We start from the raw sequence: 127,113 nt of genomic DNA, 5'->3' as shown, positions 1-127,113 counted from the left end.
ATAAATTCAATCCAACAAGCACGGAATGTCCAAAAAGAGCTCCAAAATAATCGTTTTTGCTAACAAAGGTAGGTGAGTAGACTCCATGTAGACACAACATGGACGTTTTATTCGACCCAAATCCATATAATAGTTTAAAGATTTTTCAACCCGCTTGATGAATGTTACGACACCGGTGTCAACGGAAAAAAAAATCTCACATTTTATGTTTCAGCTAATGCAGCAATTAAAGATTGGAGGGCTGGAAGTCCCTTTTGAAATTTCTTTTATTTCATCGGAAACTCCTCTGGGAAAGGGGAACTGCCCGGTTTCATTTCACAGTAGACTGGAATGGAATTTTGAAATGTAGCATAGTCAATACGATAAAGTTTACCGTTTAAGTAAAACACTTACGGTAATCCATTTTATAACAGTAACAATATGAAATGTCTATCGTCAGATTTGCTGGCCATAGAAAAAGGTTTAATTCAGGAATTAAGCTTTACATTGTATTATATTACTCCTACCGTTCTGTTGTTGCTTGATGCTACACACTTTCACTTTTATAACGCTATCTATCATAACAGCCCGGTATTCCTGTTCTTACAATTAATGTGAAAAGTTAAATTACATTTGTTTCCTCAACTTTTTGTATTTTTAGGATTCGAATCCCAAATAATCGCATGTGTGATTTAAAATCTCCGATAAAGTTCAAACACACACCCGTTGATCTTGGTATTGGGGTTCAGTATACAGCACATTTCTGTAACTTGTCTGCTGCCTGCTCTTGTACGTCTCCCATTGATGCGAAAAATATTCAACTGTCGTGTTAAATAAATAATCCATTCTGCCGTTTCTTTAATGCGTTTTAAAAATATTGATTCAAAGTTAAACTTAAACTAAATAGCTGGACTTTGCCTGATGCACTAATTTGCGATTTTCCCTTGTATGCCAGAGCGGGCTAAGTGGGTCCTCCCCTTCAGTTAAAGTTAACTTTTGAAATTAAAGAATCATTGCATTTGTGGCAATTTTAGGATTTTTTTAATCTACAAGACACCACCTATTTGTATTTCACATATCACAACGAGTTTGAAACGCTTAAATCAGAAATGCACGTAATCTATATTTACAGAGTATTTTTCTGCATACTTTTTCATTCAAATGTCCTATGTTTTTTTTAAAATATGGGCAGCTAATTAACAAAGTCATTAAAATCGAAACACAGTACCCTCCAATAAGCAACTAAATGCAAAACATTAACAGAACTTAACTTGAGTTCTGGATGTATTCATTAAAGTAAACACATTTAAGTGGCATCTGAACAAAATTTGTTCTGAACATTATATTTGTTGGTTCTTAAAATTATATGTGCAGGGAAAAACAACCCCAATTTGTCCTGTAGAACCTTCTTTCGGTGACGCGTTCCCTCTAATAAAGGCCTAGCTAAAATTACACAAACTACTATTGTTGCGTTGAGTTGTTGTGTATGCATTGGGATTAAGGGTGCATATAAAGTGTGTTTTATTCGCTGGGTGCTTGTGAACGTTTACGTGGCCGTGCTTATCGAGTAAAATGTTCTTTTTTAAAATAGCGTCTATATTAGAAATTTCGTCTGTGTGTTACCTCAATTTTTTTTTGCTTTCGTTAAAGTGCAAGTGACTTTGTTTCTAAGGTCCTGGATAATGTTTAGAGTGTATATTGCAATATAGTTTTCTCCCTCTCAGTTTATCCCTTTGTTTTAGACGTTGTAACAAAAACGACATCTTCCAATTCTTACGCGCTTGTTAATTTAATAAAATGTTAGCTAGTGGTCGGTGCATGTCATGAAGCATATTCCCATCAAGAATCAGCACAGCTTCAATATTTAATGCATCTGAGTTAGAAGCTGAGGCAATTTCAGGTCACAGCGCCCTCTGGGTCTAGGATCAGCACTTGCAAAGCAGAACACCAGTGTTTCATTCTGGGTTTCCTTGCTGCTAAAAGTCTAATCTGGTATTGTAGAACTAAACGATTTTGATGATCAGAAGTTAATAAAAAAGAATTAATAATAGGGCTTTGTTCCTGCGGGCAATTATTATCTTCGCGTTTGCTCCCACAACGAACACACATTGTCAGTGGTAGCCTATTTGTAAAAGGCTGTATATTTAAAATGAGACGCCAACAGCAATCTCCCTTTACTTTTGCTCGGAATATGGGACTTGGTGTTCCAAAAAGCGTTTCACATTTCGCAATTGCCAAAATAACAACATTTAAAATGTATGCAAACATTAAACAGCTCGTTAAATGGTATAGGGGTGCATCATCGTATAACTGGGTAAATCCCCAAATACGCCGGAGAAACAGTAAAGATTTTGCACGTGAGATTGCAAACACTTTGCAGCAGTGAGGAATGAATAAGAAACAGTAAGAGGAACTAAAGAACAAACATTAGCCCCCGACCTGCCGCTGTGAGCTTTAATTTAACTGTTCGGAAAATAGAAGCGTCTAGACATCCCCAAGTTAATTGCACTTTTATCGATTTTTTTTAGATTAGCTAATTTGTTCTTTCGCTTTTTCAGTGAAAAAGCACTGCCACCGTTTTTTCATTTTCATCGTGTAGCTCGCTACGTTTTGTAATCATTCATATCCAAAAACATTTTCGAGTTAGCGCCCCACACGCGTTTCTTTGCACACAGACTTCCGCAATGCAACAACTGAACTCTGCAAGCAAAATAACAATGTACGTTAAAAACAATTTTGCTAAAAGATAGGTTTGTTTCTAAAGCAGTGAATTGCAAAGAGAAATGTGAGCACTGGTTACAGTAGGTTCTTTGTTTGGAAGAGGGAAGTGTAATAGCGAGAAGTTAACGTTGACTTTATTCTGGATCATTGAGCCTATATATTAAACAGAAGTAGCATGCCTGCACTTCATATTTGAAGAAGTTACGCGGCATCTTTCTCGAAGACATTTGTCATTCCCTTAGATTATTGAGTGACTTTAGATTGAGTATTGATACCACAAATCCTTCTTTGTTCTGGGGCATCAAACTATTGAATGATCGCGTTCCGATCATTGCAGCTCGACACAGGAGACCAATCTGCGAAATTTGTTGTAATTGCATATTTTACGCCCGGACTTTATTTTCTACGTGGTACATAACATGGGCATTCTTTTGGTTTGCGACCTGGCCCCCGCTGCGTCACCTTCACCGTGGCCTAAGCGACTGAATCGCCGCTTTTTTTTTGGGGGGGGGGGGGGGGGGGGGGGGGGGGGGGGGGGGGGAGGGGGGAATAAAGCCTGTGAGCAATTTGTCAGCGGATTTTTAAAAAAACACGCTGTGCACTAATTTACATAGAATGATGCCAAATAAAAATGAGAATTCGTGGATGGACTGTAAATTATACAAATTAACATCAAGTTGGATTTGCAAATAAATGAAAGCCGCTCCGTATTTCAACAAAATCTCATCAAAATCTCTTTAATTATAAAGCGACATGGAAGGGTATATGTGAGCGTGTCGGCGCTTTCTCTGCTTATGTTTCTTGTGTTTTGTAGTGCATGCTTTCGTGCGAATTTGAACATTTTCAGCCTGTGTTCTTTGGTCCGAGTCGTTGTTAAGACTTTCTCTTTTTGTTTAAATCCAGACATATCAACGTGACATTCACAATAGCTGCACAGGAAACAATTCGCTCTATTCAGCCTAGATAATAGATTTCAATGCTGACAACACGGTCCCCCAGCCCTAGTTTCCATCGGAACGTTTGCTTTTGACTTGCTAGAAAAGTTTTAAGTTGAGCAGCTTGATTGACAGAAACTGTTGCTGATATATGAAATGATGTGTAAATGATTATAATTTTTACCAGGAGCGCCAGTCTTCAGTTTCACATTCAGAACGTTAACCTTGTCAAATGTTGTGCATTGTTCACATTCAGACAGAAAAGTAAAATTGCGGAACTGAAATCGGTCAAAGTAAAACAAATGAATTGTGCTCATATTTTTACTCGAGGCAGCTTCGCTGATCGATTTAAGCAAATAAGTTTTATTATTTACTGGGATTAATGTTAGCAAACCAACCCGCGTTCACCATTCATGTGCCATTTCTGTTGGATTTTATAGTTAATCGGACCTGCTCTACAATAGTAAAGGGGGTTTCCACCACTGTTTTTTGATCCTACTCCCCATTCCTGTCTGTTAGAATGCATTTGCTAAAAGACTGTTTAAACAGCATTACTTGCTTCTCTCTGTTTTAACACAATTTTGTGTTTGGTCTGAGCAATAAGTGTCTCCAAAACTACTCACCGCTTTCCCTGCAGTAAAATGCGGTGGCGGCAATTTTAACAAATCATTTAGAATTATAGATTAAGTTAAAATAAGCTTGATTTCAACAGGGATAAGTTCTTGCTTCTTTATTTTGACGTTCTTGACTGCGGTCCGCGTCCTTTCGTCTGCTTTTCAGCAGAAAACTTTATAAAGTTCACATTTATTTTTCTATTTTAATGTACTATATGTTTTAAACAGTAAAAAAAAAGCGAAACACTGATATAGTGGGGTTGTCAATCTCCGGTGCCTTTTTATTCATAAAACGTACTCACTTTCATAAAGTTTACTTTTAAAAATAGTCTCTTTACAAAAGCATTCTAATGGACAAGCCTGTAGAGTGGCCTCAGATGGCCAAACTGTTAAGCCGTTTAATACATAGCAAGTTTGTAGGCGCCACTGATTTCAGATTTATTTTTTTGAGGTACAAATCTTTTCTTGCTTCGCCCTCGCCAGCGAATCATGGAGAATTATATATTTATTTTTAAAGAAGAAGAGGATATATGTTAAAATAGAATGCGCGGATAGCAAATAGTTGTTCCAGTAGTAGACTGAAAGGAACGCATTGCGCACATACAATGGCGCGTACACTTGAAGAGTGAGACGATTTAAAAAAAAAGACTTCACAAAGTGTCCCATACATTTTGTTCAGGAATTCAGAGGTAACACATGACAAGTAATCTCAGTCGGGGCGGCAAGGAAGGGATGGGTGAGACTTCTCCTCGGGTCTTTATTTTCGGCAAAACACAGTGAAAGACTCATTCTGTCTGACTTTCAGTTTTAAGTTCACGATCGAGGCTAAGAACGAGCCGGAGCTCAGTGCAGTCAGGCTGCTGAGTTCAGACTCTCTTTTACCAGGGCCCCACTGCTCCTTCCATTGCTTTCTACCTTCGCTCTTTCGCTGGCTGGACAACGTATAGTTTACCCCAGTGGATGCAATGTTTCAAGACGTTAGTTTATTGCTGGAGTGTCCAAGGAGAAATGGAGAAATCTTGGATCGATAGAGTCTTGGCCGATGAGAAATTGTCTTCGTTATTCTTTCTTATGTCAGGGGAATTGTGTTAAAAGCCACAAGAAATATATAACCATGCGGGATTTAGGGCGTATTGTGAAGATGTTTCGTATTTATTTTTGGTCATGTTACACGATAAGCCATTTCACCCTTTTTTTTCGGTGGAGTTAATCATATTTCTTGACTGTTGGCAATGTCGTAATGGGGACTTACGGGCGCCTTAGAAACTAGGAATCGACCCCCGCCCCCCCCCCCCCCCCCCCCACCTCAAGTCGTTCCAGTGTCAATTGCTTCCCCGTGCGTGTGTTTTTTTAATGTATACAAGAATCACACGGCCCCTGCCCCGTTCCTACCATAATGTTCAGAAGGGACACCAGTCCCTGAGAAACTGAAGCAACCAATCTACGATCCCAATTTACAGTTTTACTGGGAAAATGGAGTTATAAAGTTTAAGACCACTTCCTATCCAGAAAATACACGAATAAAATTATCCAAATATGGAATCCCTATGAATTAAGCAATGCATATATTTACCAGCAGAACCCAGATAAATATTCTGCCTTCAACACATACACGCGCTGCTAGCTTGCACTGTGTTGTACAGTAACTTGAATCTTTATATATGAGACTCTGGTATAGATGACAATTGTTATTTCCCTCCCATTAAATCTTTGTATGCTCCCCTGATCATACGTGTCATATGCCACGTGGGACTGCAAAATGAACATTTTCATTTTTTGGGGGGATAAAGTATATTAAGTTTTTTTTACAGGGTTTCTAGACGGCCCTTGATAATTCTAGACAGTTGTTTGTACTAAGGAACCAAGCAAGGACAAGGAATCCTCTGAGAACGGCTCCTTAGCAAACACGATGCGTGCAAAGCCGGCCCTTCATATCCCGCTGATTTGATCACAAACGATATATTGAATAAACCTGCTTTGGATTAGCAATATTTTCTGAGCTTTATCTCCAGCGCCCAGGAAGCTAAAATAACAACAATTGGAATGACAGTGTGGGGATGGGGTTTGCTGACGATGGGGACAATTTCGCAGGCGGTTTAGAATGAATTCTGGAGTAAAAGGCAGCAATGCCAGAGGCTGAAGATTAAGTCCTTTGTCACCAAGAAATCTTACTCTTTACTCCCAGCCCCAACCTAGAGACTACACTTGCGAGCGTCATGTTGGCTGCACTGGATTACAGAGGTGGCCGAACAAAATACAACTAACATGTTCTTCCTATTCGGAGCCGCGTTGGATGTATGTCACATTGTACAGAAATGTCACAAATCCCCAATTCAAAAACAAACTGTGCGCACACATTAGTCAACAGGCACGTTTCCTTCGACCAAGATGTGTTTGTTGGAGGTGGGGTGACTTACTTCTGAATTTCTTTGTCACTTAAATGCTACCAGCACCAATGATAAGAATAAGCATGGCTCTTGGGCTATATTTGTCCTTGAACGCTACCTCATTCCGGAAAAAAAGTTCACAAAGCGAAGCTCCCGCTTCGCTCCTGAAACGGGCGCAGCGCAGTTACAGTTTTTTTGTCGTCGTCGTTATTTTCAGAAGTTACACTTCGGACAGGGTAGCGGCAGAAACTCTGCATGAAGCGTCTGTTTCCGCGCTTTCTTTTAAACTTGACCGATTTGTAGTTGGGCGCCTTGTAAAATCTTGTTTAACACTCTTGTTTTTTCTTTTTAAGACGGAATGATGAGATCGATTTTATAGATGTGGTAAATGCTGTTTACTGTAGCCCAGACAGCCGAAGACCACATGGTCAAAACATTTTGAAAGAAATGTTTCGATTTCTTGAAATGGCAAGTATGAAATATCAGAAATGGTCAAGGTTCAATTAGCTTCTAATATGCAATGCTGGTGAAATAGAAGAGGAAATATAATGAATGGGTTATGTTACTTTATTAGTTTGTTGTCACTGACCTTCTACACTTAACCTACAGAGCTTCAGCACGTTGCATTAACCTACTAAACTTAGGCTGCAGACATCAAGCCAGAAATGCAATCTAGCGGCTGCATGTTCAGACCACGCGTTACAGAATAGTACTGGATCAGCAAAGCCCCCAGTGTGGATCAGAATTGTAGTGATCACTGTGAAAATGTAGCAGCAACCGGCGGGCTAATCACAGGCAGACCCGTGAAAGTCAAGATTACTCATGTTTTCTCGCCTGTAGCCGCCAGGGAATCTCAGCGCGTGATTACAACTGCATAATAACAGTTGGGCTGAAACTTTCCTTTTATTTTTGTCAACTTCATATGTGAGTAATTTGAAATAATAAACGGATTGCTCCTATAACTCAGTGACGCCGCGGTTAGGTCTTTGCTGAAAGTTCTGGTGATAGCCCGTTGCACACTGGAGCCCCGCTTTTATTATATTTGAAGGACGTGATTCCAATAAAGTAGAACCGAGTAAATAAAGATGCATTTAGACGCTTTTGCAGTTTACCGAATACATATGGTGACCTTATTGCAGTTCTGGTGACGCAGCCCTCCGTGGAGGAGGGGCTTATGTCCAACTGTGCCATTCGATTGGCCCATCTCGCCTGTCGTGCTGCGGAGGTATCTCTAATCATATTCAGCGTGTTTGCACAAGAAATGTCAGCCTGAACTGGATATCTTCTGCTTTCGCCAAATTACCCCACAACAATGTCATGCTCAGACAGCCCGTCTGCAAACTCCTTTTTAGTAGATTCTCTCATCAGCGTGGGCCGTGGCGGGGAAGGAACCTATTACCCCAACAGCAGCGTGTACCTGCCGCCAGCCTCTGAGCTCCCTTACGGCACCCAGAACTGTGGACTTTTCCCATCTTTGAGCAAACGCAGCGAGAGCAACTCTCAGAGTATGTCTTGACTTCCATCCTTATATGAGCGGATGGAGGTCTGGTCAGATCCCCCAAGGTCCTGCCGCATGGAGCAACCTGCAAACCCAGCAAGTAGCAGCCTGTTCCTTCCCCCAGAATATCAAAGAAGAGAATGCATATTGGTTTATATGATTCTGAGAAATGTTCCCAAAAGCGCAACAGCAACAGATCTCTCTCCACCTTCCCAAGGCTAACATCAGAGTCGTGCTCCAATAGTGACACGACTACTAGCGGCGGGGTTTCCTGTCCCTGGCTATTTCCGTCTGTTCCCCAAGCCTATCCGACATCCAAACAGACACTTATAACAACACGGGGCAGGTTGGGGCCTCTCCATTCGTACCACAGTCCCAGATCCGTTTTGGAACACCCCCTTCTTCAGCTTCGACCCCCGACTGAGTTGGGGAGGAAAGGAAGTGAGGGGACTTCCCCCGGTCCTTTAACCTGCGTTCGGAAAGAGAAGAGACAGAAGCTGCGGCTTCTTCAGCGAACGAAGAGTCATCTCCAGTCCCATCAGAAAGCAGTAAAACTCTCCTGAGAAAGAAACAAAAGGTAGGTAAATAAGAGGCGGGGGGTGGGGGGGTGGGGGGGATTTATGCAGCAGCATTCAAAAATGGGTTAGACGTGGCAGGTACGCCAACAAGCGTAACAAAGGGGGTTTTTATTCTGACCTTGTGAACTTTTTATTTTTGGCGTGAGCTATGCTGTAAAATTAATGCCTACTATAGTTTATAGCACGGGCCCACGCTCCGGAGTCAATTGTAGCCACATTCTAAACTTGTCAGATAAGTTACAACCACGGATCCTTTCTGTAGTTATTTAAGTGGACCGCATAGAAGGGACATATTTGCACACAGGGTCCAAAGTAAACACAGCACAGCCAATAAATAATACTCAAAGGAATCCAGTGATGTTTTATGTTCTACCGCTCTTTTCGAGAAAAACATGAAAAATTGAGAAAAGTTTTCACAGTATGGAAGACTGACACTAACATCTTTTACTTAACGATGTGTGTTACTGACTTCTCAGTGCAGAGTTAGTATCCGTCTTAGATTTTTTTTTAAATCACTTTTGAACTGACAATATGTGTTAGTCGTTAGTAGTAGTTCTACATTGCCTGAAATCAGGTGGGAAACTAGATGAAGGTCTATCGCCCCAGAAAGACCGGGATTCTGTGGACAATTTTAGTTTTGACTTTAACGAACTTCCGAAGAAACCATTTTCTAAAGTTGTTTCAAATAACGTGAACCACCAGGCTCTGAAAAAGGTCCTGAGCCCATTCTGGCGATGAAGAAAACACTCCAAATCTGTTTTTATTTGAATTGTGCACGTCAACGAAAAAACTTTGCTTCAATTTCTCAGACTAAAGCAACAGATAAAGACCGTTTTGAGCAGGGCGAGAAAGCGGGCTTGAAAACAAGAGTTGGGAATGATACTACAGGGGAAGACACGCCTACTCGTGCGAAGCAAAATATTGAATTTGACCGATAATTGCAGTAAAACAGCTCCAGCAGTGGATAACTAATTATTAAGCCAGCATCCAGCTAGGTTATAAAAGGAGAATGAACGAGATTCCTGTAGAGTAAAAATGAAACCAGACAATGCCAACTCCAAGTATACAACAGGCTCAGCAATCATTTTTTAAAAAATTAACAGCATCAAAATATCGTTTCCAAACTAATTTGTCTTCAGTTTCAATGCAGCTGAAACTCACTTTCACACCACAGAGCACTGCGTTTGTCAGGCATGTTTGAGCCCTAAAGAAATTTAAAATGTTATGTTTTGAGTTCCATGTGGATGTGTGCATAACGTGCTGACAAATAGATAAGCTGTATAATATTAACTACAACGCAGTGCCATGAAATCCAGACATAACACCCCCGATTGGAAGATGTAGCATTTTAAATATTTCATAACACATCTGAATATGTTTCGATTTAATGAAGGGTACAGTATAGTCATCACATGTAGACTTTTATTGAAAATTATATTACCAAACATGATAAACTTTCTTCTCTCTCTCTCTCCATCTTCTATCTCGTCTGTCTCTATTTATCCTTTTATTTGATTGTTCATTCTCTTCCCCTCTCATTCTCCCCCCTTTACTCACTAGGAGAGGTGAAATCTGAGAACGGGGCGAACTGGCTGACTGCAAAGAGTGGCAGAAAAAAACGCTGCCCTTACACCAAACATCAGACCCTGGAGCTGGAGAAAGAGTTTCTCTTCAACATGTACCTGACTCGAGAGCGTCGCCTAGAGATTAGCCGCAGTGTCCACCTGACTGACAGACAGGTCAAAATCTGGTTTCAAAATCGCAGGATGAAACTCAAGAAAATGAATCGTGAGAATAGGATTCGGGAGCTTACAGCTAACTTCAGCTTTTCATGATGACCACATAAACTGGTTTACGGATTTTAACGGGACATTGGCAAGCTGTGCTATTGTTACTAAAAGACTAAAAACTTTTCAACTTACCTCTGACTTCTCAGCCGTGTGCTGGTTGTAGATATTTACGATTTATGTGTTTTGTTTATATTTGTGGCGGGAGTCTGTTTCTGTAACTATAATAATAAGTGTTGCCATTGATAAGCAAGGCGTGCACAGAAGTTATCGCCTTGTATGATGATTTTTCAAAAAAAAACTGTGGGGGGAGGGGGGACTTGACAACAATCTTTTAATTGTGCTAATTACCAATTACCAGCTAAGTAAATCAAACTTTGTAATGTCTAAATACAGATGACCCACGCTGTTCAAATAATTCCCAAATAAGTAACTACCGTATACTGACTTGTTAATAGAAGTTAAATGTGAATATGCTGTAAAATGTGTTGTTGCATAAAGATATCACATACCATGATCAAAGGCATCAAGAACACTGTAAATGTGAAATATTGTTGTAAAGGCGGAAGAGTAGAATGTCCCACCTTTTATTCACTGCCGTCCATTCACTTTTAGAAGACAAACGGTTTTAAAAAAAACAAATAGAATTGATTCATTTGGGTTTGCAAAGATGAAATACTCTGAATGAGGACTCAAATTCTGTTCAATCCTATTGCTGCTGCACTGTGTACCTATACAACATTTGTGTTTTCCTCAAGATGAATAAAACGTATTTGGTCGGAGTCCTTTGAGATAGGTATATGTATATTTTTTGACTGTATTTTGTGTTCGATTCTTTTCTCTTACGTTATCTGTTGAGGAAGCTTCAGGGGGAATGCTGGGCTTAAAGATTGGCAATTTACCGTTGCAATCTATTTAAATATTACCTAGAGCGGTCGTAATTTGTCTGGGCTATATAGCAATGGTGCTGTAGACGTTTTGTCGGCTTTTGTTGATTTTATGACTTGCTAGTATATCTGGGTGTTGCTGTCTTGGACGAGTGGTTTCAGTTGAGCGAAAGCCACGAAGACAGAGGAAGCAGAGCACGGCTCGGATGTAGGAATTGATTTTCTTTGAACACAATACACTCCAGATCCTTTAATCGGTTAAAATCAGATGAGTGTGAGGAATCGAAAAAAGCAGCAGATAAGACCTTTGGAGACATTTACGATGGAGGTAAGGTCTGTAAGAGGAACGAATGTTTAGGCCTATTCTTTTACATTTGAAACTGATAGGTAAGGGTTTCTTTTTAGCAATCTTTCATTTGGTATATTTAGAAATGCCAATACTGCTACTCCCAAATAAAAGTTGAAGTTGCTATTTCGTCTTTTGCTGGTGGCGGAGGAGAAGAGAAGAGGAAATCTATCTCTGTAGGGTATGTCATCTGACTAGCTCTTTTCTTCAGGCAAACCTTGAACTCGTGATTATTGCAGTGCAGGCAAGTTCCTATGGCTTATCATCACTGGAGTGAATGACATGCATTCAGATCGCGTGAAATCCTGCACAGAGATAATAAAGATCTCGCCATATTTAGTGGGGAGCTAACAATTTTTCTCGTGCTGAATTTGCAATTAAATCTATTCATTTGAATACAATTCCGGCCAGGATCGCGAAAAAGATGGAATTACTTGGGGATTATTAGAAGGACCCACAATATTGCACGACGAAGGATTGCCTATGATATTTGGTAAATTACATGCGACGTTGTGGCGAGAATATCGTAACGTGACTTTTTTCTATTTGAGTAAGCTTGTTGAATGTGCATTTAGGTCATTCCTCTGTGTGTACAGTGATAGGAAACTAAAGAGCAGAGATAGAACTGAAGTGTGATTTAGGTAGTTTCATGTTGTTGGGGCTCAAGTCTATCTCTACAACACGAAACTGCCTGAATTACTGCAGTTATCGTCTTCGCCAGTGAGTTCTGTCGCTGGTTTGGAAAGAAGCCGCAGTTACTCAATAACCACCAATAAGTATAATGTTTTGGTTTCGCATTGCCAACAGAAAGTGTCATGTTTTGTGACAGGGATAGCAATGTTTTATAAAAAGAAATAACCATTGTTTTTTGGACAAGTCTTTTTTTTCCAATTAATACAACTGTGTAAATTATATTTTGAAGAGCAGCGTGCCTTCTATATTTTGCAAGCAAACACTGGGCCATGCTTCGTTAACGTTGTTGTCAATTGGGATTTTTAAAATGTAATGTTTCTCCTTAGATTTGCTCATTTTTTTCGAAGAACGATCAAGTTCACGTTTTAAATTAAATATGATCAATTTTAAATTTCCTTGCAGTATATGTGTGCTGCTGAATTATTATTTGAAAACATTGATGTAGGTCGGCACAGCTCTACTGAAAATAACTGCAATTTCATCTGCACGGCGGCGCAATCCATGCTTTGCAGATTGTCTTTGTTAGTGATAAATATTTCAGCGTTATGTTAACATTGTCTAAATGGAACATGTATCTGGTGCATTTAGTCCAAAACCGATATTATAATTCCCGATGAAAAATCGAAAATAAAAAGGGAAGGCGTCAAGTGAGTTAGGGTACGCGGTTTAAACCTATGCATTCTCCCATGTGCAAGACAAAGAAATTACTTGAAAGCACAAGGCCTCGGTTATGATCATTACATGGCGCCTGGGCGCGTAAATTTGGGTTGTTCTTCGAAACAGCGACCTCGGCGGAATGTAGTGGAAGCGCTGCTCGGTCGGCGGCTCCTGCCTCTGCAGGAAACTAGACTAAACACAGAAAGCAGACTTGTCCCATTATGTTGGTTGTTTAGAGGAGACAAACAGAAGCTTTAATCTAAGCGAAGCAAGTAAACAAACACATCGCACTTTATCCTGTTGCTCGAGTTATTCGTGTTGCGCGGCCGATTGGAATTACACCATTTTAAATCTCAGAATCCAAGTGATTGTACAACATAGGCATTGCAACAGGATAGATGTTGTGCCAGCTTTCGAATGCAGCATTAAATTAATCTCGCATCACATATGGATCTTATACCATGGCATGGCGGACTTAACGCAACGGATTAACTGACAAAATAAAAAAAATAAGAATTGCATTGCAATGCAATTTTCCATATCGTCATGTAACCGCATATTTTTGATGAAGTGAGCAACAAACAACTGATTCGAATGAAACGTCTGAAATTTCATTCACAAGATCAAGTCACATCATTCCCTACATTGGGTCTTTCAATTTGTGTCGTGTTGTAGAAGACGATGCGGGAGTTAAAAAAAGATTTAACTTCATGTTTTTTCTTCAGTGCAATGCAAAATAATATCTTCTGAAAAATAGGCGCTCTTGTGTACCCGAGTCGTGATACTACCCCGATGTGAAAGCACCACCTGAACCTCTCCCGGCGTGGTTTAAAGATTCTCAAGCTAAAGCACAGTCAAGTTTGTGCTATTCAAAGCATCACTTCTCGGTAATAGCCAGGCCCTCAGCCTTTAGATACACAACATTGCTCTCATTTGCAGGGTATAGATTATACGATACATTTTGGCAAGAAATCGGAAATATTTCTTTAATTATTACATGTTTGAGCAATTGCGAATTGCATTTTATTTGGGCACCAAAATTTAAAGAATAATCGTTTTCAATTCAAATATGCGTCCATTATGTGGGGTGCATTTCGTTTTCACAAATCTCATGGTCGATTTTTTAAAAATACTTCGAAATCATTCTGCTTACACCCTCAATCCTTTGTTTCCGCGTTGTTAGCAAACTTCTTGCCGGGGTTTATATGATTTATAGATTTAAAATAAAAACAAAAGCCGCAGAAAAATTGCACGTTCCTTCCTTAATGTGAAATTACAGTTTGGCTTTTAAATGCCGCTGCGTGCGGTCCATTTACACAGTTTTAAATGGACGATTTAATTTCGACCTAATGCGGAGGACATTAGAAGTGCTTCAATCTTTCGGAAACATGCAGCACCCAACATAATGTTTGGTATCTGAGATTTGCCTTCAGGAATGACTTTCCTGAAACTGCCTTTGAGTGTGGCCACACGACTGGCTCGGCCAGTTATGAATGTTTCTCATGCAAATGTCTGCAGGATTTGCTCAGTCTTATTTTATGATTTGTATATATTTTGGAATCCTTTGCCGAATTAGACGGTGCACGGCAACTCGAAAATGATGAAAGCACTTTGAACACGTTGTCGTCACTACAGACTGTGTGCCCACAAATTGGCTTTGCAACTTCACACAGATGTTATCTGAACGGAAATAAAGGCGTCAGCCTATATTCCAAACAATACAATGTGAATAGCAATTAAAAAATCACTTAATGAATGTCGTTTCTACCTTGAACATTTTAATGATCCGGTTTATTAATATTTAACATTTTATTTGTGGCATATTTTACCCGGTCTTTCTGACTACAGGTGCATTCAATTAATATCCCACATGGCTAGATAATTCCGGAAAGTTTCAAACAAACTTTGGCAGTGAATGTGATTACCATATTTTGAAGGCGTTTTTAACTGCTGGGTCAGTTGCAGGAGTTAAGAAAACATTTGATATTTGGACGTTACAAACTTCATTCTCAAGGTAAAATGACCGACTCAAAACAACACACACACACAAAAGTAGTCTCACTATATTCCACTGGTAGAGTGAAAATAGGATAAATTTCGCTACCCCAAAATAGAATAGATGAATTATTGCATTTCTGTCTATTGCCGAATAACCTGTACCGACTTCGTGTGATTATACTAATTTCATTTGAGACTTTTGGTGAATTGTATCCACGCACGGAAAATATATTGTTTTCCTCAATTTAGTTCTGAAACGTCTGAGACCGAAAGCTGCAATTTTCAAGTAGCATGCGAGCTCCATGTGCTGAATGCCCAAACAAAAGTCAAAACTGAAAATCTAACCCGACAACGCATTAACTCGCAGATATATTTTTGCTGAAAACAGTGATCCGTCACCAATTCGACTATATCATATGAAATCATACATTTCGTACAAAACTATAAATCTTAGGTATCCAGCAAGACGCGACACATTCCAGGGTTGTGGGTGAATTCTTTCAGGCGCTTAAATGGTGGGTTCTTTTATATTTTTCTCAGCATAAATGAAGCTAAATTTCAATTGCAGGAACCGCTCTTTAAGCGGCGTGCCGTTTTAGAGCGCCTTAGCTTCCCTTTGCAACTAGTGAATCAACATTTGAATCCTAATTCCAGGCCATCTGCACAGGAAACACGAAAACGTTTTCTTTCTGAGGCTCAACACTGGACTTGAATGCTTCTCGAATTTGTTCTAGACCTCAGCACTCCGCCTGTGTCGCTGTAATACTCCGCTGACCAGATACTCAATGCTGGCTCAGAGGCGAGAGACTGAATCTTCCCTTCACCATCAGAAATGCACAGAAATCTAAAGAGAGATTGGGATAAAGAGAAACCTCAGGAAAGGGTAGTTTGTATTTCAGTTAGCTGTGCAGGTTTTCAACTGGGGGGTAATGCAGCCAGCGGACGATGGGTGGGGGTGGACGCAAGCGATTCACGGCGACGACTGCACTTTGGTTTAATGTGGGATCTGATAATTGTCTTTGTTTAATGGATATTTCTATGTTATCTGATCCACGCAACAGCTCAGGTAGTTGACGATCATTTTGCAGATAGGCCCTTTTATTTAACCCTGTTGCTAGCATCGTGATGCGCCGAAGGTTTTTTTTAAATTAAGCGCGGTTGAAGCAGGAATAAACAAGGTACTTGCACATGTAGGTTGTAAAATAGCAACAAAGAAATACAAAATAGACCATCAAACAACAAGCCTCATTTGAAATCGCGCGTTCCCCATGTCGGAAATGACTGGTTTGTAATCGTTTGAAAAACTGGGGCATGTTGCATTTGATTAGAACGACGATTGTCAATCCTCCTTCATATCCTGTATTGCTGCTTGCATCAAATATACTTCAGAGAGAGGAGCCCAAGGAAACACCACACAATGTACAACACTATCATGGAGCTCCGAGAAACCTCTGGACTGGCATTGCAGAAAGAACCGCACTGATGCCTAGATCTTACACGCCAAATGAAATATTTCTGACCAAAATTGCACTGATAAATTATGCTAACCGAAAAATGGCATAAAAATAAATCATTGAGTATTTTATGGGTTGTTTCAGCATTTAAAAAAATAATTTTATATAAAAATATTTTGGAAATGCATTAATTCAAAACTCTATCCTGATAAACCATGATGTTGGCCTTCCAACCTGCATCCTATCTGTTAATTTTATCATAACTAAGTTAAATCGCTCATCTCTCCACATATTTATACCCAGTCTGCGTGTGTGAAAGAGGCCTACTAAGTTTTTAAGGCTGCACATATAATGTTTAATAGGCCGATAACGCTGTAATAAGGATGCCTTCTAACTCCATTGATATACGACTCTTATGTTTTACATCTGTTTATATATCTAACTGTTTGATTTTATTTGCTATTGAAAGGAATGTATCTTAGCCATCTAACAGATTGGGTTTCCGAATACCGTCGCTGGAAAGCTTTTCCATGAACTCTCCACAGAATGCGCCTGCGAGTGGCCGAAATCAGAAAAAATGTCCACGAATCCGAAAAGAAGGACAGTAGAATGGTCCGATTTCCTAAGAAATGTATTTTGTCCTCATATCCATCAGCTTAAATAGCGCGGCGTTGAATGCGGAAGTTGTAGTTTGTTATGGTTTATTGGCCTTTTTGGAATGACTCGAGTTTGCTAACGTGTCGTTTTATTGCTGAAACTGTTATAAAACGGAGATTGCCACCGTGTGTTTTATGGGCGCCTCGTTTCTTAAAATGAAAGATCTTTAGCAGCTGCAGGTAGACCGGGCCACTTTCAGAGGTACATTTTCAAACTTCGTTAACGATTTTTATTTGTTAAGAATGCGTTTTTAATCTAACTAAGCATGAATAATAAATACCTGTCCAATCTTTTTCTCCGTTGTTTTTTCCCCCTGCAGTTTATAGTTTCACTCTTTCCATAATCTTTTATGTGAAGGTTAACGATCATAAGGTGTTCGTTAAAAAAAAACGAGCATCTGATGGGAAGATTGATTATGATGTAAAATAGTCCCCTAAAAAAAAAAGAACTGCAACGGAATACGTTTTTGCATCTCAGCTGGCAACAAAGAAATCAACTTCCATATATAGAGGTGATTATATCCCTTTGCATAAAAAAGCATACGGAGTTGCTATATAAAATTATCTCTATAAAAGATTGACCCCTTTACAAGCTGCGGATTGATTTATATTTTATTGTTGTTTTTTGAATCACGTGAGTAACTTGTCCAATGGCGTGGAAGTGCGCCTGCCCCATATTAGCAGACTGTACTTGTCGCGGCGGTAAGTTGTTACATTGAAATCTGCTCTTTCATATTTTCAGAGGCGCTTGCTGTGTCATTGGCGAGAATGTCGACATCAGGAACTATCAGCAATTATTATGTCGACTCCCTCATAATGCACGAGAACGATGATCTGCTGTCGTCCAGATATGCCTCGGGTCCACTGACTCAGTCTTCCAGGCAGGCAGCCCTTGCTGAGCACCCAGACTTCACCCCATGCAACTTCCAGTCCAAAGCCACAGTGTTCAGCACCTCCTGGAGCCCGGTTCATGCTCAGACCTCTGCCAGTATGCCCACTGTTTATCACCCATACATGCACCAGGCTCCCATTGCCGCCGCACCCGATGGTAGATACATGCGCTCCTGGCTAGATCCCATGCCGGGAACCTTGTCTTTCACCGGGTTACCTTCCAGTAGACACTACGGCATCAAACCCGAGCCTGTGGCTGCCCGCAGGAGTGACTGCACCACGTTTGAAACACACACGCTAGCCCTCTCAGAATATACTTGTGGAACTTCTCCTGGAGACAAACGTCTGAGTGAGGTGTCCTTTTCTGAAAATAATGGAGAGGTTGAATCAAACGCAGATAAGCTACACATGGATCCAAGTAAGTGGGCAAACCCCGCGTTTTTGCATTACTTTTCGATATAAGGACGATAAATTCAAACTATTTTAAATTCCTACCATTGTCTGCATTACATAGCGACATGCAAATGCCGAGATCGGTTTCCAGTTTGCATTTTTTAAAAAACTACATAGACAAAAATAGCTTTTGAGATATGTGGTTAAGGTTAATGCTGTACATTTTCGACCTTGCTACGAATTCCAATTGGGTATTGCTGAACTAATTTCCATTCAATATATAAGAGAAAGGGGAGAAATCGTGTGACGACTGGCCCTGCAATTCAAGTGTATATGCTGCCAATAAATGTGATGGCGATAAGTCTAGTGGATAAACAAATACTGCACACAATATGCAATACAGACAGACCACATATTGCGTTGGATTATTTATATCCGAATTCCAGATCGTCACAATATTATTTTTTTCTAACTTATTTCTACGGCTCTACTGATAGAGTCTGTTCATTGGGCAAGACGATTGATTTAACAGTGGAAACACACTGCAAAAGTGTAGCAACAGCCTCATTAACCCAGTGCTGCCTCATCCTCTGCTATCTGTAACGGTGTTTGGATTCTCAGAATGTTACCACATTTTGTCCATCGTGGAAGAGCGAAAATATATTAAATGTGTTTCTTTCACATTTCCAGATAACCCTTCCGCCAATTGGCTGCATGCAAGATCGACGAGAAAAAAACGCTGCCCTTACACCAAACACCAGACCCTGGAGCTGGAGAAGGAATTCCTGTTTAACATGTACCTCACACGAGACCGCAGATATGAGGTTGCCAGGGTCCTCAACCTCACCGAACGGCAAGTTAAAATCTGGTTTCAGAACAGAAGGATGAAGATGAAAAAAATCAACAAGGAACGACCTAAAGATGACCGGTGACAGGAATCAGAATGAGAGAGAGAGAGAAAAAAGACTAATTCACAATTGCAATCGAAATAGGTCCTACTTCAGAAAGACTATATGTACATTTTGTCATGCCATTAGCACAAATTATTCCTTTGCCAGTTCTGGACTACATATGGTGGGTAAAACGACTGATACACTTGTTAGTTGGGAACCAAAGAGGGAGACATGTACGGCAAGGTTAAGTATGTGGCTACGGAATCTACCTTACTTCACATGAAAACTACCTTTTCTTAAATCTACCGCAATTCAGTGTGGACAGTAATTCAGTAATACTGTACTAGTTTAATATTTACTTGTTTTACACGCAGCAAGCGAGGCTGCTTATATACTTGAATCCTTGTGTCTATTGTGGTGAATATCTCTGTGAATGGGCCTTTGTGCTTGGGCGGTGTCCCAGTAAAGATCGTGTAAACAAACAAAAGAAAAATCTCAATTTAACTCAGGATGTTTAATATAAAGATAACAGGCTGTGTAGTGCATATGAAATGTTATTTTCGTGGTGAACTTGGAACATATATTGTATTATTTTCACTGTGAATGAACCTGTAGAAATTCCAGGCTTTATGCTGTCCTTTGTGAGACTGAGTAACGGCCTTGCCCGGAGTGCATGACGATTGTGTTGTTCTTCAGAAATTATATGAAACTGATTTGCATAGAATGCTAATATAAGTTGTATTTCAAAGAGCAGCGCTGAGCATAATGCTACACGATACTCTTGTCTGTTGTGAAAAAAGCACGAATAAAGTTCTCAGACACTTTGTATTTATCGGTGTTGTGGTGCAGAGAAAAGTGTAAAATTTGGTTTAAAACTACCTATATGTATAACTAGTAACTACCTATGTTTTGTGTGTGAATGTCACCCTTAAAATTGTTTTGACGCATTTATGCGATGGAATAAACAAACAATATTGTCAATAAATGTAATGTGTACAAGGAAAAAAGCCTGGGTGCAATAGCAAGAACATATGCCACTAATGTGTTTTAAATGGGGGTTACCTTTAGACCTGTAGAGCTAACACATTTACACTTGTGTACACGTTTGAAATGATTACCTCGTGTCATATTGACCAAACCATACTGTTTGTAATGAAATGTCATTTTATTTGTTGTCTAATAAAATATATGTTTGACTACATATAAAATATGCTCTCTGTCTCTGAATCTCACTGGCTGGATCTCCACGATCACCATCCCTGCAGGATTTTCTAAACACTCATATCGAGCGGAAACATATTCAATATACAAACATTTCCCTTTACAGATAGATAGCATTTTAAATGATGCACACGAATTAACTTTCAGGCGAACAACAGTGAGTCAATGAAATTAAGTTTGTCACATTCATGTTACTAATCATATATCTTTACAAACATTAGGCAGAATGTCGCCAATATCGACCCTGACTAATTTGCAACATTTTAACGATCTGCTCAACACCCACTTTTTGATTTTACCCCAAGTTCTGACATTGAAGATGTAACTCAAAGTTTAGATTTTCCTTAATAAACACAGCAACGAATGTTATCACCACAGCCGAGAAGACATTACTTAACAGGGGGAACTAAAATTAGAATGAGATTGGGGTTTCGGAAAAAGGGAAGAAAATAGAAAGTGCGTTCTGACAACTTTGGCTTGGAAGCGGATCTGATGACAAAGATCCAGAATGCGTTTCAGCTTAACTCCCAGTTATCACCAATTAACCCGAGAGCGTGCAAAAGAAAACTGTGAATTAACAACTTTTATCTGTCGCCTGGCCATGCGCCAAGGCCGCTGGTTATTTATATGATTTGTTGTGTGCTACTTATCCAAGTGATGCAGCACTTCTGCTGGAAGTGGAAATGAACAATCTTGAGTTCTTGTCCGTGTGAAAGCTCCAAAATTGCTGGGATTTCATCGAATTATAAAGAGGTAAATAATTCGAAACATTCACAAGGGCACATCTCCCTCCCGCCATTTCTTTAACTAGTCAGCAACACAAAGGGATCTGGTCCTTAGGAAGTAAGGTATATAAGTGTAAAGCGTGTTACCGCTTAAAAAAAAAGTTGTGTACGGTTTGGCTATTTGTGCAACTTCCTTTCCAACTGTAAGCTCCCTAGTAACTTTTTTAAGGTCCCCGAGGACAGTATGGATAGATTTAGTGGGATTCAAATGATTTGGAAACTGGACAGAGAGACTCGCGTAGTTAGAAGTCTTGGCAGTGGCTGTCGTTAGTAAAATCCAGAGTGGTGCACCGCAATAAAAGAAAATGACTGCTGGAAGCGTTTATGGGGTGTAAAACGCTGGAGGTTAAGGGGCGAAGTGCATAAATACGACACTGACAATCTTTATTTAGAGCATTCTTCAGTATCTGGCAGCAAACACTCGCATGGGATTACAATCATTCTTTTTTTTATGATTATGTTATGAAACAGTTGCTGAATCGAACTTCTATTTTTAATTTTTTTTAGTGTTCAGTCTGAAGGGTTATAATGTTGTGACGCCCTCTGTTGTTGCAGATGGAGCTTCAAAGGCTAAACAGGGAGACTTGCAATAAAATGAAGGGTCTGGCAAGTCGTCTGGAATTCGGGTTTTAATTAGTTTACAACTGTCCAGCTACAATCAGTATTTTTCCAGAGAAGGCGATCCATTTGTTTTGTCTGGCTGCCTAGACAAAGAGGTCTGCGGAAATAACGACCTTTATTAGTCTCGTCCTCAACGTGGGCCCCTCAAATATCTCTTTACTAATTTATTGCGTCTAGTGGAAAGAAAACGGATCTTTATTCCTTTTTGAAATTTTCACGCGATGTGCAATTAAGCTGGATAGTTATTATAAAAAAATAATTGTCAAAATAAATATAGGTATTAGTTTCTTGACAGTTACAAAAAAGGCATTCTGCGCGTTCTCTCAGCAATTTCTTGGTTGCAGTTTTCTTTCATGGTCAGGAGATGGCAGTGTTAATCCACAGAAAAATTTAAAAAGAGTGCCGCCAAGCTGCCAAAGTGTGCAATAACTGCTATAAACTGGGATTTATTTATACAGTGGGCTGTAAATAGGATGAAAACATCTACCACAAATGACACTTGTAAAAATGGACTGAGGTCGATGGAGTATATTCATTTTGAATCCATCAACTCATTTGTGGACAAATTAATTCTGCTTGACACGGGGTTTAGAAATCCATTTATACTTCAGTGTTTTATTTTTTAATGTACAATAACAGGATTTAAATTGATTATCTCCATCTTCGTTTCCAAGTCCACAGTTGCGAGCAACAGGGGACAGGGATTAAACATTCAATATGTGAAGGAGAAGCGACGTGAGCTACTTTATGTCAATCTGAACATATAACAGCATGTAACACATACAACTATGTACCCACATTCATGAACATACATCCAATCATACATACAAATATACCGGCATACATGTGCCCAATCACATACCTAAATCTACATGCACGCACCCTAGGTTTTCCCGGGATTAGTATGAATCAAATGCTAAATGTGGCATATCCTTGACTTAGAAGAAGTATGTTAATACTGTTCATTTTTCTGTACCTATTTGACTGGACTCCATACTGATGTAGTTTATAAAATCAAATCTATTGACTGAGTAAATAGCGTTATTAATGGCGTGTAGTCAAATACCCGTTTGATGAAAGTACTGAACAATAGCTTGTAGAAATTTCAGGCAATCGTTAATAACTTAGTCAAATGTTGTAATGCGACCGAAGAAAGTCAGTTAGGAGGATACTTATTTATTTACTGTTAACCATGCCTACATTATCTTTTCACATTGAGTCAATCTACGGCACACTGTACACATCTTTTCAGTGGGAACATCCTATAAAATCGGCCCCATATTGGGGTTGGCCTGAATGAAAGCGTCGGTCGAATCCAAAGAATGTTGTGCTTGTTTCAATGCCGCCTGGTATGTTTAAATAAGTCACCGAAGCTTTCGCGTGCAGCAGAAAGTTAAAATCGCGCGCAGCCGTCTGTTTTTAATTGCATAATAGTTTATACCTTTTGAAACGAAAACAGGTGAGGTCTTCACGTTACTAAAACGTGGCGTATTGGGTCAAAAACTCTTAGATCATTCACGCACTTGCCTTCATGTGAATGATACAGATACATTTGGTGATATATGGTACAAATCAATGATGCTCGGACTCATCAGTCTTCGAAACCAAACTTCGGTGCAATGTGCACAATTTTATTTCCAATGTAGCTCTGCATATAAGAAATCCGTATATTTCTTGCCACAGTACAGAACCAAACCAGAATTTAGCTCGAGCCCGAACAAGCTTCTATTTCCTTTAATAAACAGCAAGTTGGCAATGGCGGGGGGGGGGACCTTCACAGCCAGATAATAGATTCCAAACCATAGCAAATGACGTGTAACGAAATCGAGATATATGTATTTGAAAATATGCTGACAGCAATGATGTAGATTATTATGTAATGACAATTCAAATATATGCTCGGTGAGCACTGTGCTATTTCGTCTATTGAAATGTAGGAGGCCTGGCTGCAAATCAGTTTTATCTGTTAGTATGCAGCATAATTTTAATGGTTCACATGCGTTTGTAAGCAATTTAAAATAACAAATAACAATCTTCTGGAGATACATCGAAAAAAATCCAATATTAGATATAGAGCCGCAACCGGAAATACAGGAGGGGCTGAAATTTCCGAACTTAAGTAAACAGCCATGAAAATTTAAATTTCTGGAAGCATAATATGAGGCTATGTAACGTGATTGGCTTACTATCTGTTTGGCTGTATCTATCTATTTATCTATCTATCTATCTACCTATCTGTATCTATATATCTACTGTCTGTATATATCATTTGAGGTTTTTTTGTAATTGCATATTGACCAAATTAATATTCTTAATTTTCGTGCTGTACATGGTCTGCTCTGTAGTCGTAGACGAGCTGACATAATTTGAAACTGCTCGATTTATAAATACATCATATTTACTGTCCAGCCATCTGATTCAGTTGTATTTTGTTTCAAATATGTGCATTGACATTTGAAGGTCCAACCATAACAATTTACTATTTCAGGTGAAAATCTGTGTTCGGTTACTTTGTTTTTGTACTTTCGCCATCTCGAGCTGGTAATGCAATGTTTCGGCCACATAATCCTGGATCCCTGGTGCTAAAAGTAAATGAGCATGTGGGATTGTTGCTAAATAAACCTCGTGCGTTTGGGTAGGTGCTTTGTTGGTAAAGTCTTATTTAATGTGACAATGAAGACACGAGTAATTGAAATGTTCAATGAATGGTTAGAACATGTATTTTATTTATAAACATGTGTAACTGGGGCCGCAGAGTCGCATTGCTCCCTGACTAACTGCGCGTTTCAGGCCATGAGAAATGGCGAAATAAGGAGCAAAATAAAATTGCGGTAAAAAAAACAATTTCCCCAGTCAAATGTCAAATTATTGAGGAATTAAATTTTACACGTCTAGCCGTATATCTGTGTTCTTATCAAACATTTGACTTAAGGTAGCAGCGACCCTTTGTTATTATTGAAATAGAAAGATAGGAATGAAACGCTGACGTTACTGGCAATCCGTTCAATGATATTGTATTTTCATCTAATCTTCACATCCTTCGGTTTTGGATGTATCTTCTAGTTCTTGCGATCGAAAAGCAGTCCACAGCGGTTACCCATTTACAGCGAGACAGCTTGAGACCTGGAAAACATGTTTTTGAAAAAATAAAGTTCACATCTATTTATTATATATAAATGTACTGGTTACCTCTGCTGGACGCAACCGCACGCTATTGATTGCCATGATTTCAACTTTATTTAAACTCTTAACATTATAAAGCAAGCTCGGTCTGGCAATATCTCTGACACCTCGGTTTTTTAGATGCATCTTGAAGTTGGAAAAGTTCAGAATACAGCTCAAGCGCTTCCAGGAACATCCACATTCGCGCATGGTTTCGTTTTCAGGAATGTGCGGAAAATATGGACATTACAGACAGTTTAGTAGTGTTATATCAAACAAAGCATGCTCCTTAACGAGCGAGGATGAAGGTAGTGCAATAACGGCTTGATAGCCACCCCTGTCGGTGTAAAGTCTGTCTGCTTAGCACAAGGACTGCGACACATCAGAGGAGACTCCAGAGATCAAAGGAAAATAACATTTCCTAATAATAGAGAAAATGTTGCCGGAAGGATCTCTGGCGGAAATGCAGAAACATGTTCTGATGCAACAACCCTTTATTTTCGAAGTACTGGGTGCATCGTTTAAATACAGTGTGCCTGTTGTAAACAGTGGGATTGCATTCCCCGGTTATAACCGACAAATATGCCTGTGAATGTTGCAGTTAAAAGCAACCGTTCCGCTGGGAATGAACCGAAACACTAAGTAGAGCAACAGGACAATATGCAGGCAAATTGCTGGCAACAGCTTCGGAGATAAGTTCTGTGATCTAACGAGAGGACTGGGAGGGAGACTGAAAAAAAAAGTTGTAAAACAGAAGGAGGAAATGATACCGGGGTAAATCCCCTGCGGGGTTCTAATCAGATTTCCTAGCAACTCCAAAAGGTCTTCACAGAATAGTTGTTGCACTAAAACCCGTCTGAGGAAACGTGGTTGGCTCCAAAGTGAAATCCTGCATTACAAGAAATCAATATAGAAACTCGCTTGCATGTTTCAAAACAACAGGATTTGATAACAGAAGCTTCACAGCTACCCTGAGCGGTGCTGCAGGCATGTATTTTGTATCTGCAATCCTCACTGAAACCGCACAGGTTATTCTATAGTCAAGAGGTTAGATGTGTATTGACCATTAATTCAACAGGGCTCCAATTTCTCTCGTGTTGTACAGCAACAACTGTACAGGCAGGGGGAGGAACAATGGGAGTGCTCATTTCTTTTAAATGAAACGGCCTAAGCGTTTCTTTTCAGCGAAAATGTAGAATGGTCCTTAATGCTAGTCCAATGTAGCGATTCATGAAATATGCATAATTGAGTATGAAGGAAACATGTCTCCTTTATTATGTCCATGTAAACATTTCATTACACTTCCAAATTCACCACACATCTTATTTTCAAAAATGCTGGACACATACCTGCGTTCCTACAACCTTCACGTGCATGTGGGACAATGACTTGTTAAGTAACGGTGAGGAGATACTTGACTTTTAAGGTTACACAATATATCCACAATCATAACACTGCAAAAGATTATGCATGACTTTTGCACAATATATTTTTGAAAATAGTCGGATAACATGCTATTTACCACCTGTGATGCGGAATGCTATTGGGCGGCTGGATCACATGGTCAGGTCACGTGAATAGGAATAAGTCGGACCGAAGGAAAATGGGTGTTTGGTGTAAATCGGGGGTGTAATGCTGCCATATATCACGCTATCTCATAAAACCGACACTGAAGAGCCTTGGCCAACAAATCACCAGACAAAATTATGAGTTCGTCGTATTATGTGAATGCTCTTTTTCCCAAATATACGGCGGGGACATCCGTTTTCCAGAATGCGAGTGGCTTTACTGAAGCAACTTCTTGCGCTTTTGCAACCAACTCACAAAGATCCAGCTATGGAGCGGGCGGCAGCGCCTTCCCAGCCCCGATGGCCGGGCTCTACAATGTTAATAGTGCAATCTATCACGGTCCTTCCATGTACAACACAGGTTATAATCTAAATTCAGATTCCTACAACCTGCGTTGCTCTGCCTTAGACCAGAACATTCCAGTTCTTTGCAGCGATCTCAGCAAACAGGGTTGCGAAAAATTGGATCAGACAAACGTGCACCCTCAAGCAGAGAGCAATTTCCGGATTTACCCCTGGATGAGGAATGCAGGTATGGGATATAAATGTAACATAGCTACGAGAAACGTGCGAATGACCAGTTAAAATGAGCGCCACTACATCCTGAAGGTAGTTAAGAGTTTTAATGATATCTGAGGAACAGTTCCTCAAATGCATGTGCTATTGTATGCAGATAGCAATCATAAAACTTTTATTGCACAATTAATCAGTACAATCCTCGTAAAAGCACTCGACTTCCGCTCCTTTATAGTTAACAGCAACTCACATATTGCTTGTTTACTCACTTTTATCAACATCAAATAAGAACTATGTTGTAACTGGGACGCGGGAAAACGGTATATTTTGGAGTAAATGCAAAACGCTACGTTCCACTTTGAAAGTAGGCTTACAGATTAGGCAAGCCCCGTGGAGTTGGAGATGGAGTTTGCCCCTCATGAAAGATCGTTAGGTCCTTGTAAAGCCCCCCCCCCCCCCCCCCTGTAGATGTAAGTTTGTATCTAAAACGCTCCACTTTAGTGCGATGATATACGAGTTCTGACCATCAGAGTGAACCTGTCCGGTTCGATTGTTGGCGTTAGAATCTGACACATTTGGGGGTGGGGGGGGGGGGGCGTGTGGGGGGGGGGGGGGGGGGGGGAGACGTGCATGCAGGGTTAAGGTTTCTGTTACCTGTCATTTCTGTGTCTGAAATGTTAGCACTGGTGTTCTCTATCTTGGGTGAAATAACAACTGGGGTGGCTGCTTGGCTGGAAGTAAAGAGTTTAGGGCACATAGTGACTTCCACTGAAACTTGGGATATATCCTTAATTTTTCAAAGCTTTGCCAGAAGATCCCAAATTGTGCATTGGGCTCCTTAAACCGGGCAATTTGCGTCTGAATATTTTGTTCAACCACAGATCTTTTATTGAGTTATGAAAGAGTGGAGATCGACGGAGAGTTAGAAAGGTCATTAAGTGACAGGATTGCTTGATTTTGTCTTATTCAGTCTTATGTTAAAAAAAAACCGGATTAATGACTGTTTTTTTTTCTCTCTCTCCCTCCCTCTTTCTCAGGTCCAGACAGAAAGAGAGGGCGCCAGACCTATACCCGTTACCAAACATTGGAACTGGAGAAAGAATTTCACTTTAACCGGTATCTGACACGCAGGCGACGGATCGAAATAGCTCACGCTCTGTGCCTGACCGAGAGGCAGATCAAAATCTGGTTCCAGAACCGGCGGATGAAATGGAAAAAGGAAACCAAAGCTGGGAGCTCGAGCACCACAACGGAGGAAAAGCAGGAATGAGTCTCTCAAATGAATACTGAACTCTGCGAATAAAGTTGCTCTTTCGCCGATAATCATGACATTCGACTAGCAAACAACAATATTGGACTCTTTCAGAAATGTTGTGCATTAGCACTCATAATACTACCTATATGTTTTAATAACCTCTTTCGAAATCATGTCTTCAGAATGTAAAGTTCGCTGGTTTGCGTTTCAGTCACAAAACATAGAATTCAGGATGTTTATCGGTAATGGGGAGGAATGTGGGGCTTGAGATCAGAATCCGTGCTTAATAAAGGCGAGGCGGAAACACTTTGAGCATTGGTCCCGCAGATGTAATAGGAAACACAATAAAATCTGAGATGCCTGTTTACTCAAGTTTAATTGAGAATCTCACTGCACAATAATAAGATGAAAGGCAATGAAATTCGAAACCTTTGTCCTCCGTCATTAAAATTAAGGGGATTAGATTCGGAATCTGGATTCTCCAGTGGTAACAGCCAGCGGAACAATGTTAGGCGATAAACCAGATTGTAACTATCCTGCTAATCTATGTAACGTAAAATTCCACCATGTTCTCAAATATATCTGATGCACTGAGTAATTTCTCAAACTTATTTTACCCCCTGCTATAATGTCTCCTTCATACGTTTCACAGTATTCCAGCTCACTATTCACAAGTAAAAAAGTGATACCAGGTCCTCAATTCAGGTCCAATGTACTTGAGCCATTCTAACCGATGTAGCAAGAACTGACGGGAGACTCACTTGTCCAGTAAAATAGTTTATTTCTGTTCAATTCTTGGTTTTTAGCATTTCCTACATTCTTTCTTAATGACCAGTAACAGAATGAAGAAGATTTCTCTTTTCATATAGCAATGGAATGTAACTACCTAAACCACAATTGTGGACACCTTGCACGTCTATGAAAACTACCTAAATGTTTTAATTTAACATTCGTTTCTAGACACATAGTGTTGTTATGGGAGTCTTGACTTTTCGCACTTCTTCAAACAGTACCCATAATATGAGAGTAAAAATGTGAAATATATTCTGGTGTATGTTTTTTTTTTAATGAGGTGCGTGTATAGCCACTTTATAACACAAAATAATGATAACTACCTAAATACCGGTTTACAGTTGACGCGAATGGACTCGTTCCATACTGTGCTTAAATACTATATTGTAAAAAAAACACACAACAATCGTAATGGAAGGGGGAAATTGCAATTTTCCCCTTTGATCAATGGCATTTAAATATATACTTGCTTAAGATTTCAAAGAAACCATGTATTACTGAATGATGTAATTGTGTTTTTTTTAAGTATGTTGTATCAATTGTCTTATTCATGTGTACTGTTTAAATTATAAAATAAAGAATATCCAATAACCAAAAGTAATAATAGAAAATCCGAACTGCATCGTCGACTGGATATATTGCAGTTCCATATTCGGTGTGGTATCTGTCAAGCGAAAGTTTTGCATTGTAATCTGTGTATGTGTGGTAAATAAAAACCGTTGTTAAAGGTTCAAGGTGCAATCTATTTAAAATACATATATTCGTTCCAGCCATGTATACTTTGAATGGAGTGTCTGTAAACAAACAAAAATAAGAAACATTAAACGGTGCTTGGAAAACAAGAGTCTCGCTTGCCTGCTTCAACGGGTACCACCAAATGAGTGGCTGTAGATTTTGTTATGAATACAGAAGTAACATAATTAATAACAGCAATTAAAATATATACTATTTCAACAATAACACGCAATCATTTAGGCACCGCACTCCATCCAGCGCCTCCTAGTCTGATTTCAATAAACAAATTGATCCATCTTTTTTCTATACGAAACGGACAATTTTCATACTGATTAAAACCGAATGTGGGAACGCCGATGCCAAAACTGCACACATTTTATTATCATTGGGGCGAATATTTGTATAAAAATAAGACAATATTCAAAAGCAATACGTTGGAATTGGTACGGAGATGGGCAAAAGTTGCCAGTAAACAATGTGGGTCGGACGCCTGATCCCGCTCAATTCCATTCATGCCAGTGTGAGAAAAATTGGGAAGATGAGCACACTGGGAGCACAGTCTAGTGCGGCATTTGCTCTAATAAAAAGCATCGATTTGAAATGAGAGAGAAACGAACCGGATCGCTCTGCCATCGCAGAGCCTTGAACGAATTTTCGAGTAAGCGCGCATCTCCCACACCCTGGGAGCAGTGCGGCGCTAGAATTTGCAGTTAGATCACACAAGATGGACGAATCCATGGCCATTTTTGTAACTGTGGCATTTCGGAAAAAAAACGAGTTAAACTCGAACAAATATCGATAGAACTATTACGGTTATACTTAAAACAGAATTGATCCGTGACAATAAAAGCCTGGGTGCAGAAACAGGAATGATTTCTGTTTTTTTTTAAAAATCACATTATAACCGGGTGTTATTGTGATGATAACGTGACTTCAGGAAGGGGGAAATTATTTTTTAAACCGTGGAAAAAATCTTTAATAATTTCACAATTTTAACTTGTCTCTTTGTTAAAAATGGCGTCTAAGGCCTGCCTCCTAATAGTCATGGGGAAATGTCATAAATCCCTTGTTGTTTTATGAAAATTTACAACTTTGCAATAGAACTTTACGAGTTGTTCGGTTTTTCCATTGGCCACTGAAAGTCATGTGGAGTGTAACCGTGAACATGAACTTTTTATAATTTCCCTTGCGACTATAGAGCTGCATTCTTTTGCTAAGCGCGTGTTGGTTCGGATGTGAGAGCTTGCGGGCTTTCTCCAACGCATATTTTGTTCTTTTTCACCCCCTCCCAGCGTAGTGATTATTGCTCATGGAGCTTCAATGCATCCAAGCTTTCAGCACAGGTCTCATGGCCGGTAGCTACGAATTCCTCCACGTAAGGTGGAGCATTGGATTAAAAAGAGCCGGCTCGGATCCGCTGGGTTGTTTCCTGCAAGCCGTCACCAAACGCCGCTGGCGGAATGCGAGAGCCATTGGCCGGGAGTGTAGCTGAACGGACAGCTGTCAAACTAGCACGGGCTCTGCAAACACTGACAGGGGTGCTCAGCAAATACCATGCCCGGTCTGTGCAGAGCCCGGGACTGTCAGGCCGAGGGACAGACTCGGCAACAAGGTAAGGCTCACTCCTTATTCTCAGCACTCCAGATCTGCAAAAAAAAACATTCAAAAAAATGCCTTTAAACAAAGTTATTGGAAATGTCGCCCTTTTAAAGATCTTTAATTTATCAAAGTTGAACGATATGATGCAAAAAGTGTCGATCACCGTCGGAATGTGCTGCCTCAAATGGAGCATTGGCTGAGCTTTTATTGAAAGTAACCTGACTGTTTTCGAGGCAGTTTTTAATGTATTAGTGTTTTTAAAATAGGGTTGCTTTCAAAAGAGGGTGAATAATGCTTTTGACGTCGTGCGTTCTGTTTGATTCCATCGGCAGCCGCGTTATTCGTTCCAAGTATTTTGCAGAAGGAACAAAATCACACGAAGTGAAAGACAACCCTTGGTTGTCTTTTTAAATGTCATATATGTCAGGGAATCCTGAGCATGCGTCTCGTATTAATACAGGTTTTTGCAGATCCCAGACCGCCCCCCGCCCCCCACACACACATACACACTTATTTCAGTTGCGAATAAATAACCTGCCGATTCCAGCGATGGCGACGACCCGTCTTTCACTGAAAAAGTGACTAATTTCTCTCGCATCGCCGTTCTTGCGTGGCGAAAATTTCGTATCGGACGCGATGTATTTTAACAACATTTTTATTATTTTCTTCGAAAATTAATCTGATAGCAAACCCATGCACGTCGTGCATTGAAGCCAATTTGCTGGCGTTTATCTAGGTGTCGTTCCCTCCTAACTCCCCCCCCCCCCCCTAATTATTTGTAGTTTATTTCTGTACTGATGTTGCTCAAGGAATGAGAAATGATCAAAGACGCCGTATCTCGGGTGTGAGCATGTAAATGTGTCTGTTGTTGTTTTTACTTAACGCGTAGCTTGTCTCTCTGACACTGAGACACTTAGCCCAGCCTGCCTGCGAATGTGTGTGTTCGCGTGGATATTGATGTTTGCTCTCCTTGCTGAACTCGTTGCTGCCACCGTGTGTTTGGAGTGTGGGCAAACGTGGGTTGCTGCTGCAGAGCGTCTCTCCTGGTCATGTGTTCCTGATGAAATGGTTGACTTGTATTCTTAAATTAACCGTTCTATGCATTGCTCTGTGGACTTGCCCAATAGTCAATAATTTGCTAACATGATACCAGGATGCACTGAATTCGATTACAGTGGCATTTGCATCGCTTTTACTTGAAAGTAATTGTTCAGATGTAAAATGTCTGTAACTCTGAGCTTTGCGCGCAGGAACGAATGATTCCCCCCCCCCCCCCCCCCCCAGTCCGCCTGGTGTATCACTAAGCCACTTGAGTAGAATTTTAGTATGGCTGCAATACATGCTAGAGAATAGTTACTTGGTCCTCGTCAATCGTTATTAAATGGTTAATATGCATGAAAAAAAGTTAAAGCTGAGATATGCGTGTTTGTGATTAGAATAGTCAGATTATGGTTGGCGACACTGGCAGAGAAATACTAAATCCGTTCGCTGTGAATCTAGGAAGTGTCCTCGATGTTATGCTTAAACTGTAATAATGACCTATATTCATGATGGTAAACAGAGTTTTCATAGATGTTGTTTTCTGATGTGACTAGGGGCTTTTCACAGTAACTTCATTGCGGTGTTAATGTAAGACTACTGGTGATCATAATATTATTATGTAAGAGCGAAATAAACGTGAGTTCCAATTTAACAAAGAGTTTGAATTAACCCTGAAGTTTAAATTATATTGCAACACAGATGTCGTCAACTAATCGAGGGTTTAATGGATAGGCCCGTTTAGTGGTGTTAAAATATTGCAGACTTACTTTATCTGTGAAAATACAACTATGATTATCGCGAGATTGCAAATAATATTATAATTTTACACTTCAAGGGTTGCGGTTCGGGAAGGTGTTATAGCGACTGCAAAGCAATGGGAAGATTTGTGTTGTTTCCTTGCAATGGTTGCAGTTTCAAAAGCGGCAGTTTGTTAACGAGATATGAGCACAGCAATAAATAATATAAAGAGGCGGGCGGGTTGCTAGCTTGAAGCAAGGCCCGCAATCCACAATTTGAAAGAGGAAGTGCTGTTTCATGGCAGAAGTATGAGGTAAGTGGATTAGGTGCGCGTTTAAATGATGCTCATTTGTAAAATCTTTCTTCCCCAGTCAAATACACGAATAACTGCAAAACTAGGCCCCAGTTTTAATTCCTAAGCCAAGAGAAGTTACATCTGTTGTTACTAATTAGGCTGCACCAATCCTCATCACCACAGGAACAAATAAGCTTCAGGCCAGGAGATGCCCCCTTATTAACGACATTATAAAATCTAATTTACACACTTGTGGATTTTACAATATTGCAACTTTGCTTCTTTTCCCTCTCTAAAACGTTTGGCATGCTGCCATTCCAAATGTGCGAAATTTCAATGCATAACATTTCAGATTCTATCTGTTGCCAATGTTTGAGTTGGTATTATCATTCGGAAGTTTTTGCTGCCTGCAAGGAAATAGAAATACGTCAACGGAAAGAATACATCGCAACGACTGTATTGTAATCTTACACAGTCCATTTTCTAACTAATTGTAATCTTGCACGGAAGGAGAATTAATTGATACTCTAATTTCTGCAACAGCTATGTTACTTTCCAAAAATAGAATTCCAAGATCTATAATCAAAGTGTACGTTAAAGATACAATGGTTCCAATTGCTCTGCGTTGTTTTCCATCTCAACGATAAATACAGATCGAATTATTGTTGGATACCTTTTATTCGCCCTTTTGTAGCCATTTGGCCCTCTAGTTATATTGCCTTGTTTTCTCCAGTTTTGCTGAAACCCGATGCAGCATTTCATTTTCATTTCAGCAGTCCGGAGGTGTTTATTAGTGGTTCACCTAATTGGAAAATAATGGCTGTGCTTTACACATTGCCCCTTTGTCCATATTTTAATATCACCTTCTTACTCATCTGTAATTCGGTCACTTTCACCACACCAACTTGTGTGAAGATTCCCCATTATACATGTGGAGCAATTGTGGAGGTTTCAGCATCAAACCTTCACTTTTGTGTCCTGGACGTGACGAATAAATGAAAGCAAAAAAAAAACGGAAAGGAAAGCATAAACAACAAAGAATCAACATTGATGAGAAAAGGTCGAATTTATTCAAATGCAAGGTACAATTGGGAGGGGAATAAAACATACATTGCAATACATGGTTGGAGGCTAGTGGGCAGAAACTGGGGAAAGCGGCAAAGCGGCGGCCTTAATAACAGGGTAGGAAGCTGGCGTGTCCTTGCACGTTATCCTCCATAATTGTGCTGCACTTATACTCACAATTCGAACAGAAAAAGCTTTTGATTTCGACCTGCTTTCGGTTTGTTTTTTAGCCAGTCTATAATTAGGAAAGAGAGACAGGTATAAGCTTTCAGGGCTGAAAATGAACCCACTCGTGGTCATTTAACAACTTGTGTTCAATGAGGTAGCATCTATCCCAAACAAACATTTCTAACGTTGGAAAATGTAAAATTGTCCGACTACTAAACAGCCGCGTTAATCATTTCACCCTAATTTCTAATCATTGCCTATCATTGGCTCGTTTCGAGCTCGCTGATGGGGGTTGCAGCAATATTTACTAGAGTGCTTAAATATTTTCCCTACAAAAATATAGACGCATATTCCTCACATACGTACGTATTGTTTGCAGCACCCTTGGTATTTCAGTATGTGATGTAACCATTGTTGACAGGAAAGGAAACCTAACGAGATAATGAGATCTTTAGCAAGGAGCCCTTAGCTTCCGTCCTTTCACTCCGATCTGCTGCGGCGCTCAGTGCGCAGTAAATGCTCTGTTATTCCAAAACACAAATGTCTCCATTGAGATGTTCAAAAATGTCTAATTATTCCAAAAGAAACATACCACCATTTTATGGTCGATAAAACCTTAACAGTGCGCAATTATGGAAAATCGAAGTTGGGATTTGGGGAATATGAGAGAATTTCAATCGGATGCAATTAAAACAACATTCTGATGGAAGGGAGCCACATACAGGCTTCTCAAGTATAAAATCGAGCCTCTGTGTGTTTGCAGGTCGCTTGGCAGTTTAAACAAACCCGGTGAACGTTGGTTAAATACTTTTTTTTCCAGAAGTACTGTGGCGTTTGTGTACGAAATGCACATGTATTGCATGCAGGCTTTAATGAAGAGCGCTGGTGCAATAACAATTACTCCTACACACAATTACTGTGAGATCTTTCAAAGCTGAGATAACCGCTTTGAGCTCTACTGTTGGGATTTTCTTTATAAGAATATCAAAATTAAATCTATAAATCATTTCCCTGAATATACACCCTTGCCATCAGATTATTTATATTTATTTTGCCAGGATACATTTACTCAATCCAACATTCAGGGACCCATGATGTTGTGGGTCTCGCTAGTTGTAGACGCTATTGTTCTTTACCGAGTTGAAAATGGACAGAGATGCATATTATGGAGGGGCTGATGTCTGATGTTTCTCAAGTGGTCTCCATAAGCTAGCAAAGGAAATGTTGGTGCTCGTAAAACGACAAATACAAATAGAAAGAGGAATTTACAGAAATACTCAATTCTTGCAACGGTTGTTTACCTATCTAAACGACTCTGTGAGTCTATCTAGAACGCACAGCTACAGAACTAGAGATTTGTTGATTTATTTCTAAGTACCCTCTATATTCTATCATCTATCTTCTAATCATTGTTGATCCAGCTATTGTTGAATGCGTAATGCAGAATCACACTTGCCTATGTGAGGTTATATGGAATAAATATGCATATCTATATTCTGTAACCTAATAGTGTTCTCATTGGGTCACTAATATTCCATTAAAACCACCTCTGTTATACTTCAGAACTGATTTGGTTGTTTGTAACTTTGCTCGCACAGTCGCCGGATCTCCAGGGAGTTTTTTGAACCAAAGTCTGTTTCTATTGGTCAGAGACTGATCAGCTGGTTATATTTGCTGCTGTCGCTTTGGCGCTCGGCCATCCTGAAACAAAACCACCTCGATGACTACTAATAGCTAAACCACATTGTGTACTAATACATAACAAATCATATTACTACAGAGTGTGGAGCAAATGAGTTCGTATTTCGTGAACCCTACTTTCCCTGTTTCACTGCCCAGTGGCCAGGACTCCTTCCTCGGACAGATCCCACTCTATACAACGGGGTATGATGCTCTAAGGCACTTTCCTGCTTCCTATGGGGCAGCGACGCTCCAGGACAAGAGTTACTCGTCACCTTGTTATTATCAACAATCCAACTCAGTAATAGCTTGCAATCGAGCATCGTATGAGTATGGAGCTTCGTGTTTCTATCCTGAAAAGGATCTAGCTAGTGTCTCGCCATCCGGCAGTGGGAAGCATAGAGCCCAGGATGACTTCTTTTCCTCAGACCAACATTACAAAACAGATTGTGCGCAAAACAAAATTTTAAGTGAAGAAGGAAACGACCGGAAGTACAGTACTCCAATTTATCCTTGGATGCAACGAATGAATTCGAGTTCTAGTGAGTATTTACAGTCGAAAATAATAAATTAAACTTGACCCATAGTTACAACTTTACGTAAAGAGTGCATGCATATGTCAATTGTTACGTAAAATGCAGCACACTTACTGGAGTCGGCAAATTGAACAATATCCTTCATTTGACAATATTAGATGTTTGTTTCAATTTATTTTACGTGTTTTGCTTCCACCAATGCAGGTTCTGTATTTGGGCCACATGGGCGTCGAGGGCGACAGACCTATACGCGATTTCAAACTCTTGAGTTGGAGAAAGAATTTCACTTTAACAGATATTTAACTAGACGCCGCCGGATAGAGATTGCGAACGCTCTCTGCCTCACAGAACGTCAGATCAAGATCTGGTTTCAGAACAGGAGAATGAAATGGAAAAAGGAAAACAAACTTCTAAACACAACAGAATCCAACAGTGAAGATGCAGAGGATAAAGCAGGGGAGTAAGAGCGCGAATTTGAAAGCAAGTCTGGGCCTTTCTGTTTGGGAGTGAGTTCTTAATGTGCTCATTCCGCCAAACAGTGCAGACAACAATATTCGTATTTCTGTTTGTTTTCGTTGCCCTCCCTTTGAGTTTGTGTCAATGTAAGTGGTAGAGGAAGTGTTCAAATAGCTTTGCATTCCACAGGATACTATAACTATACGGTATTTAGGATTAATTGTTTTCCAATTGCGAAGTGTGAATGTTTCTGCTTCAATTGTCGTTACTATGTGATTATTTACTCCACAAATAGTATCCTAATTGTTTCAATGGATAGTCTTAGGTATTATTTGAGTCTTCAAATAATGAGCGTAGTCGATATGACCATTTGCTATTGATAAATATTGTATTGTATGTGTCAATATTTTTACCGCAATATTTCATTTTGTTAGGGTTTTTGTCTAATTCAGAGGCCACAGAGTTCAGTAAGCTTGTGCCATGTTTTCCCCACCGAGAGAAACATTTATATTTGCTTTTGACTTGACAGCTGTAGGATAAATAAAATCAGCCTGCCAACGCTATCGCTCTTAAATTGAAATAAGATTTTCTTAAATATATACAAAATATATACAGTAATATATATATAAATAAGCTATCCGATTTCTAAGAGTTTAGCACTCAGCTAAAGCTGCCGAAAACTTTTTTGTATGAAATAAGCTGTGAAATGAAACTTAGCACTGTGAAATTGAATCGGTAGATGTCCTTGTTTCAGAGAGAGCGAGAGAGAGAAAAAAAACAGTATACGTGGTAGGAATGACTATTTAGTTTCTGGGTCCATTAAATGCGGCAATTTTCACTAAACGCACAACTAAAGACGAACCCCCCGGTTAAATTATGAAACATTCTTCATGGTGTTTATCCCAGCAAATCGAGAAACAGTATCGGAGATAAACACCCTTGTTTTGATGAGGTGAATGACTATTTGTAAAGTGGACTTTCCTTTGTTAACTACTGTATAGCCTTTCACCCCAATCGAACCAACACAATACTGTGTGTGAAGAAATTGTTTCCACGTAAATTTAGGCACAAGGCAATGTTTATTCACCAATGAAAAGGGGAATCTGTTTTTACAAGGACCCTGTTCGAAAGTAAATGGAACGATTTGAACTCATTTTCAATATACGTGACATGATTTTTAAGAACGTGAAGGTTGGTTTAATAGTTTAGGGTTGCGATGGCTTCGAAATGTCCACCAATACGTGAATAAATCCTCAGTACCATGAGCTATACGGACACAACAGATTTTAAACAAGAGTAGCATTTGAAAGAATTGGCATTTTGTTGTTGTACGATACCGATTTTCCCTGAACAAGTTAGCGATGATAGCCAAGACGTATGAAAACACAGAACACATGATGATTAAAATTAAATCTGATTTTTAAAAAAGCAAACCAAATCATTTGGAAGAAAACAGCAAGTCCCATTTAATAACACTAGCAGCGGGAGCACTTAAAAAAATCAGCGGCTGGGGATTGAACAAATGTACCATTGTCTGGCGTTGATCTTTTTTTTGTTTGAAAGATGCCCTCTACATTGTTTTATGTGATTTATACTACGAAATGTAACGGCTACGTTTGAAATGTGTGGTAGCCTTAATTCGACCCGAGACCTATTACCCCGTTCATCAGAACCACAGGATTCCTAGCCTCAGTCTCCAGAGGGTGGCGCGCAAGGACAACCCAAAGCTGCTGCTGGGAGCCGGCGGCGCGCCCCCGTGCGCGCGGCCCATGCTCTTCCTTCCACGCAACCTTCCCGTTTGTAGCCACAGTGCACGGATTTACCTCTAGAGGTCATCAGCGAGAATTTACGACTGGACAACAAAAGCACGTGATTCTAAGTCGTGCCCCATATTTGGGCGCCTACGTAGGAGGGAACGAAGTACATGTCCCAGTCATTTCCATAATTCATCATAAATTGTGCAGGGTGCTAGACGCACAAGCGACCAAGAGCCACAAATCAAGTAAAAAATAAATAAATAAAAAAATCAAATGAGCTCTTACTTTGTAAACTCATTCTGCGGTCGCTATCCAAATGGCCCGGACTACCAGTTACATAATTATGGAGATCATAGCTCGGTGAGCGAGCAATACAGGGATTCTGCAACGATGCATTCCACCAGGTACGGCTACGGCTACAATGGGATGGATCTCAGCATTAGTCGCCCTGCATCTAACCACTTTAATGCCAGTGAAAGATCTCGAAGCTACCCTGCAGCAGCAACAACAGCAGCAGCAGCAGGACCAGAAGCAGATACCAGGTACAACCAACCTGCCACATCCACTCAGTCTCCTTCACCTGACCCTCTGCCCTGTTCCGCCGTGGTCAGTCCTCCTGCCAGCGACAACCACCACGGAATCAAAAACTCCATAGCAAGCCCAACTACCTCCTCAAATTCCAGCAGCAGCAGCAGTCACATCAGTAGAGATGGGATTGGCACGTCGCCTGGTACTGAGGATGACACCCCGGCAAGCAGCGACCCTCCAAGTTCACAGAACGGGCAAAGCACAGCACAACAACAGCCTCAGATTTATCCCTGGATGCGAAAACTGCACATAAGTCACGGTAAAATACCTCTTCTCTTATCTTTACATTAGTGGAGTCCTAAATTACTCTGGCACACCAAAACGCTAAATTGTACACGTTAATGGTTCTCAGTATCGTTGCTAGGGTTGCCTTTTTATAAAAGTTGCTGTTATATTTGGGAAAAAATGGGTGATGGGATATTTGTGAATAAGATGTCTAGTTACGTATCAGCAATGTAAGAAGAAATAAGAATTGGGCAATAGAAAAAAAGGTGTGGTTTATTATGGGGCAGCTTTGTCGAAGTGGGCACTTTAACATTTAGCTCCAGCTAAGTTTCTGAAGTCATTTTGTTATTAAGGTGTAGGAAAGAGCGCAGCAGCTAGCCTAGACATGCCTGGGCTAGATTTCGGGTTTTCTGCTTTGAGTTGGTCTTTTTGCATTTTATAAATGTGTTCCATATTCGACAATGTACTGATAGCACTAAACAAAGGATTCTTTTTTTTTGTGGGTTACAGACAGTATGGGAGGACCAGAAGGTAAAAGAGCCAGGACGGCTTACACCCGATACCAGACCTTGGAGCTGGAGAAAGAATTCCACTTCAATAGATACCTGACCCGGAGACGGCGGATAGAAATTGCACATGCTCTTTGCCTCACAGAGAGACAGATTAAGATCTGGTTTCAAAACAGGAGGATGAAATGGAAAAAAGATAACAAGTTAAAAAGCATGAGCATGGCCGCTGCAGGAGGCGGATATCGTCCATGATCAATAGAAGTACTGGGCAGTAGCTGACCAATTAGCATAATGTCAATACAGTACTGACTTCCAAAACTCTTTTCCCGTGTTACTTCTATGAAGAAAATCATTTCCATGTTGCCGTATTCCAATCTTTGAATCGTTAGTCTGTTTTCTGGCCGTACTGTTGCCTGTACGAGTAATCTGCTTACAGTATATTGTCTAGGAGTAACAACAATGTTGTAGCAGTAGGATAGCTTTGTGAATTATAGCTGTTTAACTTATTTATATTAATACAAGCGGTGTTACTTGAAGTAACTGTATAAAATCGTCCAGTAAAAATGTAATTATGTGTTGCACTCTGAAAAAAAGGTGTGTGTAAGTGTTCGTGTTGCTAAATGTCAAAATAGCTCCAAGCTTGCAATACGTATTTAATTTCAGGCCATCGTTCTCTGTAATTGATATCGTAGTGTTAAATCACTGAGATGCTACCTATTCTGTGTTATTAGTGAGCAGTGAAATATGTGAAGGATATTGCGACTTTGAACTGTATGTCTATGCTGTGCCTTTGTATGACTTTGCACGAACTCCAATAAGTGGCTCTTAGCGCAGCGTCAATGTATGTTTTTTTGTGACAAAGGATAAATATAAAGCCTAAAAGACTGGAGGTATAAGAAATTCGTGATGAGCTTTTGTATTTGTTTTTAAAACTGACTGGAAGTTAAAATAAAGTTTCTATAGTAACTTTCCTGGACCTTGGCCTCCCAGATTAAGTATTTATGTTGTGTCTGCTGTCCTGTGAATTAAACTGCTTCGTGTTTTGAGTCGAAAACTCACACTAAAAGGATTAGGTTTGCCCTCGTCTGGACAACTTTGCACCACTCCTCCAGATGGGAACCTTGCAATTTGGGTTTACGACAGGCAATCAAGTAGTGCAAATGTATCAAGTCGGACGTTCAACAACCAGATTTTTCTCAATTCTTGATTATTGCAAATGTTGGAATTTTGTAAGAAGTAACAAATATAGAATTTAAATCTGAATGCTACATTGGAATTTGGCATATTTACGCAATTAGTATTAAATGTGTTCGCCTCTTATAGCAATATTCATGCGTCCTGTCTGTTGCGCACTTCAACGCCGTTTGCTCAACTACACATTTTCCGCTAATGCCCAATTTCTTTGTTGTTGCTGTTGCTCTTCCTGCATTTACTCAGCCCCCCTTTATAGACATGATTACTGAGAAATCTATAGTCTTGGCCTGAGGAAAAAGTGAACCCTGAAGCACTTCAACCACTTTGTCCCGCAGGTAGGCGTTAGTCACGTTCTTTCAACTCCTCGACCAAAGTGCAGAGTAAACGTTTCCCAACAGGTATTTATTTTCACTTTAGAGAGTTAACTTTACTTACCGCGTGAAGACAGGACAGAACATCCGCCTCTTAGTTCCTGATAGCAAGGGGGGATCAGCACTTTTACCCTTTCTGCTTAGTGAGTGCTTGTCCTCTAAAGTTATAATCAATAAACTTTTATACACCTCAGTTCCGGCTATATGACATTTGGGTGCCAAATGAATAGGGTTTTGTCTATGAATTAGATCGTAAAATCATCCATAGCACAGACTGATAGCCTCACTGGCTATAAAACATCACGTGGTGTCATTAAAGTAAGTTTTATGGTTTTGGGGAGTTGACAACCAACACTATATTCTACATAACATATAATCGCACTGACGCTGGACTTCATTTGGTTCCTTTGCAGATTGCGTGTGCAGGCAGGCCACTCAAATGGCTAATTTTCATGTTCAGAGGACTATCCCCAGCTCCACAACTCCACTGTACAGGAAAGTTGTGTTTTCTTGCAAGACAAGGTAAATTTTGTTGAAATATTAACGCTGATGACTTTTCACGAGGAGTTTTGGCCCAGTAAAATGGGCCTTAAGCAACACCCAGAGTGCACTGAGGCAGAAACATGTCTGCGCCAGCTACTTGATTAGTTCCTTTCTGTATTCGCATTGAGCTTTTACTTAACAAACCAGATCTTCAAGAAAAAGCATGAATGGGCAAGATTAGGAAAGAAATAACTTTTGGAGAGACTGGTGGTCTCCAATTTTGAAATATCTCATGTGTGAAAAGCTTTTAGGAGATATTAAATTAATTTTCATTAAATGTTACTGGCATTGTCCAGTACCTTAGTGTGTGGGATTTTCATGGGTTCTTTCCCCGCAGGCTCTGTTGTGTCATTTGTTTATTTGTGTTTTCTTGAGGGAAGTATAATCCTCCTGGTATGTGTTGCAAAGTGTAGATTCAGTCGCTTTAATTGCCATGTATTTTGGGGAGCTGCAGTACATGATAGTTTAATGCGTATTGTGCAAGCATTAGCAACTTACTCTGACCCAGTATTACAGCATATCCTCTGTCGTCACACTCTAGCTGATTAGGGTGCCATGCAATATCTTAGAAAGCATCCAACCAATCCCCGCCTTATTTTAAATTTAACTTTTATGGCGACCAAAAGAAACATTCTCTTGAGGACTGCAAGTGCACATGTTTAAATAAATATGTGAATGCGGAAGAACATAAAAGTCCTAAGCCAAATAGCCTGGAATGGGGTCTATGTGCAATATAAACATTCTTGAGAGGGGGAAAAAACCTTTGAAATATAGCCAGCGGAAGAGTTACAGCAACTTTAAATCTGACTTCTGTAACACCAACATAGCTTTTGGTGAATTGCAGGTATCCCACAGTTGTGACTGACGAACCATAAACTTTATGACCGGCTTTTCATTCTTTGAAGCTTCCGCTCGTCTAGTGTGTATATGGAGACCCACATGTGTAATTAACTGCTTGAAGATAAAGTGTTTTTAAAGAAAAATGCAACATTTTTGGAAGACTTGAGCGTTCTCTCTGTATGGACAAATCCAACTTATCGCAGTGGGAGTGGAGATGGCAGGCGGCCACATGTTTAAAAACGATAATATGGTAGAAAGTAATTAACCTTGTAGAATTTCAACTCAAAACATTCCTCTGCAATTAGGCCAATTTTACGACGTGCTATAAAGATCCTCCGGTAAATAGAGGAAATCAGCGACAATATCAGTATTGAAGTTCCGGATCGGCCATGTCAATCGCGTCAATCTGTTGTAATTTCCATTGTATTAGTTTACATTTAAATATGACAGTTTAATATATCATCTGTCCAAATCACTTAAATCCTTTTTACGACATGACAAAACAATTTTTAGTATCACCCAGTGCTACAGTGGCATGCATTCTAACATTACATGTCAGTTATTAAATTTACAATTGATGTACTTGTAATTGTTTTCCTAAACATTAATGATAACGTGTTATTTCGTTTCACATTGCACAAGGACCTGTGCTTTTGAAGTATTTATTCACTCGCAGAAAGCACTAAAACTTTCCTGTCTAAGATATGAGACTCCAAAGTGGGTTGGGGGGTTGGGGTGGGCTTAGGGTAGGTGAATTTGGTGCCAGCAGGGGTACACAATGTATATTCAAGGGGTTAAACATGTAAATATCTAAACTGCGTGATCATATACGTTGCACAGTGTAGATATTCTGTGGGAACCGATGGAAAGATAGTCGTTATGGGGTCTTTTCCAGAAGTATTGAATTTCCGATCTACCTTGCATCGACGATGCAATTACGTATTCCCATAAACGTAGAGAATATTATTTTTCCATATATTTAATAAATATTTAGTAAGTAGGATATGTGCACGTGTGTGTCCGAGGGAATCACTTATTTCTGAAGAGAACTGCGTGGAACTGCGTTTTAGAAGATAGTTTGTCTATGCTTCTGGGGCTGCCACCATATCTGTATGTAAACTGAGGCAGCTTGGGGGGAGGGGGTGGTAATGGGGTGCATTTTAATATGCTTCCTTATGTAACCCCTACACTGAAGAAAAACACGATGGGCAGCGTTAAACCCATTTGTTCCATAGGTGAAACATATATTTTCAATAACGCACTTAATTTCTGTCACAACAGAAGGTTTGATCTGAAATTGCAGAGGTTCAGTTTCCCCGCAAAAATCTCTTTAATCACGTGTAAATCTGACTGGCAGTCTAAATGTAAATCTAAAGTCTGTGCTCCTTCTGAAATGAAGCTATTGTCAAAATCTTGGTTGAGGCACGTAATCGAGAGCTATCAGATATAATATCTGTACATATCCTTCCACTCCATCTCATTAATCAGTGTTTAAAATAATTTTTCGAACCCAGCTACTGTGCAATTTAACCAATTAACTGAAGCGTAACGCAGAAAAAGTATATGCGTGAAACAAGTCAAAAAGTTCCGAGGAGTAAAATCAAGCGGTGGTCGCCATCAAATCTGAAATGTGACGTCCTTACGTTTCGTCTGTGTAAGGGCACCGAAAGGACAGCACATTTTTCAATAGCAATCTATGCTAGTTTGTCGTTTGGGCACAATAGAATTTTGCCTAAGCTTTGCAAATGAGCTTCTTCAAGAAATTCAGTGCAGGGCGCACTGTTAGCTTAACGCAGTTTCCTATTTGTAAACCTGTGCAGCTGCATGTTCTGTGAGAACGTGATGAATCTTCTTGGGCCCCCTTTCAGTGAATTTAGGGGGTTCCGCAGCCATCGTGTTTTTCTGTTTATGAGCAAAGTAACAGATAATTGTTTTGGGGTTGATTAGCGCAGTAAAATAATTTGAAAGAGGAAGCACTAATGCTTCCTCATTTCTATAGGAATACGATATACAGTATTACAGTACATTCACTTTAAGTGGAATAAATAGAAATGCATGGTAAAACCGTCGTGCACGTGGGAATCTAATATATAATTTTCATATTACCCAACAATCAAACTGGATATGGCGTTTATAGACTGGTTTTCTATTTCAGTTCTGTTTACTGGATCAGACTTTTAGCGATCTGGTTAGCTTTAATGGAGCTTCATATGGAATCCTCTGTATTCCCAGCATTGCTATGAAGGTTTTTAATAGAAGGTGGTATGATAGAAATGAATGTATGTATATAGGTTCCAGGAGTTGTATTATATTCACATTTTATTTCTTGCATTTGTTTTGCATAATATCATTTCATATTGTCATTTGGTACTCATCATTTGCGAAATTAGCTGGTAGTGAGCAGGAGAACCTTAAATCTAAGGATAGATATTGTTACTAGTCTGCTGTGTGTTTCTCCGCACTGAAGCTTAAGTTGCAGCATGACCTTGTAGATATTGAGGACTCTCTTAGTCTTCCGGGAATGGATTCATCAATAACCTCTGTATTTATTTGAATGCAAGATATTGCAATGCACAGTTGAAGAATTGTCTTGATATCTATGCATCACACTATGGTTGGCATGGCAGGGGAAAACGCATGAACCCACTAAATAAACCGATTGCTTAAAAAAATGTGTTACCAGAGACAAATCACTTCCTAAAAAACAAAGCAGAAGTAATTATCACCAGCGCACTTTTCTAATAAACATTGCATAACAATAAGAATGGCAATGTGATTTGGGTAAATACCTATATATATATTTGTATGAATTAATATTGTCGTTCTCTTAAGGAAGGGGTGGACAAGGTGGAGTTCATCTCTAAGGAATGTGCACATTGGTTCAATGGACTGAAGTAATTATTTTTTTAAATTCTGTCATTTTTTTCTTATTACTTCTCTCAGTCATGGCATAAGCTTATTGATTCTGTACATTTTCCCGAAGAGGTGTGTCATTACAATGACCTGTCTTTGGCACAAAATCAAAACAAAACATCCATGCCAAAGTACAAAACTGGAATGGTGGGCTTCATTGTTTCAATCAGGCTTTTGGTTGTTTAAATCTAAGAAGGAATACGTTCAGGAAAGAGAGGCAGAAATGGGGAGAGAATTACAAGAAAAATGCATCTGCACACTCTGCGACTCACCAGTAGAGCTCGCTTTAGACCAAGTTCACAGTCATTTTGTATAAGCATGGACTGGGAGCTCGCGCATCCATTGTTCCATAAGTGCAACAGAAAAGGACGGAAAGACTAAAATAGACTCAAAAGCTTAAAGAATTTGTTTTCTTTTTCTGACTGCACTATCTATAATTACATCGACTGGCCGATGCAGTAAAAACTTACCCAGTTTGGCACATCCAACTAAATAAAAGAGCACTTGAATAAACAGCTTGCAGACAGTTGAGGTTCATGCCATTTTTGAGAGATTAAAGAAAGGTTTCACTTATGGGGCGGACGGGAATGGGGTGGGGGTTGACGAGGAGGGGGATAGGGACGGGGCCTCCAGCATTCCCAGACCTGAAATTAGCAGTACATCATGAAAATAGTGATCGAAAGGGGATATTATTTCAGTCCTCAGTAATGCTTTGAAAAAAGGGCTCCCTGTACCGTGGCTGCTGGGGCGGTACAACTGTAGGTCAAAAAGTTGAGGGTCAAAAGTTTACGTTTTGCACGACTTGTAATCATCTGCTCAGACAGAGTTTGATGTCAATGTTATAGCGCGATCTTGACTATCAGCACAAAAGATAAAATAGCTTTGAGTTACTCGTGTATCATCGTATGGACTCCAGGTGAACCCGAGCGACTGAACGACCTCAATTACTGACGAAAGGAAAGAAAAAAATATTCTTTTCATGATTGAGACACGTTGTATTTCATCTTGAAAAATCGACCACGGCAATTTTTCTATCTGCTGTGTACATGCAGCAGGTAAACTTTCAACAACTGTACAAAAAATATGAAGAGACTTTTCCCATAAAAACAGATCGAATTGTTTTATTCCAGTTGCCTTTTTCGCGTCGAATGTCGCTTTTTAAAAAAAGAGATCAGAATACAGCAGAGCCCGCCTGTTCGAAGTACACAGTCCAGCAATGTACACAGCCTCAAGGAAAAGATCGACATCATTTAGCCTTAAATTCACAGACGTCCCCCCACATTCTGAACCGCCTACAACAATATAGAACCACTGGTACTAATTTAGAATGAAGGAACATTTCAAAAGCACTTATTTTGGAATTGGGATATAGTTTGAATAATCTAATTTGAAACATGGTATGTTGGGAGGACTTTGTATTTTTCAAAGTTCCGTATAAATACCACAAGTATACTCCGAGACTCACAGCGATAGAGAGGCGAGCATTTGAGAAGAAAGTGTCTCGTATAAAACGCAGACATAACATTTACTGAGATTTTCCACTCAGTCAGGTTAATAGCTATCCGATTACGCCATTCTCTCTTTTTTTTCTGACTGTTAAAATACACTTCAACGACTAGGGTTTTTTTTACAGAAACTTCATTGAAGCCTACTCGTGACAATAAGCGATTATTATTATAACAATGGCATTAGTTTCTAATGCGAATGCAGTGTTGCAATGTAATATCCGCCGTATATCTTGATGTGCAAAGTAAACGAGTAAAGCCCATGCACAATGGGTTATGAGATTTTCGGAGGCAAGGACCGGTCTTGATGGTGGCATTAAATTCTTCAGAGATTATTGCAACCCGGATGTAACAGTTCCACCAAACGTAATCATTTTGATGCACCTTTTCCGTTTAGTTGCAATCGAGATGCTGCAAGAAAGTGTAAAATCACATAAAGAGTTTGAGTGTTATATCACTTCATTCTCTATAAGAGACACATTGCGAGTAACAAAATGCAAATGTCTCATATATCTATACCGTGGGGCAATCGTATTGTTCTTCCATCCTGTAGAATTAGAAAATATGTGCCTTCGAAAGCACAATAATTATCACACAGGTGAATAAATAAAATATCTGAAAAGATAAACAAAAACAATGTTTATTACGAGCTCTTTAAAATATACAACATATACGAAAAGTTAAGAAAAGACAAATCATTTAATATCTAAGGCTACATTGAATGCATTATTTAATGGACGAAGAAGCCATCTTTATTCTGGCATATAACATTATCCAAAAAAGTCACATTCAGCTTGAAATATGCAATATGCTTTAAAATGCAGACTTTAGCATCTGTGTATCTATGGCTAGATAAGAAGAGAGATAGGGAAATGAATGGGCGGCTGGAAAAGTCGTGGATTTAAATGAAAGGGGAATACAGCATTTTGTTGTGGCGGAGATAAAAATAGAGGAGCACTTCTCCATTGCGAATGACCTGACTTCTTTCTTCTCCTGAGACGAAAACCCCATTCTAAACGAATAATTTCGTTTTATTAATTTGACACTTGTTACTAGAATAGTTTTAAAACGTTAAAACGTATTCCTAAGCGGGAAAATAATTGATTAGGGTCGCTGGATTGATTGAATTTTTAAAAAAGGGTTGTCACAGTTTTAAAACACAGAAAATTGCACAGACAAGCCATGTTCCCCATTAAAATAATTTTTTAAGGATTCGACTTTTTTTTTTAAAAAAAGAACAGCAGCCTGTGTATGTTTGTGAACCCAGAGCATACGGATGGAGTCACCAATGAGAAGAATTTGAAATGAAGTGCAGATGTATTGGTAAAACAAGGCAGTCCTTTGTGTAACTTTTTTGCAAGTGAAATTAAATTTAAATTCCAAAAGCAAATTGTCTAATCACGGAAGCCGTTAAATTTTGTTCAACACATCCCCACTCCAATTGCGTTATGCGGCGTATGAAACAAAACATTGCAAATCTATTGATTTTTACGTGAAAACGTGAGCATCTTATTTACAAACATTTAAAGGCGGTTGCCGAGTGGGCTATTGAAACATCCAGAACTGCATAGCACCCACGCATTTTGCTGAATTCCCCCCTCCACAAAGGTAATGACCTGGGCAAAACACCCTGGTATTTGAAAGAGCACTATAGGCCTTTTAGAAATGGCTAAGTCCAAGGCCGAGGTGAAATTCAGGTCACCGCGTCTAACAAATATGAAAATGTCGCCTCGCGAATGGCACGCCTTGTTACTTAACAAAGACTGTCAATGTATAAGATTAATAAGAAATAAAATGCACACGGTGTCACTTTTCGGTCACTTCCAAACTTAGCTTAGCGTATCCCTTACGAAATCTCGTTTCATTGAATAAAATCTTTTGTTTTGTTTCCCGTGTTGAAGTCCAATAAACGCCAAGTTGTGCAGCTCTGTGGGATGTGGTTGCAAGCCTGCTCGAAGACGTATCTTCGAAATGTGCCATTTTATTTGTTTTATTTTGTTTGTGAGTTGGACACCGGCTGTTTTAACCATATGCCCCCAGATAGAATTGGAAACAATCACAGTTTCATCACGGTACAATCTAACTGATAAATCCTGAGCCGTGCTGATGGATTCAGTCGGTAAATGAAGAAATGATGACACTCCTTATCATCTAAACCACTGATTTGCTGTTCGAAGCAGAATTTAAAACTGGTAACGTCTAATTTCTAATTTATTAAACCGCGAAAGAACTCTTCCCTCCGTGCTCATAACTTGACTAATCTGTTTATGTAAAACCGCTTTCCTCATCGCGACACTTTCTAAAGTATAGGTTTGACATAAGCTCTGAAAACACCCACGTTTTGGAAATGTCGCCAAACGCGTTAACTTTGCCTTTCGCTTTAAAATGGTTGTAAATCTACCCTTGCAGTAAAAATGTCAAATGTACACGCATGCGAAGTGACACTTGGGGGTCCTGGCTCCATCGCTGTTTATTATGAAAAAAAAACTGAAGAGGCGAATGACCTGCGTTTGCTTGTCCCAAGTAATGCCGTATGTTCATGCGATAAGAACCTTTATTTTGCATTTTTCGACAAAGCGCTTAAATACACATATTGGCCCAGCTAATTACTCGACTGCGCTATTTGGAGGGAAGTTACGTGGTCTGAGGAAAAAAGATGCACACCATGCTTGTCAAGGAGAAAAAAAACCCCAGCATATTTTGGGAGTTAAATGTTTTGTTTTAGCAAAAGGCAAGTTTATAGCAAAATCATTTGGATCCGTTTACGTTATGAGGCTGTTTCGTAGTTTTCAAAACTACATCATGAATGATCTAAATATAAACATTTGCACAAGGTGTCCTTGGTGAATGCTTTAAAATCGTACAAAATATTAAGACTGTTTCCATGCAGATCTTCCCTTTGTATAGTGAGTAGTGGAAACAAACATCTGTTAATTACACTGAAAGTCAATTAATTTTGCTGCTCGATACTTATTTGAAAGCATTCTAATGGACGATTATTCCACGCAGTAAAGCAGGGTGGGTTGGCGAATGTATCCCAGAAACGATGTATTGTGATGATTGACGAAGGTTCATTCTAATGAAATGTTAGCTTGTCTGCCCGAAAACAGTATATTGTCCAAACATTAAAACATTATGATGCATCCTTGATTGACAAGAGCTCATGTTGTGAATCGACTAGATTTCAGGGAAGAAGGCATATTGCATATGGCTGCTTTGAAAAAAAAATAACCTGCAGTGCACCTAAATTGTCACTTTTCCTTTTGGTCAATTTCAGATTGTGGACAGTTTGGGGTAGATGTTAATTTAAACATAAAACGTTTTACAATTTTAATCACATTAAGTTATATCACAAGCTAATTAGCTTGCATTTGTTTTACGGCAGGTTGTTTTTTACTTCATCTAAAAGGAAGTCAACATTAGAAGGGTTTATCAATTATTGCTGGTGTGTTCTGTGTTTCTGAAACGGATTACATTTCTTGAAATAACCAATTATACCATATGCAGACGTAAACGTGTGGATGTAGTAGAGACACCTGAAATAGAATTGATGCAGTTAGCGTTCAGTTATTCAGGGAGATTGAAAGGAGCGGTTTGTTCAAAAATTCAAGTATACAATTTTAAAAACCGTTTGCTAAATGCTTTAGAATGAAGGTCCATGCAAATGAATCCTTTTACCGAATAGTTGTGATTTGTGCATTTTAAAAAGATTATATAATTAGTATCTATTTTTATTGGGTATCTCGACCCATAAAATGTTCGTTTCTATCGTTTTGCTTTATGAAGATCAATTAAAGCAGATCTGGGGGAAAATCTAATAGGAGAGTATTCCATTAGATAAGGCACATTACAATCGAACAATTAAATGGTAGCATTTTAAAACAAGATTTATTAGGCCAAGAATATCAATAGATTACATAACACTTATATGCCTGTGTAGTATGTCGACAAAATCTTCCACTCTTGCCTGACTTATTTAATACTCGACATATACTTTGAATGTCTATTAAGTTCTACAAAACACTATTTGGTCTGATCGAGGACTTGAAATTACTCGTGTTTTGCAAAACAAACTAGGTATTTTCGCAATTTTGTGGGAATTCTTCTCGTAAGTCATGGTTTTAGAATGCCTTTGGCACCATCTCTGCACTAGAAAGGACAAGCGAGTGCGTTGAACTCTCGTCATTATTTTCCCAATTGTCTTAATCCAACCCCCCCCCCCCTCCCCCACACACACATACACACACCGAGAAAGCATTGAACCATGTTGTGCTGTACAGAAGCATTCCAAGAAAAGAGTAAACTATTTCAGGCGATAGCAGATCTCTATTTAATTCTATCTTCTGATGTTTTCTCCGTCAACATACATTTGCAAATATTTGCATTCGATAAAACATCATAATATCATTACCCATTTAAAATTATTTCAAAATTAGTGTTTTCCTGGTTGGTTCAATTTTCTCTTCCTCTGCCACAACATAATTTCAGGGGAAACGAGATTTTGAATGATAATATGGAATTTTTGACTGGAGTCCATGCATTCATCATTGGTGTATTTCCTTATCCGGGGCCTACAGCCACTCACCCCATTGGCTGCTTGCATCACATGAACAGCTAACTTTATACACTTGACAGCAAGTAGGAGGGTTTTATGGAACAGAAAAACGACAACGCGAGAAAAATTAGTATTTTGCACTTCAGAAATTAATGACCATGAGTTCGTTTTTGATAAACTCCAACTACGTTGAGCCAAAATTTCCACCTTGTGAGGAATATTCTCAAAATAACTACATACCAAGCCAATCTCCTGAATACTACGAGCGGCCGCGGGACCCTGGATTCCATCATGAGGCACTATACCCACAATCAAACTACCCAGAGCCGACCTACAGCTTCAACAATGTCCAAGGCACTGGCAACCAAGACATGTCGCAAAGGGGTCATGTGCAGTCGCAGGCTAGCCTCCAAAATCACATACCGAGACAGAATCAGCTTTGTGAAGTGGTCCCAGTAGCCACACCAGCTTTGTGTAGCCAGAATGCGAAAACCCCCACTGCCCAGAAAGGTACTCTCAGCAAAGAGCCCATAGTTTACCCGTGGATGAAGAAAATTCACGTTACTACCGGTAAGTAACTAAAGCTAACTGAAACAATTAAAATTCAATTGAAATCGGATGTGCGGAACCCTTTCTGTAACTAGCCCTTTCATGAGATTTACGATCACCTAACTGTTAGGTCGGTAATTACAGCGCCCATAAATTTCATTGCCCTGGATCTTGCTCCTGGCCATGTGTCTTTGATGCTTTTCTAACCTAAATACCCAGAGCCATTTTATTGCAGTAGATTGTTCGCCGTTGTCAGAACACTTTAAGAAAAGTCTTGTCTTTTAGAACCTTCATTCACGTGCATCTAATCCCATTGTCAGATTCGTGGCTGTATCTGTATTTATGTTTGGTTACTTTTGTTTTGTTCAGTGAACCCAAATTACACTGGAGGAGAGCCCAAACGGTCTCGAACTGCTTATACGAGACAACAAGTCTTAGAGCTGGAGAAGGAGTTCCATTTTAACCGTTACCTAACCAGGCGTCGACGCATTGAGATTGCACATACTCTTTGCCTGTCTGAACGCCAGGTGAAGATCTGGTTTCAGAACAGAAGGATGAAATGGAAGAAAGATCATAAACTGCCTAACACTAAGATGCGTTCTGCTAGCTCATCATCTTCTACAAGCCAGCAAACACAAGTATCCTCCCAGGGCCCACAGCCAGATGGTTCAGCACCAAATTCATCAAGCCTATAGCTGCTTCGACTCTCCAACCCCTCTCCCACAACATAGTTTGGACCAAAATGTGTCTGCTACATAACTGACTTGAATGTGGAGGGATTTCTTGCAGTGAAATTTTTTTGCCAGGGTAGATGCTGTTAACCCCATAAGGAACAAGCATTTATGTTGTGTTAACCCATTCTCTGCAGACCTTCGAATTGTTTTCTGTGTGATTGGATACATTCTGTATCCTTCATTACCTCCACATGAACTGATGCTAGGTTCTGTCAAAGTGGCTTCTTCCATGATATTCAAAGAAAAAAGATAAAGAAGGACACCGAATAATAGATATTGTGAGGAACTGTAAGCAGTTGTCATAATCTCAACTAGTATAGTCTGTTGAAATATTTGTGAGAATTTAAGAATAAATCTGTTTTAGAAAATGAGAAAGGCAGCAATATGTGTGGATGTGGAAATGGTTTTAGAGCAAACTGTCCAAATGCTACATATATAGGAAATAAATTATGTCGCCAGCGTTATTTAAGGTGTTTTTATTTTAAACCTGTATCCTCTATATAGTCGTGTTACTGATATCAGTATGACGAATGTGCAAGGATCTTATCCAGAGATTTCAAACGAGTGGTTGAATATTTAACAATTTGGTACAGTCCAAACTGTGACGAAACCGTACAAATCATTGGTAAGATTGGTGTATTTTTCTGTGGATATTTCAATGTGCTATGTGCAGTGCCAAATGTTGCTAAAACGAAAGACATAAATTACAGTGTAAAAATGGAAGCCCCCGGCTTTAAATAAAATGTTAATTCGTGGACCATCTCAGTTCTTATGTGTACGATTTACTTCCAGTCAGGATTTAGCGAACACACAGAGAATGACTTTTCAACTCCAAAACGTGGCTGTGCAGTTAACTGATTTGTTTTGAATATATTCGTATTGCTGTTCTCAAACTAAAATAATTTAACCCCCCTCGTCCTCACCCCACCCCCATCCGACCCCCACACTACAAAATATCTGCTGGTTCTGAAGAATAACTGAGCGAAAGAGGTTAAATTACTGCACGGATCTACAATTCATCTTTCTGCAGCCTTTCCACATCAAGTTCTACGTCACCGGGTCGTAAATAATGCAGTAAAATGTGAGGCGATCAAATAATAAGTCATCTATAAGGTGGCGAATACGGCCTTCTTTGGCCCCAGACGCTAATTTTCTGATCCTGGAATAAAGTGTAACCATGTGGGAACCTTTTTAATTTGGCTTTACATCCTGTGTTCTGTCTCACACTTTACGTTATTTAATGCGGTAACAACATTCCAAATACAAAAATATAAGCATTGTTTATTTTATTATTTGTAATATATGGCTAATAAAATATAAACTGCAGGACTAAATATCCGAATATACACTGTGACTTCATTTTGTCAATCATGGAGAACGGGCGCTAAACAATTAAGAAAGAGAGACTTCACTGAACATCAAATTGTAGCTAGTGACTTCCAACATTGTGAACGATGATAATTCTAATATGCTCAATGTTATTGATTGCTTGAAGACAGCACAAACATCAGGCTTCCTGAAAAAATAGTGGGCATCGGAGGCTTCATTGTACAACAACAATGCACTTATTTATAAACATCTTATTGATGTTGATACATCCGTATGTCCGAGCAACCATTTAAAGCTCAGGGCATAGAAATTCGTTCATAGCTTTTCTTTCCCTTTTCTTCAAAATGTACAGAAACTAGATACAAACACCATTGCACAGAAGGCATCACGTTAGCGGTGGGGAAAATACACTTATGCTGGTGGGTGCGATTCCTCCTCAGGCTGGTTTAAAACTGAAATGTTCTATGTTGTAAAATTACTCACAAATAATAGTCAGAACTTTCGATCGGGATCATACGAAAATAGGCTGCATTTTCACATTTACCTCCTTGAGAGAGAAAAAAAATACCCTGCTCGCAGCTATAGAAATATTTTGTATTTTTTTTTACAAATAGCAAACAACAACTGCATTGCCAGACATAAACATTCTTAAATATGTTTTGGATAATGGTTTAAGACGACTGCAAAAGTATACAGAAAGACAAAGAATCGCACGATGAGAAAATTCGCCCCATTAGTCAGTCGTGCTTGCTTATCTGTAAAAGGAATTTTAAACAGATTGAAAATACAAGATTTTGCTCGGAATCATTAATCACCTCATTCAATAAATACTTCTTTGTATACTTCAACAGCAAGTCTGAAGGGCGTTCTTTTGGAAAAGTGTGTGGACACATGGATTCTCTTGAATAAAATGTGACCATCTCGACGAGCACCATGTTTTTTTCCGCTTGGAACAGTCCTGGAGTTGCTTGCTGGACCATTTTTATTACCACAGAAAATTATAAGCCCATATAGACAAAGGCAAAAGGTAATTCATTTTATTCCAAGTCAGTGTTGGAAAGGACAAGTTTATTAAAACTTATCTTTCATTTGACCAAACTTTAGGCGCCTTTAGCAAATGAGCCCCCGTTTGCATCTTTATTTTCATTCTCTTTGATGTTTTTGGTTTATTGTAAATCGAACGGTCTTTTGTAATAAAAAGTTGCATTGTTTGCCAACGGCTGGGCAACCAGAGCGAGTTCACCAAGAGGACAGATTTTCTAACCGATTAGCCGCTTTTAGCGGTGCAGTCTGACCCCTCAAACCCTTGACCTTTAAAAAGATGGACAGTGCTCTTTCCACTATTTCCTATGCCTGCAGATAGGGGCTAAAATCGTAGCTTGTTGTAAAAAAACCTTTTAAAAATTCGAACAATATTATTTTTAAGAAACGCACATCTATATATGCGCCGATACAAAGGGAAAAGTTCACGTATTGGTGCGTGTGTTTATGTATGTGCATGCATAATATATACATGTTCATATATATTATGTGTCTGCATATACAGTGCCTTTTACTGTGGGGGACGTGCTTATGTAAAGAATACTTGGCGATAATTTATACCAAATTGGAAAACACAACTCTAGTGCGTTATGAGAAACAATGCCTATTTTAAATGGTTTAGTTAATAACATTTTTGTAGTTAATGGATGTCACGATTTAAAATAATAGATCCAATCCTACGCTTGTTACAGTGAGATAATTATCCTATTAAATGGTCTCTATTGTTCTGATTATTGAATAGAGGATTAACTGCTATGTTTTCTATCAAATGTAAGTTTGCCTTCCAAAACCTATAGCTGCGCTGATAGCTCTTTGGAGCCAGCTATTTGGAAATTTCTAGGTAATTGATTTAATAAAATTATGCAACGTCTCTTTTGTTCACGCATGTTAAAATGTACGATTTTGTTAAACTCAAAGCACGACCGTTTGAGTTTAAAACACATCGAAAATAGTAAGAGAGATTGCCACAAATCATAAAATTCATCGTATGCATTTTAATGTGCACAATTACGCAATGCAATGTTTGGTATACCATTGAAAGGACTAGTCTGTGCACGACCGTAACTGTGGGCATCCATATAGCAGGCACAATGCAAAAAACTAATCCACATTTGACTGGTATAATAAAATATCGACTGTGGCTAGTGAGGGTCGATTTGGTGTCAAATTTCGCAGCCTTGGGGGGATGTAAAGTCATATATGAAAGAGTTAGTCTTACATGTGACTGTTATATATGCGGGGTACTGTAACAGTGAGCTTCAATATCAAACTGTCAGGCGAACAATAAAGACAGCTTGAAGAAATGCCCAAGAATATTGGACTGAGACAGTTCGAACTATTGGTGACATAAATGGCAGACCTGTCAAATCTGGGATGAGCACAGGCCAGTCATCTTCGCATTATCACTTACCAGTCAGCATCGAAAGACTAAAAGAAAGCCAGAACAATAAAGATTCAACTAAGAAGGGGCGCAAAGAATGAAAAAAAACTCCTCACTCCAAGATAAAGGGTCACGCGTCTCCTCTGTGTATGTATTGAAATTTTAATCTCCCCAGTCACGTGACTCATTAAATAATTAATGCAGCCAGTCCGGAATAGATATGTAGTCGTCAGTATTCGCACTAGATCTGTTTCAGTCTGATGTGAAAATGAACTTTCCTTAAAACTAAGTCTATAATTGGAAGACCTGTCTCAGAAAAGGAAGAGGCACAACTCAGGCACGAATTGTGGTGAGTAGTGTCTTTATGGTCCGTGTTTTATTCTGTTTATGTTTCCATATTTTTTTATTTCTTAATACTGTCATAAATGTGATGAATAGCGCCCTTTAGTATTCAGATTTAAATCACGGCATGTCTGTGATGGTGTTTAGTCAGTCTCTCGCGTGTCAGTAATATTTTAGATTTTTTTCATGATTAATTGCAACAAATACAAACACATATGATGATGTTCTAGTTCACAGTATGTATGCCTGGATACCACGGTGTAGCTGTGCTGCTTTGTTCAATTTTCCTGTCGTTAATAAATCACCATCTCTTACATGCGCAGGGCTGAGAGGCAACTGTAGGCAGCAGCGTTTGGAAATGAAGAGGCATAAGCTAAATTCCTCTATGATTCATTAATTTGAGCGATTTACAATAAGTGGCAGAGTTATGGTGCTCTAGCAAATGCACTAACATATGTAATTCTGAGCAAAGTGAAGCACTTATTCTGGCTGTCTATTGTTTGGCTTAAGCATGGAAATAATGTGCAACTATAAGCCGGACAAAAGATATAAGACCAAAGAATGTACAGAAACACCTGTCTTTATTGATGTGTTTTAGTACAAATTAACGACTCTTAGTTTCAAAATATTGCAGTCAGTTATTTCCATAGTTTTGCTGATATAAACTCTGAACTCATTCGGACGCAGTTTGCACTCATGAAATAACATATTTGTTCTTCGCAAAAGTCTTGCACCTCTTTAATACATGCATTTGATGTTGGTACCTGCTGAAAGTAGATCCAGAAACTTGCATTGTTTACACTCATAATTAAGTAGCACTCCTAATATTTACAATAAAAGATCATTAGTAAAAGTACATAGCACTTAATTAAATGTCTCATCACTCCAGTCAGCTACATTTTATTATTCTCACTATTGGCTATGATCAATCAAAACAAGATAATTGCAATAGTAAAACGGCTGATACAATGTCTTCAGCTTCCGGGCCGGCATTCCAATAAAGCACATCTGTCATTGGATGCAACTCCTGAAATAAGAACAACTCAAACACATAATGAGTTACTCTTTGGCAACTGATTCACGATGCTTTTTTTAACGACAGTAAATGTTTAGGACTAGGGTTTTTCTATCCAGAATCAACAGTCATTCCAGGATAGACTAATTGGGCATTCAGATAGTCTAAGAGCCCGAATTTGAAAGGTAAAATATTTTGCTTTGCTGATTAAATGGGACGGTCTGCTTTCAGGTGGACTGGTTTTATTTAGTGTAACAGGTGGTTTGGTGCTTGCAGTTAATCGGAATCAGTGAACACTAAATGAAAACGTAATTTATTTCTCCAACTCCGTTTTAAGATGAGAGGTTGTGTGCACTCGGCAGAGCTGTTTCCTTCCACGTTGAAATGTATTAGCCGGTTGCAAAAGGTAGTCATGGAGCCAGTTGAGAGTGTCAGGTCTGTGGTTATTTAAGGGAACAAAAGCCTAGGGTAATTCCTTTGTTTCGGGTTCACAGCAACCTCAAAGAATTCACTGGAGCTAGAAACATAAAGCTTGATTTATTTAAAAGGGAAAATCACAATTATCTTTTTTTAAAGGAAAGACAACTTTTCTTGTGATATCATCAAATATATATTAATTTTCAACAATGTATGAATTTGAGCAAAATTGGCAGAGGAAAGAATCATAAAAATATTTACTGTAACTGTGTCGGGCATGTTAATTTGTTGCCATATATATTGCCAGAATAAAAGGGCTGATAACCATATTTGAAGAGTACTATGTTTTATTTTCATAGAACCCAAATATCACCTCAATGCACTCTTTCTCAATGTCTGTATTTAGAACAGTAGCACATCATTTCTATTCTATTTCCGTTTACATATGAAGCTAACACCCATATCTACAGCTGCAATCAATAACATACATTGAAGAAGTTTGAAACCTCTTGATTGCAAGTGAACATAAAATATATCCGATTTATTTGTTTTATTATTACCAGACGAACAAGGATATCTAAAAACTTATCGCCAGTTCCGTTCCCCCATTCTTACGCTTAGTGTAACTATCTAAATAGACGGTCTTTCCGATAGGATTTGCAAGTTATCAAAAGGCAAAAACAGCAATGCTTAAAAATAAATACTTCTTTTCACCCTTCTCCAAATTAGAGGTCCAGTCCATATACAAGTTCTGGGTGCGATATGGCTAACTACGTAAAAACTGACGTAAAAATGCAAATCACAGCAAAATGTTCTTTACAAAAAATAACCTTTCAAGAAAGACAAATGAAACCCACAAGTAAGAGTAAACTAAAGATAAGCATGTAGTGTTAAACGGCCTACAAATCTTTAATCTTCCCACCACCCCATAAACAGTATGTTGAGCAATATGTTGTTTAAAGGTACAAGTAAATAGCGTTGTTAGACTTTGTGAAGTTCCGGTTTGGAAGAAATGCTCAAATTTTCTGGTTAGTTGAAAGTGCCGTTTGGCAAGTAGAGCAGTTTTATTGCATGGAATGGGGAGTGCAATAAATTACCCAGTCTTAATGCTTTGTTGTGATGGGTTTGTCAATTGCACCCGCACACGAAAATGAGTTTCTTATAGGGCCACTCTTAAAATAAAAACAATCAGAGTTTTACTGATATTTGGCTGGTTTATTTGTCAGATAGTTGCTGTGTAAAGCCGAGGGCATTCAAATTAAAAGGAAAGGCTTCATTGCGGCCAATCGTTTGTTTGGAAACGTGTTCCGAGCATTCCGTCTAATTTTATTCAGATCAGCCTAAATCTTGCACCGATCCTGTTTTCTAACGTTATCCCCCAGCCTGAAAGTCTAACATTTCCACCTAGAGAGTGTATTGGGTCTTGGGAACAAAGACAACGAAATAATATTCAACTGTGCTTAAAAGGCGAGACCCTCCCCGCATCAATATTATTCGCTTAACTATAGTTATACGTGTGTTACAGACTAATGTCTCAATTGACGTTCTAAAAGAAATGAAGAGTAAAATGAAATGTGTAGCAGTGCTCAATCTGCGAACCCATTTTATCTGCCATGCTGCACGGCTTTACCCTATACCTTCGCAATGCAATGGGATTTAGCTCTCCTTAAGACTGGAGCAGCTGTTTCCCAAATCAAGGCCGTTTAAATGCAATGCGAGTTTCCAAGCAAACTCGCCCAACAATGAACCACAGAAACTTTATTGTATGTGCCTAATAACCAGATTTGATCCAGATTCTGCTAACAATTATTTTTCAGTCACGTGAGCGGATTCCATAAGGTTTTTTCCCCCCTCGATTTGGCCCTGCTTGCTTGCCGAGCTGCTTCCCTGTCTCTCTCTCTCTCTTTAATGCACAGATCTCACAGAAAACCAGTGCCCCAGACGTCTGCAGAAACCTATAAGGCGAACAGTTCAGTATTTGCGCGGCGCCGGATCAGTATTAAGGATTGAATTTTCCTTCTCGTGCCTTTCCGGTTTGAAAAGACTGCAGAAAGAGAACCTCTCCCCAGTCAGCAGTGAGCATTATATTTAAAACAGCCGGGTAACCTGGAAAATGTAAAATCTTCAGCGTGCGTTGGAACTTTCCCCCGTAAAGCACATTACCAATTTCGCAGCAGGCTTTATCTGCCCTTTGAGCCTGGTTTGGATTTGGCTGAATTCTCAGGTAAGCTCCAAGACTTCTTTGCGGCTCTATCTTTTGGCACACAGGATAAATCACAGCCCAGTTCGTAATTAATGGCACAGAACTTGACCGAAGAGAAGTTATTGCTTATCGCCAAGACCGATTATCTGCTCTCCCCACCCCCACCCCCCAATTCTCCTATCTGTATAATGCACACATCGGTTATGGTTATGCCCTGCATCATGTTAAAGTTCAGCTTTGCACTTTTGAAAGTTTGTGCTGAGATTGTGAAAACATTTCTAAATCAAAAACGGCCATTAGTTGCTAGGACAGAAATAATGTTTAACTTTGGAAATTTTTGCCTCAAGATATAACTATGAGCTGTGAGAGCTGTTTTATTGCTTTGATGGCATCTACTTTCCCAACACAAGTGTCCTAAAGATATCTTCTAAGTGCACCTCTGGACAGTCGATCTCGTCTTTCTCAATTTCAGGTTTCTTGCACATTTCATAGACACCTGGCGTAAGTTTTGTCTGTCTGTCTGTCTGTCTGTCTATCTATCTATCTATCTATCTATCTATCTATCTATCTATCTATCTATCTATCTATCTATCTATCTATCTATCTATCTATCTGTCTATCTATCTATCTATCTGTCTGTCTGTCTGTCTGTATGTCTATCTATCTATCTATCTATCTATCTGTCTGTCTATCTATCTCTTGATCTACTTATGTATTTGTCTATCTATTAATCTATGTATAGATATGTACATACTTAGACACATGTGCATATATTTGCGCATATATATGCGTGCATTAAATGGTTTCAGCGTTAAAATGTCGAACTTCATCAATTGGTGTTCATCAATTATTCATTAATGTTTTACTTTGGCTGTTAAAAGTTTAACTCGGCCTTTGTAAGACCAGTGAACGGATTTTGTTCAGAGCGAAAATGAAGAATGTCTAACCTGTCTCAAACTTGCTGAGTTTGGGAGACCAATAACCTCGCCTTCCTTTTGTAGCCTGACACTTGGATTTACTGTAATGATTATAATTTAACTCAGTTCATTTTGAGCTTTACTTGACTGTCCCGCTCAAACTTTTAGCATATACAGGCTTTCCTAAGGGTGTAGAATTTGATGTTTACAGCAACTTTCCATCATTTGTGACACTAAACAATGTTTGCAATGAAGAATAGTGCTGGAAGGAAACGTGCCCACGTTGTGTAAAACAGCTTGCAGTGAAATGTATGGAATAACTTTCAGGGATGTTCAAGATGGAAAGAAACAGAAGAAAGCAAAGATGGAAGTGGAATAGGGGCAAAATAAAGTAAAAGCAACAGAATGAATGGACACTGCTGAAGACAGAACTTATGTGAGGCAGGCGCGTTTTCTAATTAAATTTAAATGGCAGAACATACGTGCTTAGAATAGAGGCATATTTATTATGAATCTCTTACATGAACTGTACTTTTTAACAACTTCATTCAAATTGATATTCCGGGGGTCTTGATATTTTCTCCTTAATACTTTGTCCCTGCCCCCAAACTTTCAATACGTGTTGCTCTAAAGTAAGATAAATCTGATAAAAGTACACAGAGATTTCAGTTCTATTCCATAAAGGTACACAATGGCCATATTTCCATCAATGGTTCCGCATCACTATTAACATATATTACATTTGAGTCTATTTTGTACTTTCTTCCGCAAGTAATTCAATGCATCACTCAACTGGCAGAAAACGTGTAAGCACACATTTTGCATGAAGGTCCCTACAGACACGACTCACGATTCTACTGGAAAAGAAAGCAGAATCATTACATCGCTGTCAAGTTCACTCCTCACCCCGTGCTGCACTCACTAAAATCACCTAGGCTTTCTGGGACACTGCTTTGTCTTTGTCAGGTAATTATAAACCTTTTCTAGTTTCAATAACTAGCATGGTGTAACGTGTGGGTGTTAAGCAAGTCCAGTACAATAGCACGCTCTGAAAAGGGAGCTTCTGCGTGAAAGCTTAACCATTGTGGGACTCCCCTGCTTATTTGGCTGTTTTGGTCGAAAATGTGAAGTGCTCCCTTCTTCATAGGTCCATTTAAACTCACGTTTCCGGGTTTTAATGCGCTGCCAACAGCTATTCTTCGGTTCCAAGTAGTTGAGTCTGCAGGCTCCGGATAGGACTCTTATGCACTATCAGATACAGACGGCACAACTTACCATATCGTGGATTTCCTGCAAAGAATTATCGCGGAGCAACCTTCTGCAACACCAACAAAACTCTGCTTAAGAAACTTCTTAGGTTTTGTTCGGTGAAAAGTTAGGTTTTGCCTGAAAAAGGGGGCTCCTTTAATTATCTCCCAAATTCAAATAAAAGGATTTAAGTTGACGTATGACCACGTGAGCACATAATACAGCGCATTATTGTGGCATTTGGATCGGAGACCTATGCTGGCTTCGGCTGTGATTACGCTTTTCCACTTTCTGTTAAGAGCCAGCTATTTTCTTCTAAAGAGATTGCACTCTGGGCACTGGATTTCACATGAAGGAATATATGCGAGCAGGGCGAGATGCTGCATTTAGCGGAATGGATTTTATTTTGAGGTATTCCAAATGCTTCCGTTGATTGTTCATTAATATGGTGAGTTATTGCTGTTCGAGGCAAAGGTCAGTGGAAAGGCTTACGGGTGTCAGACTGTGCCAGAACACGCTTAGATTCCCCTTTTCTGTTTACTTCGGCACATAATCCATTTCCAATAATATTTTCTCTCCATATGGTAAATACAAAGAAGTTATTTTTTTAGAATACTGTCCAGATCACATGCGCGCGTTCTCCTTAAACACGAACAATTGAATATTGGAATCCTGTCAATGGCCGCTCTCTGTCCGAATATGTACAAACAAAACAGCGTATTTTTATCACATAAGATTTAACGTCAATATTTCCGGCTCTTGTAGCTGTTTATAGGAATGTGTATTGTATCTGGCTGGACGCATGTACTGGTTCTGGCATTTGATTTATTATGTAATGTGCTCCAATGAATGGTTCTTCGTCCATTTTAGAAATCCACCCAGTTAGTTTGTGAATTGTAGTATCTCTAGGATGAGGTTATTTATGTTTTGCGTTACTTAAGCGTGTGTTGTTGAAATCTCAATGAATCACATCGCTTAATGTGCATTAAGGAGCATTACATTTTGTGCTTCTATATGTGACGTGTAGCGATTTTGTGCGTCTGGGGGGGGGGGGGGGGTGAGACAGCTCGTCAAAGGTTGCAATTTTAAATCACTGTTGCTTAAAAAATGTCCCTGTTTGTTCATCTTCACAGTGGTGGTATTTGATTAATGTAAGGCATAAAGCAGGCTGAATTGGGTGTGTGATGGTGGTGGTTTGGGGGGGGGGGGGGGGGGGGGGGGAGTATTTTACTAGCAGGCCGTCATTGCGTTGGAATACTGATTGTCTCGAGGATTTAACGAAATAAATAAAAAGACGATACAGCCCAAACCAGTACAGCCATGCTTTAAAGTAAAGAATGGCTGCGCGATGAATAAAAGGCTGGAAAAACACTCGTTATGATATGCTGGGGGTGCAAATGTTCTATAAAATTGCACCCACCAGTGAGTCCTGCTCATGAAAGGTCAGGGTGTTGCGATTTGATTTATGTTTTCGGTGTTCTGGGACAGCCGTGCCAATGCAATCTGCTTTAACGAATGCTTTACTTCTTTTTAGATATGACAAATCACATTGGCAATTATTGATAGCCAGATCAGTACCCTACCGTAATTCTACCAATCGCGTAAAACCAAAAACAAATCGGCTGGGAGTGGGGGGGGGGGGGGGGGGGGGGGGGGTAGGGGATGGTTAGATTTTTAAAAATCATTGTGAATAAGCAAAGTTATTTTCTGCCATATTTTCGGTTCTACGCGGCATGGGTGTCAAGCAATGCTTTTATTGGAAGATATCATTACTTTGCGAACAATTATGGCTCAATTGTGCCTTGCCCACGCAATAAGCATTGGTGTGGTTGATACTTTCCATTGGACTTTGAACCCTCTATTTGCCTTCTCTATTTAATTCTTGCAATATATCTGGGGCCTTTCTTTCCCCTCACTTCATTTGCCGACGCAAAGTTAAATGCAAACACTGGGCAAATATTTTTTTCATAACACATTAACAATTTAATTGCAGTTGGGGTTACACGTCACTGTTTCTTGCTGATTTAATATCCAGCCTTGGTGCAAATTTGACAAGGCTAAACGACACACAAATAATAGTTTTTTAACAGTGTTTGAGAGCAAATGAGAGCTGGATTCGTACGGACATATTTGAAAACGATACATACATAAAGTGCCTTATTAGGAGCGACGCACAGAGAATCTATAAGAGTTTTGTAACATACATCCTGGGCTTGAAATATTTCGTTCAATATTGCACAGGAACCTTAACATAGATCAGAGATTATTTTGCAATATTATCATATGTATACAATTTTTTTTAAGGGGCTAGATTGTTTGTCCTTCTGCCCGTTAATAATCCACGCAGAATTAGTCGATTTACTTAAACCGATGGGGGAGGGGGGTTCAGCTCTCCAGCTCCTTTTCTTTAATTCCGTGGAAATTAATGGTTTCTCGTTTCCGTTCCAGACTTTATACTAAATAACAATTCTGCAATCAGAGACTTTTCAGTGAGACTGAACAAACTTTCGGTGAGTTTTGTGTACTATTCTGATTTAACAAAATACATATGGTCGTTAAAAGCCCCAAATGCAAACATTGCAAGATTTCATATTTATTAGCCCTCGTGCCGGCGGCCGCTGATGCTGAACATCTGCTAAAAGGACCACAGTATGCGATAACAATGCGAAATTACACATGCTTTTTTTTGGTTAGTCGAATAAATAAACAATAAATGTATCAACTGCAGAAGAAATTACATCAAGCATAGATTCTCGGCCATGAAATGGATTTTAATTCATTACAGACTGCATTTGTAATTATTAAAAAATGGCTGGCGGAAATGTAAACTATCGGGTATGGTCTTCGAATTTCGAGCAAGGTATTTTAGAAATGGAAGTGCCAACGGCTGTAATAGTCATAGGCACCTTGTTTTAAAAAAAGGAATCTATCTATCGTTTGGATCAAGCCAAGCGTTTACTCCTCTCTTCGGTTCTCTTTGCGGAACTTAGCAACTAGCTGCATGGAGAGTCGTCAATCATAAATGCGTAAAACATTTCTTAGCCAGTATTTTAGTTCACTGCACCCAACGAGCTTGCGCGATGATTTCAGAAGACACGCTCACATAAAGCAGACGCTTCCAATTTCTATCCAGTCGCCTTTTAACTGAAACACACTTGAATCAAACTAAGTTATAGAAAGTTTTTTTAAAAATCCACCATCCGTGTTGTTACTTTTTTTGCCATCTTCCTACAATGTCAAGAGAAAGAGAGAAAAAAGTTGGAGTCAGCAGTTTTAAGGAAAGTGGAAGGACTGATCATTGACAATAAAGCACTTCACTACAGATAGAACATTGGGCGGCTTACTTGAAAAGTTGCAAACGAGTGAATTTTTGTCCCTATCTTCCCTCCTACGCTGGTTGGCTTTCCCTTTCAAGCAGTTGCATCGCAATAAAGCGATAGGAGCAAGTGTTTTCACTTTAGTGCTCTGTTTACAGACTTAGTGCATGAAGTCATAAATCTTACGTAGCCATAAACGACAGAAGCATTGGTATGCATTAGTGGTGACTATAGCTCGTCTACTCCTTCAGTTCTCGCCTCCTCTGTCTCGGTTTTGCTTCTGAAGTGTAACTTTTCGCTCCTGTGTCTGAAACACTTTTACTTCAGCATCGTTAACGCCTACAGTTTTCTCAATACGGGGTAAAAACACATTGGCCCTGCTTTAGAACCAATTGAACCTGTTTGAAACCGGCTGTATTTTCACCCTTGTGTCATATTTCCTCTGCACTATTCTCATGCTGTACTTCAAACAAAGACCTTTCTTTGCAACAAGGTGTTAAGAAAAGTTAATGCAGCACTTTCAATGCGGAAGTTCAAAGGCACATTTGATTGTGGTTATTGTTTCTCAATATAATTATTAGCACGTGAGTTGGTTGAAATGGGGCGAGTTGGATTCAAGTTATGATTGTAAAGATTTAATGATTGCCAAACCAGGGAGTTTGTGTCCTCCGCGTTGGTTAATTTGCATAATGTTCATTTGTGACGCTATGTTTCGGGGGAGTTTACCCAGCCTCTCTGTTCAATACTCTCACACAGCAATCTTAAAATCCGCGCTTTTACCATTCAATATTCATAAGAAACATACCCCATTTCTTTGGTATTAGATAAGAGCAGCCAGGAAAGCTGATAGTAGTCTTATCTCCCTGACCAGGGCGAGCTGCCATAATCACAGGGCTGTCCATCCAAAAGCCTTCTCGCCACTTCTTTGCCGCTCTACCATTTTCCTTATCCCATTTGCCGCGGTCGTCAACGAGTGACTTTCAGCGTGTAAGAGCAACTGTTTGGCCTTCATTCTACTTAATTTGGAAGTTTTGAAACTCCTGCTTATCGATTTCCCCGGTGAATCTGAAAATATTGTGCCGTGGTCTGCGTCTATCGTCAGAGGCTAAGGTAAGCTGGCACAAATAGGCTATCACTCGTGAATGGCGGAGTTTATGTCCCAGTGATTTATGACCATATGACTTAAATCTCGGTTCAAGAAGAGTTCACATGCTATAGCTTCCTTTCACATCGTGACTGATACCCGTAGGCTTCGAATTCAAGTATTTTATTTCTATTTTCTATTTCTCCCGCACCGTTGATATTTTCCTCTACATTTTCCAAGTTTTGCGAGTTTATTACTGCCTACACTGCCGCCTGGGGCACATCTAGACACATGAAGTTAGAAACATATATTATTGCACTTGGTAGATTATGTGTTCCATTGATTCATTTTCAACCTTTTCTTTTACCTTGCTTATCCTTGCTGATGTTGCAGGGAATGCGGAAATCTGTTTGGGGAGCAACTTTGTTTACAAACACGCATTTCCGTTTGGGCTTAGCTGCAATAAGATTTGGAAAAGGGTTTAGATTAATTTAAGAAATATCTAATATTGTGGAAATTTTGTTTGTTTATGACTCCCGTCTTTCACTCTATTGGGGAACTTCACGTCTGATAGGCAGTGGAAAATGTGTTTCTGTAAGAGTAAAATAGTTTATGCGTGTTCAATTCAAGGTGTCTGTGTGCAGTCACATACCATTTCTGTATTGAAACATGTAAGGAGAATGAGAAGGCATAGTACTCCAGGGTGATCTTGTTTTAGAAAAAGGTTAGGACAATGAGGAAATCGATTTACAACACATTGAGTTGCAATCGCGTAGAATCAGATGCAGAGCGTTTGCACAGGTGAGTTCGCTTGTGGTTAATGTTGGAAGGAAAATGGCGGACAGCACGCAAGTCTGAGAAACCAAGGGGAAATGCTGAAGTGTCAGCTCCTATTATTAAGAATTTCCAATTGCTTTTCACAATAGAAGGAATAAACCACAGCTTTTTACCAATTGTTTATACCTACATGCTTGAGAAGGAGTTCTGATAATATAGTCAGAATATCTCGAAAAAAAAGCGAATTATTGACAACTCCTTAACAGTAAAACTCAATAATTCAATAACATGTATGCTATTGTCCCCTATGGTGGTAACCAACTCGTTAAACCTACCAGGGGCCTGCGGTTTCAGGCACTGGACAGTCACTGACCTACCATTCATTATTTAATTGTTTCAAATTTACAAAATGCTTCGGGAACATGCAGTGCTGCGAATAACAACAAAGCAGATGATTCATGCTTAACACAGGACGTCACAATCATTTTTCAAATGCATTTTATTGCTCCAAGCGTTCAATTTCAAAAATAGAAACAAATACTATTCCGAATCTATACTTAGCACAGCTATGCACCCCCCCCCCCCCCCCCCCCCCCCCCCCCCTACTGATCTCAAACTCTTCGCTTTTGCCGAGAGCTCTAAAAAATATAGTGGAGACAGCTCCAAGTTCAGGTCATATTCATTGGGATGGTACGAAAAATGTTTACAGAAGTATAGGAATGAACAAGATTAGAAGATGAAATTTGGTTGGTCAACAAAAACGTACAAAACAGGAGGATTGCCTTTTAAACGAGCAGGTTTAAAATGTGTAAGGGAGCCCTGTTTACCAGGAGTTGGAACTATGTCACTGCCAGCATAACAAAATGGATGGGCTTGCTTTACTGGTGTATTTTCCTTTGTATCAGTGTAGCTGCAGCAAAGAGAGGCCCAGCAAACAATGGCTTGCTCGCCTAGGCCATATTTCTTTCTCAAAATAAAGAAAAATCTCGTCATGACAACCGACCTATAGATACCTTAGCCTATTGAAAGTTCACACCCGTGACAAAATACCCGGATTTTATTTTGGTACATTAAACAAAGATCTGTAGGCCCAAGGTGAGCTTTGTATACATGCGATGCTGAAAACAATTTTATTTTGTCCTTTTCATCGATTTTTATTCCACTGTAGAAGCACATTAAAACTACCCTTAAAACGAGATATAAGGATTGCACATTTTTAAAAAAAGATGATAATGGACTGAACCACTTGAATAGATAGAATAGTGCTCAGTTCCCTGCCTGTTTCTCGTGATGCAGACGCTTTCTGTGGGCTGGGCTCCCAACTCTTCCCCCGGCCCAGTGACCCCCATACATCAAATTAAGAGCAGTTTCAGAGACAGAGCCTATTATCGTTTGGTTGGAAGAAAAGTTCACACCGTGGTCATGCAGAAGAACGCCAGTTTTTCAGGTTCCTGGTCCTTTCCGATCCATCATGCTTTTAGCAGGTAGAATTCAAACAGTAAAAGGAACCCTTGGAAATTTCCGCCACAGCAAATGGTGACCTGTTAAAAGTGGAATCAACAGGGAAAAAAACCAAGACTGATCTGCCGGCCAGTGTGGCTAAATCTGAGTCGCCGAAACAAATACTACTTTTAGTGCAATGATATTAGCCACAGTGCAATTAATGAAGTGCTTGCTCCACGTCCCGGGTGGGAAAGTGACGAGTAATGTATTTTAAACCGAGTTCCTTTTCTGCAGAAACAGCTTTGTTGCAATACCAGTGGTGTCTATTTACAAGAAAGGAATGTACAAATGCAAACTAACACCACGATTCAGGCAGCGGGCAAAAACTTCAAATATATATTTTTTAAGTAACACAGCGCCACAATTAACCTGCTAGTTATCAAAATTAAAGTTAGCCCCTACATGATTTGGTGCTTACATATATATTTGTGTTTCTTTGCAGGAAGTTAGAACCTCTCAAGTTAGTTTCTTTCGGTCCCACTTTTAAAAAAACACGAACTCATTACAATAATTACAGCACTTAAATTTCATCTCATTCGATCTGACTGAGATGTAACGAAACACTTATTTATCACTGAATCCCGTTTACACAGATGTACATAACGCAAAGCCGTTTCCAGAGGCTTGAAAAAATGTCTTTACACGGAAAGTGCTTCTTTTCAACTACCTAAGAAGAAGGCTGCTCCTAGTTTAACCTACCGAAATCCTTCTTTCACGTGAACCCACATGTAGCACTGCATTTCCCCGATGAGACAGAATTAAATAAAAAAGCTGCAAACTACAGCTACCGATCGTTCGCAGTGCAACCACACTGAGCATTTACCGCTGAGAATCAGTTTTAAACCGTTGTTATATGCAGGTTGCCCAGGGCTAAGCTGTGTGACCAAATATTGCTGCACACTTTTTATGGCTTTTCATGTCAGTTGCTATTGAGAGTAAGATGGATTTGTACCATTTCGCCATTATGGTTTTGTTTCTTGTAACCCCAGGTCTACCCGAGGAGGCCATTGGAAGAAGAGAGTCACGTGACACAGGGTGCCAATGTTATTCTATAAGGGTGTCAAGACCCTGTCAGTTTGCGAAATAAATATTGGGAAACAACGAGATGCAAAAGGCGACATACTACGACAGCTCTGCAATTTTCGGTGGTTACACATACCAAGGAGCAAATGGTTTTAACTACAATGCCAGTCAGCAGCAATACCCGCCTTCGTCCCACGTGGAAAACGACTATCATCGGCCCGCCTGCTCTCTGCAGTCACCGGCCAGCACTGTTCCCCATCACAAACCTAACGAAATCAATGAAAGTTGCATGCGAACCAGTGCCAGCCAACCGAGCCACCACCCAGTTATTGCTGAGCAACCGCAACAGAAGCAGCCACCACCTCCTCCTCCACCACCTCCACCACCACCATCTGTCTCACCACCCCAAAATACCAGCAGCAACTCGACCCAGTCCAGCACAAACAAAAATCCTACACTTACCTCACAAACCACCATTAGTAAACAAATATTCCCGTGGATGAAAGAGTCGCGCCAAAACGCCAAGCAAAAAACCAGCAGTTCCAGTTCAGGTATAAAGTGCCCTGTTTTACCTTTTGATTATCAGTCGACATGTTTATACAGCGGGTAGTATTTCTAATGGAGCTACTGGAACTCTACTGGCTACGCCCTCATCCTCATAATATCTAAGCAACAATAATTTCAATAGTTCTGGAACCTGGAGCAAAAAATAATGTATGGGGCATTATTAGACCGTAATGAGGCAATTAGTTCATTAACTAATATTTAGTAAATTTAATTTAGGCAATTTGAAGCACATTACCGGGAAACAGTTTGAGAAAGTGCACGTCAGCCTTTCTATTCCTCTCCCCCTCTCTTCCCCATTTCTCCCCTCCCCCTCTCTCTGCCTCGCCTCTCCTCTTCCCTCTCTCCCTCTGCCATCACTCTTGCACACAAACGCACACATCCTCTCGTCGAAAATTCGCATCTGCGTCAATTATACCAGTTATATATTAATGATGTTATTGTATACGTGCATAATTACACTGAACTTAAAAGATGATATTCATATAACACGATTAAAAAAAATATTCAGCAGTGTGCCAATATTCTGCATATGGACAATTAAATATAAAAGGCCCAGGTTTTCGACCGAACTACTATGCTCTACCACATTTTAAGTTTGAATAATCTTCGCATACATGATTGGACTTGCAATATCCATTGCTCATCTGCAAATATGTAATCATATTCACACACTCAATTCCAACTGATATAAATAAATTACTAACAAGTGATTACCAAATTTACAGACAAATGAACTGTTTGTACTAGTCCTAATGGTTTAATGATATTTAGATATCAGATTTGAATCTGTGGCCTACAACTGCAAGCACACAAGCATACGTGTATTGAGAGACATATATGTAAGGGGTTTCCATCAATTTTATACAAATAATGCATTTTATGGAGATCAAATGGGAAATGGTAACGTGACTTCAAATCATGAAACAAAAGTAAAATGTTGCAGGTGCTGAAAATTTGCAATGAAACCGACAGTGCTCGAAATATTCAGCAGGCCTGACAGCATCTATGGAGAGAGAACTACAGTCTAATGTTTCAGAACGGTGCTCTTTCATCGGAACGAGGAAAAATTGGTGATGGCTAGGTTTTAAGGAAGTTCGCCCCCCCCTCCCCCCCCCCCCCCCCACACCCCACACCCCCCACACTTACTTAAAAACGTTGACATCCCTAACTTTTTCCAGTTCTGATAGAAGATGGTGTTAATTGTATTTTTCTCTCCAGATGCTTGCTCAACGTTTCCAGCATTTTCCCGTCTTTATTCCAGACTTACGATGAGTGGACCTAATTAATCCTTACTTGTATTAAACATGTAATAACGTGTCTCTAGTCAAATGCTTTCTTAGCTATCACCCCTTCGCTTTAAAATGATCGTTCTTATTGTGTTTGATACTATTGTGGCATAAATAAGTGAATGGGGAAGGGGGAGTGGCGGAAGGATTGTATCTTGTTGATATTGGTACGTGAAGTGAGTCAGATAACCTGAAGTCAGTATTTATTTCGAAGTACGACCAAAGATCATGATTAGATATGTCTAGAAATTGGTAATTCAATGCCGTTGACGTGCATTGCCTTTTGTTTTAAAAGGCTGCTCTACTGATTGCAGCATGGGTCAAATTAATGCGGCTTTTGCATTACCGATTCAAACCTACCTCCTTGATTGGAATTAGTCATGGCCGATGCATGACTATGTCACCAACACTAAGGATGATAATTTGGAAAATAAGTAAAGATCTTGCGGGATTTTGAATGTGGAGACTGAGCCATTAAGATTTTAATGATGGGATTATATGTTGATGTAATTAATTGAAAATATATTAGAATGTGTCATAAAGTTTATGATATGTAAATATATCGCAAATGCCGTATTTCCAACATGTATGGATGGCTCGATGTGATCATTGATTTGTTCTTCTTTACAGTTGAAAGTTCTGCTGGTGAGAAAAGTCCTCCGGGCCCAGCCTCCAAGAGGGCACGCACAGCATACACCAGTGCTCAGCTGGTGGAATTGGAGAAGGAATTTCACTTTAACCGCTACCTTTGCAGGCCCCGGAGGGTCGAAATGGCCAACCTCTTAAACCTCACTGAAAGACAGATTAAAATCTGGTTCCAAAATCGTAGAATGAAATACAAAAAGGATCAGAAAGCAAAAGGCATGCTAACTTCCTCTGGTGGACAGTCGCCCTGCAGAAGCCCCATTCCACCATCAACAGCAGGAGGATATGTAAACTCGATGCATCCCCTGACAACCAGTGCTCCATACGACCCCCACTCGCCTACGTCCTTCAGCAAACCTCATCAAAACGCCTATGCTATTCCTACGTCTTATCCCGGACCCCTCAACAGTTGTCCACCTCCACCGAAGAGGTATGCTGGGACGGCAGCTGTGACGCCTGAGTATGACACACACCCGCTTCAAGGCAATGGCGGCTATGGGACTCCTCATTTACAGGGTAGCCCAGTCTATGTTGGAGGAAACTTTGTGGACTCCATGCCGAGCTCTGGGCCTTCCCTTTTCAGCCTAACCCACCTCGGTCATCCTCCCTCTGGAAACATTGACTACAACAGCGCAGGGCCAATGACAAGCAACCATCACCATGGACCTTGTGACCCACATCCCACGTATACAGACCTTTCTTCGCACCATCCGTCTCAGGGAAGAATTCAGGAAGCACCCAAGCTGACCCATCTGTAATGGACCAGTTAGCTCTTGATAGACTATCACTTTCTCATGCTTCGAGTCATGCTATCTATGATTACACTCCCTCTTTCCCCCTTGCCTTTTTTGGTTTATTATCAACCCTTATAGTTTACATGTAATGTACCTATTGACAACCAATCATTGCTTGCATTGCTCTGTCTCTGATTAGTGATTGTTCTTTTCATGGACTCCAGCCTTAACATTCAATAGTAGAAGTGAAGTACTAAGGCTTACAGAACTTTGCATATATAATCTTCTACTCTATGGAACAGGGTATATGAACAAATTTTCTAAAAAAAAATACTTAAACGTGAATTTGTTTGTGCTTTATCTTTCCTTGCGAGGAACAGTAAAATGGTTTATATTGCACTTCTTTACATTGAATGGTTAAACAAGATCAAAGTGCTTGTACAGGGCTTCCCTGGGCAAATAAGGGTTCTTGTCCATCTTTCAGTATGTGTGTATGCTGGTGAACATTCAAATTTATTTATTTGCTCTTGCAAAGGAGAATATTCTAAGTGTTTTAAATATTATTTATCCCCATTGTCGCATATTTATAAAGAGAACTGTACATTGACTATTTACTTGGTTCTGTTCAGCCTTGTGTTTTAAGTCATGGTAAATATATGTTTTTTTTTAAATTCCTGTAAAATACACAGAAAAGTAGTTTTCTGTTAGTAATGTATTCATGAAAAACGCAATTTGGTCAATTGTGGGAATAACGCCAAGAAAAGGGACTTAGTCTGTAACTGTAGTATTCTTAAAATGGAACACAAAATTGCCACCGTTTTGGTTTAGATATGCATTCCATGCTGCAAATGAGATATACGCTGGACAGCGAGTTCAGACCAATAAATTTTTTGTCAGCAATACTGTGTTGCTTGTAATGTTACTTTCGATGAATCATATAGATTGTTTTGCTTCAACAATATTTGCGAAAATGTAAACTCGTTCAGTAATGCACAGTAAAACACTCAGCCCAGTAGTCAGATTTCCTTTGTGTTGTGTGACTACAACCAAGTGTTTCAACCCCCACACTGTAACATCATCCATTATCATGTGGCTTGCATCTGTCTCCAATGCTGCATTTGCTGAGGCCGAGAAGAAAAGGGCTCAGATTCTCTCCCACGCAAGAAATGAAAGGATTTACAAGAAGACATTACTAGCTTCAATTTTTAATCATTAATAATGTTTTGTTTGATCAAGATGCATATAATGTACACAGAAAAGATACAGACATTGCAATTGATAAACAAGATTTCTCCAGTCAGGAAATATTACTGTTCGCCGCCGTTTCTCCATCCGTTTTCCAAACAAAATCCTGTACAGGCAGAGAGAGAAGAGGAAAAGGCGTCAGGATTTAAAAATGTTTGACGTTATTCATTTTAAGCTAATATCTGATTAAGAAATACGATTGGAAAATTTAATATTCTAGCTGTTGAAGACACAGTGTCTAGATATACCACGACTCTTAAAAATAAGGGTCAACCCTGATTTTTAAAAAATGCAACATCAATCATCGAGCAGGCTTGTTTCGATGCCGGTGTTTTATTTAGTACTTACCGCTTAACGTTGAACCGTTTAAAATAAAGCACGAAAGAACCTTATTTTTAAAATTGTTGTCAGTATGTCCTTTATTTATTCTAAAATGTCCCAGTCTTTTCACATAAAGTGAACGCCGCCACATTTGCTTTCACAAATTAACAGTCCAGTTTGAAGTATAAAAAAAGATGTGTAACATATTCACCAATTCAACATTTATAAATAATCCTTTTAGTTCAAATGAGCTTTCAATATGACGTTCCCGTGCCTATTTCCCGCATCAACGAATAAAACCCAGAAGTGAACTGAGAGTGATGGTGTATCATTTAATTCGTACAATTGTTGCTCAAAAAATTTCCCTTATCTTGATTATTGATTTCAAAAATAATATTTTGAGACTAGATGGCATCGGCGGTAATTAATGCATCCTTTAAAAATCAAATATATATATGTACAGTTTTGGACAATCCATGTCTGCATTGCAAGTGGGAAATATAGTCTTCTGAAATTGTGAAACAACAGGAAGAAGAAAACTTACACTTAGTGCTCAATTTTAAAAATTAAATTAATTTCCATGTGGCAGAGCCTGCGCGCCGAGGAAGGAGACGCCATGTTGTCGGCATACTCGCTGTCAGTGTTTCCCTGAGGACATGCTGTCTAATTTATCTTCCTATCCAAAATACATAAGAGACTTTCTTTATGCAGCTAGCAATGTTTTAAAAGTGATACAATTAAAGTGCATATTGACGAACTGAACGATGCTACCTAAGCAGAACATTATAAGCAGAACATCGACTACATCACACTAATCAAATACCACAAAACGCAAGTTTTACACATGGCAGATTGAACGAAATTATTTTGTAAGCTGATATAGTCCGGTCAACTTGCTTTCTGTACAGTGCACGCAAATAAAGCCCCTCTAACGAGAGAACGCTTTAAAAAGGCTGGCTTAGCCGTGATCCGAAATGTTACACACTGATGTATTCCAAGTTTACCCTATTTCCAAAGATTAACTTGCAACGAAAGATCTCACAGAAGTATGATATTTACTCAATATTTATGACTATCCTTAACTGAGATATCGAAATGCCATTTCTACTTTCGAATCAGCTTAAAATCTTTGCCCTCAAAAGCAATATAAATCCACGGAATTCCGCTCAGAACACAAGGAGGATACTCACAAAATGGTAACAATCTAACTACTGTTTCTGATGCACAAATACACCCCAGAACATGTTGTCTCCGAGCCGTTGAGGTTGCAGAACTGAAACGTTCTCTGTCAGATGGGTGTCTTTTTTCCCTAAATATTCCAAGGTATTAATAAAAGACAACATCGTTTATAGCTTAAAATACGTTCTTTTCTGTTTCATCTCGTTTTGTATTGCTAACAGACTGAACCCAGTGTGATTTGTTTTCGCCCACATGCCCATGCAGCAGAAAGGCTGTGAAAAACTCCGCAAGCCAACACCTACACACATTTCACATACAAAAGCTCCATTTGATTGCAAAAGGTCGCCCCATTTGTAGCTTAGGGTGGAAACCAACAATTCAAACTTAACGGGGAGACAGCTAGTATAAATGATTAAATGTTGGTCTAATATCTTCTATGCACTCACCCCATGCGGCGTTCTAGCTCAGTAGAATATGCTATGACGAAGAGCTAAAATATCTTCGATAACTATTTAAAGTACTAAGCAGAATTCTCAAACTCTTGCTGATGGTATTCAACATAGCAGAGAGAAGCTTTAAATGTGTTCTTGGGGGCCAGAAGCTGTCAGACCTTTTGCCGAACAAGATTGATAGGACACATACTTCCTTACAGCTTTGTTTGCGGTATAAGCAAAACGGAGGCCTACAAAACCACTACTATTTCCATCTTACCCAGTTCAACACAATCCCAGCACTTTACAATTCCTTGATGATGAAGAATCCCTTCCTGAGTGCGAATATATTTAGTAAATACTGCGGGGTCATAACGAATGTAAGTGCATCTTAAATTTGATTTAACCTGCCCTCCCCCTCCCCCCACCCTGCCAATTCACCATTTAGATAGAAGTACTATTATTTTTCTTTGCAATTAATTTGAAATTAACGTTTGTGAAAGCAAACGCACATCTTCAAGCATGCCACGCAAATCCTCGTTTTGTTAAAACTGTTTCGTTTTATGTTCACTGCATATGTAAATGTGTATATATTTACATGTTTGCGTGTGTTTGTGTGTTTGCGTACATGTGTGTTTTAAACGCAGTAATCTATTATCACCCGCAGTTAATCTTCAGATGTTGCAAATTTCACAAAACACAAGAGAATACAATACCTTCAGTCTCACGCCTTTTAGGTTTTTCGTTGATAATAAACAAACGACTATAAAAATAATATAATGTAGCATCCAAAATCACCGCCATATTCGACCTCCTGCTTGAATTATTGCCTTCATACAGCACCATAATCAAAGAATGTCCGGTACTGTACAAATATAATAATAGGGGGGAACTGAACTCCCAACGAATACATGAAGGAAATGGCTGTAGCTTCGTCTGTGTAACTTCTTATGTGGCTGGGTGCTGGGGTCCAGTGTCAAAACTTTGAAGATTAATGGATTACTTTGTTAATGACTCTAGGCGTCAGATTTAGGTGCAAGATGATTTGTGAGGTGCAAGTCGTCTTGGTGACAGTCGGTAACACACAGAGAAAGAGGAGCCAGCAAGTGTGCAGGAGACAAGAGAGGGAGAGAGAAAGAAAGAGGCAAGGCTGAATGAACTGAATTCCACTAGCTTCAAAATAAAAAAATCTTTTTCACATTTATTATGGGAAGATGGATCAAAAAGTGGAAATCAAAACACTGCTGGCCTTGAATGAGGCGTTTCTCTCCGACTTTTTGGATCAATCACATAGACAGTGCCTTCTTTTGATTAAACCCCAAATTGTCATTGGGCAGACGCAATCATGTGACAGCGAATTCGGTCCAATTTCAACCTTGTCTCCATGAATTCAATAGTTTAATAGTAGCACGGTCCCCATACGGCTGTAATCAGTGAATTAGAAAAAAAAACCCAGCAGCGATATTTTTTTTTTACGGGCCAAAAAAATAACTAACACCTAAACTTTCTCCCCTACGTTCTGTGGAGACGGCAATGAATTACGAATTTGAACGAGAAATTGGTTTTATCAATAGTCAGCCGTCGCTTGCTGAGTGCCTGACATCTTTTCCCCCTGTCGGTGATACATTTCAAAGTTCATCAATCAAGAACTCGACGCTTTCACACTCGACAGTGATTCCTCCTCCTTTTGAGCATACCATCCCCAGCCTGAATCCCAGCAGTCACCCTCGCCAAAGCCGGCCAAAACAGAGCCCAAATGGCTCAAGCCCTTTACCAGCCGCGACTCTACCTCCGGAATACCCCTGGATGAAAGAGAAAAAAAACTCCAAGAAGAATCACCTGCCTGCTTCTTCTGGACCCGCAGCATCCTGCCTGTCCCAGAAAGGTCAGCTCAAAGACGTTTCGCTTCTAATGATTGTCTTAACTTAAGTCTCGCTTATTTGCATGAATTGTTTAATCAGCTTTATTTGGGTTTGCTAGCTAATAATTAAGAGACCGCAGCACTTTTGGCCAACTTATTTCATGGAGGATGATTTATTTGCCGAGCTAGTCAGAAAATGACCTTCTGTGCTCTCCCCATCCTAGAGTTTTGATATTTGACAGTAATGAAGAGTGATAGATGAGCGCACGTTCATGGTAAAGCAGCTGATGCAGAGATCACCAAATGTGGAAAGGCTGTTGTAAACTTTACTGCAAGACCGGGCTTTGGTGCACGTGTATGCCACAATATCTTTAATATTTTACCAAGAGGTAGACGCCACAGCCGCAGACATTGAAACAATGGGTTTACTGCATTCAGGCGGCCATTTTGTTGCAGTGGGCAGTCTATATTTTTCTATAACATTGGTTCAAGTGACTGCAAACTCTTTTATTGTTGATTTCCACTTTTATTTATTTGTAGAAACTCACGAAATTCCGGATAATACAGGTGGGGGATCGCGGAGGTTAAGGACAGCTTATACAAACACACAGCTTTTGGAGCTGGAGAAAGAATTTCACTTCAACAAGTATCTGTGTCGACCCAGGCGGGTGGAGATTGCAGCTTTGCTTGATTTGACTGAAAGACAAGTGAAAGTATGGTTTCAAAACAGACGAATGAAGCACAAAAGACAGACTCAGTGCAAAGAAAACCAAAACGGCGATGGCAAACTTAAGAATTTGGAGGATAGTGGGCAGCCTGAGGATGATGAAGAGAAGTCACTCTTTGAGCAAGGCATCAATAATGTTACAAGCGCTCTGTTGGACAGGGAAGGCTATAGTTATCAAACCAATGCACTGACTCAACAGCAGGCGCAGAATTTACACAATGGAGAATCCCAAAGTTTCCCAGTTTCGCCTTTGCCCAGCAATGAGAAAAATCTAAAACATTTTCATCAGCAGTCACCCACTGTTCAAAACTGCCTGTCAACAATGGCCCAGAACTGTGCAGCTGGCTTGAACAATAACAGTCCAGAGGCCCTTGATGTCCCTTCTTTACAGGATTTTAACGTATTTTCCACAGAATCCTGCTTGCAGCTTTCAGATGGAGTATCGCCCAGTTTGCCAGGGTCCCTCGACAGCCCTGTGGATCTTTCTGCTGACAGTTTTGACTTTTTTACGGATACTTTAACCACAATCGATTTGCAGCATTTGAACTACTAACTGAAAAGTCGGTGTGAGCTGAATATGCCTTCATTTAAATTCGTTTTCTTTCCCTTCAGTTCATTTCAAAATGGTCAGTATTTTTGTTTCTCTTTTGATTCACTTGAATGTATTCGAGGGCCAATTCTCATTGCAAAAGTTAGTTATTGTTTTTGGACTAATGCCCCGTGTTTCACGACCCCGTCATCCAGCAATATGTGGGCTCCCCCCCCCCCCCCCCCCATGAAATCTATTGCATAGGAATCGTCCGATCTCTACTTTTACTTTTGTATTATTTTAAGGTACCTTGTCATAACTAATTTGATAGAGTAAAATATTATACGCTACAGGTAGCCATCCTGAAGCATTTTCTCTCTCAGGACTATTTTCACTGAATAAATACCTTTCATTTTTTGACATAAATGCATTAATAAAATTGAGCAATTTGGTCAGTGTCGTTCTTTACTTTTTTCATAACAGTATTTATTGAAGAGGACGAAGAAGAATTAAATAATCTGGGATCTTTATTGTCTGACTCCAGAGAAACAACAATAAAAGTGGGGCTTCAAACTTTGACCAAAGCTGTTGATGGCAGAGAGCAAGGCAGTAGGGAAATGTATTAATATTGCCTTTATTAAATTAAATTGCACAAAATATGTCGTGCTACGTTTTAATATTAACATTTTCAGATAACAAACCGAACGACGGCAAATAAGAATGCTTTATGTTGGAACTAATAATATTTCATCGAAAAATCTTCTTAAGTTCACACCCCACGGATACATCTGCCACCTTTCAGAGAATCTAGGAAAGAAGGGGACAAGTTTAGGGGTATTCACGTCCATGTGTATTTGTTATTTAAAAAACCTGTCTATCTATTGATGCCATTTTCTAATATATAACGCTGATTCCTCCACTGCTTATCTGTTTTGTTGCCAGCCATCATCTGCAATATAGATTTCCATGTGTATTACTGCATCAAGCACGTTTAAAACCGACCCTAAAAAAATCAACTGGTTGTAAAGACCTCCGGCATTGCCAAGAAGTTTATTATTTTAGTCATATATCGTACATTAGAGGTTTAATATCGAAAACCGATTCGATACAAGTCAAGTCAGCAACTTTAAGAAAAAGAAGTAAGTTGAGAGAGCGCCTGACGCGGCGCTTTAAAGAAAACGTCAATTCAGAACAACTGTTTCATCTTTTACAATCTTCTTCTTTGAAAAAGTCTTCAAAAAACATGATCTTAAATCTCTGTGCACGTTTTATAAAAGGCAAGGCAAGTTCTGTTTATTTTAGCATTTGCATTTTGGGCAAATGAAAGAGCAGCTGGAGGAATGCATTTTTATTGTGCACCAGGATCTTTAGGCGGCAGTGCCATTTTTGTTTTGTTTTAATCTTCCTGTAACATCCTCCATGTCCCCTCCCTGAAGAACTTGTTGTGTTTCCATTCGACAGAAACTTTCAGTATTAGACGCGGTGCACTGTGTGTGTTTGTGTTGCCATTCGAAAGCACGTTGCCCTTTTGCGTAAGCAGTGACAGGAACGGCTCTGGAGGTAATTCTTCCCAAACTCATAAATCAAAGCTCTTTTATGAATGAGAATGTCATCAAATGGATCAATCGCAGCAGTACATAACAAAAAAAACATCTTACGTATTTGCCTGGACCGGGGAACCCCTGTCAGTTTCTAACATGTAGGCGTTGAGTCGTAATTCATTTTCACTGTTTCTTATGGAAGGGCACGGCTCTTTCGACTGCCTGCTGCTGGCACTCACTCCGAATTTACACTCACTATATAAGGATTTACAACGATGTTACTGCTGGCCTGGAGTTCCGATTGTTTCATGATTAAGCAGCGAAATAATGGAAAGGACTTTTACTGCACACTGTATTACTGGCTTTGTGTGATGGCGTTTTTATCACTTTGTTTATCAGCCTGCTACTGTATTCTGTGTATGGGGAAGGCGATATTTCCTTATTAAAAACAAACCGCACGGGCAGATAGTGACACATTGTCGATACCTTGTCGCTATTAAACAAGTCTTTACACGACATAATAGGCAGCTTACTAGAAAAAGGTGTCCTTAGCCCCAAAGCACAATGAGGGAAGCTGGCGCGGTTCCTCAGAGCCACAAGCTTGCAGGCCTCACTCGATGGCGAGGGTTATCACCCTTAAGCACTAATAGTCATTTAGGGTGCGGGGAGTGGGGGTGGGGACGGACCAAATATTTGTGACAGCTGCCAATAAAAAAAACCCTTCCTGCTCAGGGGAAGGGGGGCGGGGGGGGGGGGGGGGGGGGAGAAGTATTTTTTTTTACAGGCTGAAAACTGAAAACGACAGAAGATATGATTATGTTTTGTGTTTGAAACGATTGAATTCTTCAGCAGGCAATTCCACCTCGAGTGAATGTTCAGAGGGAGTAAATAAAGATGGCCGAACTGATTGTTACAGTAAAGCTCCTCATTTGTTCCAACTCACCAGCATATGCAAACAGGAGAGAAAACATTTCTAATTGCAGCCTATATATGTCGAAGAATGCATCTTCATGGCTACATCGCTAAAATTACCATTGTGAACAGAAAAGAGGATTTTTAAAATTATAATCCGCAAAAATGTTTCCTGTTTTTTTCCCTTAGATCATGCAGTTCAATTCTGTCCTCATTTTGCCTTCTTAAGGACAATAGATAAGTCGATCATTGCTCACTTGGACTTAAAACTGGAGCTTTACTGAACTTAAGTGCATTGCTCAGGGAGTAAAATCTTCATATTTTTCACACCGATAGAGTTCCCATCGGTCTGAAATATACACTGGAAAATTCTTCCTGTGACATTTTCCATGAGGCAATGTTTTGCTAATTTCATGATTACTACAGTGAGGTGAGTGGTGAGGAATCGCTCTGGAATATTTTACAGATCTTAATCGGACATTTGCTTTCATTAGAAATTGTCAAATCTCACAAGACTAAATCTACGCCGAAATAAACTCCATGTTCCACGCGAGACGGCCAGCCCGCAATGCTTTCTTACAGTAGGGCTAGAATCCACCGTTTGTCATAATTAACTAATCCGAGTAAATTACTGTATCCAACCCTGATCCACGTCACTCTCTAATGTGCAAAAGATTGATCTCAAATCACCAGCAGCCCTGGACTGCTCTAAGGGGGCTCTACAGGAAGCTGACAGATGGGCGGCAGCGCCTTCCAATCGACCACGTTTGGTTACATTATGTCCCAGCCAAGGGGAGTTATTATTCATATCTGTGTGGAAAAAAAAACCCTGATTCCCGCTGTAAGCAGAATAAATAGGCAGGCAGCCAATATAATATAGAAGACTCTTTGGCTGCCTGTAGCCCTATAGTGAGGGGATGCAGCCGCCAGCCTGTGTTCGATTGAAGAGGCGGCTCATTTCCATGCCAATAGCGAGAAACCTGAGGACAGGCAAAGGCCAGGCCTTGATAGGCTGTTGCGTGCTTCCTTGTGACAGTCTTGCACAGTGAAGGCATGGCGCCTCCTTTTGCAAGCTCGCACCACATCACATTCTGCTTAAATACAAATCTTCGCATCAGAAACCCCTTAGTCCAATCAATCATCTCGCCCTTTTGTTTTGAGGGTCGTCTTTCGAGCTAGGTTGCACTGATTGGAGTATAATCAGTTTCTAACACGCACAAGCTATCTCCGTCCTGAACAAAATCTAACTGTGCCAAAGTTACCTGCATTGTCTTTCAGCAAAGTGCACAGTGGCCTCACACACAACCAATTCGCTTTGCATAGCTTTTCCCGGCCTAAGTATCACCCAGCTAAGCTTGGGAGGGGGGTGGGGAGAGAGAGAGAGAGAGAGAGAGACGACACACACATACAGTGCTACAGCAGAGACACTACAGAGGAACATGGATTCCCTTTTCATAGTGGAGTAAGGCCATTCCTAGAACTCTTTTCAAGGTTCCGGCTGTTCGGCATTTAATGCAGCGGCTGCTCTTACCTGAGCGAGAAGCTGCTGCTGTGCGGAAGCAGACGGGATATTCTCCCCATTGTGGCCGCGCGAGCCGCGGTTACTCTCGTGCCTTTGCAGATCCGAAAGAGGAGCAGTGCGTGCATCTAGAACACATTCCTGCGGCATTCTGCCGGGCATGCTTTGAAGTATAATGCACTTGTGGGCGAATAATGCGCGTAACCTTGATGGAAGAGCGTTTGTAATTTAAATGCCACTAAAACAGTCATCGATCACCAGCAAAAGCATGCAAACTTCGCAGGCAAGCCCGCGATTGGACGGGTCTGGTCACGTGGCGACACTTCACTGTATATTGATATCATTTTCTTTCAGCCCCATTGAGGAAGTGGGCAAGTTGGCACGGTCCATCCAGGTTGGTAGACTGTCACTTTATATGCTGGTTACCCCAGTGACAGATGGACAATGCAAGGATGAACTCCTTTCTAGACTATTCCATCATTAACGGAGAAAGTGGGACCTGCTCTTCCAGAAGTTACCATGTAGATCCAGGAATTACAACTTATCAGTCTTGTGCCGTTAATAATAATAACTGCAGCGCTGATGACCGCTATATCGTGAGCAGAAGTGTCCAAATAGGCGCACCTCCTCCTCCTCCTCATCACCATGCTAGCTATACACATCACAACAACTTGGGCATTTCCTACAGTGCCCACCCCAATTGTGGGGCAGGATACCCAGCCCAGAGCTTTAACACAGGCTACAGTCATTACTCATTGAATCAAGAGACGGATGGCAGCGGAGGCTACCAACAGTGTGCTCCTGCTGTCTACCCTGGAAACATTGCCTCAGCTATCAGCCCTCATAACCACAGCTATGGCGGGATGGTGGGACCAGGCCAATATGCCCACCACTCTTACGGACAAGATCAGCAGAGTTTAGCCCTCGCTGCGGGTTGTCACCCTCTGTCACCCGTCCATGGCAGTCACCAGGAAGCCTGCTGCCCCCCGTCTGCTGAGACCCCTTCCCCAGCACAGACTTTCGATTGGATGAAAGTGAAGAGGAATCCTCCAAAGACAGGTAAATTTTAGTTTCCAGGTAAATTCCTTTCTACAGGTAACTAACTGTAAGGTCTAAAACCGACAGTAGCAAGTGCGTTTGGAAAAGTGATTATAAAGTGCGTCAGACTCCAGGTTAAAAAAAAATCTTAATCTGTTGTCCGTTGTTCAAGGTGATTTGATGGCCTTACCTTTCGTTTATATTGCCCTTTGATCTATCCCTTCCTTCCAGTCTTATCAGCACGATGTGAAGCATAATTTAAACATCAACTCGCTGGTGGCATGTAGCAGTTGTAGAGTAATCCTTGTAGGCTTTTCTGACAAGCCATTTCTAAGCTACTGAAACGGTAATGATTGATTATCAATGCAGTGAAACTAGCCCAGCAGTCACAAGCAGTTGTCGCATTCTATCCTTTAGATCCCCTTCCACTTACCTGCTTTTTTGTCCCCCTCCTGATTTAGGAAAGGCTGGGGAGTTTGGTTTTGCCGGCCAGCCAAACACGGTGAGAACCAACTTCACCACCAAACAACTGACGGAGCTGGAGAAGGAGTTCCACTTCAACAAGTACTTGACCCGGGCCAGGCGAGTTGAGATTTCTGCTGCTCTTCAGCTCAACGAAACGCAGGTAAAAATCTGGTTCCAGAACCGGCGGATGAAGCAGAAGAAGCGGGAAAAGGAGGGTCTTACCTCAACTTCCCCGGCAACACCTGGGAGTGAAGCGACCACAGAAGACACCTCAGATAAATCTACCTCATCGACTCCCTCCCCATCGTCACCTACCTCAGAAACTACACACACTTCAGGATGAGACATTTCCAAAACAATCCCAGAGTGGGAAGCATTTCATTTGCGAGTCGTTTGAAGTTAGAAGGGAAAAGTGTAATGCGATCTAAAAAACCCGGAAACAAACCAAAATAAACTTATTTTGTTGGGGGGGGGGGGGGGGGGAGGAGGAGAAAAATGATCTGGCAATCTCTAAGCGAAGCAGAGATGCACTATTATAGAAGTGTTTACACTAAGAACCAACTATTGTACAATATTATTGTCCTATATTAATTTAATGTGTTGCATATATATTGTAAGCTGCGCTGGTTGTATATATTTTGTCAAGAGTTTTATCTTTTTAACAAGTATTTTCTAAAAAATAATAATACTGAAAGTCAGGGTCAAGCGACCATTATATGATATAGATGTAGAATTTTTATAAGCAAAATGTGATCAATGAATGGAAGTGTAAGTGAGAGTCTCTTGTACTTGCAGAAAGGTAAGCTGAGCAAACAGGGGCGCTCTCCTTAAACTGTGGAAGGTTGTATGTACAGGAATTATCGGATACCTCTTTGCACTGGGCTATGTCAAATTTGAACGATATGAAATATGTATCCCCCTCCCAAAAGTACGTGGTTTGTCTTAAGACCAGCAGTAGTACCTTGTTAAAATACCTCAAAATGATCACGTTTACTCCGATATCTGTTGGACTTGATGTCATGAGCTACCTGTTAATGTAATTTATAGCCAAACGATTGTTTTCCTTGTGGTTTTTGTCTCAAATGTTGCATGGTGCAATGCTGTCAGTGTGTACCTACCCATTACTGAGTTTTATCAGTTCTACTGTGTGACTAGATGTAATGTACAATCAGCACGTGATTTGAATCAGTTCTGAGATTTTCTGTGGCGGAAATCCAGAACAGAATTTACGGGTCCAAATAATAAATTCTATTAAAATGCTGCGCTTCTCTATGACCATCAAGTGTGTGGCCCTCTCTCTTCCCTCGCTATTACCTTGCAGACTCACACTATGTTTCACACTTGTTTTCCCTTCAGAACCTTTTACATCATACACACTAAAACTCATTTCAGAGTTTTACAGATAAGGCAGGAAGACAGAGCGAAGATCGCCCGGCTTCAGTGAGGTTAATGCTGGCTGCTTCAAGCAAGTTGAATAAAAAGGCAAATGGGGCAAGTTTTCTGCTCATAGCAAATACCTGCGGGTCTTTAAAGAAGTCTTTAAAGCAATGTTAAATGCTGCACACAGTAGATCTAAACACTGACCTTTTCACCTTGAATGGCTTATTTACATATACGTAAACAAAGCGCCTCTCCCAACGAGTCATTGTCATCAACGAGCTTTGCTTCAGATTTAGCAACAAATCATTTACTGATTTTACATAACTATACTCGGGTTTAGCGGAATATAAAATAACGAAATAAATGTGCAGGATTATCAAATCAACATTCTGAACTAAACTAATCTCCTCATATCGCATTGAGTTAGCAAACCGCTGACGCCGCGTGACCAGAATGTCACTGGCATTTACTTCAGAATCAACATGATTAGATGCAGTTTGGTGTCAATAGCAAAAGTCGATGGTGTTTTAGGGCAAGGCGGCCATATCAAGGGAGACGTTTGCTATAGAGCTGTCTGCCTTTGGAAGATGGTAGTCGATGCAAGAGAACTTCAAAGAAACCTCTAACTTCTGTCTTATTTGATACTCAGCGTTTCCAGTATCACTTTCTATTTACCAAAGGAAACTGGGCAAAGTCAAAACTCGGAAACAGCTAAGCATTATATTTTCTACACACGCGTTTGATTCTTTCCTGACTATTGGAGTGGATGTTCAGTTCGCCATCCACTCTCTTAATTGCAATACATTAAGGACACCTAGAGTTTAAAATATGAAAAGAAACAGTAAGACAACTTCAGATAAAAGGCAACAAGAAACATTAGCATGTATACCGTGCCTTTCACGGAGGCCCCATTGAAGTATTTTTTAGGTGTAACTTAGAAACTGAAATGGATCTAAATCTCTGAAAATAGAAGTCTCGAAGTAGAACATTTTAGATTTTGTGCAGGAGTTAATTTCTAGAAGCTCAATTAGAGTTGTCAGGGGCCTTTATACAAACTATTACAAAGCATTTGTGTCAGATATTATTGAATCTCAAGGTCTCCGCTATTACATAGGATATAATGCCTCACCATCTGTTGCTGGTGTTTAGGTGTAAACTCCAATCGCCCTGGAATCCATTTGCTTTCTCACTCTGCAGATCACAGTCCTCGCTACTATAAACATTCAACACCACTCTGTAGAAAAAGGAAAACAGTTTCTCGCTCCCCTTTTCGGATCTCATCAATTCATGTACCGATCAGTTCCCATTTATCAAATTTAATTGCAGATACAACGCGTTAAAAATGATCGCCCTCACGTTTTTATACAACTAAACAACGACATCATATCTTGGAAGGTGAAAGGTTTTTAAAAAATGTACCAAAGGAGAAATGTGGCCATAAGCTCAATTATGATTTACTGGCAACACAAGACCAGATCTTAACTACACTTTCAAATTGAGATGGAATTTATGCTCGGAAAGAATCGTAGTGACAATCGAAACTCGCCGTAATATCCTGTGTAAAACTGGTTCAATTATCTAAAATCTAACACTGAATTTGATGAGTTTGATTTGTTTGGGCTTCTTCTGACCCCACTGTCCACCCCTTGTACGAGCCAGTTGACAATCCATTACCTCTGGGAAACATGTTCTTTATTTGATCTATCAGGTGCACGGTTGTCTTTTTCGGAGCTGATTTTTTTTTAAAACCCAGCGATTTAGCAGGAATTGCTCACCATAAAGTGAGAGATCGCTCGCAACGTCCATTCCATTCGAGCGATCACCCTCTTGGATTTACCTCTTCCAATGTGGAGACTGCATTTTCCTCCAGGGCAATCAGACTAAAGCTGATCAATATTTACTCAGCGTGAAAGGCTGACTGGAAAATCCACAGCTAAGAAACAGTTCCACTCTGCCTGCCCAGCCTTCTTTAATTTCCAGTTCACCCAAAGTTCAAGCCGAAATTAATTCAGTGTTGGGGTCATTTCCAAATGAGTCCTCCCGTTTTCGCTCGAGGTGAGCCCAATTGCAAACTCCAGACAATTTCCTTACACCAGCCACATCGTGTAAGCAAAGGACACATAATTACAAAAAAACCCTCTCAAAATCTACACCAAAATGCAGGGTATTAAGCAAATTGTTATCCTTGTTTGAGGTCAAAGTTCATTCTATCACTGAATAAATGAATATTTAATTATACTTTATTGTCCCATTCTAATGACAGGTCACGTTCCGAGTAATCTTCTCCATAAACATTGACGTCCTAATCGATACTGGGTTTAGTTTTATGACAGAACGGAGTCAGAAATGGTCAGCCACTGTTGCAGCACTAAACGAGACTTGTGTCCGTTGATATTGTTTTAATATAACGATTTACTTCGTTGAAAGATGGCAAATCGCATTGCAATCCAGGGCTATTTAGTATTCATAAAGCTTCCAGCAACAACCTACAATGAAACCCTAATAGATTGCTTTAAAAAAGTTGTCAGAAACGTTTACATATCTTTCTGGGACCAATTTCCCCAGCCTATCGGTTTCCGAATGTTTAGTGTCGGTACATTTTTCGCGGTTACTAAAATTCTGAAATCTTCGCCAGAATTTTCTGTACTTGCAACGCGCGGAGCAGCGATGAGATTTCCGCATGAGGTATACATATTACTGTATACGTTTCTGTAAAGCGTTGAACAATATTCAAAGCCGCTATTAAGGCAAGTCTCTATTAGCTTTGCAATCTGAATATCAGCTCATATTGAATCGATCTCATATAAAAGTGAACTACAGTGAACTAGTCAATGTTTTCTGAAGGCGACACAATCATGCTGCAAATGCAGTGAACGACCTCTATCTAAAATAATCAAATCATCAATCGCCACTGCAAGTACACTAGCTAAGGCATTTTGACGGGATGAAGAAAAGTTTAAAGTGAATTGCACACAAAAGACGACGGAGGGGGTATTTATGATATTGAATGGGGGAGGAATACATTTCACTTACTAATACTACATATGGTTGTGGACAAAATATATATGTCAAAAGAGCATCATCTGGAAACAGGCAGTATAAATTGAAACTGAACACGGGGCACAGACCTATCAAGATTTGGGTTATCAAAGCATAGTTACAGAGTTTACAGAAAGCAGCTGTTTTTCTTTTTTCCCAATAACGCAAAGTTCACAAATTAATTTAAGTTTATATTTAAACAGTTTCAAAAGTGAGCTCTCACATGGTCTTGGGACCAGATGAAGAAAGTTCGGATAAACATCTCAGGAAGAGATTCCCAACTGTCTCCGCGGATTGTGTGGATTAAGGCAAAAGGAATTCGGGAATTTTTGTTGGGGGCCTCGTTTCAAACGGTTTCAATCATTATCAACTTCAGGTTGACATTGTTTGATTCACTTAGGCAGTCGCTGCCTTTGCCCAGAACCTGTTGTAAAAACAATGAACGCGTCTTGCTTTTGCACGTTCACTGTAATAACAACACGCATGAACTATGCAGTAAGTACAGTTTTATTCTGCACCAAAAGACAGCAATTTGTTTCGAAATAATTAACTGAGTCTATTCACAGGACAATCCAAGTTTTGACCTTTTGATAGTTTTGCCCATAAGGTTAAACAAACGTACTTCAGGTTTGTAAGGGCCAATTCATCATTTTAAGAGGCCATGAAGATAGCAATGCCAGAGCTGCTCTCTCTAGCGTGATATCTAATATTTTGCATTGGGAAACAACAGTCGAGTTTAACATGTGCATTGGAAATAATCAAGAGCATCCAGTTACAGAAATTTTGAGAAGCCGAAGCACATTACAAATCAGCACCCATTCATATTCAATCTCTCTTGTCGACACACGTTACTTATTAAAAGTAGAAATATTCAAACAAACTCGACGCTCGCTTGTATCCAACGCCTTGCCTTCAACACATTGATGAAGATGACATGTTTGCAGTGCGGCTGAACTTTTTCCATTTACTCATTGAAGATGTGCAATTTATTCTATGATTTCTTTGATGTTGGTGAGCATGTGTTTATAGATATTTACATACGGCCACCGGCTCGGCCTTTCTCTTGTCCTGTAACATTAATGTAAAATTTCCAAATCCAATACTATTGACCGTTTGTTTAAACATAATTTTCGCAGTTAATACCAGGAAGTATGGGGAAGGGAAATCGATATCAGCCAGAATGGCAAATCATATGCACAGTATTCAGCGATATTTCACACAACCACACAGTTCACACGCACGCCCTGCCATTTACTGACATAAGATCACATCTTCAAAAACATTCCCTGCAAAATGAAGAGAAATTGCTTCGAAGTGAAACAGAATAAGAAATAAATTATTTTTTCGTTCCGTTGATGTTCAGAGAAAGAAGCAAGTCTTCGCCCATTGTGAAATGAATGGGGGAAACACTTCTTGCGGCATTGCTGTGCATCTGGGATCCGTTTCGATAGTCCCGTTATCAATTAGCCCGAGATCTGTATTTATCATCACAGCGTCATGATGGAAGCTGTACAGGAACAACATGGTCATGAGCAAAACTTTTCTACCAACGTAAAACTACATGTAAAGCTTTTGACGGTAAGTCTACAAATATTGAGACGGATACAGCAAAATGAAGAACTAAGTGAATGTTTACTACGGGTATTATACATATATCCTTTGCAGAAGCTCATTCTTAGCACCCTTTCAGCAAGAATTGTATTCCTAGCTGGCGCTAAATCAATGCACAAGATTAAATAATAAAAGTGGATGACCCGATCTGCTAGAAATCCAGGCTGGAGATGCCTTGTCATGTGGCAGCGGGATTAAGCTTTGGTAACAAGCTCTGCCATTCAGAACACGTTATCATCGAATGCCGTTCGACCCTTGTGCTGGACATTTCCGATATTGGGCACACACCAATTTCCAAAGGCTATAATCTGCCTGTCGGTTGGCAACTTCTGTCCAATGCTGTAAATGCTGCCCCTTCAGCTAAAAGTGCAAACAAGAATGTAATAATTGAATAAGCAAATCAAACCTTCGGGCAAATTAAATATTTACTTCAAAAGATGGGGATTCCAATCACTTCTGAAAATCAAGCTTTCCCCTGACTTCGTTCTTGAAACTTGCACAATCCCCCAATTAACCGCCAACAAATACATAACAAGTGCCAGTCTTTTATAATAGCCATTGTTTCAAATGCACTAAATGTGAATGACTGTTCTCAGGCTCGCGTTCAGTCCGTCCCATATGATCAACGAGAGCCCCCGATCAGCACCCGACCATGCAATGAATGCAGGTTTAATGTCAAATGTCTCCGGTTGAAAATTATGATAAGCGACTAATAGTCTGGTCACTCTTATATAGTTATCCTGCTAGTGCTGGATTTGGCCGCCGTGTTCGGCTCCCTGTCTTGCCAGTTATAAAGAAGACATAAAAGTTTCGCTTTGAGTTGAGTAGACTGCAGGAGGAATAGAGAAGATGCTACTTTTTAAATCTGGGGTTTTCCACAATCTAAACTGCTGTTCTCGCTTGAGCGAGGCGCCTGGATTGCTCTCACTGGGACTCTGACTCGTAGAACATAACACATCAAAAACATCTTGTTGTGCCGCTTTTGCAACAACAAATAGCTTTAAAAAAGATATATTTTCCTCTTATTTCGACTGTCTCAGAATTGTGGTCATCGACAAGACCAGGAGAGAAATATTAAACAACAGGTACTGATGCTGCATTGAGCTCTTAGGGAAATCGATGGTATTTAGATAGATGGAGCATTCGGTTTAATATACACCGTTTAGAGATATTAACTGGTGATCAACTGAAATGGCATGTTGAATTTTTTTGCAGTTTGCAAATTATTTACCTATAAACGTTTCAGGCCTATTCTTTTGGGGATAAAATCCAAACGTTTATAATAATCTTCCACCCAGACCTTCAACTTCAAAGTTAGTTTTGCACATTGAAGAAAACATCATTGCTAACCACTGAGAACTACTTTGAAGTAATTTGAAAGCAATTTGCATATAACAAGTCATATTCTGTATATACATGTTAGTATTTACTGTGTATATAGTTGATTTTAAAATCATACTGTGCAAATATGTAAGATTTATGCAAACGTCCACTATTACAGTCAATGATAAGTGGGTAGGAATAAAAGCTAGCGTTATAAATGCGATCTGAGTGAGTTCATAAACTTTATCATCTGATCTACACATGCCCTTTGAAAATAAATTGAGTTATTATGGTGGACAGATTATTCATTATGATGTATATTTTACTTTCAAAAGGACATAAATCCAAAATATCTTTTTTTTTCTATTATCCGTGCATAATTTGTATCCACGTGTGAGGTTGTAGTGAATATCTTTTCCTAGCCCTGAGTGCCAATCAGTATTTGAACTGTGCTATCAAGCTGGTATATAGTATTTACCTGAGGGAGTGGCCTGAAAGAAACTCTAACTCATTGTAGGGTTTAGATGGCATGAAACAACAAAAAATGACTAACTTGGTTTCTGAGCATAATTGAAGTACAATAGATAGTTATAGTTGATCATGTTTTAAATTACTGAAGGGAGCTAGGGGTGGGGGGTGGGGTGGATGTTGGAGGATCCAGGAAAGGGTCATTCAAAAGCAATAAGAGAATTGTTGAGTAAAAGCAAAATACTGCAGATGCTGAAAATCTGAAACAAAGAGAAAAATATTGCTATGCTCAGTAAGTCTGGCAGCATCTGCCAAAAGAGAAACAGAGTTAATTGTTTCAAGCCCATACAAATTCTTCAGATTTGTTGAGGATGTATAAAAGAGGAGTGAAGTAGCTTTTTGTGTAAAAATCAACCGACTACAGTATGTCAGGAAGAGATAGAGAGCTGGCCAGTGGTAGTGGGACCTTAGTGACTAGGGTGACATAAAAGAAAAACTGAAAAAGATTAAGGCTGAACACACTATGGTTGAATGCATTAAGCATGTATCACAATATACTTGAGTCAATAACTCAGCCAGAAATGAATGAGGTTGATTTAAAAACCATTATACAGATGTGGTTGAAAAGTGACAACAGAGGTGAAGATACAAGAGTGCGAAGAGGGCAGTCCAACTCATTATCTGGCTACAATTATATAAATAAGAATGGAACCAGATGTGTGCAGCTCCACCCAGCTGGATGACTGTGCAAAGGTTTTTGAAGAGGATGATGCAGTCAGACATGTCAAAGACTACAGACAGGCCAAGAAGGCTGACAATGGATCAACTGAAACTAAAATCTTTGGTTCCCGTCACAAACACTGACATCATCCAGTTCCCTGGCAACAATCTGAGGGTGAGCCCAACTGTTCACAAGCTTAGCACCATATTTCTCTGAACCGAGCTTCTAACCACTTCTGTGCCATCACTGTGACTGTCTATTTCTATATCCATAGCATCACTTGACTTATCTCTGATTCAGTTCATTTGCTGCTGACACTTATCCCTGCCTTTGTTACCTTTGAACTTGACCATTCCAACACACTCCAGGCAAACTCCTGCCCTCCACTCTCCATAAACATGAGGTAATTCAGAACGTTGCTGTCATATCCTGTGATGAATGTTGGAAATTATATATATATATTATATACTATTATATATCTGTTTCAATAATATTTTTATGAATCGTAGTTTAACATATAGGCAGGTGGCGTGTCTGCAAAAGGTGAAACTAAGATGTTGTAAATGTGGGATAATCATTGATTATAACCATTTAATTGTTTTAAATTTTTTTTAGAGTATCAAATTGTTTTTCCAATTAAGGGGCAATTTAGCGTGGCCAATTCACCTACCCTGCACATCGTTTGGTTTGTGGGGGTGACACCCACGCAGACACAGGGAGAATATGCAAGCTCCACATGGTCAGTGACCCGGGGCTGGGATCAAACCCGGGTCCTTAGCGCTGTGAGGCAGCAGTGCTAACCACTGCACCACCGTGTCACCCATAACCATTTAATTGTTTACCTATGGACTTCTGCTTATAGAAAGAAGGTGCCCTATATTAAGATAATTGTGGGGTTGTGTTTAGCCTTAGTAAGATGGTTATAAGACAGTTAGTGTGCGAGAGATAATATAATTAATGGGAGGAGCCAGGACTGTAGAAGGCAGTTTAGCTATTAGTCTGCAAAAGACAGAAGGAATTGCAGTTTGTGTCAGAAAGGGTCTTTCTCCTTTGATGAATGCAACTCTCTACACAGATGAAATTGCAGCTCGTGTCTGAGTCTCTCCTTTGCTGAAAACAACTCTCCACACAGAGAACAGCAAATATACCTGTGTTTGTTAACTTTATTTGCAAGTGGCTTTTGACCATTGCTTAATTGGAGATATGGAAGCAATAAGTTATAAGTTGAAATGTTTCCTTGCATTGTTGAGAATTGTTTAACTGTTAATTGTAAGCTGTTTTCAGTGATGTCAATGTAGTTGGTCCTAGGTTAAGAATAAAGTGTGTTTTAATATTTTTTTAAATCCCTGTTTATCAGTGGAATTACCCCTGGGGATGAAGTATCCTTCCTCACAGTTTACAAATTACAAAATAGTTGGGGTTTCTTGTACAGTTTTCTATGTGCATTGAGGTCTGGTCCGCTACTGTATCAATCTTAACTTGAACGGCATCCCGTTCATCTATCACCCCTACTCCCACTGACCTCCATTGGATTCTAGCCAAGCAACACTTCAATTTTAAAATTACATTTTAAAAATTGTTTTTAAACTCCTCCCTGTCCTCACCGTTGCCTAATTTTGTAACCTGTTCCAGCTGTACATTTCACAAAGATATCTGCTCTTGTCTAATTCTGGCCTCTTGAGCTTCCTCAAGTTTTAAGATCTACCATTGGTGGCTATGCCTTAAGATGCCTAGACTTTATATTATATTATATAGACTCTGGAATTCTCTTCTTAAACATCTACGACTCACTAGCTGTCTTTCTTTCTGGAAGGCAATCTTAAAATCATCCTCTTTGGCCAATCTTTATGTCACCTGTCCTATCTGTTTGTGTGGCTTTTGTGCCAACTTTAACTTCGAAACACTCCTTGAAGTGTCTTGGGACATATTAAAGGTACTGTATAAGTCTGAGTTAAATTTTAAATTAACGGTGCATGGAACACAGGAAATGGAGCAATCGTGGATGATTTAAATCTTCACAAAGACTGCAAACCAAAATTGCAGTAATGTGGGGACTGCGTTCAAGATTGTCTTTGAGATCAGAATGTCAAGCAGGCAACTAGTGAACATTTTGGATGTAGTTTTGTGTAATGAGAAAGGGTTAATTAATAACTTTGTATATAACAAGTCTCTGGGAGAACAGTAATCATAATATAGTAGAATTTTTTACTGAGAGCTTGTACTTTCATATGAAACTAGGGTTTTAAAGCTAAACAAAATAAGCCGTGTTTATTATGTGGGGGGCATATTGGGAAAGTAGATTTTAAGATGTGATGGCACATGAGCAGCGGCAAAAAAATTAAGTATTAGTTTATAACTTGCAATGATACATTGCCTTAAGGAATAAAGAACCAACAGGAAAAGTAATCTAATCATGGCTAACAAGAGGAGTTACAGAAAGTACTAGATTAAAGAAGCTTGTAATGTTTCCAAGCAGAATTGTAAGTGGGATGATTGAGAGGATTTTGAAACTCTGCAAAGGATGACAAAGAAATTGCTGAAGTGTGAGAAAATAGGAAAAAAGCGTAAATGAGCAAGACATAAAACCAGATTGCAGGGGCGCCAAGGAGGCACAGTGGTTAGCACTGCTGCCTCACAGTGCTGAGACCCAGGTTCAATCAATGGGGCTGGTTTAGCTCACCAGGCTAAATCGCTGGCTTTTAAAGCAGACCAAGGCAGGCCAGCAGCACGGTTCGATTCCCGTACCAGCCTCCCCGGACAGGCGCCGGAATGTGGCGACTAGGGGCTTTTCACAGTAACTTCATTGAAGCCTACTCGTGACAATAAGCGATTTTCATTTTCATTTTTCATTCATCCTGGCCCCGGGTCACTGTCTGTGTGGAGTTTGCACATTCTCCCCGTGTCTGCATGGATCTCACACCCACAATCCAAAGATGTGCAGGGTAGGTGCATTGGCTATGCTAAATTGCCCCTTAATTGGAAAGAAAACAGACTTCTATCCGTATGTAAAAAAGAAGAGATTAGAAAAATAAGCATAGGTTCCTCAGAAGCAAAAATAGGTGCAATTGTAAGGGGTATTAAGAATACAGCAGTGACAACCTCCAGTAGCGATTATGAGGTGAATAGTCATACACATGGTGGCTCCTGCCTGGTTATTTGTTTTTTTTGGCCCTTTCTGCTTGGTTAATGGGTGATTTTTGGGAAGAAATTGGTGCAGTATGTTAGAATAAGTTGCCGTCTTGCGAATGATGCCTGGAGGGAACAACACAGGGCAGAAGTCAGGCTAGGCTTCCTTGCTTTGACAAAGGGTCATCTGGTCTCGAAACGTTAGCTCTTTTCTCTCCCTGCAGATGCTGCCCGACATGCTGAGATTTTCCATCATTTTCTCTTGGGTTAAGGATTCCTTGTTGGGTTCAGAAGATCCTCAAGCCTCTGAAGTGGGGAAAATACGGAGTTCTCTGTGGCGTCACTGCCCTCTCAGTGGTCGACCGAGAAGTTGGTGGACTTCGTAACTGGTGAATTTCGGAAGTAGCGACAGTTGGTAACTGAGGATATGGCGAAGGTGATTGAGGGGCTGCAGCATCTGTTCAGGCATCCTTGGACAGGTTGAAGCAATGGATAGGGGTACAGTGGGCAACGATCAAGAAGGGGGAGTTGGTGCTTAATGATCATAGCGATCGCATTGTCTCTTTGGAGGCAGAGATGGTGCAGTTGGCAGAGGAGCGGAAGGCGTTAAAGGCCAAGGTTGATGATTTGGAGAATCGCTCCAGATGGCAGGATTTAAAAATTGTTGGACTGCTGTAGGGCTTGGAATGTACAAACACCATGGATTACATCTCCATGATGTTTAGAAGGTTGGTGGGGGAGGGAATCTTTTCAACGCCTCCTGAGTTGGACCAGGCCCATCGATCATTGATGCAGAAGCCCAGATCAGGTGAGCCACCACAGACATTCATTGTCAGGTTCTAAAGGTACCTGGACAAAGAGTTGGAAATGAGATTGGTGAAGGACCATCGAGATGGTAGTTGGGAAGGTCATGCAATCATTATATGCCAGGATGTTGGTGCAGAGCTGGCAAGAAGGCATGCGGCATTGAATAAGACCAAAGCTGCGTACTATAAGAACAATGTGTGATTTGTGATGTCGTACCCGGCATGTCTTCGGGTCACCTACAGGGATATGGAGTATTATTTTGATGGGTCAGAGGAGGCGAATTACTTTGTTATCTGGGGAAGGAACTGAAGTGTCTGTGGACTATGAGCTTTGTTGTTTATTTATTGTTAAGTTCTGCAGCATTTGTATTATTTCATGTGGAATGAAGTGGGGGTGGACACTGTGTTGTTATGGGGCTTGTTGGTGGGGGTTGCATCTGGTCCAAGTTGGGGGTTGTTTATTGTATTTTTGGAAATGGTTGGGGGAGGGGATTTGAGTGTCGTTCGTTTTTGCTGTTCTTCCAATAATGTGTTGTTTTAAAGTTGGTTATGGGTAGGGGAGTTGATTGTGATTCAATGAGTGAAGGACTTGGATGTTTACCTTGAGTGGGAGTCACCCTGCTAGCAGTATAGCCAGCTAACGGGAGTGGAGAGGGGGAGATGACTGCAGCTGGTTACCTTCGGGAGGTTTATTTTGTTCTTCAAGGTAATGAGCTTAGGTTTTTTGTTTTTGTTTCATTTGGGGCAGGGGAAGAGGGAAGTGGGAGTTCGGTTCTTGGCAGGTTTGTCTGTGTTTAGGGGTGGTGCTCGGCGATTGTGATATCGGATCACGCTCCACATTATGTGGACCTGTTGTTGGAGCCGGGCTGCCCTCACCGACCCCCGTGGAGGTTGGACACGGCGTTGCTCGCTGATAAGGGATTTTGCGAGTGGGACTCCTCTGCTATTGGGGAGTATATGTAGTGTTACGAGAATGAGGCGGTTTCGCCTTCCACGCTCTGGGAAGCACTGAAGGTGGTGAGATAATTTTGTACAATGCGCATAGGGATAGATCTGGGAAGGTGGAGAGGCAGAGACTGGTGGATTCCATCATTGAGGTGGACCGCCAGAACCCATTTGCCCCAACATCGGAGCTTTTGGCAGAGAGAAAGAAATAGCAGATGGATTTTGATTGTTGGAGAATGCGGTGAGCCAGCTGCGTTAAGGAGGCATGCTGCCTCGCAGGACACATTTCAGGTTAGAGACTCGGGTGGCAGTTTGGTTTCTGCCCCAGAGAAGGTTAACAAGGTGTTTGTGGCCTTTTACCGTGGGCTATATATATCTGGGCCTCTGGAGGAGGATTCGATAATGCTCCAATTTTTAGATGGGTTGACCTTTCCGGAGGTGGAACAGGAGAGAAGGCCGGAGCTGGAGGTGCTGATTGTACAGGAGATCATGAATTGTATTTGTTTAATGCAAATGGGTAAGGCACTGGGTCTGGACAGATCCCCTATTGAATCTTATAAATAGTTTACTGGTATACTGGCTCCACCTCTGCGGGATGTGTTCAATGATTCTCTATCCTGGACGGTGTTACAGGCCATGCTGGCCCAGGCATCGATTTCTTTGATTCTGAAAAAGGATAAGGAGCCCACAGAGAGTGAGTCATATTGACTGATTTGTTTGCTGAGTTTCTGATGCTAAGTTGCTGGCAACTCATATGGAGCCGTGCCTGCCAGGGGTGATTTTGGAGGTGCAGACAGAATCTGTTAAGAGCCGGCAGTTCTCGGCAAATATTAGAAGATTGTTGAATGTGGTGTTGTCGCCTTCCTCAGTGACCGAGTCAGAGGTTATTATTTTGATTGACACGGAGAAAGCATTTGACAGGGCTGCTTGGGGGTACCTTTTCGAGATTTTGGGGCGTTTTGCCTTTGGGCCAAAGTTTATATCTTGTATTAGGCTTTTGTACAGGGCCCCCATTACGATAGTCTACTAATGCCCTGAGCTTGGGTACTTTCAACTGTAAAGTGGTACAAGGCAAGGGTATCCATTATCTCCATTGTTGTTTGCCTCAGCGATGGATTTGCTGGCGATTATGTTGAGCCCACCCACCAGTTGGAGGGGGTAAAGCGTGGAGGGAGGGAACAAGGGTTTCCCTATATGTGGGTAATGTGGGTTATACACCACGGACCCACTCTACAATGTGGGGGTGATAATGGAGGGGGTCAGGGAGTTTGGCTCCTTTTCAGGTGTAAGGTAAACCTGGGGAAGAGTGAAGATTTTCCGGTGAACCCCCTGGGGAGGGCGACGGATCTGGGAAAACTATCATTAGCCCGGCAGAACTTGTTTGCGATATCTGGGAATTTGGGTAGCCCATGATTGAGCCTCGCTCCATAAACTGAACTTGGCTAGTCTGGTGGATGGGTGAAGGCTAATTTGAAGAGGTGGGATGCCCTTCCTCAGACTTTGGCGGGAACAGTACAGATGATGAAGATTAATATTCTCCGTAGGTTTCTGTTTCTGTTCCAGTGTCTCCTGCCATTTCTTTCTAAGGCTTTCTTTGGTAGGATTAATATGTTTAAAAACATTTATTTTTCCCAATTAAGGGGCAATTTAGTGTGGCCAATCCACCTACCCTACACATCTTTGGGTTGTGGGGGAGAGACCCACACAGACGCGGGGAGAATGTGCAAACTCCACACGGACAGTGAATCTGGGTCGTCGATGCCGTGAGGCAGCAGTTCTAACCACTGTGCCAGGGTGCCACCCTGGTAGGGTCAATAAGTTAATATCTACTCTTGTTTGGGTGGGTAAGACCCCTTGGATTCCCAGGGCATTTCCGCAAAGGGATAGACAATTGGGGGGATTGGCACTACCAAATCTGCTGTGTTATTACTGGGTGGCAAACATTGAAAAGGTGTGGGGATGGTTTAAGGACTCAGATTCTATATGAGAGCGGTTGAAGGAGGCTTGATGCATTTGAACAATTTTGCGCTTCCTTGTTACTTCTCCACTCCCATTCTCTTGCGTGACATTTTCATTGAGCTCAGTGGCAACAGCCTCTTTGAGGATTTAGAATCAATTTAGGCAGCATTTTAAATTAAGCTCTGTGTCGTTGTTACCGCTGATTAGTAGGAACCATGGGTTTGCACAATCTGGGCGAGACTCAACATTCAGGGCCTGGGAGGATGAGGGGATAGAGAGGTTTCGGCATTAGTTCCTGGAGGGCAGGTTTGTCGGTCTCGATGAGATTTGGGAGAAGATCCAGGTCCTGCGAGGGAATGCATTTAGATACTTTCAGATATGTGATGTGATGTGTAAGGAACCTCCTTAGTTTCCTCGGGTGCCGGCGCCCTCATTAATGAATAGGGTTCTGTCCTTCGATGAGCTAGGGGAGGGAAGTTTCTCAGACATTTATGGAAAGATGTTAGTGACATAGCAGGCATCACTGGAAGAAGAAAAGAGGAAGTGAGAGGACAAGCTGAGTTTAGTCTCTGAGAGGTGGTGTGGAGTGAGGCTCTTCATAGGGTTAACTACACTTCCTAGAGTGCAAGGTTATGTCTGGTAGTTAAAGGTAGACCAGGGCACGTATGAGCGGGTTCTTCTCAGGCTGGAGTGGTGTTCCAGGGGGCCGGCGGTGTGAGTGGTGCTCCAGGGGGCCGGGGGTGTGAGTGGTGCTCCAGGGGGCCGGGGGTGTGAGTGGTACTCCAGGGGGCCGGGGGTGTGAGTGGTGCTCCAGGGGGCCGGGGGTGTGAGTGGTGCTCCAGGGGGCCGGGGGTGTGAGTGGTACTCCAGGGGGCCGGGGGTGTGAGTGGTGCTCCAGGGGGCCGGGGGTGTGAGTGGTACTCCAGGGGGCCGGGGGTGTGAGTGGTGCTCCAGGGTGCCGGGGGTGTGAGTGGCGCTCCAGGGGGCCGGGGGTGTGAGTGGCGCTCCAGGGTGCCGGGGGTGTGAGTGGCGCTCCAGGGGGCCGGGCGTGTGAGTGGCGCTCCAGGGTGCCGGGGGTGTGAGTGGCGCTCCAGGGGGCCGGGGGTGTGAGTGGTGCTCCAGGGGGCCGGGCGTGTGAGTGGTGCTCCAGGGGGCTGGCGAACCACACGCACATGTTTAGGTCTTGCCCCAAGCTTGTTAATCTTTGGGACCTCTTCTTTGGAACAATACCAGGAATTCTGGATGTGAAGCTGGAGCTGTGCCTGTTGGTGGCTATTTCTGGAGTGTCGGATTCGCCATTGCAGCAGACGGGGACGGAGGCAGATGTCTTGGCCTGCGCCTCACTTGGAGATGAGTCCTGCTTGGGTGGAGGTCTCCAGTGATGCCTTCGGCCTGGTTAGGGGATCTGATGGAATTCCTGCACCTGGAGAAGATCAAGTATGCGATAAGTGGGTCGTTGAATGGGTTTTACTCAAGGTGGCAGCCGTTCATTTCCTTTTTTAGGGAGCTGGTTACCATCAGCTATTGTGGGGGAAGGGAGGTTGGTTAGTTCATTAGGGTCTTGTTTGTGTGGGTGGATGGGGCCAGCAGGGGTTGTGGGGAGGGAGTATTGGTATTATATTTGGTTGGGATAGTGTGCATTGGGTTGGGGTTATTTTTGTAACATTGAAACATTTTGTTTGTATAAAAATATTTTTTAAAAACGGAAACGGCAGTGACACCAAACAAATACTTTGTATTTGTCTTCTCAGTATAAGCGAGCAAAAACATTCTGGAAGTAATGGGGAACCAAGGGCTGAGTAAAAATCAGCAACCTAAGGATATTGGCATTAGTAAAGAATTAACATTGGAGAAATTTAATACTGATCCCCAGACTTGATGTCCTTCAACCTAAGACATTAAAAGAAATGGCTACAGAAATAGAGGACGCATTGGTTTGGATCGTTCACGATTCCCTAGGTTGCAGAAGGGTCCTCATGGGTTGAAACGTAGAAAACATAATCCCACTACTCAAGAAAGTGTAGGGAAATAAAAGAGGGAACTATAGACTAGTTAGTCTGACAATCTGGTGGGAAAATGCTAGAGTCTATTATTAAAGGTAAAGTTGCCATAGTCCCAGATGACCATAGGCTGCTTTCCCCTTTGAGAGGGAGAGCTAACAGGTGGTGATTTAACCTGAGGATCACCATACCTCAGGAGAAGTTGAGAAGGTGGGGCCTTCATGAATAACCTCAGCCCGTATGAGAATTGAACCAGCGTTGCTCTGCATCATGAACCAGCTGTCGAGCCAAGTGTGCTGAACCAGCACCAGTCTATGATTAGAACCATGACAATAAGCACATGGAAAGTCTTAGAAATTAGAAATTTTTGAAGTTGTAACTAGTCGGACAGATAAAGTTGTAACTAGTAGACTGATAAAGTAGATGTAATGCATTTGGCTTTCGAAAGAACAATCAAAAAGGTGCCACAAGAGAGGGCAGTATATAAAATGAAGGCCCATTATATTGTGGTATTGGCATGGGTTGAAATTTGGGTAATAGACTGAAAACAATGATTCGGAATAAACAGGTAATTTTTAGGCTGACAGGCTGTATCCAGTGGGGAAGCAAAATGATCAGGCCCTCATCTATTTACAATCTATATCAATTATTTAGGTAAGTGTAAATGTATCTAAGTTTGCTAACAATACAAAGGTAGGTGGGAATGTCAGCCATGATAAGGATGCAAAGAGGCTGCAAAAGGATTTTAAAGCTAAATATTGTGAATGCTGGAAATCCATAATAAAAACAGGAAATTATGGTAATATTCAGCAGGTCTGGCACCCTTTGTGGAGAGGAAACAGATAACGTTTTAGGTCCGTGAGCCTTTATTGAAACTGAGAAAAGTTAGAAATATAATAGGTTTTGATAAAGTAAAAAGGGATGTTGAATCATAGAACTTACAGTGCAGAAGGAGGCCATCCAGCCCATTGAGTCTGCACCGGCCCTTGGAAAGAGCACTCTACATAAGCCCACACCCCCATCCTATCCCCGTAACCCAGTAACCCCACTTGTGTGGTAAGGTGAACAAAAGGGGAGGTATGTGATAGGGTGGATGGCAGAGGTTAAGTGTCAAAAGGTTTCATGGTGTAAGGTCAAAGGGAATGGTAGTGGGACAAGAAACAAAAGCTGTATCTAGAGGAGGTCTGAATAGCAAGATTGTGAATAGTTGGCCCAGTCGAAAGACAAGGAGCTTGTACCTCGAGCTTGTGTTGAATGTCAGTGGAACAGTTTTGGAGGCCAAGGACAGAATGGTCAGACTGAGAGCAAAGTGGACAATTAAAACGTCAGGCAACCAGTTCAGGGGTCACACTGGTGGATTGACTGGAGGTATTCCACAAAGTGGCAGCCCAATCTACTTATTGTATCCCAGTTGTAGAGAGGACCAAGATCCCGTGAGCAGCAAATACTGCATATGAAATTGAAAGGAGTACAAGTAAATTGCAGCTTCAACTGGAAGGTGTGTTTGGGGACCTTAGATGGTAAGAGGAGGGAGGAGGTAAAAAGAAAAGTGTTGTATCTCCCGCTCCTGTACAGAAAGGTGCCAGAGGAAAGTGAGACCTCCTGAGTATTCCCATGATTTCCCATGTATCTTGCAGATTTCCAGCATCCGCTCTCTTTTGCTTATGTATACGTGTTTAACTCACTGCCACTTCTTTTCCAGGAATGCCTACTGTGAAGACATTCTGTTCTCTCTCAAACTTTGTCTCATCTACCTTTTCACCTTCATTGCTTTCTATTTCCCTTCGTGTGTTTGATCAGGTATTACTGAAACCCGCTTTCAGTGCCACATTTCTTTCCTCCAGCTCGAAACGATTCCATTGAATTCCAAGTGAAATTCCTCCTTTCATTTCTCTGACCCACCCATGATTATCTGCTGGACATTCCTCAAACCGCTGTTCTCGCCACATTCAAAGATCGCATTCAATGTCACGCACCGCCACATGCACAGCTGGGAGTGCTATCAAACCTAATCTCCAATGTGCAGTTATGGCTATGCTAAAGAAATGTCCCAAATTAACATTCCTACGTTAACAGTGAGGACACTTCAAATGAATTTCCTTCGTTGTAAAGAACTTGTGCTGTCATGAAAGCTGGTACAAAAATGTAAGTCTGTCCTGTAATGCCATCACAATGCAACCGAACAATTTTGCAACCCCACTTCTGCTAAAGCCCTAAAAGAATCATCCAGTCTCACAGTAGTAAGACAGAACATGGCTTGCTGAAGTCCTGACAATAGATTCGAGGACATCCCTTGATGTGATTTTTAAAAAAATACACATTTTTTCCACAAAAACTTTAATTGTACCCTTTTTTCCATATGTAATTTTTGAAAATGTTATTTATTCGTTATGAAAATTAAGTGATAGCATTGTAGTTGTGGGTGGGCCCCCTTTGTCTCCTGGCAACCAATATTTTTAGACCCAGTCCGCCACTGGCTTGGACCTCTTTTTTTTCAGCAGCACTGTCTCACTCTATCACAAGTTTGTCCTGGTCCACACGTTCATTTCATCCTTCGACTCATCCACCGCTGTAATGGGTTTTGGGTTTTTTTCCAGAGTGAAGATCTAAAACGTTACCAACTCATGTGTACTGAAACCCATCTGGCTCATCCTTTCCCTTCCCTCTGACTCTATCATTCTTCCAATCTCACCTTTGTATTCATAGTAGCCTCTGACCTCCCCATGTCCACTCCTGAATGATGTGTCCTTCGCAAATGCCTCAGCTGCTCGTCCCCACCTGAATGAACACTGATTTGGACATGATTTTGAGCTATCCTTTGCCTCCACATCCACTCCTTTGCCAGATGACTTTCCCACACAGCGGACACTTCAGTCCAAATCGAGTAACCTCTCTCTACCTGGACATTTCCCTCTAGCCTCTTACCCTCTCTTGATCATTTCATAAACTGACATGATGCCACCAACTGTCTCAGTTTCTCGGTTGTCCTCACTCATTGTAAACTATCTCTCTCAGCTTGCAGAAATCAATTCTCTTAGGTCCAAACTTCACATTGCCATCAAATCTGTTGACAAAAGTGGTGCTATTGTCTGATGTGTTTTTTTTAAAAGTTTTTATTCTCCATTTTCACATTTTGCTCCTAAATTCACACCCCACCCCCAAACAGAAAACGATAACAAATACAAAGTCAATCCCCTTAACAATAACAATGATCCCATCCTCCCACCACCCTATGCATCCAATAAAACAAACCCTCCCATGGTGGAAACATAAAACAAAGGAGAAAGAGAGAAAGGGGTCCGGGACCGCCCATTATCACCCTAGAGTCCACTCTCCTCCCCCTACTCCCCCCACACTCAACGCTGTCTAACCTCTGAAAGAGTACCGTATGTGATACCCAAGAGTTGTAAACCACCCCCCCCCCCCCCCCCCCCCCCACCCCTCCCCTCCAGCTCCTCCCGTCCACTGCCTCTTGTAAAACTCCTTCCCTCCAACTTTCCACTCCGGCTAGACCACTCGGACCCTGTTCTGCCAGGCTCCGATGGCCGCAGCCCCTCCCCCCCACCTCACTCCCGTTGACTGGCCGGTTTAAAGCGGCCAACACGGAGGCCCCTGTCCGGGTCCCTTTCCCCCTTGCCCGGCCCTAGGAAAGCCCAGAAATCCCCTTTTAGCACACACACCCTGCATATCCACCTGCACCCCAAAGAGCCCTCACTTCGAATGCAAGCCCCATTACTTATCTTGTCCAAATATATACACCGTTGGCTCCTTTAGCCCATACACCCAGACGCAGTGAAACAAAAAAGAAGAGACAAAAAAGAAGAAAATACGGTCCTGAGGTTACATTGGCACATGGCCATTTCTCAATTTCTCAGTTCTGCCACAGTCCTTCTGCCTTCGCAAACTCCTCCGCTGCTTCCGCCGTTCCAAAATAAAAGTCCTTGAGCTTATAAATCACCCTCAGCTTCGCTGGATATACAATGCCGCACTGCACCTTGCTAATGTGCAGTGCCCTCTTCACCCGGTTGAAAGCAGCCCGCCTCCTCGCCAGCTCCACCGCAAAGTCCTGGTATACACGTATAGCAGCTCCAGCCCACTGCACTACCCTCTTCTGCTTGGCCCAGCACAGGACCTTCTCCTTCACACTGTACCTACGGAAGCACAAAGTCACTACTCTTGGCAGCTCACCCGCCTTTGGTACAGGCCTTCCCGACCGATGAGCCCGATCCAGTTCATATCGGGAGGGATCCTCCCCCTGACACAATAGTTTCGCCAGCATAGCGGCAAAATACTCCGTCGGCCTCAGCCCTTCAACTGCTTTGGGCAGCCCCACAATCCTCAAATTCTGTCGCCTGGACCTGTTTTCCAGGTCTTACAATTTTCCTCGCAGATCCTTTTTCACCTCCATTACCTTCCGCATCTCCTTCCCCATCGAGGTAAGTTGATCACCGTGCTGCGCCACCGTCTCCTCCACTACCTTCAGCGCCTCACCTTGCACCCGCACATCCGCCATTGCACCCGCCACTGCCGTCGTCACCGGGGAAATCGCCTCCTCCACCAGCACACTCAAAACCTCCCTCATCTCCTTCCTCATCGCCTCCAGGTGTTTTGTAAACTGCCTTTCGAATTCTGCAGCAATTACCTTAATTATTTCTTCAGCCTTCAGTAATGCGGCCTTCCCTGGCGCTCCAGCCTCCTTTTTCCCTGATGACCCCGTGGTGACCTCTCTACTCCCCGACGGGCCCTCAGCTGCTTTTTTAACGGTCGTTTTCTTGCTGATCCTGGACATCTTCTTCTGCTGTGCCTCCTCCGTGCCTTTGACACCTCCGTGGGCCCTGGGACCAGGCTTAAAGCCCCGAAAATGCCGTTCCCGATCGGGAGCCCTCCGCTGCGCGGCCGCCTCTCGCCCGCCGTCATCGGACGTCCGTTGTCTGATGTATTGACCTCTAACTGGCAGAGGCTGAATGCCAACTCTCTCACATTTTTGCTTACTTCCTCCTGGACCAAGACCCTACCCCTGAACATCAAGCCATTGTTTGCAGACTGCCACTGACCTCAACTTCTCCATAGAAATTCTGCTTTGACCTAATCTAAGGTCTACAAACAGGACTGCCCTGGTAGACCTCTGTTTCAAGCTGGCACATAATATGAGAACATAAGAAATAAAAAATAACAAATGGAGTAGACCATTTGGCCTCTCGAACCTCCTCTGCCATTCAATTAGGTCATGGTTGATCTAACTGTGGCCCTAGCTCCACTATTCTGCCTGTCCCCCCACCATAACTCTTGACTCCCTTGAAGCCCAAAGTGCTGTCTAGCTCCGAATGACTGAGCCTACACTGCTGTCTGGAATAGAGAATACCAAAGATTAATGATTCTCTGAGAAAATAAGCTTCTCTCTTAACTGGGCTACTCCTTATTTTACAGCATTTCAGATTGCCCAATGAGGATGAATATCCTTTTAACTTCTACCCTGTGTTACGATCCCAGTTTGTGTTCCAAGTGCATGGGATGATCCCAGAATATAACTGTGGCTAGGGCAGCATGGTGGCTCAGTGGTTAGCATTGCTGCCTCACGGCGCCGAGGTCCCAGGTTTGATCCCGGCCCTGGGTCACTGTCCGTTAGGCGTTTGCACATTCTCCCCGTGTTTGCGTGGGTTTCACCCCCACAACCCAAAGATGTGCAGGGTAGGTGGATTGGCCACGCTCAATTACCCCTTAATTGGAAAAAATGAATTGGGCACTCTAAATTTATTTTGAAAAATGAATATTACTGTGGCTCAAAAGACCGTGGGTAGGATTCTCCGTTAGCCGACGCCAAAATCGGGAAAGGAGATTGGACGGAGAATCGGTTCCGACACCAAAGTCGCAACAGGCGCCAATTTGACGCCAAATCGCACTGCTCGAGCACCTCGACAGTGGCGTCAATGCGTTCTCCAGATCACAAGTACGGTAGACCCGTTTGCATATAATTAGTGGGCCTGATCCGGTATTCTCCAGGCCTCTGCGATTCTCTGCCTCCGATGGGCCGAGTTCCCAATGGCACGGTTCACTTGTGCTTTACAGTTTGCTGACAGTTGTGCTGCTGGCCAGGGAGCTTCTGCCAGGGCCGGGGAGAGTAGTGGGGATGGCCTGGAGGTGGGCTGTGAGGTCGGGGTGGACGGGGACGGCAAGATAGTCATGGAGCTGCGCACACGGCTAGCAGCCCACTTTGAACTTAGTGCCACAGGTTGCTAAGGTGTCCCCCCCAGGACACCCCACTAAGTGTCCTCTGGCCCCAGCCGTCCCTTCAGCTGTATGGGTGTGCTCCAGAACAATCAGCTCCATCTTTTTGGCTGGGGTAAGTGTGTGTGGGGAGTGTAATGGGTATGTGCGGCTGCAGCTTGTCAGCCTCCCGAGTGTCAATTACGGACCAGGTGAATCCTGTACTGATTTTCATTGGAATTGATTGTGTTCCACGTGGCACCGGTGCTAGCCCCTTAATAGTAGTGGAACCGGTACAGGTGTGGCGCCAGTTTTTCTGTCGTGAAAGGCCATGAATTCTGTGTTGACGTCAACGCTGAGTCCGAGAAATGGAGAATCCTGCCCTGAAACTTCTACTTTTTTTATAAAATGTGGAGCAACTGAGTCATTGGACCATTAATTAGTTTGAACTACAAGGAGTAAAACATTATTAAGAATGGGAAAAAATGGATTATTGTACAGTGCTCATTTACCCCCCCCCCCACCCCTCTTTACCTGGACAATTACACACATATTGTAAGATTAACATGGATTACAAAGTACATCTTAAAATACAATGATCTCATTGACACACAAAGTCCCTTATAAGCACAAAATGTGATTGTGGTTCGACACATTCCTCTCTGAACCCAAGTGAATACCAGCGTTCACTGAACTCCGGCTTCCACACGAATGATTTCAAATTCTGCTTTCAAAAGTCACACTTTCAAATCGTCTTTTAAATTATGCTTTCCCTCCGCTGCTCCACCAAGGTTTCACTTTCAGGTTTTACACCTCTTCCATCAGGTTTCCTTTGTCTGAAAGGCTTTTACACAAACTTCAAGGTCCAGGCACTGGTTTCCACAATTATTTTAATAATGTCTCCCAAACTGTAGTAATTTCTCACACACCTTAGCACTATTGCAAATATCTTTCTGGCCTCTCGCAATCCAATGCCTTTTCAACTCTCTGTGACTTTGCTGAACACTAATCTGTTCTGGTTCCCAGTTCCCTCTGTTCTGTTAACTCCAGAATTCTTGGATACTTCTCTGGTTTCTTTAATTAGCTGGACTTTAGGTTTCCAGCCCCTGTTTTCTTCAAAACATTACTCCATAGTATTTACGTTAGCAAGGCTGAGAGAAATGTTCCCTCTTTAGCCTTCTAAAACCAACTGCTTCGAGTAGAGCTGTGAGAGCTGCCTTCTCTCTCACTACCTATCTCCAGCACCAATTAATTAAGCTAAAACTAAGAACAAAGGAAATACCCTCACTCTGGGAAGTGGCCCCTATTGATAAGCAGTAACTTATCCTTCGCTAGGCTTTTATTTACTTCTAACGTTGCAGCCCTCTATAAAGAGAACAGATCCACTTAATAAACACCCACACATACACCCACCTTTGTACAGCATGGCTCTAACTATAAGTTTTATCCTTCCTTCCACAGGAACATTAAGCAGCACCACAGAAGGAACAGCCCTGTTTGAGACTTTACCGGCCAAGGGTCTTCTGACATTATTTACTGATGTCGGAGCCACAGTGCCGGAGAAGACTGTGCCTGTCTCGAGCGGCAGTGAAACGCCTTTGCCATGTCCTGCATGAGCTGGCATCACATGGGAAGGGAGGACACCCACTTCCCATCGCCCTTAAATTCAATGCTGCTCTGAACTTCTATGCAAGTGGTTCGTTTCAGGGCAACACCAGTGACCTGTGTGGCATCTCCCAGCCAGCCGCACGCAAAAGATTAGGGAGGTGGCAGGTGCCTGCTATGTGACGGTCCACATGTATGTTAACTTGGACCGGGACCAGGACAGCCAAGACTCCAGGACCCTGTCCATTATCCGTTCAGCAGGCATGCCTCAAGTGCAGGGTTTGATAGGCTGCAACCACATGACCCTGCCATCACCATGTCATCAGATCGTCTGTGACCATACCATGCGTATCATGCAGGTGTGTGTCCCTTTCTTGGGGAGCGTCCACAACAGGTACAGCTTGAGGCGCTCGCAGATCCCAGAAGTCTTTGAAGGAGACCAGTATCTGGAGGGATGGCACCTCGGTGACAAGAGGTAGCCATTAAGGAGGTGGCTGATGATGCCAATGCAATTGCTACAGAGACGGAGGCTTGGTACAACATGCAGCATCCCACATGCTGTTGGAGCAGGCAATCGGACAGCTGAAGATGTGGTTCCGGTGCCCAGTCTGATCAGGGTGAGCTCTCCAATATTGCCCCGGAGGGTGTATTATTGTGGTCTGCTGCACTTTCCACAATTTGGCGCTGCAGAAGGGAGACCACCTGAATCTGGAGGCGATGGAGGAGCGCCACATGTTCTCAGATAAGGAGGAGGTCGAGAAGGGCGTCGAGGAGCAACCTGCAGAGGAGGAGGAAGGACCTTGGGCCGTGGCCAGAGCTCATTTGGGCTGTCAAGCTAGGGATGTCCTCATAGCCTTTAGGTTTGGGGACGAGCAGGATTAGGGGTGAGGATATCTCCAATCGTGGGGATTACTATCTCAGCATTAGTGTGGTGCCAGTGGTAGGTTTCTGTGACGGTGCCCGATACCATGGGCAGGGCACTAAAGCCATTGGCCGGAGTCTGCCGGAGAAGGATAATGACTTGCATTGAGGACAGAGCAATGCCCCTCTCGTTCTCAGCAATATATCTGACTCCTGCCTGACAGAGAGCTGAACGTGGCCTGCTAAGGAAAGGGTTGATCACGGGGTTTAGAGACACAGGATGAGCTCTCACTTGCTGCAGCCCCCTTCGAGGTCAGGGGCCCTGATGTGTTACTCAAACTCACCTCCAGGCTGGTTCAGCCTCTCTACACTTTGTCAGCCCATGACATCCTCATCACTAGAGAAGACTGGCTGCAATGAGCATTAATGCCAGCTTTGGGGCAGGAAGCGGGGTGCTGCAGCAGCATGTCTTCACAGAGTCATCTGTGTGAGAGTTGGGAGAGACACAGCTCTGCGACTCTCACACTACACAGTGATGAAGCGCCGAGTGTGAATGGGGATTGTGGAGCAAGGTGCCATGAAATGACAGGGTGGAAAATGTGGTTGTGAACAAAGTGATGCTTATTTACAAATGCCTATTTACTGTGGTGACCTATCTTAACTACTGCCTATGTTCACCCCTGCCCACTTCGCTACAGTTTCCTAGTCTTCCTCACCTTCACTCTACATCTAGGTGTATGCCCAGGATCCATAGCACTGTGGCTTCACAGCGCCAGGGTCCCAGGTTCGATTCCCCGTTGGGTCACTGTCTGTGCGGAGTCTGCACGTTCTCCCCGTGTCTGCGTGGGTTTCCTCCGGGTGCTCCGGTTTCTTCACACAGTCCAAAGACGTGCAGGTTAGGTGGATTGGCCGTGATAAATTGCCCTTAGTGACCAACGAGGTTAGGAGGGGTTATTGGGTTACGGGGATAGGGTGGAAGTGAGGGCTTAGGTGGGTCGGTGCAGACCTGATGGGCCGAATGGCCTGCTTCTGCATTGTATGTTCAATGTTCCATGTTCATAGCTGAGGTTGAGGTGGTTTGCTGTCTTCCACACCCTGTTGCCCTTGGGGACCTGGGCCTTGAGGGGCTGGATGTACTTTTGAGCAGCAAGGGTGTTGCAGTGCTGCCTTCCTTGGTGTGTTGCTCACAGGGTCGCTAGGGCGGGCTGAACATCCCTGGGATCCCATGGGTGGATGGTCCCTGCTGTGCTCCTGCTGATCCTCATCCCGTTGAGTGCTTGGGGGCCACTGTGCTCCTCCATGGGTTAGAGGGGCAGAGAGAGTGAGATCCAGAAGCCCCACCATCCTCTGACACGGACACTCCTGGATTCCCAACAGCATCTGCACCATGCAGGTAAAACCCTCAGCCATGGAGGTCATGCCCTCAGCCATGGAGGTCATGCCCTCAGCCATGGAGGTCATGCCCTCAGCCATGGAGTGGCCACCCTCCCCCCCCAATGGAGTGCACGGGGTATACTATGCCGCACTGCACCTTACTGATGTACAGCACCTTCTTCACCCGGCTGAAGGCAGCCCGCCTCCTCGCCAGCTCCACCGTAAAGTCCTGATATATGCGTATACCAGCTCCAGCCCACTGCACGACCCACTTCTGATTTGCCCAGCACAGGACCTTCTACTTCACACTGTACCTACGAAAACACAGAGTCATTATTCTTGGCGGCTCACTCGCCTTTGGTACAGGCCTCCACGACTGATGAGCCCGATCCAGTTCATATCGGGAGGGGTCATCACCCACCCCCCCCCCCCCCCCCCCCCAATAGCTTCGCCAACATCGTGGCAAAATACTCAGTCGGTCTTGGGCCTTCCACTCCTTCGGGAAGACCCACAATCCTCAGATTCTGTCACCTGGATCCGTTTTCCAAGTCGTCCATTTTGGCTCGCAGACCCTTGTTGGACTCTATCACTTTCCACATCTCCTTCCCCATCGAGGTAAGTTGATCCCTGTGCTGCAACAATGTCTCTTCCACTTCCTTCAGCGCCTCACCTTGCTGCTGTACCTCCGCCACTGCGCTCAATACCGCCGCCCTCACCGGGGCAATCGCCTCCTCCACCAGCACTTTCAATACCGCCCCCATCTCCTTCCTCATTGCCTCCATGTGTTTTGTGAACTGCCTTTCGAGTTCCGCGGCCATCACCTTCGTCATTTCTTCAGCCGTGGGCAATGCGGCCTCCCCTCGTGCCCCAGCCTCCATTTCTCTTGCCGACACCGCGGTGACCTTTCCACTCCCCGACGGAATTCCAGCTGATTTTTTCATGGCCGTTTTTTTACTTGTTCTCGACATCTTCCTTCACTGTGCCTTCTCCCTGCTTTTGCCGCTCCTGTTACTCGTGGGACCGGGCGTTAGACCCCGAATCTGCCGTTCCTGAGTGGGAACCCTCCAATATGCAGCTGCCTCCCGCCCGCCGTCACCGGATGTCCCTCCCGCTGTTCCCATTTTACCAACAGTCCAGGCATGGTCTGGCTACTCCCCAAGGGCTCTTTCATTATATGGGGTCAGGCTCCGCATGACACCGGGTGGCTGTGCCCGCTCACGCTGGTTGTGCTCGGGTTTGTCCTCCGGAGACACAGATGAGGAGAGTGTAGGCGGGAGTCCTGCCGGTTCAGCTAGTTGAGGAGTGGCATTCGTGGGAGTGGAATGGGAGCAGGGATGTGAGGATCAGCATTCAGACTCGGGAGCAGCATGAGGGTGAGGGGGGTATGCGCAACCCGCAAGATGGCTGGCTGAGAGATCACCTTGAACGTGAGAGAAGTCGTGGGTGATGGGGTGCAGTGAGAGACTGGAGATGGCAGACCTAACCTGGCTGTGTGAAGAAGGTCATTCATCTTCTTCTGCACTGCTGCCCCGCCCACTTCTGGAGAGAGTTGGCACTCACCAAGGCAGCTGTTACTTCCCAGTTGGGAGTAGTTGTGTGCCAAAGACGCGAATCCGCTTGTTTTCCAACCGGAAACCCTGGATGAACAGGGATGTCCACTGCTTGCTGTAATCTAGGTGTGAGGCGTTCAAGTCAGGCGATCCTGACCTATGCAAGGAAGCCAGATATGATCTAAAGAAATCCATCAAAGATGCTAAAAGACAGTACCGGACCAAGCTCGAGTCCCAGGCTAGCCACACGGATCCCCGCCATCTATGGCAAGGTCTGCAAGACATAACGGGCTACAAGATGAAGGCATGTAAAATCACTGGCTCCAATGCACCCCTCCCTGATGTGCTCAACCCATTCTATGCACGCTTTGAACAAGAGGTCAGCAAGAGCAAACCCTCCACCCTAGAAGCCTCGGATGATCTTGTGTCTGAGATCACCATTGCAGCGTCAGAGCAGCCTTCTCGAAGGTCAATCCGCTGAAAGCCACTGGCCCGGATGGGGTACCCGGACGAGCACTCAGGTCTTGCGCGGATCAGCTGGCAGGGCTATTAGCAGACATCATCAACCTCTCTTTACAACAATCTGAGGTCCCTATCTGCTTCAAGAAGACGACCATCATCCCTGTACCAAAAAAAAGCCAAGCAGCATGCCTTGATGACTATCGTCCAGTGTTGCTGACATCTTTCATCATGAAGTGCTTTGAAAGGTTAGTCATGGCATGAATCAACTCCAGCCTTCCGGTTTGCCTTGTCCACTACAGTTCGCCGACCACTGCAACAGGTCCACAGCAGATGCCATCTCCATGGCCCTGCACTCTCACCTGGAACACCTAGATAACAAAGACACCTATGTCAGTCTCCTATTTATTGACTACAGCTCAGTCTTCAACACCATAATTCCTACGAAACCCATCTCCAAACTCTGTGGCCTTGGCCTTGGCTCCTCCCTCTGTAACTGGATCCTGAACTTTCTAACCCACAGGCCACAATCAATAAAGATAGGCAACAACACCTCCTCCACGATCATCCTCAACACTGGTGCCCCACAAGGCTGTGTCCTCAGCCCCCTACAATACTCCTTATACACCTATGACAGTGTGGCCAAATTCCCCTCCAACTCGATTTTCAAATTTGCTGATGGCACGACTGTAGTGGGATGGATTTCAAACAATGACGAGACAGAGTACAGGAATGAGATAGAGAATCTGGTGAACTGGTGCGACGACAATAATCTCTCCTTCAATGTCAACAAAACGAAGGAGATTGTCATCGACTTCAGGAAACGTAGTGGAGAACATGCCCCGTCTACATCAATGGGAACGATGTAGAAAGGGTCGAGAGCTTGAAGTTTTTAGGTGTACAGATCACTAACAACCTGTCCTGGTCCCCCCATGCCAACACTGTAGTTAAGCAAGCCCACCAACGACTCTACTTTCTCAGAAGACTAAGGAAATTTGGCATGTCAGCTACAACCCTCACCAACATCTACAGATGCACCATAGAAAGCATTCTTTTTGGTTGTATCACAGCTTGGTATGGAGCCTGCTCTGCCCAAGACCGCAGGAAATTACAAAAGGTCGTGAATGTAGCCCAGTCCATCACACAAACCAGCCTCCCATCCACTGACTCTATCTATAATTCCCGCTGTCTCAGAAAGGCAGCCAGCATAATTAAGGACCCCACGCACCCCGTACATACTCTCTTCCACCTTCTTCCGTCAGGAAAAAGATACCAAAGTGTGAGCTCATATACCAACCGACTCAAGAATAGTTATTCCCTACTGCCATCAGACCTTTGAATGGACCTACCTTGTATCAAGTTGATCTTTTCTCTACACCTTGCTCTTACTGTAACATTATATCCTGCAGTCCCTCCTTCCTTATGTACGGTATACAATGCTTGTACAGCATGCAAGAAACAATACTTTTTACTGTATACTAATACATGTGACAATAATATATAAAATCAAATCAATGGAACCCTGCTGTTGGGCCAGCTCGCGGATTGTGGGTTAAAGACTTCCCCCTCTGCAGCCAATAATCCAACAGTCTGGCCAGGGTTCCCTTTGTGAGAAGCGATACTGGCTTTCATGCTGTCATTCCCTCTCATGGATCTGGAAGTGCTGAGCAGTTCTGAGGAAGCGTTTTTCAGGAGTTCCCCAGTGTTTGCAGTGATTAAGTTTTCCCAGGTCAAGCCAATCAACGGGAGGACGGCAAGAGTGCGGCGCGATTCTCGTGGGGAGGAAAACTATTATTTCACCATATCTGCCTCACTCATTTTGGGAAAATATTTTTATTCAAGACTTTTCAACAAATATATAAATATACAAAATGTCAAAAGAACATCCGCGGGGTCTTCCCCGCCCACACAAACTCCGAGATCATCCCATTTACTTTCCTGAGAAACGACTTGTGGACAAAGATGGGGAGATTGTGAAACAGAATAGAATCCTAGGCGGCACCATCGTTTTCATTATCTGCACCAATGCAACAATAACAAAATGTCCCACCTCTTAAAATCCACCTTCATCTCCTCCACCAATCGAGCCAAGTTCAACCTATGCAGCTGGTCCCAACTCCGTGCCACCTGGATGCAGATTAGTCTAAAGCTCACCCCGACCACTCTGAATGGCAACTCCCCCAACCTTTCCTTCCCCTAGCACTGATCGGGAGCCCCCTAGCACTAATCGGGAACACCTCACCCTTTTCCATGTTCAATTTACATCCCATGAACCGGCCAAATTCCCTTAAAATCCCCCCAATGCAGCCCAATGGGTCAGAAATATATAACAGGTCATCCGTGTACAACAAAACCCTTGGCTCGACACCAACCGCCTCCCCCCCAACAAACCCCACCCCCACTCAATCCCTCAATGCCCTGAGCACCATTGCCAGTGGCTCTATCGCCAAGGCGAAAAGCAACATGGAGAGCGGGCACCCCTGTCTCATCCCACGGTGTAGCCCAAAAATACCCCAAACTCACTCACTTCATCCGCACACTCACCCCTGGCACCTTATACAGCAACTGGACCCAATCCACAAACCCCTGTCCGAACCGCCCCAGCACCTCGAAAAAATATGTCTACTCCATGTGATCAAAAGCCTTCTCCGCGTCCATCGCCATCATTACCTCTACATCCTGCCCCCCCCCCCCCCCCCCCCCCCCCCCGAGGACATCATAATCACGTTACGTAACCTCCACACATTTGGCAACAGCAGCCGTCCTTTCACAAAACCCGTCTGATCCATCCCAATCAACCCTGGCACACAGTCCTCAATCCACGATGCAAAACCTTGCCGTCAAAACTCAATAACGATGTCGGGTGATACAACCCAGACTGCTCCGGGTCCTTGTCTATTTGAGAATCAGGAAAATGGAAGCCTGTGATATAGTAGGAGGCAGTTCCCCACCCCCCCCCCCACCACTCCCCAGGGTGGCATGGTGGCGCAGTGGTTAACACTGCTACCTCCTGGCTCCGGGTCACTGTCCGTGTGGAGTTTGCACATTCTCCCCGTGTCGATGTGGGCTTCACCCCCACAACCCAAAAAGATGTGCAGGGTAGGTGAATTGGCCATGCTAAATTGCCCTTTAATTGGGAAAAAATAATTGGGTACTCTAAATTTATGTAAAAAAAAATAAAGCTCCCCCTCTCGCTTGCCTCATTATACGCCCTCACCAGCAGTGCGCCCAGCTCTGCCCTTCACGCTTTCGAAAACCTGACTGGGAACCCATCCGGACCCGGGGCCTTCCCAGCCTGCATCGCGCCTATGCCATCCATCACTTCCCTCAACCCAATTGGGGCCTCCAGGCCCTGAACCCGCCCCTCTTCCACCCAGAAACTCCAACCTATCCAGGAACTGCCTCACCCCCTCTTCCCCGCTCAGAAGCTCCAACTTAAAGGGCCTCCTAAAAAAGGCCTCAAATGTTCCTTCACCCCTCCAGACCCAACACCATCTTAGCCCTCTCATCCTCACTCTACCGATCTCCCTCGCCGCCGCCTGCATCCTCAGCTGATGAGCCAACAATCTACTCGCCTTCTCCCCGTACTCGTAAACTGCCACCTGGCCCTCTGCAAATACCCCACTGCCTTCCCTGTAGACACTAAACCAAACTCTACCTGGAGCCCCTGTCTCTCCTTCAACAATCTTTAGTCCGACGCCACCGAGTATCTCCTATCCACCCACAAACTGTCATCAACCAGCCTTGCCCTCTGCTCCCACTTCACCCTCTCCCTCTGCTCCACCCTCTCCCTATGTGCCCGAATCAAAATAAACTCCCCTCTAACCACAGCTTTAAGTGCCTCCCGCAACGTTGGCGGCTGTGACCTCCCCCATATCATTCACCTCCACATAGCCACAAGTGGCAGCCCGAACCCGCTCACACACCCCTTCACCCGCCAGCAGCCCCACATCTAATCTCCACTGTGGCCATCGGGCCTCCCCTGAACCATCCGCAAATCCACCCAGTGCGGCAAGTGGTCAAAGACAACGATCGCCGTATACCCTGAGTCGGCCATTCCCGCCAGCAGTGATCCGGGAATACACCCAGTGCAAAACGGAAAAGTATGAAAACTCCTTCGCCCACGGCCTCCCAAATCTCCACTGATCCGCTCCCCCCCCCCCCACCAACCCAATGCGCCCCATGAACCCCCACAGCACCCTCGCCATTGCTGATCTCCCCAATGACTTTGGGCTCGACCGATCCAGGCTCAGATCCATATCCGTATTGAAATCACCCCCACCCTCCACCCATAATCAACCGGTGCATATCTAGATCCGGAAACCTCCCGAAGACCCTTTTCATAAAATCCACATCATCCCAATCCGGGGCATAAACATTAATCAGGACTGCCGGCACCTCTCCACCTTCCCACCGACCACCACATAACGGCCCCCTCGGATCGGCCACAATGCTCCCCACTTCAAACGCCACCCTCTTATTGATCAACACTACCACCCTGCTCGTCTTCATATCCAACCCCGAGTGAAACACCTGCCTCACCCATCTCTTCCTCAGCCTGATCAGCCTGATCAGTCTGATCGCCCAACATCAGGAGCGTCTCCTGTAAAAACACCACGTCCGCATTCAGACTCCTCATGAGCACACGCGACCGTTTAACTGGCCCATTCAGCACTCGTACATTCCACATGACCAATCTGGTCGGGGGAGGGGGGGGGGGGGGGGGGGAGGGAACGAACCCACCCCCTTTCCCTGCCGATCAGCCATACCCCTCCGTGGGTCAGCCCCCATCCCGTGTCACGATCCCTCCAGACCCTCCCTCGGATGTCCCCGCCATTCCTCCCTCCCCAACTGAGACACACCAACCACACCCATGTCAGCAACCTTCCCCCTACCCCCCAAACAAAGAACTACCCCCATCTCCCACACGTCTGCCTCCTGACAACCTCCCACTTCACTTCCGTTAACTAGCCCGCCAGCTAGCATGCTGGCCCCTGCCCAAGGCCTTTAACCTCTCCAGTCCACCCCTACCACCTCCTCCTCCCAACCACCAATAAAAAAGAACAAAAGGCACACACCATCACCACTCCCCTGTCGAAACCCACCCCGAACTACCCATCCCAAACATTGTACCATAAACACAAAGTTCCTCTCCAAAGTTCAGTGTCCACACACTCCTCCCAGTTCATGGTCTGTCATAAAGTCCATATCCTCCTGCGGACAGTCAAAATAAAATTCCTGCTTTTGATTTGTCACCCACAAGCAGGCAGCGTACAAAACCCCAAACTTCACTCCCTTCTTGAAGAGGACAGCCTCACAGCTCACTCCCTTAAGACCCGCAGTCCACTCCCTTCCCAGGTGCACCTCATGGTCTGCCTCATCCATTTCTAAACCCTTTCCTTGTCCAAGAAATAGTGCAACCGCACCACCATCGACCTTGGCGGCTCCCCCACCCGCGGCCTCCTGCTCAACACTCTGTATGTCCAATCCACCTTGAGGGGCTAATCAAAGGCCCCCTTCCCCAACCAATTGCCCCAGCATCCTTGCCACATACTTGGCGGCGTGCGTTCCCCCCGATACCCTTGGGCATCCCGACTATCCTCGCATTCTGCGCCTGGAATGATTCCCCAGGTCCTCCCACTTCTCTCTCAGCCTCTTCTAGCTGTCCACCACCATCCGCAACTCCGCCGCCAGCGAGGCCATCTGCCCCATCATACTCCTCCATCTTCTGAATCACCAGGCCCTGAGCCTCCAGTCTCTGCCCCACTTTCTCAATTGCTGATGTGAGCAGCTCCCCCACCTTAGCTAGGTCTTGTGAGGCCTCCATCCTCTGCCGCTGGAACTCATTATTTAAACCTCCATCAGCTGCTCCGTCGACCACTAGATGAGCAACGCTGTCCCCTTGTCTCCGCCATCTTAACCTGCAACGCACCACGAAAATGGTCCTGCTCCAGCTCCTCTCTTTCTCATGGCACACCTCGTCCTCTGATCCATACACTAATCTCACCAGAGAAGTATGACCTTCCCTGAGCACTCTCACACACACACAGTGGCATGGTAGCACAGCGGCTAGCACTATTGCTTCACAGCACCAGGATCCCAGGTTCGATCCTCGGCTTGGGTCACTGTCTGTGCAGAGTTTGCATGTTCTCCCTGTGTCTCCGTGGGCTTCCTCCGGGTGTTCCGGTTTCCTCCCACAGTCCTGAAAGACATGCCGTTAAATAAATTGGACATTCTGAATTGTCCCCCTGTGTACCCGAACAGGCACCGGAGACGTGGCGGCTGGGGGATTTTCCCAATAACTTCATTGCAGTGTTAATGTAAGCCTACTTGCAGCAATAATAAAGATTGCACTCAAAAAGCCTCCCATGCGGTGGGGAAGGACACAAAAATCCACTTGAGCGGAAGCCACGAAATGTGCGACCACTCACTCCATGGTCGTCGTCGGAAATCGTCATCTGCCTCACTCATCGTGATATCCGCTTGTCCCTGGCTCGAACCAAACTGAAGCACTTAACCTCCAAGGTGGGACTACCTCTTGAAACAAAGTTTCCTGGTAACCTTATCTTCCCTGATGCATCACAGTGTCCAATTCATCAATTATGCCCTCATGTTCCTCAGGCTGCAGCCACTTACTGCAGATGTGGTTACTGTGGATCACACTGGTGTCTGACTGTGCCCACATACCACAGTTGCAACACGTCTCCTGTCCTGCCATTTTTGTTACATTTTTAAAAAATAATCATAGTTTCAAGTTTAGGAATATCACTGAAGTAATAACCCCCACAATGCAAATGGGGAAACTGTAATTTATCTCCCCATGGGGCTCTTGGAATACGAGCTTCCCCAGCAACAGGCGAAGGCTGGGTCTCATAAAAACGAGCATAAAAGCCGGCTGAATAGGGACCGGCATTTAGTTGCCCCAACAGAACTGTGACGTATAAATAATTACTGCTGTGGGCAGACGTTAGGTTACTTTAAATAAATCCTATGTGCTTCCTACCACTGGCTTTCTCATCATTAAAACTCAATAAATAATTGCAGTGATATCAAGTGCTTCTGCCCCATAGATTTGGGGCGGAATTCTCTGATAATGGGGCTATGTCCCCACGCTTGCGAGAAAACGGGCCCAAATCACTCTGGACTTTCCTGGAGAAAGTCCAGAGCAATTCTCCGGTTTGAAGGGGGCGAGCAGGGTCCCGGAGTAGTCCTGCAGCTCCGGCTGCTGATATGGGGTCCTGCACTTCTAGCCCCGGGTCCGTGCAACATGGTGGACCCACACAGCGGGCCGGCCCCAAAAATATGGGACCGCCCCCCAGATCGCGTGCGCCTGCCGATCGGTGGCACCCGATTGCGAGAATGGCCATCCTGGAGGCCCCCTTCCCCCGGTGACGGATCCCCCCAACCCTCACCAGGGCGGCCGCGGACTGAGTCCCCAGCTGCCACTCTGAGGCCGCGATTCTCCGCTCCCCACGCCGGGAGGGAGAATCGCGGGAGGGCCGGGCGAATCACGACACGCCGCCCTGGCACCCCCCGCGATTCTCCCACCCCGCGACACGCCGCTTGGAGAATCGCCATTCGCCGTTTTTCACGGCGACCGGCGATTCTCCGGCCCGGATGGGCCGAGCGGCCTGACGAACCCGACCGGTTCACGCTGGCATCAACCACACCTGGTTGCTGCCGGCGTGAACATTGTGTGACAGGTAAGTGTGGGGCCTGTGGGGGCGGAGAGAGGATCGAACACCACGGGCGTGCTCATGAGATGACTGGCCCGTGATCGGTGCCCACCGATCGTCAAGCCGGCGTCTCTAAGAGACGCACTCTTTTCCCTCCGCCGCCCCGCAAGATCAAGCCGCCATGTCTTGCGGGGCAGCGGAGGGGAAGACGACAACCGCGCATGCGCGGGTTGGAGCCACCAACCTGCGCATGCGCGGCTGACGTCACTTAGGCGCTGCCGGCCGCGTCATTCTCGGCGCGCCGCTTTGACGCAAGCGTCAAGGCCTGGCGCCCGAGATTCACGCACCGCTGCTCCTAGCTCCCTCGGGGTGGGGGGGGGGGGAGAATAGGAGGCGAGGAGCGGCCTCCAACACCGGAGTGAAACACTCCGGGTTTCACTCGGCGTCGGCTGTTTCTCTCCGTTTCGGAGAATCGCGCCCTGAGTGTCCGCTGGGTGGAACCATGAGTCGACCATGCTGGCTGGAACTCGGCCATTTGTCATGGGAGAATTGCCGTGGGGGCTCGTTCAATGACCCCCGCGTCGACTGTGCATGATTGGCGGCGATTCCGCGGGAAGGCACCGGACCTGATCGCGGGTCTGACGCCCCATTTTCCGTCCGAGCGCCGAGCGCGATTGCAGCACGGAGAATCCCGCCCATGGGCCTTTACGGGGCCGGAAGTGCAGGGCCCCGTGTCAGCAGCCAGAGTTGTGAGAACTACTCCGAGGCCCTGCAAGACCCTTTCAAACCGGAGAATCGCTCTGGACTTTCTCCAGGAAAGTCCAGAGTGATTCGCGGGGACATAGCCCCATTATCAGAGAATCCCGCCCCGGTTTCTTCTTAGCTCTGTTCTATTCCATGCCTCAACACCCCCCTCCCGACCCTCACCCACCCCTCAGCCCCGCCCCAGTTTCAACTCCCCAGCAGCTATGACATTTCTAGTTTTTCCCAGTTCTAATGAAAGATCACAGAAATATGAACTTTGCTTCTCTCTCTGTAGATGCTGCCTGCCCTGCTGAGCATTTCCAGTATTTTCTATTTTCATTACAAAATAAACTAGCCAGGTTAAGACATTGGGGAAAAATTTGGCAGATGGGATGTAAGGTGGAGGAATGTGAAAATACTCACTTCATAGGGAAAATAGAAATGTAGAACAGTTTTAAATGGTGAAAGACTGGGAAATATTAATATATTAGAGTGACCTCGATGTCCTTGTACATAAATCACAGAAAGTTAACACGATGGAACAGCAAACAATTAAAAAAGTAACTGGTATGTTAATCTTTGTTATAGCGGGATTGGATTATTAAATTAAAGAAAGGGCCTTGATGAGACCACAGCTGGAGCACTGCGAGCATTTTGGTCTCCTTGTTGTAAGGCGTATGCACTCGTCTTAGCGTGAGTGGAAGCAAATCTGAGCAGACTGATTTCTGGCATGAAGGAACTGTTCTATGAGAAGAGATTGTGTAGACTAGACTTATATTCCCTAGATTTTGGAAGAATGACAGGTGAACTCACTGAGACAAATACAATTCTTCAGACGTTTTGGCAGGTTAGGTGCTGGGGGATGCTTTCCCTGGTTGGCGAATCTAGAAGTATGGGTCATAGTCTCAGAATAATAGGCTGGCCACTGAGGACTGAGATGAGAAATTTCTTCACTCAAATGTTGTGAATCCTTAGAATTGTCTACCCAATTCTTCAGCCAATTTGATTCAATCCTATGTGATATCAAGAAACAGCTGAGGGCACTGGATACTGCAAAGACTATGGGCCCTGACAATATTCTGGTAATAGTGCTGAAGATTTGTGCTCCAGAACTTGCCACGCCCCTAACCTAGATGTTCCAATATAGCTACAACACTGGCATAGACCTGACAATTTGGAAATTGCCCAGGCATGTCCTGTACACAAAAGCAGCATGAACCCAACCCAGCCAATTACCATGCCATCAGTCTATTCTCAATCCTCAGCAAAGTGACGCTCGGTTTGGGTTCCGCCAGGGTCACTCAGTTCCTGACCTCATTACTGCCTTGGTTCAAACATGGAGAAAAGAGCTGGATTCCAGAGGTGAGGTGAGAAAGACTGCCCTTGACATCAAGGCAGCATTTGATTGAGTCTGGAATCAAGGAGCCCGAGCAAAACTGGAGTCAATTGGAATCAGGGGAAAGCTCTCTGCTAGTCGGACTCATACCGAGCACAAAGGAAAACGGTTGTGGTTGTCGGAAGTCAATTTTTCCAGATCCAGCATATCACTTCAGGAGTTCCTCAGGGTAGTGTCTAGGTCCTACAATATTCAGCTGCTTCATCAATGACCTTCCATCACAAGGTCAGAAATGGGAATGTTCGTTGATGCCAGCACAATGTTCAGCATCATTCCAGGCAATGACCACCTCTTCCAACGAGAGAGAATCTAACCATAACCCTTTGACATTCAATGGCATTGCCATCACTGAATCCCCACTATCAACATTTTGGCGAGTCACCATTGATCAGAAACTGAACTGGACTAGAGCAGGTCAGAGGCAAGGAGTCCTGCGGCGGATAACTCACCTCCTGACTCCTCAAAGTCTGTCCACCATCGAAAAGGCACAAAACTTGCCTGGATCAATGCAGCTCTGACAACATTCAAGAAGCTTGACACCATCCAGGACAAAGCAACACCAGTACCCCATTCACAAACATTCACTTCCTCCACCACCGACTGGAGTGGAGTGTGCACACTCCACTCAGAGTAGCAGTGTGTACCATATACAAAATGCACAGCAGGAACTGACCAAGACTCCATAGTCACCAAACCCCAACCACTGCCACCTAGAAGGCACTTGGGAATAGTACCACCTAGAAGTTCCCCTCCAAGGCACGCATCATCCTGACTTGGAAATATACCATCGGTCCTTCACTGTCACTGGGTCAAAATCTTGAACTTCCTTCCCTAACAGCAATGTGGCTGTACCTGCACCACATGGATTGCAGTAGTTCAAGAAGGCAGTTCACCAGCACCTTCTCAATGGCAACTAGAGATGGGAAATAAATGCTGGCTTAGCCAACAAAGCCCACATCCTATGAATGAATGAACAAAAATATAGAGAACTGTGGGTATTCAGTTATTGAAGTTGGAGATTGCCAGATTTTGAGGGAGTCGAGAGATCGGGGGACAGTGTGGGAAGGTGTTATTGTGGTTGAAGGCTAATTGTGAATTTACTGAATGGCAGAAGAGTCAAAGGTGCCAAATAGTCTATTCCTGCATCTATTTCCTATGTTGTAACAAGTGTTTTCAATTTCACACAATATACATCAAGTAAATACATTGGGACGGTGGAGGTGCTGTGTTGCCTTTGGGAGAGTCTGTTCTCTTGCTTTTTGAGGCTAAGAGTGTTCAGTGCACACTGCAAAGCCTGAGGGGACATAATCATGAGATGCCGAAGCCCATTCCACTCACATTAGCTCATTCATACAGCAACAATCTACCATTCAAGATGTTGGTCAC

At 42.2% G+C, this 127,113-nt stretch overlaps 8 protein-coding genes, 5 long non-coding RNA genes and 1 pseudogene across 16 annotated transcripts; 9 read left to right on the top strand and 5 right to left on the bottom strand.

Annotated features, from left to right (window-relative positions):
- Positions 1–7,644: 7,644 nt before the first annotated feature.
- LOC119966075 lies at positions 7,645–11,290 on the top strand (annotated as a pseudogene).
- A 380-nt stretch (positions 11,291–11,670) lies between these two features.
- LOC119966072 (homeobox protein Hox-A9) lies at positions 11,671–20,577 on the top strand. Its single transcript, XM_038797265.1, has 4 exons — positions 11,671–11,714; positions 17,004–17,702; positions 17,933–18,499; positions 19,165–20,577. Exons 3-4 carry the CDS (start codon positions 17,959–17,961, stop codon positions 19,404–19,406), a joined length of 783 nt encoding a protein of 260 aa, XP_038653193.1. The 5' UTR covers positions 11,671–11,714; positions 17,004–17,702; positions 17,933–17,958; the 3' UTR covers positions 19,407–20,577.
- Positions 20,578–24,680: 4,103 nt separating this feature from the next.
- On the bottom strand, positions 24,681–26,717 carry LOC119966074. Its single transcript, XR_005460672.1, has 2 exons — positions 26,506–26,717; positions 24,681–25,117 (listed from the first exon to the last, which is right to left on the bottom strand). It is a non-coding gene; the product is annotated as an uncharacterized LOC119966074 (long non-coding RNA).
- A 10-nt stretch (positions 26,718–26,727) lies between these two features.
- LOC119966073 (homeobox protein Hox-A7) lies at positions 26,728–30,126 on the top strand. The gene is made up of 2 exons (XM_038797266.1): positions 26,728–27,256; positions 28,278–30,126. The coding sequence occupies exons 1-2, from the start codon at positions 26,863–26,865 to the stop codon at positions 28,508–28,510; spliced, it is 627 nt and encodes a 208-aa protein (XP_038653194.1). The 5' UTR covers positions 26,728–26,862; the 3' UTR covers positions 28,511–30,126.
- Positions 30,127–31,158: 1,032 nt separating this feature from the next.
- On the top strand, positions 31,159–75,612 carry LOC119966062 (homeobox protein Hox-A3). Of its 4 annotated transcripts, none has more exons than XM_038797259.1 (3): positions 31,159–31,634; positions 71,447–72,031; positions 73,964–75,612. In XM_038797259.1, the coding sequence occupies exons 2-3, from the start codon at positions 71,563–71,565 to the stop codon at positions 74,734–74,736; spliced, it is 1,242 nt and encodes a 413-aa protein (XP_038653187.1). In that variant the 5' UTR covers positions 31,159–31,634; positions 71,447–71,562; the 3' UTR covers positions 74,737–75,612. The 4 variants fall into 4 exon arrangements, with proteins under 4 accessions (XP_038653187.1, XP_038653186.1, XP_038653185.1 ...); XM_038797258.1 differs by lacking the exon at positions 31,159–31,634 and adding an exon at positions 63,274–63,494; XM_038797257.1 differs by lacking the exon at positions 31,159–31,634 and adding an exon at positions 63,518–64,224.
- Positions 36,316–38,151, top strand: LOC119966067 (homeobox protein Hox-A6). The gene is made up of 2 exons (XM_038797264.1): positions 36,316–37,150; positions 37,349–38,151. The coding sequence occupies exons 1-2, from the start codon at positions 36,721–36,723 to the stop codon at positions 37,606–37,608; spliced, it is 690 nt and encodes a 229-aa protein (XP_038653192.1). The 5' UTR covers positions 36,316–36,720; the 3' UTR covers positions 37,609–38,151.
- LOC119966065 (homeobox protein Hox-A5) lies at positions 38,268–41,655 on the top strand. The gene is made up of 2 exons (XM_038797262.1): positions 38,268–40,204; positions 40,681–41,655. Exons 1-2 carry the CDS (start codon positions 39,631–39,633, stop codon positions 40,929–40,931), a joined length of 825 nt encoding a protein of 274 aa, XP_038653190.1. The 5' UTR covers positions 38,268–39,630; the 3' UTR covers positions 40,932–41,655.
- LOC119966071 lies at positions 47,515–52,944 on the bottom strand. The gene is made up of 3 exons (XR_005460671.1): positions 52,841–52,944; positions 48,565–48,660; positions 47,515–48,456 (listed from the first exon to the last, which is right to left on the bottom strand). It is a non-coding gene; the product is annotated as an uncharacterized LOC119966071 (long non-coding RNA).
- LOC119966066 (homeobox protein Hox-A4) lies at positions 52,572–54,645 on the top strand. The gene is made up of 2 exons (XM_038797263.1): positions 52,572–53,170; positions 53,519–54,645. Exons 1-2 carry the CDS (start codon positions 52,753–52,755, stop codon positions 53,842–53,844), a joined length of 744 nt encoding a protein of 247 aa, XP_038653191.1. The 5' UTR covers positions 52,572–52,752; the 3' UTR covers positions 53,845–54,645.
- Positions 65,736–67,859, bottom strand: LOC119966070. The gene is made up of 2 exons (XR_005460670.1): positions 67,121–67,859; positions 65,736–67,004 (listed from the first exon to the last, which is right to left on the bottom strand). It is a non-coding gene; the product is annotated as an uncharacterized LOC119966070 (long non-coding RNA).
- Positions 75,613–75,901: 289 nt separating the features above from the next.
- Positions 75,902–79,138, bottom strand: LOC119966069. Its single transcript, XR_005460669.1, has 2 exons — positions 78,605–79,138; positions 75,902–76,063 (listed from the first exon to the last, which is right to left on the bottom strand). It is a non-coding gene; the product is annotated as an uncharacterized LOC119966069 (long non-coding RNA).
- Positions 79,139–79,325: 187 nt separating this feature from the next.
- Positions 79,326–81,444, top strand: hoxa2b (homeobox A2b). The gene is made up of 2 exons (XM_038797260.1): positions 79,326–79,773; positions 80,290–81,444. Exons 1-2 carry the CDS (start codon positions 79,422–79,424, stop codon positions 81,027–81,029), a joined length of 1,092 nt encoding a protein of 363 aa, XP_038653188.1. The 5' UTR covers positions 79,326–79,421; the 3' UTR covers positions 81,030–81,444.
- A 72-nt stretch (positions 81,445–81,516) lies between these two features.
- On the bottom strand, positions 81,517–85,244 carry LOC119966068. The gene is made up of 2 exons (XR_005460668.1): positions 84,990–85,244; positions 81,517–81,812 (listed from the first exon to the last, which is right to left on the bottom strand). It is a non-coding gene; the product is annotated as an uncharacterized LOC119966068 (long non-coding RNA).
- A 105-nt stretch (positions 85,245–85,349) lies between these two features.
- On the top strand, positions 85,350–86,823 carry LOC119966064 (homeobox protein Hox-A1). The gene is made up of 2 exons (XM_038797261.1): positions 85,350–86,036; positions 86,477–86,823. The coding sequence occupies exons 1-2, from the start codon at positions 85,415–85,417 to the stop codon at positions 86,821–86,823; spliced, it is 969 nt and encodes a 322-aa protein (XP_038653189.1). The 5' UTR covers positions 85,350–85,414.
- The last annotated feature ends 40,290 nt before the right edge of the window (positions 86,824–127,113 follow it).

This window comes from Scyliorhinus canicula, chromosome 5, assembly GCF_902713615.1.
Source record: "Scyliorhinus canicula chromosome 5, sScyCan1.1, whole genome shotgun sequence".
Taxonomy (NCBI): Eukaryota; Metazoa; Chordata; class Chondrichthyes; order Carcharhiniformes; family Scyliorhinidae; genus Scyliorhinus; species Scyliorhinus canicula.
This window is presented reverse-complemented; position numbering and strand designations above follow the sequence as displayed.

Coding starts and splice junctions, on each gene's coding strand:
- LOC119966066 (XM_038797263.1), top strand. CDS start 52,753: ATGACCATGAGTTCGTTTTTGATAAACTCCAACTACGTTGAGCCAAAA. Junction 53,171..53,518: donor GAAAATTCACGTTACTACCG/GTAAGTAACTAA, acceptor TGTTTTGTTCAG/TGAACCCAAATTACACTGGA.
- LOC119966064 (XM_038797261.1), top strand. CDS start 85,415: ATGGACAATGCAAGGATGAACTCCTTTCTAGACTATTCCATCATTAAC. Junction 86,037..86,476: donor GAGGAATCCTCCAAAGACAG/GTAAATTTTAGT, acceptor CTCCTGATTTAG/GAAAGGCTGGGGAGTTTGGT.
- LOC119966062 (XM_038797259.1), top strand. CDS start 71,563: ATGCAAAAGGCGACATACTACGACAGCTCTGCAATTTTCGGTGGTTAC. Junction 72,032..73,963: donor AACCAGCAGTTCCAGTTCAG/GTATAAAGTGCC, acceptor TCTTCTTTACAG/TTGAAAGTTCTGCTGGTGAG.
- LOC119966067 (XM_038797264.1), top strand. CDS start 36,721: ATGAGTTCGTATTTCGTGAACCCTACTTTCCCTGTTTCACTGCCCAGT. Junction 37,151..37,348: donor ACGAATGAATTCGAGTTCTA/GTGAGTATTTAC, acceptor CCACCAATGCAG/GTTCTGTATTTGGGCCACAT.
- LOC119966073 (XM_038797266.1), top strand. CDS start 26,863: ATGAGTTCGTCGTATTATGTGAATGCTCTTTTTCCCAAATATACGGCG. Junction 27,257..28,277: donor CCCCTGGATGAGGAATGCAG/GTATGGGATATA, acceptor CCTCTTTCTCAG/GTCCAGACAGAAAGAGAGGG.
- LOC119966072 (XM_038797265.1), top strand. CDS start 17,959: ATGTCGACATCAGGAACTATCAGCAATTATTATGTCGACTCCCTCATA. Junction 18,500..19,164: donor TAAGCTACACATGGATCCAA/GTAAGTGGGCAA, acceptor TCACATTTCCAG/ATAACCCTTCCGCCAATTGG.
- hoxa2b (XM_038797260.1), top strand. CDS start 79,422: ATGAATTACGAATTTGAACGAGAAATTGGTTTTATCAATAGTCAGCCG. Junction 79,774..80,289: donor ATCCTGCCTGTCCCAGAAAG/GTCAGCTCAAAG, acceptor ATTTATTTGTAG/AAACTCACGAAATTCCGGAT.
- LOC119966065 (XM_038797262.1), top strand. CDS start 39,631: ATGAGCTCTTACTTTGTAAACTCATTCTGCGGTCGCTATCCAAATGGC. Junction 40,205..40,680: donor AAAACTGCACATAAGTCACG/GTAAAATACCTC, acceptor TGTGGGTTACAG/ACAGTATGGGAGGACCAGAA.